This window comes from Prionailurus viverrinus, chromosome C2 (assembly GCF_022837055.1).
Source record: "Prionailurus viverrinus isolate Anna chromosome C2, UM_Priviv_1.0, whole genome shotgun sequence".
In the NCBI taxonomy this organism is placed as follows: domain Eukaryota; kingdom Metazoa; phylum Chordata; class Mammalia; order Carnivora; family Felidae; genus Prionailurus; species Prionailurus viverrinus.
In genome coordinates this window covers 76,951,088-77,067,731 of record NC_062569.1, presented here as the reverse complement: position 1 = coordinate 77,067,731, position 116,644 = coordinate 76,951,088, and the positions used below count along the sequence as shown (strand labels likewise).

Below are 116,644 nucleotides of genomic sequence, written 5' to 3'. Positions count from 1 at the left end.
TTACTATTTTTTTGTTTGCTATTTAAATTTTATTTATTTATTTATTTATTTATTTATTTATTTATTTATTTTAAATTTATATCCAAGTTAGTTAGCAGATAGTGCAATAATAATTTCAGGAGTAGATTCTAGTGATTCATCCTCTACATATAACACCCAGGGCTCATCCCAACAAGTGTCTTCCTTAATGCCGCTACCCACTTAGCCCATCCCTGTACCCACAGCCCCTCCAGCGACCCTCAGTTTGTTCTCTGTATTTAAGAGTCTCCTATGTTTTGTCCTCCTCCCTGTTTTTATATTATTTTTGCTTCCCTTCCCTTATGTTCATCTGTTTTGTATCTTAAATTCCACATATGAGTGAAGTCATATGATACTTGTCTTTTTCTGACTGACTTATTTTGCTTAGCATAACACTCTCTAGTTCTATCCACGTTGTTGCAAATGGAAAGATTTCATTCTTTTTGATTGCCGAGTAATACTCCATTGTGTATGTATACTACATCTTCTTTTTCCGTTCATCCGTCAATGGACATTTGGGCTCTTTCCATACTTTGGCTATTGTCGATAGTGCTGCTATAAACATTTGGGAACACATGCCCCATTGAAACAGCACACCTGTATCCCTTGGATAAATACCTAGTAGTGCAATTGCTGGGTCGTAGGGTAGTTCTATTTTTCACTTTTTGAGGAAACTCCGTACTGTTTTCCAGAGTGGCTGTACCAGTTTGCATTCCCACCAATAGTGCAAAAGAGATCCTCTTTCTCTGCATTCTTGCCAACATCTGTTGTTGCCTAAGTTGTTAATTTTAGCCATTCTGACTGGTGTGAGGTGGTAATATACTAATTTGTTTTTGTTTTTATATTTTATTTATATATATTCTTGTTTAATTAAAAAAATTTTTTTTGAATGTTTTACTTTATTTTTTTTTTAATTTTTTTCAACGTTTATTTATTTTTGGGACAGAGAGAGACAGAGCATGAACGGGGGAGGGGCAGAGAGAGAGGGAGACACAGGATCAGAAACAGGCTCCAGGCTCTGAGCCATCAGCCCTGAGCCTGACGCGGGGCTCAAACTCCCGGACCGCGAGATCGTGACCTGGCTGAAGTCGGACGCTTAACCGACTGCGCCACCCAGGCGCCCCATGTTTTACTTTATTTTTGAGAGAGAGAGAGAGACACACAGCATGAGTGGGGGAGGGGCAGAGAGAGAGGGAGACACAGAATCAGAAGCAGGCTCCAGGCCCTGAGCTGTCAGCACAGAGTCCTACGTGGGGCTAGAACTTGTGAACTATGAGATCATGGCCTGAGCCGAAGTCAGATGCTTAACCGACTGAGCCACCCAGGGACCCCTTGTTTCATTTTTTTCCTACTCCTGACTTGCTACTTTTTCCCCTCACTAAATACTTTATGTAGGGTTTTAGTTTATTGTGTTCATCTTTACTATTAATAAAGGTCTTCTTTATTAATGATCTTTCCTCCTGATAACTGGGTTGTATGAAGTTTCCCTATATCATAATGCAATAGTTAAGGGCGTGGACTCCGGAGTTAGGCTGCCTGTGTTCAAACCTCAGCTTTAGGCCTTATCAGCTGGGCTGCTTTGGGCAAGTAACTGAACATCTCTGTGCTTCCAGCATTCTCATCTGTAAAGGTGGGGTGGTTCCCAGCACCTAGCTCAGAGATTATTTTTGTAAAGATTATTTGAAGATACTGTGGTCATTTAACATAGTATGTGGCACATAGTAAGCTCTTGATCAATGTTAGTATGATAGCTATTGCTTTTAATTTAAAAATATGAATTACCTAGTCCCTTCTGTAGGAGTACTCAGAGGAAAGAGGCATTTCTTGTGAGGGGTAGGATGAAGGGGAAGACTGGCCTCCAGGGTTGGTCTCTGGGGGAGAGGTAGAGGAGGATCTATGGTCCCCAAGCCAATACTGTGGGTTTACAGCTGGAAAACCATGTAAAATGTTTTCCAGAACTGGGCCGTGGTGAAATGTAACACAGCAATTTCCAGGTAACTATGGCTTCCACTCCTTCTGCTTTTCCTTTCTCCTCTGCCTTATCCTTACCAGCTTCTCAATCCATTGCTTTTCCCCTTTTCCCCCAGTTCAAACCCAAATGAACTTCCATTAAGGTATACATGATTAATAAGATAGAACTTCTATTGTATTTGAATTTAACACTTGGTACAATATCAAGACAAATTAACTTTCCCATGGATTTCTCAGACAGTATGATATCGTGTTGGGTTTTATTTTGTTTTGTTCAGAGGAGGGTTGACTGGGCAAGGGTCCTTCTTGAATATCCACATATCCTCTTACCTATCGACCCAGTGCTATGCATAAGTCAAAACTGGACAGTTTGTTTGAATTTGTGTTCTGGCCAAGGTAAGGGAGTTATGAAGAGATTGAAATAGGAGTCTCTAAATTAGTATCTGTAGGAATACGGTGGTGTTTCTGTGAGAAATAAAATTGTAGGCCCTCTTCCCATCTGGGCTTATCTCAGATCACCCTTCTTCCAGCTCCCCACTCAGTAAGGAGGAAGTTTTGTTTTTGTTTTTAAGGTCTTATTTTTAAGTAATCTCTACATCCAACGTGGGGCTCGAACTTACAACCCCAAGATCGAGCTGCATGCTCCACTGACTGAGCCAGCCAGGTGCTCCAGTAAGGAAGTTTCTAATCTGAATGGTCAGAGCCCAAGACATTGATTGGACCGTGTGGCAGGTGGTATTTTCCTAAAATGTCTCATCTCTCATGGTCTTCATACAATGTAACATTGACATGCTTCATCATGAGGCAGGGTCTGTGGAGAACAGGAGGAGCCCTCTGGATGTAGGCAGACCTCTGTAACTGCCACAACTACACCAATGTCACAGAAATGATGTTGCACGACTTTTGAAGCTGGATCGTAACAGTTAATATGACTTCCTGGGGGCTCTCTCTCAGGACACTTAGGATGTTTGGGGGAAGACACATAGAGAGGCCACATGTGAGTGTCCTGACAGACAGCTAACTACCAGACACGTGAGTAGGCAAATGTTTCTCAGATAGGTCCAGTCCTCAGTCTTTGAGTCTTCCAGTGGAGACTCCAGAAATTGTGCAGCAGAGAAAAGCCATCCTTGCAATGCCTTGTCTGAATTCCCAGCCCACAGAAGTTGTCGGAGATAATAATGATCATTACTGTAAGTCACCAAGTTTTGATTTGTTACACAGCGTCAGGTTACTAATATGGGCTGTATTCACTCAACGGTGGGAACTCCTGTGTTCCTCTCTTGTGTTTCCTGTATCACTTCTAGATGGATCAGGCTTAGCCAGTTTCTTCTCATCTCCTACTTTTCTCCTAATGTGCATTTGGGTGAGCAAATAAGCCAAAGCCTGTTGTGCAAACCTGGCCATACAGTTCCCCTATTTCTTAGGCTTCCTCCTCTTTGCAAATGGTCAGAGGGCAGTGATATCCCAAAAAGAAGAAAGCCACACTTAATATTTTACCAGAGAGCTATACATTGGAGTATGTGTGCCTGGGCCATGTTAATAAAGAGGTATTTTGCTTCACAATCTATGATTATTTATTGTGCTTAGCTTCCTTGGAGCCTGGTGGGAAGAGGAGAGGGAAGTAGGAGGCAAGGCAGGGTTGGGGCATTGCTGGGTCCTTGCCTATAATAACACAGAATCAAAACATCACTCTAATAACGAATAGTGGGTGGAGAACAAACAGGAGTCATCAAAATTTAAATTTTTTTGTGTTTTTATTTTCTTTTTGAGAGAGAGACAGACAGACAGAGTGCGAGTAGGGGAGAGGCAGATAGAGAGGGAGACACAGAATCTGAAGAAGGCTTCAGACTCTGAGCTGTCAGCACACAGCCGGACACGGGGCTCGAACCCACAAACCGCAAGATCATGAACTGAGCTGAAGTCGGACGCTTAACCGACTGAACCACCCAGCACCCCAGGAGTAATCAAAATTTAAAATGTGTGAAAGCAGAAGCCAGTTCCTCTTCAAACCTCTACGGTAGAAGGAAGAGCAGTAGCCTTGGAAACATGAAATATGGTTTTTATTTCTTCTCCACCAGGAATAAATTGCAGAATGAGGAGTTTTATGACCTTGGGCAAGTCACCTCATCACTTTTCTGTGCCTCCACTTCCTGAGTAATAAAAGGGGTGTTTTACTGAACTAATTCTGTCAATCTATGAATCTACACGTTTCTCCTTTCAGTCACTTTCAAAGCTACTCACACCTTCAACTTCCAAACAGGAACATGTGCGTTCGGATGGACACCCATGGGAGATGCAGGGAGGGCAGGGAAGCCCCAGTTCTGTGCTTTCTGGAAATCACAACAGCTGCCACTGGGGCTTGGCCCTCTCTGTGGGAAGTAGAGGATGAAAATCCTGGGGGACAACAGCTGCCTGGGGAAAGCCGGCTGCCAGTGAGGACACAGACTTGCTCCTACCCTTATTTCACCCTAGATGAGCTCTGCTGAGGACTGGAGTAACAGTAATGTCCCAGATTCCACACCCAGCCAAGTAGGAATGAGGCGCAGAGAAAGAAAACAAGTCTTATCCTTGCCCTTGACGTTGGAGCAGAGCAGAGGTTCATTTTCCAAATGTCTATATAAAGAACCTAAATGCAGCCACCACAGACATTACACTTGGAGCCAACTGCATTGGTAATTCTTTGCACCTGATGCATTGGCCGAGGGCAAAAAAGCAGGGCTCTTGGAAGAAGCTAACAGTGCTGTCATATTGCATGTCACCTTCTTGTAACTAATTTCCTACTGACTATTTTTGAGATATAATTGACATATAACATTATATTAGTTCCAGATGTATAACTGAATGATTTGTTATTTGTATATATTGTGAAATGATCACAGTAAGTCTAGTTTAGACCTACCACTACACGTAGTTACCAATTTTTTTTTTACGATGAGAATTTTTAAGATTTTCTATCTTAGCAGCTTTCAAATATACAATACCATATTATTTACTGTAGTCACCATGTTGTACCTTACATCTCCAGGACTTATCCCATACCTGGAAGTTTGTACCTTCGACCACCTTCACCCATTTCCCCTACCCTCCACCCCTTCCTGCCTTTGGCAACCACCACTATGTTCTCTCTGTGAGTTCAGAGGTTTTTGTTTGTTTGTTTTAGATGCCATGTATAAGTAAGATCATATAGTATTTGTCTTTCTCTGTTTGGTTTATTTCACTTAGCATAATGCTGTCAAGGTCCATCCATGTTGTTGCAAATGGCAAGATTTCCCTTATTTTTATGGCTGAATAATATTTTCATACTGACTTCTAAAATTAGAGTATCCTCCATATGGTTTCACTCTTATGTGGATCCTGAGATACTTAAAAGAAACCCATGGGGGAGGGGAAGGAAAAAAAAAAAAGAGGTTAGAGTGGGAGAGAGCCAAAGCATAAGAGACTCTTAAAAACTGAGAACAAACTGAGGGTTGATGGGGGGTGGGAGGGAGGGGAGGGTGGGTGATGGGTATTGAGGAGGGCACCTTTTGGGATGAGCACTGGGTGTTGTATAGAAACCAATTTGACAATAAACTTCATATATTGAAAAATAAATAAATAAAATAAAATTAGAGTATCCTATTTTTTATCTGCCCTGTCATCCAGCCTCCTGGCCTGTGCTAGACACATGCTCACATATGCATTATAGTAGGGATGTCAGTCATGGTGCCTCCATGCCCACAGTTCCTTCTACAGGAAACTGTCCACTCACAGCTCTTGCTAAAGCTTAGGTGGCTTAAAAAAAAAATTTTTTTTTTTTACCATTTATTAATTTTTGAGAGACAGAGACAGAGTACAAGCAGGGCAGGGACAGAGAGAGAGGGAGACACAAGATCTGAAGCACTCCAGGCTCTGAGCTGACAGCACAGAGCCCAAAGCGGGGCTTGAACCACAAGCTGTGAGATCATGACCTGAGCCCAAGCTGGCTGCTTAACCGACTGAGCCACCCAGGCGCCCCTAGGTGGCTTTTATATCACATGACTTCCCCTTCTCTTTCTTCAGCTGTAGATGACTGTGGTTGAAACAGATTCTTGTTCTCAAACTGCAAGGGAAGAGGAAAAGGTAGGTCTATCAAGAACTGAATTAGAAAGGATTAACAATGGAAATGAATAGGTGGGGCTGGGACTATATAGGTCAAAGTTAGGAGGAAACAGACACTATGAGGGAAGAGAAACTATAAGGTGGAACAAACAAAAAGTAGAAAAAATAAATGTGCCGGCAATGTGAGCACCAGCACATGGAGAATAGCAAAGTCCTATTTCCAGAGCACAAGTATGAAGCTCTATCAACCCCTGTTGTTGTCAGTCCCAGGGCTGCTTTGGTTGCAACCCCAGTTCCTGGGGGCCTGGATGTACCATGGCTTCTGTTTTCGGTTTCTATTATTGTACCATGTACCTCCTGACCTTGAACTTTCCATTATTTAAAGTACTTGCAAAACACACACACACACTCACTCACACTCCCTTTCCATCTCCGTCTCCCTCTCTTTCTTTCTCTCTCTCACTCACCATTCTGGACACACTGAGTACTAAGAGTTCTAGCGTGGGTGCTCTGTGGTGACTCTTGTGCTCTCTGAACAGAATGGTGGGCACATTCAATATGTTGGAGTGTCCTTCAGTGAGAGAGAATGGCTACTAATATATCACAATCATAATGGCAGCTACAACTTCTGAAGTACCTATTTTGTGCCAGGAACTGTCCTTAGCATTAAAAATCATTATCTCACTTAATCACAACAATTCCATTAAAATTGGTATTCCTCACCCTGTATATAGCTAAGGAAACGCTGGCTCGGAGAGTATAAGCGACCTGCCCAGTGACACCAATTAGTGAGTGGTAGAGGCAAGATTTGAACTTAGTGCTGCCTGACTCATGCCAAAGCTCGTGCCCTTTTCACTCTGTTGTGATATCTTCCTCAGGAATTCTGTTAAAACCAGCTTCTCTTGAAGCTGAATTCAGCCTCCCAGAGAGCAGTGGTTCAAGCGTGTTTGGCTTTGATACCTTTAAGTAAGGCAGGCACCTTGCAGTTCAACACAGTCTCCACTGTTCCCTATTACTTTATACCCAGTACTCTTCCCTCCTTTATGTTATTTTCTTAACCCCCAAGGGCACTGGAGTTTGCAGCCTCTGTGAGTAAGTACAATTTCTTACGTAGAGTACCCGTTTTCAGACTTCTTTGTACCATGCCTCCAAGTAACTATTAGTGTTCCCCATAAGGATGACTCTCAGCCACTTTGATCTCCACACGTGCCAAAATTAAACATTTTTTCTTTCTCTATAAACATGTTCCTCCTCCTTCATTCCTTAGCTAATGACTGGCATTGTCCCTGAAACTCCTTTACTCCCCAGAACCAAATAATGCCAAGTTTTATTAATTTTACCTCTTCAGTATTTATACCACTTCTCCTTTCCACCGCCACTACTCAGGCCCTCTTCATCTTCTTCCTTGGCTAGCAAATGCTTCATCTTGGTCTTGTCCCAATAAATTTCTCCTGCAGGCTCATTCCTGAGTTCACATTTAAAATTCACATTTGATCTTATCACTCTGTGCTCAGAATTCTGCAGTGGTGCCCGTATTAGTTATCACTTGCTGCATAACAAGTGGCCCCATAATTTAGAGACTTAAACAGCAAAGCATTTATTATCTCATTTCTTTGGGTCAGGAATCTGAATGTAGCTTAGCTGGCTTGAGGTCTCTTACAAGGCTCCAATCAAGGTGTTGGCTAGAACTGTGGTTTCATCTCAGGATTCCACTGGGAGGACTTCCTTCCAACATCACTCCTGTGATAGTTGGCAGTCTTCGTGTCCTTATTGGCTATTGGCCAGAGATGTCAGTTCCTTCCCACGTGGGCTTTTCCATAGGACCACTCACAATATGACAGTTGGCTCCCTCAGAATGAGATCTCTGAGAGAGACGGGGAGAGAGATGAAAGCAGCATAAGTCACAGTCTTTGCAACCTTATCTCAGAAGTGACTTTGTGACTACTTCTGGAGTTGCTAGATCCAGCCCATACTGGAGGGAAGGAATGATGCAGGGTGTGAATACCAGGAGGTGGTGACCATTGGGAGCCATGGTAGAGGCTGCCTACCACAACCTCCCCCTCCCGAAGCAATGGTTTGGCTTTGGTGTTGTGGAGGTTACAAACACATAGGTTTCCTCACCAACATATATCATGCCTCAACAGGAGCAGCTGGGCTTCCCAAATCTGTTTCTTTTATGCTTTCTGGTAAGTGTTTCCAATGAACAAAGTGCCTCTAGCTTAGAGCTGTTCAAAAACTACTGGTTTAGAGGACTAAATCGAAACTTTGTTGGGCTTCACATGATTTGACCCCTGTCTACCAATTCTGCCTCTTATCTGACCGCTCCTTTAGCCCACATTACTTCCAAGCAAGACAGACTTCCAGAACAGCCCTTTGCCTCTCTTGCTAGCATGCATGCTGTTCCCTCTCCCATAATACATCACTCCCAGCTTGTCTGCATTGCCGGTGTTACTAAGTCACCCTTTCCATGAAGTACTTTTTGATGGTTCCAGGCAGACTTAGCTGTTTCTTTCTTATTCTTCTAGTTTGCTTTCTTTAAACTCCTTAATCAAAGCAATTACCTTTTATACTCTTTCATGATCGGTTTATGTCTCCCCTTTAAATTATCTCCAGCATCCAACCCAGAGCCTGGCACATAGGAGACACTCAATAGCTATCTGTGGAGATCAATGAGCCCAGCATTGCCCAAGTGCTTGGGGCCCTGGGTGTGGATGGAGTGCTGACCATAGCCTGGCATCTTCACGGGATGCATGCGGTATCTCAGCTGCCTCATTTATAAACCATGAGTCAGTCATTGTATTCCAGATTGCTCTTCACTGTCATTTTAGCCTTTAGCTACTGACTGAAGTGAGCTAATTAAAGCTGAACTATTTTAATTGCTAATCATCAAGAAATCAGATTTTTTTTAATGGAAATGGCAGAATGTGTGTGTTATCCTACCATTAAAACAAGCTGGAGTGTTCTTGTTTCAAAATTATGATAGGTCCGTTGCATCCAGAAGTAAGTGTGAACTGTCAGAGCGTAAGGAATGGGTTGTGTTGTGTGGAGCACAAAATTGACCCAGTTCCTACTTCTATTAGTGTCACATCACATCACTCAGGAAAAGTCCAGTGGTTATTGGGCTTGAACACGGAGGATGTTTACTGATGCCCACAGGAGGCTGATTGCTTGGCACGTTAAGGACTGGCCTTTTGCCCTCCCTCTTTATATTCAAAACCTACTCTGGAGGTTTATTTTTTCACTAAGATGTTTTTTATCTATAAAAAGATTTCTCTAGTTGATAAAAAAAAAAGTGGCACAAAAGTGGTGTGTCCCTTTCAAATGAAAGTTGAAGAATAAAATGGTGAATTTTGAAAATCATATTAAGACAATCCACATATAATAACCACTCCCACCACTATAAAAACAAGAGAAATGCTACTTTGGACCAGTTTGGGGTCCATCTGTTTTTCTATTTTGCCTCTGATGGTGGCACAATGGGATACTTTGGGGGAAACCTGCCCTTCATGGTTCCATATCAGAATGTTACAGAGGGACCATGAATATTTCTCAATTATGTGTCTGTCATTATTGCGATGTCTAAAATACCTCTTTGGGTCTACAGTTGTTACAGCCTGGGTCACCTATAGAGGTGAGACATTCAATAAGATTATAAGCAAGTTGATTTAAGTTAGGCTTCTTTTTAATTTCAAAGGTTTCAAAGGAATCTCTTAGTTCTGGGGGCTTAAGCTTTGAAAACATGTTTTGCTTTTCTACACTATGAATTTTTAGTCATAAATCTTTTAATGTATCCATTCAAAAATATTTGTTGAGAATCTCCTAGTACCCAAAACAATGACAGGCACTGGAAATACACAGTACCCGCTTTACTATTTGAGGTACCAAGTGGTAGGCACAGCATGTCGTTGAGTATGGAAAAAGGAGTGAACTAAGAAAGGGATTCAAGCAGCATTTGAGCTAGAACTTGAAGGAAGGGTAGGAATTGCATGCATAAAAAAGATTAGGCACTTCAAGACAAAGGAAAGGATGAGGGAAGAATGAGGGACGACACAGGCGAGCAGGAGGGGATATTACATGTGCAGAAACAAAACAACAATCCCGTGAGGGTACAGATTTGGCGGCATGGGGAAGAGTAGCTGGAGAAGACATCAGGAGGGCTTTGTATAGCCTACAAAGAAGTATGAATTCTCTTTATTTATTTATTTTTTTTTCAACGTTTATTTATTTTTGGGACAGAGAGAGACAGAGCATGAACGGGGGAGGGGCAGAGAGAGAGGGAGACACAGAATCGGAAACAGGTTCCAGGCTCTGAGCCATCAGCCCAGAGCGCGACGCGGGGCTCGAACTCACGGACCGCGAGATCGTGACCTGGCTGAAGTCGGACGCTTAACCGACTGTGCCACCCAGGCGCCCCCAAAGAAGTATGAATTCTTTTTCACTAGGCAGTGAGAAGTGTTAAGGGTGTTTAAGGCCAGATATGATATCGGATTTTAGAGAGTTCTCTTCTCAGCATTCTGAAGGAAGGATTGGAGCATGGAGAGTCTGTTGACGGGGAAGGTATTTGGAATGCTTGGAAGTGGGAAACTAATACTTATTGAGCATCTGCAATCTGCCAGATCCAGTGCTAGGCTCTTCACATATGTTATCATATTTAGTGTTCACTGCAAGTGTATGAGGTATGAATTCTAATTCTCATTTAAGAAATGAGGCTACGTAACTTGCCCAAGATCACCCAGCTAGAGGTGGTGGTGGAGCTGAGCTTTGATTGATTCCACCTGCCTGATTCCAAAGCCACCCTTCTTTCCTTTATGCTGAAGGGGATGGTGAGGGTCTGAATTATGCCAGCGGCAATGCTAGAGAGGTGTCCTCCCTCCCCACAGAGGACTCCTCATTTAATTGTACCTCATTTGGAAGCTTCTCCAACTACTTCATCATTCGAATTGCTTTAATATGACAAATTGACCAATTACTAACAGGTTATTTATAACCATAGTGAAATTAGTTGCTTGGTTCAATCAAGCAACCAAAAAGTAACTGATTTGTAATGACTTGATTTATCAAAGTGTTCAGAACGGTTGGTGTAAATAGATGTAACTTACATTAGCATTAGACAAATATGTGCAATAGAATAGGAAGGCAATATCTGATTATTCACAAATGACATCTGAACCAAAAGGATTTTAACCCTAGCTCGATCTGTAACCAACTGGACAAGTCATAGCTTTGAGTTCAAAAAGATGTTCTGGGAAACCTTCTGTTTTATTTTGCTGATAAAGAAACGGAAGCCCAGAAAGCATAAGGAATTTGCCAAGGTCTCCCAGCCAGAAAACAACAGAGCTGAAAATACAGACTTGGACCATCTGTATTTTTCTGATGCCAGGTCCTGGAGAACTTTTCCCACTATGCCTGCTGCACTGTGACAATGACCAGTCACTTAGCCTCTTGAATCCTCAATTTTCCCACAACAAGAGAGAGTTGGTTGGTGGGTGTATCAGTTAGCTTTTACTGTGTAAGAAACAGCCCAAAATAACAGGTTTTACAACAATTGTATTATGTAGCTCCTGATTCTATAATGTGTCCTGGTGGCTGTTCAGGTCAGGACTGGCTCAGCCGATTTCTACTGGATTTGCTCATGCTTCTGTGGTTAACTAGTGGGTCTTGGATGATCTAGTATAGCCTCACTGATAGGGGTTGGTAGACCATTGGCTAGAGATCAGCTGTTCATCAAGTGGGGCACCTTCATTTTCCTCCACAAAGCATTTCATCCTCCAGCAGACTTGATCAAGTTTGTGTACCTGGTGCTCTCAGGGTTCTATGCACAAAAAGAGAGAAACCCCACGGAGCATGCTCTTTGGAAATCTTTGTGATGCCAAATTTGGTATTCTCTCATTGGCTAAAGTCAGTCACATGATGTGGCAGGCAGCTTGTGGAGTGGTTCCCAATAATTCCTACCTCCTGATATTCATGTCCTTATGTAATCTCCCCCTGTGTGAGGACTGGACCTCAAGATTGGCTTCTAATGAATAGATTCATTAGACCTCAAGTCAATAGACTGGACCTCAAGATTGGCTTCCGTGAAAGTGATGGGGTATAGCTTCTAAGATTAGGTTAGTGACACTCTCTTTGACTCTTTCTATGTGCTTGCTCTGGTAAAGCAAGCTGCCATGTGTGTACTGCCTTATGGAGTGGTCCACGTGGCAAGGAACAGAGAGAGCCCTCTAGCCAATAACCAGTGACGAACTGAGACCCTCAGTCCAACAGTTCCTTGAAGAACTGAATCCTGTCAACAACCGGTGAGTGAGTGAACTTGGAAGCGGACCCAACCCCCATTGAACTCTAGATGACACCGCAGCCCTGCCCCATAGCTTCATTGCAGTCTTGTGAGACTTTCAAACAGAAGACCTAGCTAAGTTATGCCTGACTCACAGAAACTGAGTTGTTTTAACCTTGTAGTGATTGGTTATATAGCAATAGATAACTAATACACACAGCTAAGTTCAGAGTCAGTAGGGAGGGTGAGTATCCAACAGTGTGGTTATAGGAAGAGTAATTATATAAACTATTCACACATATTTGCAAACAATTTACTACAGTTTTCCAGCCTTTGGGAGTCTGAGGTGGAATGATTTTCACTACTTCAACATTTATTCTCTGTGCAAAGAACTGGGAACAAGATGGTGAACAAGACAGATTTCCTGCCCTTAAGGAGCTTACAGTTTGTGGCAGGGGAGGGGAAGAATGGGGAAAGACATTAGTTCAATAATTCCTTCTTTTATTGTTTGTTTAAAGTGATATTAAGGGAGAATGTGTATAACAGTCTAGGTTGGTCAGAGTAAAGCTTCTTTGAGAAAGTGGCACATAAGCTAAAGAGGCAGGCAGAAGAGAAAGAGAGGGAAAGAGGAAAATTCCAGGTAGAACGGTGACATTCTTAAAGAGGAGGCAGAGAGGTGGTCAGCAGATATGGGACAAGTTCCTATTTATGATCAAATTGTATCTTATTATGTAATAATGATGTTATGGGTTATGGTTTTAGAGATAAATGCAAAAATGTTTATGGATGAAATTATTTGAGGTCTGGGATTTGCTTCAAAACAATCCAGTGGCAGGATAGGGGTCAGGAGTGGGTGGAGCTATAAATGAAACAAGAATGAGTTAATTAATACATTTTTGTGTATTTTTCGTTTTCCATAATAATACTTTAAAAACTTGTATCTGGGGGTGCCTGTGTGGCTCAGTCGGTTGAGCATCCAACTCTCGATTTTGGCTAGGTCATGATCTCATGTTTCGTGGGATCGAGCTCCGTTTTGGGTTCTGTGCTGACAGTGTGGAGCCTGCTTGGGATTCTCTCTCTGTCTCTCCCTGTCCCTCTCCCCCTTTCAAAATAAATAAATATTAAAAAAAAAAATTGTATCGTGACAACACATCCTGAATGCTGTATGTATATATGTTTGAGAGGTCACAGGACACTTATTTCCTCCTGCTCCACTGCAGAGTAGAGGTTAATAGCATCTTTAGGGCAAGGGGATGGAATGAGTTTTGTGTTACAGAAAATGTAAAGGCTTCTCAGCTTCAAATCTTGTGGCTAACATAAAGAAGGATATTTGGGTAATTTATCTTGCCTCCTGGTTATAAGGTGCTATACTGCATTATTTCTCATCCTCATTTGTCACTAGCTAAGATGGTATGGTTTCATATGTAATAGAATCTTATAACGTGGTTTTTACCCTAGAGTAAAAGGCAGTGGGAGGATGCTGTTTAAATATTAGTAAAATGCTGAAAAGATTGTTATAAGGCCTTATATAATCTGGGAAGTATTAAAGAGCTTATGGGTGGGGAAGGAGAAAGATAGGGTAGAAGAGATGGAAATCCCCCTTTGTTAAAAAAAATTCTGGGTTGGCTTGCTACAGCAATACTGGATTAAGGATTTATTTGATTAAGTTTTCCTTTTACTCATGTTATTCTGAGGTGGGTCAGACTGAAATTAATAGCGAGCACAGATAGATTTTATGAGTCAGGGATGTATTTCATTAGGATTTTTTTCAGGACAGGGGCACCTGGGGCTGAAGCTGAAGAGATGATGCCTCATATTTATAACTGTTTCAATGTTATTGGGGGAACCGTATTTTGTGATTTTGATTTACATCTTTCTTGAAAATTCCTTTGCCACCAAATTGAGTCTCTCCCTAACCCCTAATAAATGAAGACTTCACTAGAGTCAGATATATGCAAATTACATTTCCCTTCTCAAGCTAAGGTTAAATAAAAGGGAAAATTATCAAAGATTGCTTATGGCAGCAAGGATTTTCAGTGCTTGAAGATGAATTTTGTTATTTCAAAACCATGATGAGTCTCCTCAGTCAGTGCAAAGCAGGAAAGGAATAAAGTAACGGAGAAAGCGGACCTGGGCATAAACATGTTCCCACACAACATTTGTGCTGAAAGGCTTTGTTGGTGTTCCCTGAACCTTGGCAATTACAGGCATTTTCCTTTGCTCGGAAAAACGTCTGGCAAATACCGAGAGTAGGTTCCCTCCTATTCTGTGTTCAAGGCTAGGTTCTGGCCTTGTTGCAGGGAAACACTAATTCCTAACCATGCTATGCTCCCTGGGAGCAAATGGTTTGTTTTCTCTTCACTGAATCCAGCCTGGGGTGGGTTCTCAGCAGCTGAGCCTGGCATGGAAAATCTATTTGGAGCAACTTGTCCCCAGGAGGGAAGAAGGCAAGCTGATTGTGCGGAGGAGTCGCAGCCACCATCCGAGTCAGCCACACTCGCTGGCCAGTGCAGGCATCAACACACAGAGGCACACACGAGAGTCCACAGCAAACAGGAGTCCTGTTTGTGTGCCCACACCCGCATGTATCACGCATACCCAGCTCTACCCATATATGCACTGTGCACCCACACTTCACATACCAGTCACATGTACCACAATGACACATAGACACCATACACATATACACAACACGTATATAACCACATCCACCCGCACATCGTGTACAAATAACACACAGCTGCACATACTACACAGACCACATATACTCCACTACACACACACACCACCCACAACCCACCCTGGTCATATACATCCATACCACATACTCCTGTATACACACACCTCATCACACACCATGTAATGTCAGTTGCATCACGCACACCACATACATTCCGTACATACCACGTACACACTTGAACACATCCAACTACACACAGATACCCACCACACATACTCCGCATAGCAACCATACACACCTACATACCACACACACACACACACACACACACCCATGCAACACATTCCACACACCAGTCCTGTGCACCACAAATGCATCTCTGTGTCTGAGACACCCACACACCCACCCCGGTTACTTTCCCGCTCAGCAAGGCGGGGCTGCAGTCCCCTGCGGGACTGGGGCGGGCGGGCGCGCTCAGGGCCGGCGGGCCTTGGTTACCGCGGGCGGCGAGGCGGCGGGGCTGGGGTCTCGGGGGCCGGCGGCTAGAGCTCCGGAGGCGTGGCTGAGCGGCCGCACCTGGAGCCGGTGGCTTGCCCTGGGGTAGTGCGCGCGAGCGTGAACGTGCGCGCGCCTCCGAGGGGCCTCTGTGCCCCCTCCGGGAGGTGTGTACTGGGGGAAACGCGAGCCGCTCGAGGGGAGACGCTGTGTGTGCAAGAAAACCTCGCTGGCGGATGCGCAGGGACCGGCCCCCCGAGCGGTTAGGGTGGGCGTGTCCTCGGTGCGCCCGGCCCTCGGTGGAGTTCTCCAGACGACCCAGCTCGGCTGGAAGTGTGTGTGGGAAGCGCGCGCGCAAGCCGCTGTGCGTGTGAACACCAAGCCGCCAAGGCGTGTGTGTGTTCATAATGGCCGTCCGTCGGTTGGGGTCGGTCTCGGAGGAATGAATGAGTGTGTGTCAGAGACTCGCTGTGACAGGAGGGGACGCCGCTAGTGTGTGCGAAGAAGCCAGGCTAGCATCGGCCGGCGCTGGTCGGCGCGCGCGTGTGTGCGCGTGCGTGTGCACGTGGGGACGCGGCGCGCACCACGGCGGAGGGAGGCGGGCGGCGGCAGGCCCAGCCCCCGGTCGCAGCGCCCGGGGCGGCTCCTCTGCGAGCCTGGGACCGCCGTGCTCCCGCCACCACCACCGCCGCCGCCGCCACGCGCTGGCGTGACTCCCGGCCCGCGCCCTCCCACGTCTGCAGCCTGCTCGGCTTTTTGCCCGCCCAGACGCCGCTTCTCCCGGCTCCCGGCCTCGGCTCCGCGGAGGGAGCGGAAATGAGTGCGGCGTCGGCGTCGGCGTCCGAGCGGGGTTGGAAGAGCGAGAAAGTGGACGAGGCTCAGGCCCTGGCGCGGAGTTGCGCTGCCCGAAGACCCGACTTCCAGCCGTGCGACGGGCTCTCCATCTGTGCCACGCACAGCCATGGCAAGTGCTTCAAGCTGCACTGGTGCTGTCACCTAGGATGGTGTCACTGTAAGTCGAGCCGCGTCTCCCCTCCTTCCGCCGCCGTCCCAGGGCGCTCGGTGTCCCGGGTCGCGGTTGCCACTCTGCGGTCGCGGGTCTCGGCTCGGCGGGGACTATCCAGCTGCTAGCTGGAGCCACCCTGGGCTCCCGGCGGGCAGGCGGGAGCTGCCCGAGGCGCCGGACGCCTCGGTTGGCGCTGCCTTGGCAACGAGATGAAATCCCGTGGGGAGCTTAGCTTTAGCCACTTCTACAAAAGGGGATCTCCCCGTCCCAGGAAAACTGGAGTGTTTTTTTTTTTTTTCCCTTGCTTTTTTATCTGAAATGACCAGGCACTGTGTTGAGAAATGGTAGAGCGCCGTCAGAGTTGACAGCCAGAGGGGAAGCCTTTTTTCAGGGCTAGTGGAAATGCTCCCCTTTCTTTCTCACTTTTGTTTTTTCAGGCGGCTCGTTAAAAGAAAGAGCCCTTGGAAATCGAATTGTGGCCCATTTATTGTATCCAAATTGAGAAAACACTGAAGTGTAAGAGAAAGCTTCCGAGAAGTTAATATTAACAGTTTGGAAGGGTGAACTCCTTCAATACCTAGTTGTAGCGTATAGAGCCAATATATGAGACTGTTTTAAAATTACGAAATAAAATAAATGAAAGTAAGCTTTAATAATCTCAAACCAATTTACAAAAGCCAGAGCTAACTGGTCTAGACCTTTTTTCTGTGGTTATCCTGCCTGTGATTTTTAAAACGTATTAAACTTAAGTAGCCATTTAATCAGAATTCCACAATTTGATTAGTTCACGATATTAGGCCTGCTGTATCCAATAAATCATCATTTAAAGAAATATGTTATAAACTTAAGTTTCAACATACCCTTATAATAGAGGTTTTTGGAGTGTTTATTCAGGACACACATTCTGGAAGTGATCTTAAGTTAAAATTGTTCTTTCCTTGTTGGTTAGGAAAAAATGGCTCCCAACAAGAGATGCAGTACATTGACAAGTCCTTGTTTACGTTAATTGAACACAGGGGGATATTTTAAATTGAATTTATGATTTGAAGAATAGGAGAATTCCTGCCTTTTCTTTACATTGAACAGTATTGATTTTTTTGTGTTGTCTGCTGAAGGGTCAGGTTCTTCCTATATTTCATTATTCCTATTGCTCTCAGATCCATTCCTCATTATAAAGCATCAGTTCAGTGGGGGACAGGATACAAAGTTGGAAGTAGCAACTGTAAGAAACCCGTGATGCTGAAGTGCACAAGTACGATGAATCTGGTGAGAGTCCATTTTCTAGGGAAGTATAGAATCATAGTACAGAATATGAGGAACATTAAAGACGGTCAGGTCAGTGCCTGTCTTATTTCAGCAGTCTCTCCACTAAGTACCAACATTCCTGATAGGAACCTTGCAGCCTTCTCAGGTAGCTTTGATTCTTAAAAATAGTCTCATATGGAGCTAAAATCAGTTACTTTCTAACTTCTTTCCACTGGTCTTATTTCTACCTTATGAAATCATGTAGAACAGTCTAATCCTTTTTTAGATCATGTTTTTTTTTTTTTCCAGCCCTTCAGATATACATATGAATATTCCACGGACATAGACTGTCTTCTCTCTGTATTCCCAGCCATTGTCACAATGTCTGGCCTGAAATAGATTTGAAATTCATGTTTGTTGAGTGACTGAATGAAAGTAGCCATCGTTTTCCTCTCGGGCATTGTTTTGTCCTGTTTATAAATCTCTAGTCCCTTCTGCCTCTCCTTGTGTGGAATAGTATCCAGGCTCCAGAGCATCCTGGTTGTTCTTTTCTGAATTTGTGCCAGTATGGTTATGATCCTTTGAAGACTGTGACCCTTAGAAGGGTACGTAATATCCCAATTGTGGTTTGAGTCGAGCAGGACTGCTGTCTCCCGTGTGTGAGATACTGCTACTGCTGCATCTAGCAGCACATTAGCTTTTCTCATATCCTCATCATATTGAGCTTGCTGCTGTCAGATTGAACTACGACTGCTGTCGACTAAAGACATTAAGCCCCTTTTTTGTTTGTTTTACGTACATGGCAGTTAAGTCATGATGCTTGCCCATTGCACAGTTATATATGGATTTCTTTGGACTCTGACACCTTAGATGTTTTTCCCCATTAAATTTCATCTTCATTAGAATTATCCATTTATCTGGCTTATCGTTGTTTTTTCAGATCCCAGCCCTTTCTTAGTCCATATTTGAGCCCCCTAGTTTCATGTGAGTCATATATGGGATGCCAACAGTAGTATAATAACCTTTTGCATCTTCATTCAAATTATCGATAAAATTGTTGAATAGGAGAAGGCCACATACAAGAATCCTGAAGCTCACAGGTAGGACTGACCTTTAAGTTGATGGCAGTTCATTAAGAAGCACTCACTGTTATGGTCATTCAAATAATTAGCTAGCCACTTAGTATTGTATTTATCTTATCCATGTGGTATAATGAGAGCCTGGTCATATACCTTATTGAAATCCTACCTTGTTGATATCTGACACTATTTATATTGCTTCTTTTTAATACATGATCTATCTATAAACACACTCTCTAAACAAGAAAGGAAATTTGCTTAGTCTGGTTATTTAGTTTGGCTCCATAAATGCTTACCATTTTCTTTTCTTAGGGATTAGAAGCTATTTTTTAAATAAAATATCTGAATTAGGAAAGGATTGATGTCGAGTCTACTGGACTATCGTCAGTTCTTTTCTTTAAAAATCAGATCTACATTTATTTGCTTGTTTCCAGTCTTTGGCAACCCTCCGGGTATCCATGCTTCCTCCACTGGCAGCAATTCAGTGATCACATTCACAAGAAGCTTCATTTCATTGAGAGCAGCAGCAAGGTGCTTTGTTACAGTCTTCTGTCCTATACTGGGAATCAATTCTTCCTATCCCTTTTTTAGTCCAAATATCATTTTTCTTGAAAAGATGCAGAGCTCACACATTTGAGAAGTTCTACTTTCTTTTTGGCACTCACAAACATTACAGCATCAGTCCTAAGCCGAATTTTTAAATTCTGTTTAATGTATATTGAGCCCTTTTTTCTTTGTGAGACGTTATTATGGAAGTTAGGGATATAAATATGAATACAGCTGGACCGTGCCATTTAAGCAGAGTATAAGGACATGATTAATACTATGTTTATTTTTGTATTCCTTTAAAATCACAAATGAGGGACATCTGGGTGGCTCAGTCGGTTAAGTGTCCGACTTCAGCTCAGGTTATGATCTCATGGTTCATGGATTCGGGCCTGCGTCAGGCTCTGAGCTGACAGCTCAGGATTCTGTGTCTCCCTCTCTCTCTGCCCCTTCCCTGCTTGCACTCTGTCTCTCAAAAATAAATAAACATAAAAAATTTTTTTAAATAGAATCATAAATGGTAAGGGTGAGAAAACTATCAACTTGTCCACCAAATCAGAAAATGGTAAAATGACCACTTTGATACTTGAGAGAGGAATTTCAGAACAAATGAAGAAAGTTCAGTTATATATGGTTCGTGTTAAACTTGTGAAATTCATAACCTTAGGAAATAGAAAAGACTAAAAATATATACATGTTCATAAAACACATATAAAACATGTATATATTCATAGATGTGGTACTTGATGTATTAAAGGAAATAGCGTTTGGATAATGGCAGAGTTTGAGAATCATGTCTGGGAGGAAAACTATGATACGTACTGTAGGTGTCACTATCAAAAATAGGTTATTTAGTTGAAGAAACTATGGCCCTGAATGTGTGACTTTTTTTCTTCCCCCAGTAAAGAGCGATATTGGATGGAATTACTGAGTGAAGGATTCCAAGAGGAGTTTTGAGAGAAAAAAAAGACATAGCTTGGCTAGGGAAGAGGAATGGGAAAGAATAAATCACATGCAGATAAAAAGTAGATTTTGTGGCGAGAATAGGTAGAACATGTAGAAGGCATAACAAATTAGATTGTTGAAATGAACAGGGAAGGTGGGTAGTCTGAGGTTTCAGTTGATAGAGACCTTCACATGATAGCAGTGATATGGGCAGTAGAGGAATGAAACTAGCAAGGGAGATTATTTTGTTATTATCGTAAAATAGAAATTCATTCAATAATATCCATAAATGGATTGGAATAGATTATTAATTTGGAGATAGAGGAAGAGAAAAGTTATAAAGGATAACTTCTAGACTTCCGCCTCATGCATATAGGATGGATGGTAGTGCCATTCATTCACTAACAAAAAGAAAATATTAAAGAAGAGCTAGGGTTTGGCTGAGCATGGATTGTGAATCCAGTTTTGAATCATGAATCCTGGGAGACCAGGAATTCAGTTTTGGATCTATTGAGTTTAAGCTGCCTTGTCATCACATAGTAATAATGTGAGTAGGCAATTGGATGCAGGGATCTAGAACTTAGAGGAGAGGTCTTCACTAGAGATAAAATAGAAGTCATTTACTTATTTTTAGATTACAGTTGTGGCCATGGTGAAGCCAGAAGATCACTAAGGGAGGGACTATGGTATGAGAAATGAAAATCTTTAGGCTTTCCCTTTAGAATGCTAATATTAGAACACTAATATCTGGGTACAGGAGGACTTGCAGCAGCTTGCAGCAGAGTCCGGGAGGGAAGAAAAATATGGAAAGTTATTTTTTTGCATATTTTATTGCAGAAGCAGAGGGAAATGAGTGTTTTAAGAAACAGTATGAAAATTAGGGATGCCTGGCTGGCTTAGTTGGAGTGTGTGGCTCTTGATCTCAGGGTAGTGAGTTTGAGCCCCATGTTGGGTATAGAGATTACTTAAAAATAAAATCTTAAAAAAAAGAAAGTATGAAGATTAAATCCGTTTTCGGCAGCTTATTTCTTAGAAATTGGCAAAATATACAAATAGTGATTTTCTTTATTGCTGAAGAAGAGGGTAAAAGGTTTAGTCTCACAACAGTAACTTCAAAAATATATTTAATTGCAGGGGCACCTGGGTGGCTCAGTTAGGCATCTGACTTCAGCTCAGGTCATGATCTCACAGCTCCTGGGTTCGAGCCCTGTGTCAGGCTTCTGTGCTGACATGACAGCTCAGAGCCTGGAGCCTGCTTTGGATTCTGTGTCTCCCTCTCTCTCTGCCCCTTCCCTGCTCACACTCTGTCTCTCTCTCCTTCAAAAATAAATAAACATTTAAAAAAAAAGAATATATTTAATTGCAGTATTAGTCAAAGCTATTTGAGACAGTAAATTCTTCAAACTAGAAAGAAAAGAATAGAATGACAGGAGCTGAGAATTAGGACACAGAAATTACAGTTAATATTTATTGAGTGATTACTTTGTACCAGAGTAAGCTTATTATGCTAAGCACTAAATAGACAATTATGTCATTATGTCCGTTCTACAATTGAGGAAGGAGGCTTAGGGAAGTTAAGCTAGTAAAAGTAGAGCCTGGATTTGGATCCAGGCCTGTCTGATTCTAGGACCGAGACTCTTAACCACCATAGGTTCTACAGAGTAATTTAAAATTAATGCACACAATCAACAGTTTTTGACTCCACCAAAGCCAGTGATGGGAAAAATTGTTAAGAAATGAGTGGAAAATTGTAACACTTGCAAAAATGAAATACAGAAGAATGAGAACTGTAAAGAGGTCATGAGATGTGATGGGGAATGACATCTAAGTTAAGAGTTAAGGAAGAAAAAGTGATTAGAAGGTGACAGGGGTGGGTGGGTAGTGTACGTGGTATGATGTTGGTGCCACCAGCAGAACTCAGAGTTGGCTTAATAAAATCACATAATGGATTAGTTCAGTTTTTTGCAGAAGACATCTTAAAAGATGTCTGTCTTTTTCAGATTGAAAGCAGGAAGAGTGGGACTTGATGTAGTCTAATAGATGGTATTAACATATCTAAAGAAAGACTGTTGCAGCAGAAGGTGGATGGGCAGCATGGAAATATAGAAAAATGGGTATTGGAGAGGCAGAATTTGGAAGTGTTTTTTTCAGAACTGTTCAGAGAAGGTGATAACACTGCCTAGAACTTAAATATCTGGTCTGTATGATTGGACTGTCCTACAAATATTTGGCTATAAGTTGGTTTCCTATTTATAGATTTTCTGTAGAGAGAGGAGCTGATTAGAGAATTTAACTCTTAGGACCTTTTAGCAAATATACTTGTCTCCACTAGGTAGTGTATTAGCATTGTGGGTTTTGTGTCATTGTATTTGTTTTGGTTTCCTGCTTCTACACAACTTAGGGTAAACCCACAAAATCAAGTTCTGACTTAGCCAGGGTAATGCTTGCTGGTTTTCCTAAGGGGCATCTCAATCATATCAATAGCAGTTGCTACAGAAAAATATATTTAAGAAGTTTGATGGTGAAAACTATCAAAAAAAAAATGGAGTGGTAGTTTTATTGGATGAAGGAGTCAGCGGAAGCTTTTTTTTCCCCCCTAAGAATGAGGCTTCTTATCATGTCTAGTGGCTGAAGGAAGAGGATATGGAGTTAAGAAGACAAGTGTGACGTGAAGTTCTGAGTGAGATTCCTCAAAGCCTTTCAAAGAAAGAGAAAACTGATGGGTGTTTTTCCATCCACATGGTGCTTCAATCATAACACACATCAACTTCAACAATAACAATAACGGTGCTTATTGCAGGCATCTCTTTTTGCATGCAATCTTTATATTTGCAGGCATCATCTTTTTGCATGTGTCACCTCACTTAAACCTTAGAACAACCCTGTGAGGTAGGTATTGCTACTACCGTCATTTTTTAGATTAGGAAACTTGCTGAAGGTTACCTGTAGTCGCTTGGGCTGTATATGGCAAATGTACATCAGAATCTTACAAACCAAGTGCCAACCAGGGCTCTGGGGCACTTGGTTCCACTCAGGGTACAGTGAGGATGACCTTCAGCTGTTTTAAATTCTTTCTGGAATAAGCAGGAATTCAGTAAATAAAGTAAAATAAGAACGGTTTCTGATTTTAAAAGAAGGGCAATTGTATGCAATATGAGCATTTTCAGAGTGGTTGCAAACACTATAAAAACTGTGCTTTTAAAAACTACTTAACAGTGTATTGTATAATATGAATCTTCAGTCACCTCATATCCTCAGCTGATCCCTAACTGGTGCAAACCCTTTTGGTTGTTGTTAGATTTGCATGCATACCATTAATTATTGCTGGCTTCCAAGCCTGTTGCATTTAGGGATTTGAACTCAATAGCTTTTGAGGATGTTTCTGTGGTAATTTCCTACATTCCAAGACCCCCATTTTGTTTAGGTTTATTCTCTCATACTATAGAATTTCATTTATTAAAAGAATATTATAGAGAAATGTTATTAATTCCAAACAATAGTAGTAACATATGTTTAACAATCAAAAGTTGTCTAGTAGAAGATTTGCTTTCTTGAAAAATAAAGAATGGTTTATACATAAAATGAGGAAGCCACAGTGTAATCCTAGAAGGGACAAGGGCCATGGGGTCTGAAACACCTTAATTGGAATCATGGTTCCTCCATTTATTGGCAGTGTGACCTTGGACAGGTTAGTCAACCTCTCTCAGTCAGTCTTAATGTTCCCTCTGGAAAACAGGAATAGAGGTTCCTATTTCACAGGGTGGTTGTGAGGATTAAGTGACACACGCAAAATACTTAGTGCAAGTATTTAGTAGAAGTGGCTTGAGCCCCTCCTCAAGAAAACCAAACAAACAATGTATAGAAATACCAGTTAGTATAATCATCCTGAGGGCAGGCTCTGGCTTGGACTTGGTGTTTGAATGCTGGATCTGCCCACTTGACCAGTTATATGGTTTGAGGGAAGTTAACCTCTTTCAGTTTCCTCACTTTTAATATAGAGATAATAATAGCACCAGTTTCATGGTGTAATGACTGCCAGTCTCCAGCTCCTTCTCCCTTCCACAAATGTTTAATGTTTAATCTGAAATTCACTTTGTGACCATACTCATTTGTTCAGTTAAACACTCAAAACAGCAAAGGTAGTATATACATTGTGAAAAATATATTTAGAAATTAATCAGTTTTTTGTTACCCTCCATTGGAAGGTCTGTTTTGTAATAGTTACTATGTGATGATTATCTACTTCTTGTCATGAAATCTGACAATGTGCTCCAACTCCCATGCCCCTCCTGCATCCTGTTTTCCACCATTGTTTAAGCAATGGATAGTTCTGGTTTATTAGATATACCAGTTAATAGCTTTCATATATAGCAAATAAGGGTCAGAAGGTTTCAAAGGATCAGAATATTATAAAAGTTACATTGTATTAAAGTGAAATGAACATGTTTAATTTTAATGATTTAGAAGCTTTGATAGGATCCTGTGGTCATACTTGGCCATCATTTGGAATGCTGATTTTATATGGAAAAATGGCCAAAGTACTAGTTGATACAGTAGTCCTGGCTGCTAGAATGTTGGACAAAGGACACTTAATTGTAGTCTTTGCAAATTACTTTACTTAGGTGGACAGAATTTTCATTCTGTGTTTCTCCTGTTATAATTGTTGGTTCTTCAATTTTCTGAGAGTTAACAATATTCTGTAAGCACACTGCCAAAAACGTTCAGTACCGGAGTGCCAACAATATATAATAAATCCCTCCAGCTGTGTCTGCACAATGCCCTAAAACAGTCCTTTCAGGACAAATTCTTTAAACTTGCCTAGTGCTTATAAAACTAGATTATTTTGGTGTGATACAGATGTGTATTTCTTCCTCTGTATCTCATTACAACAGACTTTAGTGAAATAAAAACACTGAGAGTGTAATGATTTGGTATTTTCAGCATGCCTTTCTTAAGAATGAGGACATTTTCCTATATAATTACAATACTAGTCACATCTAAGATAATTAACACGAACTCAGCAGTGCTATCTGATATACAGTTTCCTTAATTGTCAACAAATGACTTTTATAGCTGACTTTTTAAAAAATTCAGGGTCCAATCAAGATTCATACATCGGATTTCATTATTATATCGTTTTAGTTTCTTTTAATCATTCTAGAATAATCACACTTTTGGGGGGATGACATTGAAATTTTTGAACAATCCAAGTTAACTGCCTGTAGCGTTTCCCATATTTTAAGTTTGCCTGATTGTTTAATCATGATTAGATTTAGGTTAACATTTTCATTGAGTTATTACAGAGGTGATATTGTATCCTATCACGTGAGAAGACATAGAATGTTGAGGTGTTCCACTACTGTTAATGCTAAGGTGGTAACTGACAAGTCTTTTATAAAGATACATTTCCCCTTTATTGTTTTTCTTTTTAAAAACCTTTCTTATTCCTTTTGTTTTTAGCATACTATCTGTGGGATACTTTGACAATGAATATTCTGTTCTCTAACAGATTTTATCCTAGTGATTTTAGTATTGACTGAGGAGTCTTAAGTGGATCACTTATTACATTGGTGGTTGCATAACAGTGATTTTCTAATTCTGCCATTCTTTCTACCATTGATGGAATTGTTTTATAAAAAAGAGGTTGGGGGGGGGCACCTGGGTGGCTCAGTTGGTTAAGTGTCCGACTCTTAATTGTTCGCTCAGGTCATGATCTCAACAGTTTGTGATATCAAGCCCTCATGTGGTACTCTGCCCTGACAGCACTGAGCCTGCTTGAGATTCTCATTCATTCATTCATTCATTCCCTCTCCCTCCCCCTCTCCCCTCTTTGTGCGCATGCGCTGTTCTGTCTCTCAAAATACATAAATACACCTTTTTTTTTTTAAAAAAAAGAGGGTTTTCTTTTCTACCTGCATACCATCTTTTTTAAGTATTACTATAGACTACTTGGTTCTCTTTTATTTGTTATAAGTAAACATAACTCTTGATGCTCAAACTGTCTTTAAATTTGGTCAGTGAGAGCCCCTTCAAGCTGGCTTCTGTGTCCTTTTGACATGTTCCTGTCAGTTTTTTGAGTACTTCCCTATTTTCTGGAACAAATTGTTCCAGGCTTACCTAGTAATTTCTGTGCCTCAGACCAGAAATGCATTGTTTTTCTAAGGATCCCAGATTCCTTTTAGTGATGAATGGCATGGAAACCATTATCTGGGCTTTTGGTGTGCTTATTTCTCCTGAGATGTTACTGCATTTAGGCCCGTTCAGTGGATAGGGTGTGTGTGTGTGTGTGTGTGTGTGTGTGTGTGTGTGTCCGTCTGTCCGTCCATCCGTCCTTGTGTGTCCGCCCATGCCCATTCCCATCACCTTTCCCCAATACATATTTGTACCTTGCTTCTCTCTGAGTAAAAATCCTGGTTTCCAATACATCATAATATTTACTCATTTCCTTTATTCTCAGCTACACACAGGATAGTGTAGGGATTAGTACATTAGTACCACTACCAACAACAAACTGATGAATAAAGTTCAAGAATCTTTGCATGTTTTGGTCTTTAGGCTATATCCTAGGAACAATGTATAGTCAGAGCACTCTGTTCAAAAGTTTCTTGAGTTAATTTTTTTTTCTGTGTTATCAAGTTCATTGATTTCTGATTCTAATCAATTTCATGTTCACATTTTAATTTTTTTTAAATTGAACTTTTTATTTAGAAATAATTTATAGCTTTACATGCAGTTGTGAGAAATAATACAGAGATCTGGTATATCCTTATCCAGTTTCCCAGTGGTAGCATCTTGCAAAACTGTACTATGGTGTCACAACCAGGAAATTGACATTGATACAGGCAAAATAATATTTCCATCATTGCAAGAGACCTCGTGCTGCCCTTTAATTAATGTTTATTTTCAAGAGAGAGAGAGACAGAGGGTGATCAGGGGAGGTTTAGAGAGAGGGGGAGACACAAAATCTGAAGCAGGCTCCAGGCTTCGAGCTGTCAGCACAGAGCCCGATGATGCAGGGCTCAAACTCACAAACTATGAGATCATGGCCTGCGCCAAAGTCGGATGCTTAATTGACTGAGCCACCCAGGCGCCCCTGGTGTTGCCCTTTTATAGACATACTTTCCCTCTTGCCCCAGCCCCTCATTAATCTCTGGCAATCACTAATCTGTTCTCCGTTTCTATAATTTTATCATTTCCAGAAGGTTTTATAAATGAAATCATACAGTATGTAACCTTTTGGGATTGGCTTTTCTTCACTCAGCATTATCTCTGAAGATTCATCCATGCTGTTGAGTGTATCAATAATTTGTTCCTTTGTACTGCTGAGTAGTATTCCATGGCATACATGTACCATAGTTTAATCATTCACACATTGAAAGGCATTTTGTGTTGCTAGTTTGTAGTTATAAATAAAGCTGACATAAACAAACGTGTACAGTTTTCTGTTTGAGCAGAAGTCTTCATTTCTCTGGGATAAATGCCCAGGAGTGCAACTGCTGGGTTGTATGGTAGTTGCATGTTTAGTTTTTTAACCATTTTCCATAGAGATTGCCCCATTTTATATTCCCACCCACAATGTATGAGTGATCCAGTTTCTTTGCCACATTCTTGTCAGCATTTGGTGGTGTTGCTCTTTTTATTTCACTTTTATTTCAGCCATTCTGATAGGTGTGTACTGATAGTTCATTTTGATTTTAATCTGTATTTACCTATTAACATTCATGTGCTTATTTGCCTTTTGTGTATCCTCTTTGGTGAAATACATGTTATCTTTTTTTTTTTTTAGGACTTTACTTTCTTAGAGCAGTTTTAGGTTTACAGAAAAATTGAGTTGGAGGTACAGAGATTTCTCACATATTTTGCTGCCACACATGTGCAGCCTCCCCTACTCTACTATCAATATCACTCATCAGAGCAGTGCATTTTTTACCAAAAGTGCACCTCCATTGACACATCATAATCACCTTGACTATAGTTTACCTTATGGCTCAATCTTGGTATTGTACATCCTATTTGGACAAATGTATAAAGACCTATATCCATCATAATATCACTGCCCTAAAAATCCCTTCTGCTCTGCCTCTTTATTTCTTCCCACATGTCCCTGCCAATCACTGATCTTTTTATTATCTCCATAGTTTTGCCTTTACCATAATGTCATATAATTGGAATCCTACAGTAGCCTTTGTAGATTGGTCTTTTTCACTTAGTCATATGCATTTTAAGGTTCCTTCATGTCTTTTCATGTCTTGATAGCTCGTTTTTTTTTTTTTTTAGTGCTGAATAACATTCCATTGTATGGGTGTATTCCATTTTATTTATTCACCTACTGAAGGATATCTTGGTTCCTTCTAAGTTTTGGCAGTTACAAATAAATCTGTTGAAAATAACCATATGTGGGTTTTTGTGTGGATGTTTTTTGACCTCCTTTGGGTAAATACCAAGGAGGGAGCACTATTGCCAGATTCTATGGTAAGAGTATGTTTAGTTTCCTAAGAAACTGACAAGCTGTCTTCCCACCAGCAGTGTATGAGATTTCTTATTGCTCTGCATCTTTGCCAGCATTTTACGTTGTCAGGGTTCCATATTTTGGTCATTCTAATGAATGTGTAGTGGCATCTCACATTGTTTTAATTTGTGTTTCTATGATGACATATGATGTGGGTGGACATATGATGTGGGATACTCTATGTGGAGTATCTTTGACATGCTTATTTGCCATCTGCATATCATCTTTGGTGAGTTGTCTGTTAAGATCTTTGGCCCACTTTTAAATCAGAGTTTTAAGAGTTCTTTGTGTATTTTGGGGGCACCTGGGTGGCTTAGTCAGTTGGGCATCTGACTTCGGCTTAGGTCATGATCTCACAGTCCGTGAGTTCAAGCCCCGCGCCGGGCTCTGTGCTGACAGCTCAGAGCCTGGAGCCTGCTTCGGATTCTGTGTCTCCCTCTTTCTCTGCGCCTCTCCTGCTTGCTCTCTGTGTCTCTCACTCTCAAAAATTAATAAACATAAATTTTTTAAAAATTTAAAAAAGTTCTTTGTACATTTTGGATAATAATCCTTTATCAGATGTGTGTAATTCTTTTTATTATGTATTACTGAATTTTATTTGCTAATAGCTTTGTAAGGATTTTTATGTCTATATTTATGATGGGTGTTGGTCTGTAGTTTTCTTTTTTGTATTCTCTTTGGTTTTGGTATCAGGGTAATAAAGGTTCATACAATGAATTGAAAAGTTTTCCTCTCTTTTTTCTGAAATAAACTGTTTAGAAATGATGTGAATTTTTCTTTTAACATTTGGTGAATTCTCTAGTGCAACCATCTAGGTCTAGAGATTTTCTTCTTGGGAGTTTTAAATTACTAATTCAATTTCCTTAATAGTTAAGAGGTTCTTCAAATTATTACTAATGAGTAAATTGGGGTAGTTCATTTTTTAAAGGAATTGGTTCATTTCATTCTAAGTTGTCAAATTTATATGTGTAGAGTTTTTGTAGTATTTCCTAATTATACTTTTGATGTTTGCATGGTCTGTAGTGATACTGCTTACTTCATTCCTAACATTGCTAATTTGTATCTTTTTTATTCTTTGTCAGTCTGCTAAAGGTCTGTCAATTGTATTGATCTTTTCAAAGAAACAGTTCTTTGTTTCCTTAATTTTCTCTGTTCTTTTTGTTTTCAATGTCTGATTTCTGCTGTTGTGTTTATTATGTCCTTCTGCTTGCTTTGGGTTTGTTTTATGCTGCTTGTTTTAGCTTCTTGAGGATGAGAATTTAAGATTGTTGGTTTGAGATTTTTCCTCTTTTCTAATATATGCATTAAATTTTTTTTAATGTTTATTTATTATTGAGAGAGAGAGACAGAGTGCGAGCAGGGGAGGGGCAGAGAGAGAGGGAGACATAGAATCCAAAGCAGGCTTCAGGCTCTGAGCTGTCAGCACAGAACCTGACATGGGGCTCGAATTCACAAACCGCGAGATGATGACCTGAGCGGAAGTTGGTAGCCAACAATTTGAGCCACCGAGGCGCCCCTAACATATGTATTTGTTGCTGTAAAATCCCTCCCACAGCACTGCATTAGCTGTGTATCACAGATTTTGAGATGTTTTATTTCCATTTTCATTCAGTTCAGTGTATATTTTGATTTCTTTTGAGACATCTTTCTGACTCATGGATTCCTTAGAAGTGTTGGGAGACTTTTCTGTTATTTTTATGTCAATTGATTTATAGCTTGATTCTATGTGGTCAGAGAATATACTTTGTACGATTTTAATTCTTTTAAACTTGTTGAATTTTGTTTTATGGCCCAGTATATGGCCCAGGTGTCATGGGCAATTGAAAAGAATGGGAATTCTGCTTTTTTGTTGGGTGAAACTCTCTCTATAAATGTCTATTAGATCCTGTTGGTTATTATGTTGTTGCTTATTTTGTGTCTATGTATTATGTCAGTTGTCAAAAGAAGAGTGTTGATGACTCCAACTAAATTATGAATTTGTATATTCTTCTTTCAACTCTGTCAGTGTTTGCTTCAGCTCTGTTGTTTGGTGCATATACATTTAGAATTATCATTATCAAATGTTCCTCTCTGCTCTGGTAATGTTCTTTGCTCTTAATTCTACTTTATCTGATATAGGTATAACATAACTGCTTTCCTTTGACGTATGCCTCCATAATATATCTTTCCCCCACCTGTTGCAATACCACTGACTAGATTTCTTACACTGTACCTCTTATTCTCATGACTTATTCATTCTGTAACTGGAAGCCTGTACTTGCCACTCCCCTTCACCCGTCTAGCCTATTCTCCCACTGGCAGCCATCAATTCTCTAGGTTTCTAAGTCTAATTTTTAATTTCTAGGTGTGATTCTGCTTTTTGTATATTTACATGGTTTGTGTTTTAGATTCCACATGTAAGTTAAATCATAAAGTATTTGTCTTTCTGTGACTGACTTATTACCTTAGCATAATACTCTCATGTTCCACCCCACATGGCAAGATCTCATCCTTTTTTATGGCTGAGTAATATGCTATTGTACATATATACCACTTTTTCTTTATCCATTCATCTATTGATGGACATTTGGGCTGCTTCCATAATTTTGCTGCTGTAAATAATACTTCAGTAAACATAGGGATGTGTATGTCTTTTTGAATTAGTGTTTTCTTTGGTTAAATACTGAGTGATAGAATTATTGGGTCATACGGTATTTCTGTTTTTAATATTTTGAGACCTCCATACTGTTTTCCACAGTGGCTGTACCAATTTACATTCCCAGCAGTGCACAAGGGTTCCTTTTCTTCCACATCCTTGTCAGCACTTATTATTGTCTTTTTGATTCTAGACATTCTACCAGGTGTGAGGTAATATCTCAATGTGTTTTTGATTTGCATTTCTCTGATGAGTAGAGCATCTTTCCATGTGACTGTTTGATATCTGTATGTCTTCTCTGGAAAAATGTCTGTTTAGGTCCTCTGACCATTTTTAATCAGATGCTGATGCTGATGGTTTGGTGTTGAGTTGTATAAGTTCTTTATATATTCTGGATATTAACTCCTTATTGGGTATGTCATTTGCAAATATCTTCTTCCATTCAGTAGGTTGCCTTGCCATTTTGTTGATGGTTTCCTTTGCTCTGCAGAATCTTTTTATTTTAATGTAGTCCCAATAATTTATTTTTGATTTTGCTTCCCTTGCCTTAGGAGACATATTTAGAAAAATATTGCTACCGCCAATGTCAAAGAAATTACTGCCTGTGTTTTCCTCTAGGAGTTTTATAGTTTCAGGTCTCACATTTAGGCCTTTAATCCATTTTCAGTTTATTTTCATTTATAAGAAAGTGGTCCATTTTAATTCTTTTGTGTATAGAATCCAGCACCATTTGTTGGAGAGACTGTCTTTTCTCCATTGTGTATTCTTACCTACCTAGTCATAGATTAGTTGATCATTTGTGTCACACTCACACATTTGAGTGTGAGTTTATTTCTGGGCTTTTTATATTCTGTTCTGTTGATCTTTGTGTCTGTTTTTGTGCCAGTACCATACTGTTTTGATTACTACAGCTTTGTATTGTAGTATATCTTGAAATCTGAGATTGTGGTACTTCCAGTTTTATTCTTATTTTTCAAGGTTGCTTTGTCTCTTTGTGGGTCTTTTGTGGTTCCATACAAATAATAGGATTGTTTGTTCTGGTTCTGTGAAAAATGCTGTTGATATTTTGATAGAGATTGCACTGAATCTGTAGATTGCTTTGGGCAGTATGAACACTTTAACAATAGTTTTCCAGTCTGTGAGCATGGGATATCTTTCTATTTATTTGTGTCATCTTCAGTTTCTTTCATCAGTGTTTCATAGTTTTCAGAGTATAGGTCTTTAACCTCCCTTGGTTAAGTTTTTTTGGCATTTTATTCTTTTTGGTGCAACTATAAATGGATTTGTTTTCTTAATTTCTCCGTCTGCTACTTCATTATTAATGTATAGAAATGCAACCAATTTCTTGGTATTAATTTTGTATCCTGCAGCTTTACTGAATTGATTTATTACTTCCAGTAATTTTTTGGTGGAGTTTTTAGGGTTTTATGTATAGTATCATGCCATCTGCAGATAGTGATGGTTTAACTTCTTTCTTTCTAATATGAATGCCTTTTTTTTTTTTCTTGTCTGACTGCCATGGGTAGGACTTCTGTACTGTGCTGAGTAAAAGTGGTGAAGCGGACATCCTTATCTTGTTCCTCGTCTTAGAGGAAAAGCTGTCAGTTTTCCACCATCAAATATGATGTGAACTGCTGTTTTTTCTTATATGGCCTTTATGTTGAGGTATGTTTCCTCTAAACCCATTTTGCTGAGAGTTTTTATCATCAGTGGATATTTAATTTTGTCAAAGGCTTTTTTGTATCTATTGAGATGATCATACGATTTTTATTCTTTGTCAATGTAGTGTATCACGTTTGTGAATGTTAAATCATCTTTGTGTCCTTGGATTTAATCCCACTTGATTGTGGTGAATTATCCTTTTAGTGTACTGTTGAATGCAACTTGCTAATATTTTGTTGAGGATTTTTGCATCTATGTTCATCAGTGATATCGGCCTGTAGAGTGTGTGTGTGTGGGGGGGGGGGTGTCTTCGTCTGGTTTTGGTATCAATGTAATGCTGGTCTTGTAAAATGTGTTTGGAAGCCTTTGTTCCTTTTCTACTTCTTGGAATATTTTGAGGAGAATAGGTATTAGCTCTTTTTTAAGTGGTAGAATTCACCTGTGAATCCATCTGGTCCTGTACTTTTATTTTTTTGGTAGTTTTTTGATTACCAGTTCAATTTTATTACCAGTGGTTGATCTGTTTAGATTTTCTGTTTCTTCCTGATTCACTTTTGGAAGACTGTATGTTTCTGGGAATTTACTTATTTCTTCTAGGTTGTCTAATTTCCTGGCATAAATTTTTTTTTGTGGTAGTCTCTTATAATTCACTGTATTTCTGTGGTGTCTCTTGTTCTCTTTTGTTTTCAATTTTCTTTATTTGGGTTCTTTCTCTTTTTTTCTTCATGAATCTGGCTAAAAGTTTATCAGGTTTTTTTTCTTCTCAAAGAACCAGCTCTTGGTTTAATTAATCTTTTTTTGTTTGTTTAGTTTCTATGTCATTTATTTCTGCTTTGGTCTTTATTGTTTCACTTCTCACCTTATGCATTATTCTTTTTCTAGTTTGTTTAGGTGTAAGGTTAGATTGTTTATCTGAGCTTTTATTTGTTCTCAAGTTAGGCCTGTGTCACTCTGTATTTCCTTCTTAGAACTGCTTTTGCCATATCCTAAAGAATTTAGATCATAGTGTTTTCATTTAAATTAAATTTTTTTAACATTTATTTATTTTTGAGAGAGAAACAGAACATGAAAGGGGGAAGAGAAGAGAGAGAGGTAGACACAGAATCTGAAGAGGCTTCAGGCTATGAGCTGTCAGCACAGAGCCCAGTGCAGGGCTCAAACCCACGACCTGTGAGATCATGACCTGAGCTGAAGTCAGACACTTAATTGAGCCACCCAGGTGCTGCTCATTTAAATTTAAAGTGGCTGTCTTATATATAGCATATATTAGTTATGTCTTTTTTAATAATTAAATTTTTTTTCTTAATGTTTATTTATTTTTGAGAGATAGAGACAGGACATAAGAGGGAGAGAGGCAGAGAGAAAGGGAGATACAGAATCCAAAGCATGGTCCAGACCCTGAGCTGTCAGCACAGAGCCTAACTTGGAGCTCAAAGCCATGAACTGTGAGATCATGACCTGAGCCAAAGTTGGATGCTCAATCCACTGAGCCACCCATATGCCCCATATTAGTCATGTTTTCTAAGCCACTCTGCCAGTCTTTCTATTTTAATTGCTGTGTTTAGACCATTTATATTTAATGTAATTATTGGTAAGTTAGGGATTAGGTCTGCCACTTAATTTTTTGCTTTATTTGGTCTTCCTGTTTTTTGTTTCTCGTTATTTTCCCTGTTTTGCTGTGAGTTACTTGGCCATTTATTTAGAATTTCATCTTGATTTATCTGTAATATTTCTGAATATTCTCTTTATGTAGCTTTTTAAGGTTTGCTGTAGTGACTACATTATATATCTGTAGATTATCGTAGTGTATTAGTGTCCATTTTGAGTGAAGTATAAAAACCTTCCCTTTTTGTCATTGTTTCCTACACTCATTTATAATATAACTATTTTAATATAACTATATCTCTATATACTTAGAACCATGTCACACAGGGTTATAATTTCTGTATTAATTGTCAAATATAATTTAGAAAATTAGGGGTGGAGCAGGTAAGTATTTTTCTACATTTTGCTTATTGTTTTTTATTTTTTCCTTTCAAAAGTTTCTTCTTTTATTATTCCCTTTTTGTTTATAGAACTTCCTTTAGCCATTCTTTTTTTTTTTTTTAATTTTTTTTTTCAACGTTTATTTATTTTTGGGACAGAGAGAGACAGAGCATGAACCGGGGAGGGGCAGAGAGAGAGGGAGACACAGAATCGGAAACAGGCTCCAGGCTCTGAGCCATCAGCCCAGAGCCCGACGCGGGGCTCGAACCCACGGACCGCGAGATCGTGACCTGGCTGAAGTCGGACGCTTAACCGACTGCGCCACCCAGGCGCCCCTAGCCATTCTTTTACAATAAGCCTGTTGGTGACAAATTCTGTTAGTTTTTTTTCACATGAGAATGTCTTGATTTCTCCTTCATTTTTGAAGGATATTATTATTATTATTGGGTATAGGATTCAGGATTGATGCTCTTTCCTTTTTGGCACTTGAAAAAATTGTGCTACTTCCTTCTGGCCTCCATGATTTCTTCTTCGTTTTTTTTTTTTTTAATGTTTATTTTTGAGAGACAGAGACACGGTGTAAGCAGGGAAGGGTCAGAGAGAGACGCACACACAGAATCTGAAGCAGGCTTTAGGCTCTGAGCTGTCAGCACAGAGCCCAACATGGGACTCAAACTCACAAACTATGGAATCGTGACCTGAACTGAAGTTGGCCACCCATGCACCCCATGGCCTCTATGATTTCTGATGAGAAATCCACAGACATTTGTATTTTTTCACCTTATAGGTAAGGAATTTTTTTCCCCTGGCTGCTTTTAAGATTTTTTTTCTTTTTCTTTAGTTTTCAGAAGTTTGAATATGATGTTTCCTGGCCTGGATTTGTGGGGGCTTACCCTGTTTGTGGTTTGCTCAGCTTCTTGAGTTGGTATAATATGTCTCTAGCCAAATCTGGAAGGTTTTCAGCCATTATTTCTTCAAATAGTTTCTCAGCTCTGCTTTTTTTTTCTTCTGGCAGCTTCATTAATGCAAAACAGTAGATTTTGTTGTTATAATCTGATGGCTTCTGAGGCTTTATCCCTTTTTTAAGTCTATATTCTCACTGTTGTTCAAATTGGGTAATTTCTGTTGTATCTTCGAGTCCATTGAAACTTTCCTTTTCCATTCTTCTGTTGAGCCCATCCACTGAGCTTTTTGTTTTAGTTGTGTTTTTCAGTTTTCATATTGGTTTGGTTCTTATTTTTCTATTTCTTTGCTGAGACTGTTTCTTTTCTGGGGCTTGCTTTATTTGCCACTGCTTCAAGCATATTTATAATTGCTCACTGAAGTGTTTTTTTGAAATAATGGCTGCTATAAATTCCTTGTCAGATAATTCTGCCATCTCTGCCATCTCAGTGTTGGCATCTATTGTCCTTTTTCATTCAGTTTGCATTCTCCCTGGGTTTTTGGTGCAACAAGTGATTTTTAGTTGAAACCTGGACTTTTATAAGACTCTTGATTCTTTTTTTAAAGTTTTTTTATTTTGAGAGAGAGAGAGCACATGCACAGGAGGGGCAGAGAGAGAGAGGGGGAGGGAGAGGGGAACCCAAGCGGCTCCACACTGTCAGCATTGGAGCCCAGTGTGGAAATTGAACTCATGAAACATGAGATCATGACCTGAACCAGTCAAGAGTCAGTCACTTAACTGACTGAGCCACCCAGGTGCCCTGTAAGACTCTTGATCTTAAACCCTCAGTTTTTACTGGATATATATATATATTTTGACAGTGCACTATGAAGGGAAAGGGACACTGCCTCATTACTGATAGGAAGAGGTAGAAGTCCAGGCACCACCTTCAGCCTTTACTGACACCTAGTGGAGAGGAGTGTTCCTTGTCTCCTTGTTTCTGGTGGATGGGAGTGGGTTCTGGCTCTCCATGTGGTCTCCACTGGCACCACAGTAGAGATGACCTCATTACCAGACTTTCCAATGGGTCTCTGACACCACCAGGTTGGAGTGTTGAGAAACCTTTCTCTCCAGATTAGAAGTCCAGATTCTTTCTCTCCTCTTGGTCTTTGCTGTGATGGATTGGGTGGAGTACACAGTTTTTTCCTCTGATGTTTGGTTGGAATAGAGTGATAATTGTCTTCAAGTTTTCTGCTCCTTGTCCTTTGGCCAGAGAGAGCAGACATTTGTTGGGGTATCTTTTGTCTGGTTCCATTGGCTTTTTGTGGTTGACATTTTCTCCAACCCTGGCATATAAACCCACACAAAGAAACTGGGAACTAACTGTCATGTTAGTCCCTGAGGACGCTTGGGCCCTGAGGTCACTAACTGGTCAGCCTTCTTTTCTCCCTTGTTAGGAGTCACATTCTGTCTTTTATATTTAATGTCTAGGGTTTTTAGTTGTACTTATTAGTAAGGAAGAATAGGAAAAAGTATGTTTACTTAATTTTGCTGGAAGTATTTGTTTATATTTTCTTGATTTGATTTTAATTTTTGGATACATATTCAAAAATCAAAACTATATAAAAGAATACTGAGAAAAATCTCATTTGTATTTCTGTGCCTTCAACCCTATTCCAATTCACCTCCTCCTATTCATTTTTTATTAATTTTCTGTTGTATTCTGTGTTTCTTTTTGCAGAAGTATGTGTATTATATGAGTGCGCACATACATTTGTATATTTATGTATGCATACATATTCTTATTTCTCCTTCTTAAACAAAGGCTTATCATACTGTATTACTTGTGTATTTATGTACACATATATATTTTTTCTCCTTCTTAAAAGCCTATATATACTCTTATTATTTACCGCATTGGGCTTTTTAATTTTGCTATTTATTCCTAAAAACCATTTCATAGCCAGATCCTTCTCATTTCTTTATGCCTGTATGGTGCTCTGTTGTGTCTATATGTGCAATAGATTTTTAACTTATTTGTTATTGCTGGATATTTTTTTGTCATATTTTGTTACAAATAATGTTGCAGTGCATAACTCGCACATATACTGTTATATTTTTGTGGTGGTGTTTCTTTAAAGTTTTAGAAGTGATGTTGCTGGACCAATTATAAACGCATGCATATATTTATTTATTTATTTTGGTATTGCCAGATTTTGCTCCATGTGGGTTGTACCATTGGCCTTCTTGCTAGCAGCATATAAGCATACTTATTTTGGGGGCACCTGAGTGGTTCAGTTTTTTTGAGCATCCACTCTTGATTTCAGCTCAGGTCATGATCCCAGGGTAGTGGGATTGAGCCCTACCTTGGGCTCTGAGCTGAATATGGATCCTGCTTGAGATCCTGCTTGCCTGTTCTCTCACAGCCTTTCCAGTAGAGTGTATTGTCAAGCTTTTGAGTTTTGGCTGGTGTGATTGGTTAGAAATGGTATTTCATTTTAATAGCTTTAGCTTTCATTTCTTATGTTATGAGTGAGGTTGAGAATATTTGTTTTCACCCCCATTTTTCAAAGATATTTCCACTGAGTAGAGACTTTCAGTATATTGAATATATCATTCCACTTTCTTCTCATCTCATTGGTATTGTGGAGAAGTCAGCTGTCAGTTTGTTCATTTGAAAGTTATTTCTTCACTCTTAAGATAGTCTCTTTGTCTTTGGTGTTCTATATTTCTTTGTGTGTCTATATGTGGAATTCTTTTTCTTTATTCTGTTTGGGATTTGTTTAGAGTCTTCAGTCTGTAGATTGATGTCTTTCATCAGTTTCAGAAAATGCTTGGCCACTCTTCAAATTTTATGATTTCCCTATTCTCACTATTTTCTTTTGAAACTCTAATTAATTGAATTTTATATTTTCACTTTATCCTTGTCTTTTAACTTTGGCCTCATGTTGTGAATCCGTTTGTCACTCTGTCTTGCATTCTCAATGATTTTTTTAGATATGCCTCTGACTAGCTCTTCAAGTGGGTTTAAGCTGTTATTAGTTTAATCCATTGAGTTTTTTACTTTATTGTGTTATGTTATAGACATTCTATTTGATAGTTTATGGAATAATCATTTTGAAAAGACTTGCTCATTTAATAGTTAACTTGTTTTTACTCATCTTTTCAGTTCCTTTTATTTCTGTAAATATAACAAGTATACTTACTTTATATTGTTTCTGATTGGTCCAGTAGTTGAAACTTTATAGATCTGATTCTACTGGATTTCCTAAGAGTCTTGTTCATTTGTATATTTTGTGATTTTTTTTTTTTAACTGTGAGTGCCTCCTTCTTGGGATGTTACCCATAGGAATTCCTCCAGACAGGATTTGTGTTTATTTTTGCCTGATGTCATATGGGTACTATTAGTACAGGATTGCTTTAAACTAAACAAATAGCTTGATGTATTTGGACCACTTAGGAGGATGAAGTTTGGTTAAACCTGTTGAAGGACAGCTTTTGCTTATGAGATATTATTTTGCTTCCTTCTCTCCTCATATGTCTTAAGTTTCAGATTTGTAAAATCCCTGCAGGAATATTTTTATTTCTAATTTACTGTTACTACACTGATACCAACTTTATGGGGAGTTTCTTCTTAGACTGTTTATGGCAAGAATTAAGCTTTGTCTCTTGGACCCCGAGCTCCCAAAAGGTCATAAACCAAAGCCCAAGTTCACCTGTTTCTGCAAATGTCTGCAAAGTAAAAATCATGTTCATTCATACACTCATTTTTCTGAATTTCTACTTTTAATTAGATTTTGGCTTGATAATTCCATACTTTTTTCAGTTCATCAGCGTAGTGGGAATATTAAAATTTTTTTTGGCGTTTAAAAATTGTTTTTTTCAGGATTAGTTTGGTTGCCTAGTAAACCATACAGTCAGAAACAAATCTATTTTTAACATTCCTAACATATGGTATGTCTTTTTAAAAGTTGCTTCAAAGCTTTTTTGGAACAGCATAGAATATAAATACATTCCCATATGAATTCATTATAGTAAAAGGCAGTAAGTATAATAATGATCTGGTTAACAGACATTAGACTGTAGGCAAGCTCTAACAAAATATCATCACTTGGTTCCTTTTGTGGAGTAGTAAGTGCTTCCATTCAAACATTGAAGAAATTATCACCTGATCATAGACTTAACTGTGGTTAATTTTTGGGTCAAATTATCACTTCTGTAAAATTATTTTGATTTGGGTAAGGCAATAGTCATTTGATTTCTTATAATTTTAGGCCAGCAGGTCATTTAAGAATTACTTTTTAAAGCCACAGTGCGATACCACTTCACACCCACTGTGAGGCAATAACAAAAGGGAAGATAATAACAAATGTTGGCAAGGATGTAGAGAGGTTAGAACCTTTGTGCACTTTACATTGGGAATGTAAAGTGGTATCCATTTTGGAAAACAGCTTGGCCATTATCAAAAATGCTAAACATGGAGTTATCATATGACTTAACAGTTTCACTCCTAGATATATACCCAAGAGAAGTGAAACATGTCCACACAAAAACGTGTCCAAAAATGTTATAGAAGCATTATCCATCATGTCCAAAAAGTAGCAACAACCTAAATGTCCGTTAGTTGATGAATGAATAAACAATATGTGGTATATCCACACATGGACTGTTATTTGGCAGCAAAAATGAATGCATTACTACTGGTACATGACTACAATATGGATGAACCTTGAAAACATTATGCTGAGTACAATAAGCAAGCCACAAAATCCACATATGGTATGAGTCTTTTTATATGAAATACCCAGAATAGGGAAATCCATAGAGACAGAGAATAGATTAGTGATTGACACTAGCTGGAGGAGGGAAGAGTTGAGAATGTTTTAGGGTTCTCCAGAGAAGCAATCTATAAAAGATGTGCATGCACACACACACACACACACACACACACACACACACACAACACACACCATACACACACACACACAAAAGATTTATGATGATGAATTGGCTCATGTGATTGTGGAGGCTAAGTCCTACAGTCTGCCATCTGCAAGCTAGAGACCCAGGAAAGCTAGTAGTGTAATTCATTTCGAGTCTGAAGGTTTGAGAACCAGGGTAGCTGATGGTTTGAATCCCAGTCTGAAGTTTGGAGAAGATGAGGTGTCCCAACTTAAGCATGCAGGCAGGCAGGAAGTAAAAAGGAAAGAGTTCTTTTTTCCTTTTCTTTTGTTCTTTTTAGGCCCTAAAGAATTGGATGATGCTTATTACCCACATGGGTGCAGGGGGTGGATCTTCTTTACTACTTCCATCTAGTCAAATGCTAACCTTATCTGGAAACACTTCTACAGACACACCCTGAGATACTGTTTAACCTAGGCACAATGTGATCAGTCAGGTTGACATAAAATTCATCACAGAGAGTGACTGCTAAGGGGTATGGGGTTTCTTTTCAGGCTGATGAACATATTATGGAATTAGATAATGGTGATGTTTGCACAACTTTGTGAATATACTAAAAACTGCTGGCTGATACACTTTTTTTTTTTAATTTTTTTTTTCAACGTTTATTTATTTTTGGGACAGAGAGAGACAGAGCATGAACGGGGGAGGGGCAGAGAGAGAGGGAGACACAGAATCGGAAACAGCCTCCAGGCTCTGAGCCATCAGCCCAGAGCCCGACGCGGGGCTCGAACTCACGGACCACAAGATCGTGACCTGGCTGAAGTCGGACGCTTAACCGACTGCGCCACCCAGGCGCCCCATTTTTTTTTTTTAATTTTTTTTTCAACGTTTATTTATTTTTGGGACAGAGAGAGACAGAGCATGAACGGGGATACACTTTAAAAGAATGAATTTTATAGTGTGTGAATTATATGAATAAAAATTGTATGAAAAATTTTTAATTTTATGTCTTATATTGAGAAACAGATTTCCTTCATTATATTTATTTTTAGCCCAACCCTCAGGAAAATATTTTTACAGGGTTATTTTGTTGTATAATTTATATAACATGAAATGACTTCATAAGAAGAAATCAGCAGGAAGAATGTGTTTTGTGTATGTGGGTGTGTTTTGTTTCTTGTGGTTGTTTTTTTAAGTAGTGTCAATTTACCTTAGTTAAAAGATTGTGTGTGTGTGTGTGTGTGTGTGTGTGTGTGTGTGTGTGTACATATATATATATACATTTTTTTTTTTTGAGAGAGAGAGAGAGAGAGTGAGTGCACATGGGGAAGGAGCAGAGAGAGGGAGAGAGAAAATCCCAAGCAGGCTCCGTGCTGTCAGTATGGAGCCTGCTGTGGGGCTCCAACTCAAACCATAAGATCATGGCCTGAGTCAAAGTCAAGAGTCAGATGCTTAACCGACTGAGCCACCCAGTTGCCCCACTTGAAAGGTTATATTTTAAGAGGTGCATGGAAGGATAAGCCAGCTCTTATTTTAGTTGCTCACTTTCAGAATGTCTCTAAACCAAATTATCAGTGGATATTTAGCTTTCATTATATAACTAAGGTAGAAATATTACTTTTGTTTTAATCTGTTTATTCTTAATATAGACTTTACTTTTTGGGTGTCATATCTTTTATTACTCTTTAGGCTTCTCTTAACTCAGAATATGAACAAGTGTGTTATAATTTTTTGTTTGAATATTTATATATTTTGGTAATAGGAAAGGTCTAAAATTGCCTTCTTAATAGTAAGAAGATTAATATTATCAGATTTGTTAAAATAACTGCATTTTTTATATTTACCTTTAATAAGTTTGTACATTCATTATATTTCCACCTCACCTTTTTGCCCTGGTAAATTGTTAACCTTGCTCTTGTTATTAATTTTGTTGGATGGCACAGTGTTTGTCTTATTAGCCATCCATGTTGCTCTGCCTATGTTATATAGTGGCTATTTTATTTACTTATTTATTTATTAAAATTTTTTTTTTCCAACGTTTATTCATTTTTGGGACAGAGAGAGACAGAGCATGAACGGGGGAGGGGCAGAGAGAGAGGGAGACACAGAATCGGAAACAGGCTCCAGGCTCTGAGCCATCAGCCCAGAGCCTCACGCGGGGCTTGAACCCATGGACCGCGAGATCGTGACCTGGCTGAAGTCGGACGCTTAACCGACTGCGCCACCCAGGCGCCCCAGTGGCTATTTTTTTTTTAAGTTTATTTATTTATTTTGAGAGAGAGAGAGGGAGGAAGGGCAGGAGGGAATATGAGTGGGGGAGGGGCAGAGAGAGAGGAAGAGAAAGAGAATCCCAAGCAGGCTCCAGTGCAGAGCCCAATGCAGGGCTTGAACTCAAAAAAAGCAAGATCATGACCTGAGCTGAAGTTGGATGCTTAACCGACCGAGCCACTCAAGTTCCCCTATGCTGGCTGTTTTTATAAAATAATTTTAGATTTATAGTCATAATTCTGTTAATTCATCATTTAGTATATAACATATGAGAGCCCTAATTATTTGTGAATAATATTGACAAGAATGTAAAATTGGAGAAACTTAAACTGAGTTTAACTTGTTACTTTGAATATTTTCTATAATCCTTTTTCAAAATGGTCATCAACCTCTACAGAGGCTTAGGATGCTATGAATTCTATCTTTGGCAGTATAATTATTAGCAAGTTGTTTCTTAAATTGAGAAGTCCTATTTCTTAGTCTACCTCTGATTTCTGCTCTTTGTCCTACCTGTCCCTACTATCCATCCACTATTTACTTAGCACCACCTATGTGTAAAGCCCTGAGCTAAGTGCTGGGAATATTGCCTTGAATAAGATACCCATGATTACTACGTCATGGTGCTTACATTCTAGCAGGAGAGGCAGGCATTAAACGACTTATTACACAATTAAGTGTTTAATTACAAGTGCCATTTTTATTATGAAGGGAAGAGAGCTTAGAGTGTGATACCAATGGGTGGGGTGATAAGGGGAAAGGCTTTTTTGAGAAAGTGATGCTTGAGAGCTGAAGTACAGGTAGGAACTATATAAAGGACTCTGGGGGAGTGGAAGGAAAAGAGAGAGCCATCATAAACGGGTGGTAGGGAGGGAAATGCATGGAGATCCCTTGGGAGGAAAGGAGATTGGTTTCAAGGAGTCAAAAAAAGGCCAATATCAGTCTTCATTGTTGTCATTTATTTGCTTGTTGGACATGGAAGTGATCTAATCAAGATTTGTATTTTATTTACTTAACTTTTATTTAACTCTTCATTTTGAACAATTTTAGACTGAGGAAAATACTATAAAATCAGTATACATTCTTTACCAAGATTTCCCCAAATATTAATATTAATCTTATATATCTATGGTATAACTATCAAAATCAGGCCTACCGCATGTTTTGTAAGACCTATAAGTTAAGATTGATTGTACATTTTTAAAGAGTTATTAGAAAAGGACTGTGTGATGGAGACCTTATGTGGCCTATACATCCTAAGATATTTATTATCTGGCCCTTTACACAAAGGTTTCCTGATGCCTGATCTAATCCATAGACTATTCAAATTTCACCAGTTGTCCTACCAACATCCTTTTTCTGCTCCAGCATCAAATCCACGATGCCATGTTGCCTTTAGTTGGTATGTCTCTTTTACTATGGAACAACTCCTCAGTCTTTCATGACCTTGATACTTAAATGACTACTGGCCAGTTATTTTATTGGATATCCCTCAACTTGGGTTTGTCTTGTATTTCCTCATGATTAATTTCAGGGAATATACAATTTGGTAAACTAGCTTTTTAAAAAAATGAGCATTTTATATAGATTGCAATCACATTGTTACAGAATTATATCTCTAGGTTTTCAATATGAGAGCAATACAGGCATACCTCATTTTATCATTCTGTTGTGCTTCACTTTACAGTAGTACTTTGCAGATACTGCATTTTTTACAAATTGAAGGTTGGTGGCTACTGTGGAGCAAGTTTATTGGTGCCATTTTCCAACAATATTGCTCACTTCGTGTTTCTGTGTCACATTTTGGTATTTCATTACATATTTCAAACTTTATCTTTCTAATGGTGATCTGTGCTCAGTGATCTTTGATGTTACTATTGTAATTGTTTTGGGGTGCCACAGACTGCCCATATAAGATGGCAGACTTAATAAATGTTGTGTGTTCTGGCTGCTCTACCCATTGGCCTTTCCCCCTATCTCTTTCCCTCTCCTTAGGCCTCCCTATTCCCTGATACACAGCAATATTGAAGTTAAGCCAACTAATAACCCTCCAGTAGTCTGTAAGTGTCAAATTAAAGGAATAGTCAATTGATGTGGCAAACTTCATTGTTTTCTTATTTTAAGAAATTGTTGGGACTCCTGGGTGGCTCAGTTGGTTGGGCATCTGACTTCGGCTCAGGTCATGATATCACGGTCTGTGTATTTGAGCCCCACGTCGGGCTCTGTGCTAACAGCTCAGAGCCTGGAGCCTGCTTCGGATTCTGTGTCTCCCTGTGTCTCTGACCCTCCCCCGTTCATGCTCTGTCTTTCTCTGTCTCAAAAATAAATAAACATTAACAAAAAAAATTTTTTTAAAGAAATTGTCACAGCCACCACCTTGGTCAGCAGCCATCAACATGAAGGCAGGACCCTCCATCAGCAAAAAGATAATGACTTGCTGAAAGCTCAGATGATGGGTAGTATTTTTAGCAATAACATATTAAAAAAAATTGTTTAACGTTTATTTTTGAGAGACAGTGCAAGCGGGGGAGAAGCATAGGGAGGGAGAGACAAAATCGAAGAAGGCTTCCGGCTCTGAGCTGTCAGCACAGAGCCTGATGTGGGGCTCGAACTCATGAATCACAAGATCATGATCTGAGCTGAAGTCTGACGTTTAACCGAGCCACCCAGGTGCCCTAATAAAATATTAAAAAAAATTTTTTTTGTTTACTTTTGAGAGAGACAGAGCGTGAATGGGGGAGGGGCAGAGAGAGAGAGGGAGACACAGAATCTGAAGCAGGCTCCAGGCTCTGAGCTGTGAGCACAGACAAGGGGCTCGAACTCACGAGCTGTGAGATCATGACCCGAGCCAAAGTCAGATGCTTAACTGACTGAGCCACCCAGTCACCCCTCCAATAAAATATTTTTAAGTTAAGATATGTACATTGCTTTTTTTTTAGACATAATGCTATTTCACACTTAATATAGTATCATATAAACATAACTCTTTTATATGCACCAGGATACCCCAGAATTAATTTGATTTGCTTTATTGTGATAGTTACTTTATTGCAGTGTTCTGGAATGTAATCTGTGATGTCTCTAAGGTATGATTGTACAAACCATAGATGACTCCTCTTCTGTCCCAGTGTTAGAATGATTATTTTTCTATAGATTCTGAATGGTGCTAGTCTTTTGTTTTCACAATAACAGGAGATAGTCTCTGATGTTATTTATAATGGCTTTTTGTTCAAGAACTACTGAGTACATTAGCACTGTTACCAAGAATGAAGTTTTGTTTTAGTTTTGTTGGTTGCTTTTTGAGATAATATTATTATATTTAGATTAAAGAGCTAATAAGGATTTTATTATAATTTGGTTTAATTTGATATTGACTGATGCTACCTGTAAAGTGCTTTTATTATTTTATCATTTAGCAATATCAAGCCTCATTTAAATAACAAAGACTTATTAACAGTTTCTAGCAGCTTGAGAAGCTGTTTTAGAATTGATACGCATTTCATATCATGCATGTGAATTTCAGTTGTGCAAATTTGCTAAAGTGGTGATACTAATCTGTATATTTTATATTCAGGCTATGATCAGTGTTGTTAATTTCTGTATTTAAATTTGGATTTACTTTAAACAGAATTATGGATTCATAGGAACCTCCATGAAAAGTACAACTATTTTATGTACAACTATTTTATGTACCACTATCATTTTGATAGACCTTTATTTTGAGAAGTGTGTAAAAATGGTAACTTAATCACTAAATCATTGCATTTCTCACAACTGTAATAATTTAAAAATCAAGCTTATATACTTAGAAACTTTCTGTTTAGGAAAAACAGGTAATTGAATTTAAAAATGTAATCAATGTGGAAGACCCTCAGTGAATATTTGTGGAATGATTTAACACAGATAACATTATTTTAAATTACTTGATTAAATACCATGCATTCATAGTGTGATAGAACTTATCTCTTAAATTCTGTAGAATGTAGAAAAGAAAGTACCAGAGATCATATGTTTCAGAGTTTTTCAAATTTTGCTACAAAGTAGGGTCACCCTTCCAACATGTGAATGTAACCTATTTATTTATTTATTTTAAAAATATTTATTTTTGAGAGAGAAAGAGAGAAGGAGCACAAGTGAGGGAGGGGCAGAGAGACAGGAGACACAGAATCCAAAGCAGACTCCAGGCTCTGAGCTGTCAGCACAGAGCCCCGTGTGGGGCTCGAACCCATGAACAGTGAGTTCATGACCTAAGCCAAAGTTGGACGCTTAACTGACTGAGCCACCCAGGCGCCCCAATTTATTTATTTTTTAAATATTTATTTATTTATTTTTGAGAGAGCTCGTGTGCTTGTGCACAAAAGTGGGGTGGAGCAGAGAAAGAAGACACAGAATCTGAAGCACATTTCAGGCTCTGAGCTGTTAGTGCAGAGCCTGATGTGGAGCTCGAACTCACGAACCACGAGATCATGACCTGCACCAAAGTTGGATGCTTAACTGACTGAGCCGCCCAGGTGCCCTGAAAGTAAACTTTTTATATCAAGTTCTAAGCATACTGGCTTTTTATTTTATAAACAAAGTACAATAATAATAGTATCACCACTAACATTTCTTTTACATCCTTTTTTTTTTCTGTTCCTCTCTCTTCTTCTTTTTAACTCGTAACCAGGAATACTGTTTGATTTTTAAAAATAGCTGGTTATTTTGGGCTTTTTTTTTTTTTTTTTTTTTTTTTTTTTACTACTGGGCTCTTTTGAAAGGAATTTCTACCAAAAGTTTGCTACCAGATTTGAGTACAGTGATTGCTGAAGTAATTGACTTTACTACCTCTTGGATTTTTGTTTCCCTTACCATACTCAGTATTCTAAAATGTACAACCATTATTGTTTCTTACAAAGTCCCTTCATTTGTTAGTTAACTCTTCAAAGACGTTTTAACTTACATGTTTAATGCCTTTTGGCTCTAAGAGCTCTTTTTTTTTTATTAAGTTTTTATTTTAATTCCAGTGTAGTCAACATACATTGTTTTATTAGTTTCAGGTGTACCATATAGTGATTCAACACTTCCATACATCACCCAGTGTTTATCATGACAGGTGCCCTCCTCATTCCCCATCACCAATCTCACCCATTCCTCCACCGCTCTCCCCTCTGATAACCATCAGTTTGTTCTCTGTGGTTAAGAGTCTGTTTCTTGGTTTCTCTCTCTTTCTTTCTTTTTTCCTTTTCTCATTTGTTTTGTTGGTTTCTCTCTCTTTCTTTCTTTTTTCCTTTTCTCATTTGTTTTGTTTCTTTTTTCTTTTATTTACTTATTTTGAGAGTGAGCGTGAATGCGGAGGGGCAGAGAGAGAAAGGGAGAGAGAGAATCCCAAGCAGGCTCTGCACTAATAGTGATGAGGGCTTCAATCCCATGAACAGAACCATGAGATCATGCCCTGAGCTGAAATCAAGGCAGACACTTAACTGACTAAGCCACCCAGGTGTTCCTCATTTGTTTCTTAAATTTCACATATAAATGAAATCATATGGTTGTCTTTCTCTGATTTATTTCACTTAGCATTGTACTCTGTGGCTCCATCCACATCATTGCAAATGGCAAGATTTTATTCTTTTTTATAGCTGAATAATATTCCATTATAAATATATATGTATATATTATACACATATATGTATATATGTATATATATGTATATATATATTTTTAATTTTTTTATGTTTGTTTATTTTTGATAGAGAAAGAACACAAGTGGGGAAGGGGCAGAGAGAGGAGGAGACACAGAATCCAAAGCAGGCTCCAGGCTCTGAGCTGTCAGCACAGAGCCTGATGCGGGGCTCGAACTCACAAACTGCAAGATCATGACCTGAGCTGAAGTCGGATGCTTAACTGACTGAGCCACCCAGGTGTCCCTATGTATATATTATACACATATATACCACATCTTTTTTATCCATTCATCTGTCAGTGGACACTTGGACTGCTTCTATAATTTGAGTATTGTAAATAATGCTGCTATAAACATAGGGGTACACGTACTCTTCTGAATTGGTGTTTTTGTATTTTGGGGGTACCCAGTAGTATGATTACTTGATTGTAGGGTGGTTCTATTCTTAACTTTTTGAGGAATCTCCATCGTGTTTTCCACAGTGGCTGCACCAGTTTGCATTCCCACTAACATGCAAGAGTGTTCCTCTTTTTCCATGTCCTCACCAACACCTGTTGTTTTTTGTATTGTTGAGTTTAGCCATTGTGATAGGTGTGAGGTGATACCTCATTTAAGTTTTGCTTTGCATTTCTCTGATGATGAGTGATGTTGAACGTCTTTTCATGTGTCTGTTGGCCATCTGAATGTCTTCGTAGAAGTGTCTGTTCATGTCTTTTGCACATTTTAAAATTGAATTATTTGTTTTTGCAGTGTTGAGTTTTACAAGTTCTTTATATATTGTGGCTACTAACCCTTTATCAGGTATATAATTTGCAAATATCTCCTCCCACTCAGTAGGTTGTCTTTTAGTTTTGTTGATTGTTTCCTTTGCTGGGCAGAAGCTTTTTATTTTGGTGTAGTCCTAATAGTTTATGCTTGCTTTTATTTCCCTTGCCTCAGGAGACATATCTAGAAAATTGTTGCTATGGCCTATATCAGAGAAATTACTGCCTGTGCTCTCTTCTAGGATTTTTACAGTTTCAGGTTCTTAAATTTAGATCTTTAATCCCTTTTGAATTTATTTTTGTGTATGGTGTAAGAAAGTGGTCCAGTTTCATTCTTTTGCCTGTAGCTGTCCAGTTTTTTCAAGAGCATTTATTGAAAAGACTTTTTTCCCACTGGATATTCTTTCCTACTTTGTTGAAGATTAATTGATCATCTAATTGTGGGTTTATTTCTGGGCTTTCTATTCTGTCTTATTGATATGTGTGTCTATTTTGGTATCAGTACTGTACTGTTTTGATTATTACAGCTTTGTAATGTAACTTGAAGTCTGGAATTGTGATGCCTCCAGCTTTGCTTTTCTTTTTCAAAATTGCTTTGGCTGTTTGGGGTCTTTTGTAGTCCCATACAAATTTTAGGATTGTTTGTTCTAGTTCTGTGAAAAATGTTGTTAGTATTTTAATAGGGATTGTATTAAATCTGTAGATTGCTTTGGATAGTATGGACATTTTAACAATATTTGTTCTTCCAGTCCATGAGCATGGAATACCTTTCCATTTATTTGTGTCATCTTCAATTTCTTTCATCAGTGTTTTCATTTTAGAGTATAGGTCTCTCACCTTTTGGGTTAAGTTTTTTCCTAGGTACTTTATTATTTTTGATGTAATTGAAATGGTATTGTTTTACTTATTTCCTTTTCTGCTGCTTTATTAGTATATAGAAATGGAATCAGATTTCTGTACATTTATTTTGTACCCTGAGACTTACTGAATTCATTTTTCAGTCCTAATAGCTTTTGGTGGAGTCTTTTGGATTTTCTATATGTAGCATCATGTCATCTGCAAATACTGAAAGTTTTATTTCTTCCTTACCAATTTGGATGCCTTTTATTTCTTTTTGTTGTCTGATTGCTGTGGCTGGGACTTCCAGTACTATGTTGAATAAAAGTGGCGAGAGCGGACATCCTTGTCTTGTTCCTGACCTTAGGGGAAAGGCTCTCAATTTTTCCTCTTTGAGTATATTTGCTGTGGGTTTTTCATATAAGGCCTTTAATATGTTGAGGTATTTTCCCTCTAAACTTACTTTGTTGAGGGTTTTTATCATGAATGGATGTTGTACTTTGTCAAATGCTTTTTCTGCATATATTCAAATGATCATATGGTTGGGTTTTTTTTATTATTATTATTTTAGACAAAGAGTGCAAGCAGGGGAGAGGGGTAGGAAGCAGAGGAAGAGAAAGAATCCCAAGCAGGCCCCATGTCCAGTGCATAGCCAGAAGCAGGGCTCAATCCCACAACCCTGGGATCATCTGAGCTGAAATCAAAAGTCAGATGCTCAACTGATTGAGCCACCCAGGCATCCCAATCATATGTTTTTTAGCCTTTCTCTTATTGATGTGTCACATTTGATTTGCTAATATTAAGCCACACTTGCATCCCAGGAATAAATCCCCTTGATCATGGTGAATGATTCTTTTAATGTATTATTGGATTTGGTTTGCTACTATTCTGTTGAGGGTTTTTGTATCTGTGTTCATCAGAGATATTGGCCTGTAGTTCTCTTTTTTTGGTGGTGTCTATCTGGTTTGGGTATCAGGGTAATGCTGGCCTCATAAAATGAGTTTAGAAGTTTTCTGTCCTCTTCTATTTTTTGGGAAAAGTTTGGGAAGAATAGATACTAACTCTTCTTTGAACATTTGATAGGATTTGCCTGAGAATCCATCTGGTCCTGGACTTTGTCTGTTGGGAGTCTTATGATAACTGATTCAGTTTCTTTGCTAGTAATTGATCTGTTCAAATTTTCTATTTTTTCCTGCTTCAGTTTTGGTAGATTATATGTTTCTAGGAATTTTTCCATTTCTTCTAAGTTGTCCAATTTGTTAGCATATAATTTTTCATAATATAGGCATATTTTTTATAGTATTCTCTTTTAATTGTTTGTATTTCTGTGGTATTGGTTATTTCCCCTCTCTCATTTGTGATTTTATTTGAACCCTTTCTCCTCCTCCTTTTGCTTTTTTAAAATTAATTTATTTTTTGAGAGAGAGAGAGAGAGAGAGAGAGGGAGAGGGAGGGAGGGAAGGAAGGAGGGAGGGAGGGAGAGGCAGAGAGAGAGAGAAAATCCCAAGCAGGCTCCTCACTGTAAGTGTAGAGCCTGATGCAGGGCTTGAACTCATGAACCATGAGATCATGACTTGAGCCAAAGTCAGATGCTTATCTGACTGAACCACCCAGGTGCCCCCTTTCTCGTTTTTTCTTGATTAGTCTAGCTAGAGGTTTATCAATTTTGTTGATTTTTTTTTTTTTCAGAGAACCATCTCCTAGTTCCACTGATCTGTTCTATTCTTTAAGTTTCTATATCATTCATTTCTGGTCTAATTTTTATTATTTCCTTTCTTCTACTGATTTTGGGTTTTGTTTGTTCATTTTCTAGCTCCTGTAGGTGTAAGCTTGGTTGTTTATTTGAGATTTTTCTTGCTTTTTTTTTAAGTTTATTTATTTTTGAGAGAGAGAGAAAGAGAGAGAGCTCGCATAAGTGGGGGAGGGACAGAGAGGGTGGGGAGAGAGAGAGAGGGAGAGAGAGAATCCCAAGCAGGTTCTTCATGCAGAGCCTGATGTGGGACTCAAACTCACAAAACCATGAGATCATGACCTGAGCCAAAACCAGGAGTTGGACCCTTAACTGACTGAGCCACCCAGGTACCCCGAGATTTTTCTTCCTTCTTGAGGTGGGCATGTATTGCTATAAACTTCCCTCTTAGTACCACTTTTGCTGCATCCCAAAGGTTTTGGACCATTGTATTTTATTTTCATTTGTTTTCATGTAATTTTTGATTTCTTCTTTCATTTCTTAATTGACTCATCTATTGCTCAGTAGCATGTTATTTAACCTCCATGTATTTGTGGTCTTTCCAGATTTTTTCTTGTGATTTCTAGCTTCATAGTGTCAGGAAAAAATGCGTGGCATGGCTTCAACCTTTTTGAATTTGTTGACTTGCCTAATATGTGATCAGTTCTAGAGAATGTTCCGTGTGTGCTGGAAAAGAATATGTATTCTCTTTTAGGATGGAATGTTCTGAATATGTGTTAAATCCATTTGGTCCAGTGTGTCATTCAATGCCACTGTTTCCTTGTTGATTTTCTGTTTAGATGGTCTGTCCATTGATGTAAGCTGGGTGTTAAAGTCCCCTATTATTATTGTATTACTGTCTATCAGTACCTTCATATTTTTTATTGACTGTTTTATATACTTGGGTGCTTCTATACTTGGGTGCATAAGTATTTACAATTTTTATATCTTCTTATTGGATTGTTCCCTTTATTATTATATAGTATTTTTTTTTTTTGTCTCTTGTTACCATCTTTGTTTTACAAAGTCAATCTTGTCTTATATAAATATTGATACCCTGGATTTTCTCAGAGTTCTTTTGGAGAGTCTCTGCTCTATGACAGTAAACACATGGGCTGTGTCCCTTATGATCTTCCTTGAACTTTAATGTCATATTTGTACAACCTCTCAGACAATATGTATTTGCAGTATTTTATTAATTTTAATACAAAGCTTAAGTATTTTTTTTCTATTTCAGTTTTCCTAAAATATGAACTATGGAGATATTGTAAAGTTTATATTACTTACCTTTGTGAATTTGTTCTTTCTTTAATTACTTCAAGAACTATTCTTTGATTTGTTGATTCTTGTGTATATTCCACTTTTAGTAGCATTCTGACTTGGAAAAGACTTACAGAATATGTGTTGTAGAAGGCATGGTGCTTTTTATTATTAAAAAAAAGAGACATTTTTGTTATTCAACAAATTGCTCTTGAATACCTAATGGTGCCAAGTACTGTTCTAGAAGTTGAGGCTTTAGCAGTGAACAAAACACAAAAATGACTATTATTCTAGACTTTCTAGTTAGTGGTCATTAACAATGAGGTATAATTTTGATTATGAGATTATGAGATCATAGTCAATTAGAAAATACTTGTCTTTGGGTATTATCTTAGGTACTAGGAAGATAATTTCTGTGTGTACATTTCCTTTTTTTAATTAATGTTTGGATAACATGATCACAGAGATTCTATACAAAGCACAGAGTTTGGGAAAATCATAGTCTTTATTGTCAGATACACCTGAGTTTGAATTCTAGCTTTACCACTTATATTCATTTGGCTAGGCAGTTTTGGATAAATAACTTATATGAGCTTTAGTTTACTAATTTGTCAACTGGAGATAATAGTTATATTGTAGAGTTATTGTGAGAATTAGAAATAATGTAGTATTTTGTAGCATCAGCAGCTACCATTATCTTGTCATTATATTCTTTATAATCCAGGTTCATAGCCAACAATGACAGCAACAATAGGAAGGCAAGGGCCTAAGCCCCAAGATTCAAAGGCTTCTGGATATCCATCTAAGTATTCAATTCATTGGGATTGGGACTAGGTACTGACAATAAAGGGACATTTGGGGAGGCTAGTCAAGCCTTTTAGATTCAGAAAGATTGATCAGGTTAATGTCAACAGCATTGTCTTAGAAACATTGTTCTAACCTGCAATTAGGGTCCTAAAAAGCTATTACATTTTACTCAACACTTAAAAAATTTTCAAATGTTGATTTTATTGTGCTAATACTGGATACCTAAACTTGGGGTTCTTTGGGCAAGAAGAACAGATAACCAGGCACTGTAGAGCAATAGCTATGTATTTGCTCCTGAAAGAATCTCTTTATATAAGCCTGAACCAAGGACATGGGTGCCTTGATAAGGCTTTTACTTCAGCAATTTTCTAAACTGATACTGTTTATTTTGTTCAACATTTATTTATGGGGAGTGAAGAGAACTATAAAGTTGTATATCTTTATGTTCATAAGTAGAGTTTATTGTAGATTACTAAATGGAACATAACATTTTATTCTCACTTGCAAGTTGGAAAATACAGTAAAACCTTGGTTCGTGAGCATAATTCGTTCCAGAAACATGCTTGTAATCCAAAGCACTTGTATATCAAAGCAAATTTCTCCATAAGAAATAATGGAAATTCAAATTATTTGTTCCACAACCCCAAAATATTCATATAAAAATGATTACAGTGCTGTAATATAGTACAAAACAATAAAGAAAATACAAAATATAAAGAAAAATAAGTTAATCTGCACTTTACCTTTGAAAACCTTCATGGCTGGTGTGAGGGAGACAGGAGAGGGTTATTGTGTAAGACAGCTTTCACTATCACTAACAGAATCACTGCTGTATATTGGCTCAATGGAATCTTTTTCTGCACAGGGTCATTGTATACATTTGCAAGGTTGTTGACTATAGTATTGATAAACTCTTGTCATATCCTGTATTTAATGTAACTGGCGATAAGGCAGCAGAAGAAAGGGTCTATATTTGCAGGCAGCCTGACCCAGAATGAAGCAAAGCATTCCTAAGCTTACTCTTGTATGGAAAGCAAAGGACTGTCTGTAGGCGCTTTGAAGTGACAAAAAATACACTAGTGCCAGTTGTGGGCACCTGCCAATGTTCTGAAAAATCACTGGTTTCTGCCAGACACTGGCCTGACACTGAGCATCTGAGCATGGGAGACAATCACCCACAATCCCACAGAGAGAGAGAGAGACAGAGACAGAGAGAGAGGAACCATTGGCTCAGTTGTGATCATGTGACATTTGGCATCATGTACTATTCTTATTGCAAGACATCGCTGGTTTATCAAGTTAAAATTTATTAGAAATGTTTGCTTGTCTTGCAGAACACTCACAGAGCAAGTTACTCGCAATCCAAGGTTTTACTGTAACAGAAATAGGTGACCTCAGCACTTTCCATTTAAAAAGCTGAGGTGCCTGGGTGGCTTAGTTAGGCCTCTGACTCTGGGTTTTACTCACGTCGTGATCTCATGATCTCATGAATTTGAGCTCTGCGCTGACAATATGGAGCCTGCTTGGGATTCTCTTTCTCTCTCTTATTCTCCCTCCCTCCCTCCCTCCCTCTCCCTCTCTCTCTGCCCTTCCCCACCTTGTGCGCGCTCTCTCTCTCTCAAAATAAATAAATAAACTTTTAAAAAAAGCTATCTACTTAGTATAACACATTCTAGCTCCATCCATGTCATTGCAAATGGCAAGATTTCATTCTATGTTAAGTGAAATAAGTCAGAGAAAGACAAATACCATATGATTTCACATGTGGGAAGCAGAGAGGTGGGAAGAGAAGAGAGGGAAATAAACCATAAGAAACTCTTAATGATAGAGACAAATAGGATTAATGGAGGGAGGTGGGTAGGAGATGGTCTATATAGGTAATGGGTGTTAAGGAGGGCGCTTGTGATGAGCACTGGATGTTGTATATAAGTGATGAATCACTGAATTCTACTCCTGAAGCCAATATTGCACCTTATATTAACTAACTAAAATTTTTAAAAAGCTATCTCTTCAGCCACAACAGTTCTGGTTTATACTTCTGTTTTTACTGTATCTTCATAGGAAAAGAACCTTGTTAGGCCAGTAGTACCTTAAATTAGAAATAAAAGAGCATGCCCATGTGGAAGATGGGCTCTATGAGCCCTATGGACATGGGCTCCTATGTCTCTGGAAGAGACAGACCATTCTGCTATCCATTTATATGGACAGTTTGTCCCTATGTGTCAAGTGCATTCACACTAGACTTATTTTATTTTATTTTTTTTTTACGTTTATTTATTTTTGGGACAGAAAGAGACAGAGCATGGACGGGGGAGGGGCAGAGAGAGAGGGAGACACAGAATCGGAAACAGGCTCCAGGCTCCGAGCCATCAGCCCAGAGCCCGACGCGGGGCTCGAACTCCCGGACCGCGAGATCGTGACCTGGCTGAAGTCGGACGCTTAACCGACTGCGCCACCCAGGCGCCCCTAGACTTATTTTTTGAGCACCTTTTATCTACCAAGCTCAGTACTAGATTTGTTAGAAAATAAAAATATGAGTAAGAAACAGCTGCTTCTCTTAGGAATTTAGAGTCTCTTAGAGATGGAAGAAAACTAACATTTAATGAGCACCTACAGTGAAAAGCTATTTCACCTACAGTGAAAGCTGTTTACATGCATTGTCATATGCATTGTCTTATGTGAGTCTCTGTAAATGGGCAGATAGTATAGAGGTTCAGAATATGGAATCCACAGTCAGACTACTTGGGTTCAAATTCAGACTCCCAACACTACTTTTTCCAGCCAACTATCTTCTCTGGACTTCAATTTCCTCATCTGTAAGATGTAATAATACTAATACTAATACTAATATTATATATATATTAATTAGTATTATATATATTTTAAATAGTATATTATATAATACTAATAATAATACTACTACTAATAATACTAACCTCATAAAGCTATTGGGAGGATTGAATAAATTAATATGAACAAAGAGGTTAGAAAATTATGTGGTATGTAATAAGCACTAAGTAATTATTTATTTAAAAGTTAAATAGCTATTCATCAATTGATGGAACTGGAATTCAACTATCTCTTTCCCTTTACCTTTTAGTGGACATTGATATAAGACAATGGGACAATTTACTTCTTTTGTTAGAAGAAATAAAAAAAAGTTAATAGCGATTCAGAGGAGAGAGTACTTAGTTCTGCACTGGGGATTAGAAGGAGTCCTTAATCTGGGTCTAGATGGATGAGGGAAATTCCATTTGGGAAAGGGATATTCTAGAAGGCAAATTCCTGTAAAGCAGATACTATGTTTTTATAATCTTGTAGCTCTCATACCCCAAGTAGGAAGATAGTAGGCACTCAATAGCTAGTTATCAAACTGAATTGAACTTAGTAAGTGGAGAATGGAGAATGTATTGAAGGAGAATAGCTGAATGGGTCAAGCTGTGAGGGTGCTAGATCCTTGGTTACGTCCTTCTCTGTCTGTCCTGGAGTTTTACTTTTTGTTTTCATTTATCACAATCAGGAATGACCTCAATTATCCATATCCTGTATCAATGTAAGTAAAAATCAGTGTAGGAAAAATTTCACAGTACTTTGTTATTCTGGTTTGACAGAGACTTGAAGAGAAGATCTGATAAAAAAACAGTTGCTTCCCTTTCTTTGAAAATGTGTAAACATTATTTACTACTCTGGCCCACCAATGAAGTGAATCAGCAGATTTCTGTGGCTGGATACTTTGTAGCTGGGTCTGAAATGATATAATTTGTTACTCCTGAAAATGGGAAGTGGAATAAATTAACTTAGAGAGACTAGCAGGGTGCAGGAAGTTACCTAGTGTCTAGATATATTTTGAGCCATTTTTATTGTTTTGATGTCATGGCATAGGATTTTTTTCTATTCTGACATTTTATATCCTAATTTCAAAGATGTGACAGGTTACATGTTATTTCTGCTTGCTTGTTTTAAAGTTATTGAACATGGGGATTTATTTGCAAGTTGTTTATTTGTTTTAAAGCATTTTTAGGATAGGGTAGGGATAAATTATTAAATCATTTCTGAGATTAAAGACCTTTCTTTCCACATGGATGTACACTATTGTTTCATGACCTTATTTTAAAAATGTAAAATGTAATGTTTTTAGAAGTATTGTTTCTACAACTACAGTTGTTGCTTAGTATCTGAGAAATGAAAGGTGTAAGTGTTGTGAATAACTTATTCACAACAGAATATAATTTAAAACTAACTTCTGATTAGGTTTTAAAAATAAGAATTTGAGGGGGAGGGGCCAACATGGTGGAGAAGTAGAGGGAATCCATATTTCCCACGTCTCTCAAACAAAGAAGTGTAGAAGCCAAAGGACTTTGAACACCAGAGCCTGGGAGGAAAAGAGACTGAATCTACTAGGAAGAAAATGGGAAAGCGGGAGATAAAAAAGGCCACGTGGGCATGGAGGGGAGGGACCCCCTTCTGCGGAGAGACAAAAGGAAGAGAAAGAGTGGCTAGGGAAGTGTAGGACTGTATCTGGACAGGAGAAAGACCTGGGACTGAGACTGAGAGGGATCCGATCTCTAACTGGGGGGCCTTCTTCGGACTGGAGCTGCTCCCTGTTTGTGCACCTGGGGAGGACGGCCTGGGTACAGTGGTAGGTCAGGGGCTCAGTCCACAGCTGGAAAAAGTGATTCCCTCCCTGGAAGGCTGCGTGATAGTACAGAACCTGCCTGCATCCACCACTCCCCGGCACAGTGGCTGGATTGAGGATGCAGTCTGCAGGAGGAAAAGGAGGCCATCTCCCTGTAGTGCTGTGGGAAAAGACAAAGCCTGCCTGCGTCCGCCATCCCAGGGGCTCGTGGCGAGAGCAGCGGCTCAGTCCACAGTAGGAGAAGGCTGTCCTCCCTGAAGTGCAGCGACACAGACAAAGCCAGCCGGGACCACATATTGCCGCACTAAGAGGAGCTTCCCTGGTGCCAGAGCACATGAAGCGGGACTTTGAATCCTAGCCAAGCGCAGGGTTAGGGGAGCTGGTGGAGAGAGAAAGACCACCCCGTCTGCGCCCACAGCACAGTGAGGACGACTCAAACAGTCCACTGGGTCCGGATCCATGGAGAAGAGCCTGGGGAACCACCGTTTCTAACCCCCTGCCCCCATCACCACCACCAAGGTGGGGCCTTAGGGATCACTCCCAGGGCCCATAGTAGAGGTGGGTTCAGATTACGCCAAGCCACGCCCCTTTGCACTGGGTAACTGCGTTTCCATTGGAGCGGCACAGGCCCTGCGGACAGCTACTACCTACAAGTGATGCAGCATTTCCTGGATTAACTCTAGGTCAATTCTGGATATATAGATATATTCTACCTTACCCCGCCATTTCTGCTTCTTATATCTTCCCTCCCCTAGGCTGGTTACTCTGGTTATTGGTCTGTCTAAACAGGCATATTTAATCCATTGTCTTGATACCTGTTCTATACCTCCTTCTTTATACTCCTTTCTCTCTCTCTGAAATAATCAAGCCACATAGTTTGGGTAACTTTATCTTCATTTCATTTTCCCTGCCTCCTTTATTTTCTTTCTCTCTCTATTAAGCCTTCTAGTCTCTCTGCCTAATCAGTGTTTATTCCCCCTGCCCCCATTCCTATCATTTCTCTCTTTGTATGTGCTTTTCCATCAGCACCGCCTCCACCCTCTTCTTTACTTGTAGTCAGTGTCTTTGGGTTTTTGTTTTTAGTCTTTAGTTTTTCGTTTTTGTTTGTTTGTGTTATTTGTTTGTGTGTTTGCATGTTTTTGCCTCCTGTTTGTTTTCCTCTACAGGGCTACTCCAAGGAACAAATCAAAGTACACCTAGTGGAGGGTCTGAAATATCATTACGAGTAGGGTAATAAAATAACCAAAGTCACGACAACAGAGAGCAAGTAACAGTCTCGGAAAAGACACCTCCTGAAGGGCCAGGCCCTGGACAGTGTATGACCCTCCTTTAATACAGTGGTGCTCACAGGTGCAGAGCACACAACAAGCTTTTAAAATGCATAAAGGACAGAAAACTAGCCAAAATGACAAAACGGAAGAATTCTCCTCAAAAGAAATACCAGGAAGTAGTGACAGCTAATGAATTGATCAAAACCGATTTAAGCAATATAATGGAACAAGAATTTAGAATAATAGTCATAAAATTAATTGCTGGGCTTGAAAAAAGCATAGAGGACAGCAGAGAATCTATTGCTACAGAGATCAAGGGACTAAAAAATAGTCATGATGAATTAAAAAATGCTATAAGTGAGGTGCAAAATAAAATGGAGGTGGCCACAGTCCAGATTGAAGAGGCAGAGGGGAGAATAGGTGAATTAGAAGATAAAATTATGGAAAAAGAGGAAGCTGAGAAAAAGAAAAATCCAGGAGTACGAGGGGAGAATTAGAGAACTAAGTGATGTAATCAAATGGAACAATATCCATATCATAGGAATTCCAGAAGAAGAGAGTGAGAAAGGGGCTGAAGGTGTACTTGAACAAATCATAGCTGAGAACTTCCCTGATCTGGGGAAAAGAAACTGGCATTGAAATCCAAGAGGCACAGAGAACTCCCTTTAGATGCAACTTGAATCAGTCCTCTGCACAACATATCATAGGTGAAACTGGAAAAATACAAGGATAAACAGAGAATTCTGAAAGCAGCTAGGGATAAACAGGCCCTGACTTACAAAGGTAGACACATAAGGGTAGTAGCAGACCTATCTACCGAAACTTGGCAGGCCAGAAAGGAATGGCAGGAAATCTTCAATGTTATGAACAGAAAAAATATGCAGCCAAGAATCCTTTACCCAGCAAATCTGTCATTCAGAATAGAAGGAGAGATAAAGGTTTTCCCAAACAAACAAAAACTGAAGGAATTCATTACCACTAAACCAGCCTTATAAGAGATCCTAAGGGGGACTCTGTGAGTGAAATGTTGCAGGGACCACAAAGTACCAGAGATCACACTACAAGCATGAAACCTACAGATATTACAATGACTCTAAACACATATCTTTCAATAAGACTGAATGTAAATGGACTAAATGGCTCCAACCAAAAGACATAGGGTATCAGAATGGATAAAAAACAAACAAACAAACAAACAAACACCGTAAGACCCATCTATTTGCTGTCTACAAGAGACTCATTTTAGACCTGAGGACACCTTTGGATTGAAAGTGAGGGGATGGAGAACTCTCTATCATGCTTCTGGAAGTCAAAAGAAAGCTGGAGTAGCCATACTTATATCAGACAAACTAGACTTTAAAGGTTGTAACAAGAGACGAAGAAGGGCATTATATAATAATTACAGGGTCTATTCATCAGGAAGAGCTAACAATTATAAATGTCTATGCACCAAATACAGAAGCCCCCAAATATATAAAACAATCACAAACATAAGCAACCTTATTGATAAGAATGTGGTAATTTCAGGGGACTTTAATACTCCGCTTACAACAATGGATAGATCATCTAGACACAGAATCAATAAAGAAACAAGGGCCCTGAATGATACATTGGATCAGATGGACTTGACATATATTTAGAACTCTGCATCCCAAAGCAACACTTTCTTCTCGAGTGCACATGGAACATTCTCCAAGATAGATCACATACTGGGTCACAAAACAACCCTTCATAAGTATGAAAGAATTGAGATCATACCATGCACACTTTCAGACCACAATGCTACGAAGCTTGAAATCAACCACAGGAAAAAGTCTGAAAAACCTCCAAAAGCATAGAGGTTAAAGAACACCCTACTAAAGAATGAATGGGTCAACCAGGCAATTAGAGAAGAAATTAAAAAACATAGGGAAACATGAAAATGAAAATACACCAATCCAAATGCTTTGGGATGCAGCAAAGGTGGTCCTGAGAGGAAAATACATTGCAATCCAGGCCTATCTCAAGAAACCAGAAGAATCCCAAATACAAAATCTAACAGCATACCTAAAGGAAATAGAAGCAGAACAGCAAAGACACCCCAAACCCAGCAGAAGAAGAGAAATAATGAAGATCAGAGCAGAAATAAACAATGTAGAATCTAAAAAAACAGTAGAGCTGATCAGTGAAACCAAGAGTTGGTTTTTTGAAAAAAAAAATTGATAAACCTCTAGCGAGGCTTCTCAAAAAGAAAAGGGAGAGGACTCAGATAAAATCGTGAATGAAAATGGAATTATTACAACTAGTCCCTCAGAAATACAAGCAATTATCAGGGAATACTCTGAAAAATTATATGCCAACAAACTGGACAACCTGGAAGAAATGGACGAATTCCTAAGCACCTACACACTTCCAAAACTCAAACAGGAAGAAATAGAAAATTTGAACAGACCCATAACCAGTGAAGAAATTGAATCGGTTACCAAAAATCTCCCAACAAATAAGAGTCCAGGACAAGATGGCTTCCTTGGGGAATTCTACCAGACATTTAAAGCAAAGATAATACCTGTCATTCTCAAGCTGTTCCAAAACATAGAAAGGGAAGGAAAACTTCCAGACTCATTCTATGAAGCCAGCATTACTTTGATTCCCAAACCAGACAGAAACCCAGCAAAAAACAAAAACAAAAACAAAACAAAACAAAAAAAGAACTACAGGCCAATATCCCTGATGAATATGGATGCAGAAATTCCCAACAAGATACTAGCAAGTTGAATTCAACAGCATATAAAAAGAATTATTCACCATGACCAAGTGGGATTCATTCCTGGGATGCAGGGCTGGTTCAATATTCGCAAATCAATCAATGTGATACGTCACATTAATAAAAGATAACCATATGATCCTGTCAATCGATGCAGGAAAAGCATTTGATAAAATTCAGCATCTTTCTTAATAAAAACCCTCAAGAAAGTTGGGATAGAAGGAACATAACTTAAACATCATAAAAGCCATTTATGAAAAGCCCACAGCTAATATCATCCTCAGTGGGGAAAAACTGAGCTTCCCCCCTGAGATCAGGAACACGACAGGGATGTCCACTCTCACTGTTGTTGTTTAACATAGTGTTGGAAGTTCTAGCATCAGCAATCAGACAGCAAAATGAAATCAAAAGCATCAAAATTGGCAAATATGAAGTCAAGTTTTCACTTTTTGCAGATGACATGGCACTATACATGGAAAACCCGATAGACGCCACCAAAAGTCTGCTAGAACTGATACATGAGTTCAGCAAAGTTGCAGGGTACAAAATTAATATACAGAAATCATTTGCATTTTTATACACTAATAATGAAGCAACAGAAAGACAAACTGTTCCCATTCACAATTGCACCAAGAATCCTAAAATACCTAGGAATAAATCTAACCAAAGATGTAAAAGATCTGTATGCTGAAAACTATAGAAAGCTTATGAAGGAAATTGAAGAAGATACAAAGAAATGGAAAAATATTCCGTGCTCATGGATTGGAAGAATAAATATTGTTAAAATGTCAATACTACCCAAAGCAATCTATACATTCAGTGCAATCCTAATCAAAATTGCACCAGCATTCTTCTTGAAGCTAGAACAAGAAACCCTAAAATTTGTATGGAACCACAAAAGACCCCGAATAGCCAAAGTAAAATTGAAGAAGAAGACCAAAGCAGGAGACATCACAATCCCAGACTGTAGCCTCTACTACAAAGCTGTAATCATTAAGACACCATGGTATTGGCACAAAAACAGACACATAGACCAATGAAATAGAATAGAGACTCCAGAATTGGACCCACAAACGTATGGCCAACTAATCTTTGACAAAGCAGGAAAGAATATCCAATGGAAAAAAGACAGTCTCTTTAACAAATGGTGCTGGGAGAACTGGACAGCAACATGCAGAATGATGAAACTAGACAGACCACTTTCTTACACCATGCACAAAAATAAACTCAAAGTGGATGAAGGACCTGAATGTGTGACAGGAAACCATCAAAACCCTAGAGGAGAAAGCAGGTCAAAAACCTTTCTGACTTTAGCCGCAGCTATTTCTTGCTTGACACATCTCCAAAGGCAAGGGAATTAAAAGCAAAAATGAACTACTGGGACCTCATCAAGATAAAAGTCTTCTTCACTGCAACGGAAACAATCAACAAAACTAAAAGGCAACCTATGGAATGGGAAAAGATATTTGCAAATGACATATCGGATAAGGGCTAGTATCCAAAATATATAAAGAACTCACCAAACTCCACACCCAGAAAACAAATAATCCAGTGAAGAAATGGGCAGAAGACATGAATAGACACTTTTCTAAAGAAGATATCCAGATGGCCAACAGGCACATGAAAAGATGCTCAACATCACTCATCAGGGTAATACAAATCAAAACCACACTGAGATACCACCTCACACCAGTCAGAGTGGCTAAAATGGACAAATCAGAAGACTATAGATGCTGGAGGGGATGTGGAGAAACAGAAACCCTCTTGCACTGTTGGTGGGAATGCAAACTCTGGAAAACAGTGTGGAGGTTCCTCAAAAAATTAAAAATAGATCTACCCTATGTCCCAGCAATAGCACTGCTAGGAATTTACCCAAGGGATACAGGAGTGCTGATGTATAGGGGCACTTGTACCCCAATGTGTGTAGCAGCACTTTCAACAATAGCCAAATTATGGAAAGAGTCTAAATGTCCATCAACTGATGAATGGGTAAAGAAGATGTAGTTTATATATACAATGGAATACTTCTTGGCAATGAGAAAGAATGAAATCTGGCCATTTGTAGCAACGTGGGTGGAACTGGAGTGTGTTATGCTAAGTGAAATAAGTCAGAGAAAGACACCATATATTTTCACTCATATGTGGATCTTGAGAAACTCAGTAGAAGACCAGGGGGGAGGGGAAGGGGGAAAAAAAGTTACAGAAAGGGAAGGAGGCAAACCATAAGAGACTCTTAAATACTGAGAACAAACTGAGGGTTGATGGAGGGTGGGAGGGAGGAGAAAGTGGGTGATGGGCATTGAGGAGGGCACCTGTTAGGATGAGCACTGGGTGTTGTATGGAAAACAATGTGACAATAAATTTCATATAAAAAAAGAAACCAATTTGACAATAAATTACATATTAAAAAAATAAAATGCTAAAATAAATAAATATAAATTAAAACAAAAAATGAATTTTACATTCTTAACTGTATTTCATAGATTTGTTGATCATAAAGGTATAACATCTTGTTTGATGAAAAATTTCACTTTTTAGAGCTGACACACTCAACGAACATGTGCTGTGGCAGGAGTACCATGGTCAGGTTTTAAGCAGTAATTAACTGTCTAAAACTCAGTATTTGTCACATTAAATTAATTTAATTAATTATACGATTATTGGTTTTGTTGCTTATATATTTCATTTGGAAATTAGTTTCTGCTTTGAAGTTGTATAAGAGCTATAAGCATAAGAGGTTTATATTTAATTTTGTGTTTCGGTGTTAGCATACTAATAAAATAATTGAAGCTTGAGCAGAAAATCATCTGGGCAAATTATCATGTGACTTAACTCATTAAAATCTCAGTCTCTCACGTTTTTTGCTTGTGTTGATCTGCTCTCCGTGTTTGCCACGTGTCGGTTAAATGGATTTTCTGAGGGGGTTCAGTTTACTTGTACATTAAAACAAGTGTTTTTATAAGGAATAATTTGTAGATCTTCTTAGATCCTTTCTGTAAGTTGATCTTACATATCTTTTCAAGGAGTTGGAGGTTAATTAGAGTTTTTCTTAAAAATTGAGATAAAAATGATAAAAACCTTATAGTTCTACCATACTTTTAGCTTTTCAGTAGTACTTTCATGTTTATTATATCATTTTTAGATCCACTGTTTAAACTGATTAATTTCTTTCCAGAAGTGTTAGCTTGTTTTAGGCTTAAGGACAGAATGCATTGGTGTTTTACTTTTATTATCACATCCTGTGGTTCTGGATAGACAGCCCCTAATGCTTTTCAGGCATAGAAAAGGGACATCATATAGGCAGTGATGGAAAGATATTTTCTGTTTTTCCTGGGTATGAGATAAAAGAGATGGGGAATTTCAATAGAAAAGATAAAAGATACCTGGAGAACTTTTCTGACACAGTAACATGGATTTTTAAAAAGCTGTGGAATCTCCTCTGGAGATTTGAATGTGAAGATTTAAAATAATATTTTAATGGTATAGTTATCAATGCAGTAAGGGAATGGACAAGAGATCTCTTGCATGTTTGTGAATTTGTGCACTGTACCTTCTCCCTGAAGCTGGTTTTGTGGCCATGTGACAGGGCAGTTGGACAGGCCCTACTCTTAGAAGGGCTTTGTGCTCAGTTTAATTATTTGCTGTTGTCATCTTGAAATTCTGAAAGTTTGAGGAAGTCTCCTGGATTTTCATTTTGCATTAGGAACTGTAGATGATGTAGCCTGTTTCCCAGCACTGTTTGAAGATGAGTTAAACATGTGAAAGTCCATTCTGAGCCTCCCCCAGTGTGCTGTGAGTTCTCTTTCCTATGTTATTTTCTGGGTCTCTCTTGTCAGCTGCATGTACCTTGAGGCACCCAGAGAAGTTATTTGGGACTCCTTGCTCTAATAGTAATGACTCCTTTCTATAGCTATTTTGTCACTTATCCCTGAATTTCACTTATCTGAAAATACAGTTCCTTTAATCTGGGACTCACGTATCCTTTCTATCATCTTGCAACAAATTCTCTAAGCTGTTTTACCTACAAAAACAACCCAGAGCTTTCAGCTGCCAGATTTTGTTAGCTATGTTAAGACACTGGCAGCCTGAACTCAGACTACTATATTATGTAATTTGGTATTTTTTAAAATCAAGAAATAATTAAGTTAAAGATGGTTTTACAATGATAAAAATATATAAGAAACTGCTTAGTGAAGTTGAGCATTATAGAATTGTAAGATACTTCTCATTTTTACCTTTATTTTTTCATTGGTGCCCTTTTTGTACTTTCATGACCTTTGTTTTCTTTTTTTTAGAAAGTCAGGCTTGTTGACACATATCTCACATACAGTAAAATTCATACATTTTAAGGTGTACAGTTCTGTGCATTTTCTACAGACATATGCTGTTGTAAAACCACCCCCACATCAAGGTGTAGACTATTTCTGTCACCCCAAAAGATTCCCTCAGGCCCCTTTGTGGGCAATCCCCATTCCTGGTCCCAACCCTAGCAACCTTTAATCTGTTTTTGTTCCCTGTAGTTTTGTCTTTTCCAAAATGTTTTATAAATGGAATCATACAATATGCAACCTTTTTAGTGTACTTTTTATAATATTCCAGACTGTTATATAAATGGAATTATATAATATGTAGCTTCTTCCATTTGACATAATGCTCTTGATATTCCCATGCTGTTTACCGATGCAGTAGTTTGTTCCCATATATTGCAGTTTAGTATTCCATTGTACTAATACACTACAGTTTCTTTATCCATTCATTAATTAGTTGTTGGGCATTTAGGTTGTTTATAGTTTTTGCTGATTAATAACAAAGCAGATATAGACATTTGCATGCATGTTTTTATGGGGACATAAATCTTCATTTCTGTTGAGTACATATCTAGGAATGGGATTGCTGGATTGTATATGTTTAATTTTCTCCAGAACTGCTAAGTGTCTTCCAAAGTGGCTGCACTGTTTTGCCTTCCCACCAGTAATGAATGGGTGTGCCTTTCGCTCTGCATCCTTGTCAGCACTTGGTGTTGTCAATTTAAAAAAATTATCCATTTAAATATGGGAGTACTATTATCTCATGGTGGTTTTAATATGATTTCTCTAATGAATAATGATATTGAGCATCTTTTCATGCATTTATTTGCCATATGTTATAATATTTGGTGAAATGGTTAAATTATTTGCTTAATGATTTGTTTGAATAATTTATTTTTTACTGTTGAGTTATGAGAGTTCTTTATGTATTTCAGTTGTCAGTCCTTTGTCAGATATGTGTTTGCAAATATTTTCTCCCAGTCTGTGGATGGTCTTTTCATTTTCTTGCAGTCTCTAGAAAGGGGTTTTAAAATTTCATGACACCCATTTTAACAATATTTTCTTTTATGATAGGCTTTTTTTTATGTTTATTTTTGTGTGAGAGAGTATGAGCGGGGGAGGTGCAGAGAGAGGGAGACAGAGGATCCGAAGCAGGCTCTGCACTGACAGCTGAGAGCCTGATGCAGGGTTCAAAATCACAAACCCTGAGATCATGACCTGAGCCAAAGTTGGATGCTTAATTGACTGAGCCACCCAGGTGCCCCTCTTTTATAGTTTATGCTTTTTGTGTTCTCTTTTATAGTTCTTTGCCTACTCTAAAGTCACAAAGACTTCTTCCCATGTGTCCTTCTAGAAGTTTTATAGTAGAAATTTCATATTTAGTTAATGTGATTCTTCCATTTCAAGTTAGTTTATACCTTGTGTATGGTGCTAGATATTGGTTGAGGTTTTTTTTTAAACACATGGATATTCAATTGTATCAGCACCCTTGTTGAAGATTCCTTTCTCCATTGAATTGCCTTAGTCTCTTTGCTGAAAATCTATTGGCCATAAATGTGCCGGAGCCATCTATTCTGTTCCACCAATATCAAAGTGTCTTAATTACTGTGGTTTTGTTATAGGCCTGAAAGCAGGCAGTGTGAGTCCTCCAGCTTTATTGTTCTTTTTCAAAATTGTTTGGGCTATTGTAGTTCCTTTTTCTTTCCATATATGTTTTGGAATCAGCGATTTTAAAACAAATCTCCTGGGATTTGAATTGGATTTGCATTGAATTTGCAGATCAATTTGGAGAGATTTGATTTCCCTTCATGTATTTTGAAGCTCTGTTGTCAGGTCTATACGTATTTAGGATTGTTATGTCTTTTTGGTCAATTGGTCCTTTTATGTAAGGGACTTTATGTAGCATCCCTCTTTATCCTTGGTAATTTAACCCTTGTTCTGAAGTCTGCTTTGATATTAATATAGTCATTGCAGCTTTCTTTTGATTAATGTTTGTATGGCATATTTTTTTATCCTTTTACTTTTAATAAGTTTATATCTTTAAAAAAATTTTAATGTTTATTTATTTTTAAGAGAGACAGAGACAGAGACAGAGTGTGAGCAGGAGAGGGGCAGAGCGAGAGGGAGACACAGAATCCAAAGCAGACTCCAAAGAGCTGTCAGCACAGAGCCTGTTATGGGGCTTGAACCTGTGAACTGCTAGATCATGGCCTGAGCTGAAGTCAGATGCTTAACCAACTGAGCCACCCAGGTGCCCCTTAACCAGTTTATATCTTAATGTTTAAAGTGGGTCTCTTGTAAATAGCATATTGTTGGGCCTTGCATTTTTTATGCAGTTTGGCATCATGACTTTCTTTGGTTGTCCTGCATGATCTGGCTTTGTCGTTTCTCCAGTCTCACCTATCTCATTACACTCTCTCTCCTCACTGCTGTCTATCAGACTATCATTAATTTAGTTTTTGGAACTCCTACCATGCTTTCTTGCTATAAACCATTGTTCTTGCTGTTGTCTCTGCCCTGAATATTCTTATCCTACCACTCTTTTGCCCTGCAGCCCCCGCCCCATGCCATGCTGTAAACTTCTAGTAAATACCCATCTTGTCCTTCAAGTCTCTTCTTCATAGACACCGTTCCTGATTTTCCTATCTAGAGCAGGCCCTTTATATCTGTAACAGAGTCATGCTTATTTCCTTCTAGCCATACTCCTAATAGTGCATGTCGGTTTGTTTACCATACGGGAGATACATGGGAGATATTGTAAGTTTAGTTCCAGACCACCGCAATAAAGTGAATATTGCAGTAAAGCAAGTCAAATGATTTTTTTTGGTTTTCTAGTACATAAAAAGTTATGTTTACACTGTACTGCACTCTGTTAAATGTGTAATAGCATTATGTCTAAAAAAAAGTACATACCTTAATTAAAAATACTTATAGCTAAACATATGGTAGCCATCAGCTGAGCTTTCAGTAAATTATAATCTTTTTGCTGGTGGAGGGTCTTACCTGGATGTTGATGGCTGCTGACTGCTCATAGTGGTGGTGGTTGAAGGCTGGGGTGGCTGTGGCAATTTCGCCAAATAAGACAATAATGAAGTTTGCTGCATTGATTTACTCTCCCTTTCATAAACAATTTCTCTGTAGCATGTGAGGCTGTTTGAAAGCATTTTACCAACAGAACTTTTTTCAAAATTGGAGTCCATCTTCTAAAACCCTGCTGCTGTTTTGTCAACCAAGTTGATGTAGTATTCTAAATTCTTTGTTGTCATTTCAACAGTCTTCACAGCCTGTTAATCAGAAATAGATTTCATTTCAATACACCACTTTCTTTTCTCATCCATGAGAAGCAACTCCTCATCCATTAAAGTTTTATCATGAGACTACAGCGATTTGGGCTCAACTTCTACTTCTCTTGCTGTTTCCACCACATCTGCAGTTACTTCCTCCATGGAAGTCTTGAGCCCCTCAGAATCATTCGTGAGGGTTGGAATCCACTTCTTCCAAACTCCTGTTAATGTTGATATTTTGACTTCTTTCCATAAATCACAAATTTTCTTAATGGCATCTAGAATGGTGAATGATGAATCCTTTCCAGAAGGTTTTCAATTTACTTTGCACAGACCCATAAGAGGAATCACTGTCTATGGCAGCCATAGTATTATGAAATGTATTTCTTAAATAATAAGACTTAAAACTAAAAAATTATTCCTTGATCTATGGGCTGCAGAATGAATGTTGTATTATCAAGAATGAAAACAACATTCATTTCATTGTTTGCCTCCATCAGAGTTCTTGAGTAACCAGGTGCATTGTCAATGAACAACACCACTTTGAAAATCATCTTTTTTTTCTGAACAGTAGGTCTCAATAGCAGGCTTAAAATACTCAGTAAACCATGTGTAGACAGTTGTGCTCTCATTCAGGCTTTGTTGTTTCACTTCTAGAGCACAGGCAGAGTAGGTTTAGCGTAAGTTTTGGATCCTAGGATTTGGGGGATGGTAAATGGACAGTGGCTTCAACTTCAAGTCACCAACTACATTAGCCCCTTACAAGAGAGTCAGCCTGTCCTTTGAAGCTTTGAAGCCAGGTATTGATTTTTCCTCTCTAGCTATGAAAGTCCTAGATGGAATCTTCTTCCAATAGAAGGCTGTTTCATCTGCACTGAAAATCTGTTGTTTGGTGTAGCTACCTTCATTAATTATCTTAGCTAGATCTTCTGGATAACTTGCTTGCAGCTTCTATATTAGCACTTGCTGCTTCACCTCATACTTTTATGTGACAGAGATGGCTTATTCTCCCCTAAACCTCATGAACCAACCTGAGCTAGCTTCAGACTTTCCTTCTGCAGCTTTCTCACTGCTCTCAGTCTTCATAGAATTGAATGGAGTTAGAGCCTTGCTCTGGATTAAGCTTTGGCTTAAGGGAATGTTGTGGCTGGCTTGATCTTCTATCGAGAACATTCAGACTTTCTCCATATCAGCAATAAAGCTGTTTTTGCTTTCTTATCATTCATGTGTTCACTGGAGTAGCACTTTTCATTTCTTTTAGGAACTTTTTCTTTGCATTCACCATTTTGATCGCTGTTTGGTGCAAGACGCCCAGCTTTTGACCGGTCTCAGCTTTTGACGTGCATTCCTCACTAAGCTTAATCATCTCTAGTGTTTTGTTTAGAGAGAGAGCTGATTAGGAGAGAGGGACAGAGGGAGAGAGAGAATCTCAAGCAGGCTCCACGCTCAGCACAAAGCCCAATGTGGGGCTTGATGCCATGACCTTGGGATCATGACTTGAGCTGAAATCAAGAGTCAGGTGTTCAACCAACTCAGCCACCCAGGTTCCCCAGTCATCTCTAGTTTTTTATTTAAAGTGAAAGACCTACAACTCTTCCTTTCACTTCAACACTTAGAGGCCATTGTAGGGTTATTAATTGGCCTAATTTCAATAGTTTTGTGTCTCAGGGAATAAGGAGTCCTAAAGAGAGGGAGAGAGCAGGGAAACGGCTGGTCAGTGGAGCAGTCAGAACACACACAATATTTATTGATTAAGTTTGCTACCTTACATGGCTGTGGTTTGTGGCATCCCAAAACAATTACAATAATAATATCAAAGATCACTGATCATAGATCAGTATAATAAATATAATAAATGAAAAAGGTCTGTTGCCACAGACCTTCAATTTGCACAAAATGCAATATCAGTGAATTTCAATAAATCCAAGTGCAATAAAATAAGGTATGCCTGTATTGTCTACCATCTCCAATTGGAATGCCAATATTATGAAGGTAAAGGGATCTTAATCTGTTCTCCATTGAATGGTTGGCATTCACTAATAAAATGTCTGGCATATAGTATATACTTAATGAACAAATTTCTAAAATTTGGCTCTTTCTAGCAGTTATATAATATATGTATATTTGCATGTGTATGATACATGTGCATATATATGGTGTATGTTTATATGTGTATACGTTCATATATATGTATGTATGTATGTGTGTGTGGTTCATTGTATATATCCTCCATTAGGCAGAACTGTGTTTATACTTGCTAAATTACTCTTTGCGTATTAGCTGTCCCACATCTCAAGTAATCTGTAGTGGTGCTATTATATGACCAAGTATAGGATCTTTGTAAGACACTTTATAAAACTTAGCTTCATTTTTCTAAAAGTACCTGAAATTCTAAAAACTGCAGACATAACCAAGAGACACAAAACTAAAAATAGAGAAGTGATATACTTTTATGACAAATTCAGAATTAGATTAATTGAAAACCTAACTCAAAACTTCATAATCAGACATGCTTTTCAGTTCATTTTCCCATTTGAATATGTAATGAGATGTGGTGCAGTGTTTAAATTTGACTACCATAAAGTGGTAGTAAGCTAGTAGTAAGATGTTAGAGCTAATTTATCGTTAGTCCATTAGGATCAACAAACATTGGTGGTGGGAAGAGGGACAAAGTCTGCTTAGAAAGTAATTAGTACTTCTATTTTTAAGGGACATTAATGAAGACTTTAATGTTATGGGTGACATATTAAAGAGTAACTGATGGTAGTAAGGAATTTTCTGGTGAGAACGGAATTTAAAGATAAAGGAATGTCCTTTTCCTGCTGCAAACCCAGATACATTTTGGATTAAATATAGCAACAACAAAAAAAATCTTTTCACGTATAGCCACGTTTGAAGGCTGGGGAAGCAAATATCCTTGAGCCAGAGGGAACTCAGAGATCGGAAGTTAAAGTCTAGAGGCCTATGAGACAGTAATTGGACTGGAGATTGGCCTCTGGGGTTTTAACCCAGGCTGGGGATAAGAGTGGAGGTCATGGGCTGCATATATAAGTAGAAACTAGACAAAGACAGCTTATTAAAGATTTTTTTTAATGTTAGAGTGCATGTATGAGTTGGGGAGAGGGGCAGAGGGAAAGAGAATGAGAGTGAGAGTGAGAGAGAGGCGGGGGGGGAGAGACAGAGACAGAGATAGAGAGAATCTTAAGCAGTCTCCACGCTCAGAATAGAGCCAAATGCAGGGCTCCATCCCCTGACCCTGGGATCATGACCTGAGCTGAAATCAAGAGTCAGACTCTCAACTGACTGAGCCATCCAGGGGCCCCTAAAGAGTATTTTTACCTCATGAATCAAATCAGATACAAGAAAGAAACTCAAAAAATTTTAAATTAGTGTAATCCAATTGTTGCTCTTGCTCAGTAAAATAGAGTGATTGGGCAATGGATTATCTATTCAAATTTGAATGAAACTCAGTTTTTTGCCATTATTCTTCTTTTAGGTCTTATCTCTGCCTTCATTGAGTTTTCGTTTTATTGTATTTTTTTTTAATTTTTTTTTAACGTTTATTTATTTTGGAGACAGAGGCAGAGCATGAACGGGGGAGGGTCAGAGAGAGAGGGAGACAGAATCGGAAGCAGGCTCCAGGCTCTGGGCCATCATCAGCCCTGAGCCCGACGCGGGGCTCGAACTCACGGACTGTGAGATCATGGCCTGAGCTGAAGTCGGACGCTTAACCGACTGAGCCACCCAGACGCCCCTCGTTTTATTGTATTTTGATTAAAGTTGTAAGGTACAGAAAAGGGTAGTGTTTTGGCCATTAGCCTTTTATTTATTTCTTGAAAGCGTCACATGTTCTTGGTTAAGGAGAAACTAGCTCATAAGCATGGCAAATGTGTAGTCATTTATGAGCTGTGACAGAAGCAGCCAAATAATATAAACTTCTATCCTTGTATTGTTTTAAAGATTGTCTATTAAAGAATCATTGGTGGGACGCCTGGGTGGCTCAGTTGGTTAAGCGTTCAGCTTTGACTCAGGCTCAGGCATGATCTCATGGCTCATGGGTTCGAGCCCCATGTTAGGCTCTGTGCTGACAGCTCGGCTACCTGCTACCAATTCTGTGTCTCCATCTCTCTCTGCCTCTCCCCTGCTCGTGCTCGGTTTCTCTCTCTTTTAAAAATAAATAAACATAAAAAAAAATAATCACTGACAGAACATTTAATGTTTCAAAAGTCTGGAAGGATAGACAATGTGTTAAGAAAAATGAAGTTGCATTAGCAACCAACTCTTCTCTCAACATAAGGATGTAGGAGAAATTTACAGACATCATTATGTTGCCCATAAAGGGTTAACATCATTTAGAGTGGAATCCTTAAAGTATCCTTTCAATAATGGAATAACATGGTAGAGTGCTTCTTGAGATATCAGTATTTTAAAATGAGTCAGCTTGTACTGAGTGCAACCTTCAACTTTCTTATTTTCCTAGAACTGATTTATTATTTAAATTATTTTTAAATTTTTATTTAGTGTTCTGTTTCTGCTTTTAAGTTTTATTTATTTTTTATTTTTTAGTTTTTTTAATATTTAATTTTGAGAGAGAAGGGGGAGGGAAGGGGTAGAGAGAGAAGGAGACACAGAATCTGAAGCAGGTTCCAGGCTCTGAGCTGTCAGCCAGAGCCCAATGCAGGGCTTGAATCCACGAACTGTGAGATCATGACCTCAGCCGAAGTTGGAAACTCAACCTGCTGAGCCACCCAGGCACCCCTAAGTTTTGTTATTCTTAAAGCACACCAAGAAGAGAACATCGGTAAAAATGTTTTAAAAGCAATTTTGTAAGGTCACAGCCCTTTCTGGATAAGCTTTAATGTAATTTAAATGTTGGGGTTTTATTTCAGGCTTTATTTTTATCTTTGTAGTGTTTTCACTTAGTAGGGGTTTCTGCAGACAGGTGTGGACCTGTGTAATAAAATGCAGCATATGTACCTCTGTACTCATTCAAACATTAACTGAATGCCCCCTCTGTGTTAGGCACTGTGCTACCTGAAGAGTATATACAGATGACTGACACAGTGGGAGAGACAGGGAGAGATAAGTACAAAGAAAACTACAGTCAAGTGTGTATGCTGTATAAAAATATATTCGGGATGCTGTGAGAACACAGATGTGGAGTATCTAACTTGGCCTTAGAGATCAGGTTAGTTTTCCAGAGTAAATGATGCTGAGCTGCGTTTTATTTTATTTATTTTATTTTTTTTTTTAATTTTTTTTTCAACGTTTATTTATTTTTGGGACAGAGAGAGACAGAGCATGAACGGGGGAGGGGCAGAGAGAGAGGGAGACACAGAATCGGAAACAGGCTCCAGGCTCTGAGCCATCAGCCCAGAGCCCGACGCGGGGCTCGAACTCATGGACCGCGAGATCGTGACCTGGCTGAAGTCGGACGCTTAACCGACTGCGCCACCCATGCGCCCCTGAGCTGCGTTTTAAAGGAAAACAAGAACTGGCCAGATAAAGAAGAGAAAGTTGTTACAGATAGAAAATAGCACCCTGAAAAGACTTGTAGATATAAAAGAACACTCATTTACTTACTTGACAAATCTTCATTGAGCATCTACTGTATGCCCAGCTTATGTGAAACCTGCACTGGGGACATATCGGAGAGTAGAAAATACTTCCTGCCCTGTTGGAGTGTACAGTCTGTAGGAAAAAGAGATAAGTAATCACACAAATAATTTATAGAAACTATAGTTGTGATAAATTCAATGAAGGAGAAGTCCAAGGTGTTGTGAAAACATGTAATAGAGTTGGAGTTGGGGCAGTGTTCCTTGAAAAAGTAACACTAGACCAGACAACTAAAGGATAGGTTTGTAAACGAGCATTACACGCGGTTGTATTGATCTCATTTTTCCTGTGGTTATTAAACATAGGTTCTTGGGTATCTGTAAAGATCTTCAAGGAGTACAGAATGGTTGGAATTTAGGGTCCATATGGGAGAAGGAAAGGAGATGAGGCTGGAGAGGTGCACAGGAGCAAGATCATGGAAAGCCTTGCATACCAGTCTGGGAAGTTCAGTTTTTATCTTCAAGATGATGGATTGAAGGAACCATTGAAGGACTTAAAGCAAGGCTGAAAGAAACATAATCAGATTTGTGTTTTAAAAGGATCTTTTTGAGAAAGGTTACTGTGGAGGATAGGTTAGAGAAGGCAAAACTACATTAATACCCACTTCATTCTTTGTCAAGTAATACATCATACTTTTTATTAATATTTTAGTTCCTTTATTTCTGTCACATTAGTGGCTGTTCTTCTGTCTTTATTTGTGATATGCACACATATGGTGAGAACCATGGTTTTTACCTTTAGTAGTAGGCATGACTTTTAAAGATTTCTCACAGGTCTTATAAGAGCAAGATTTGGAGAAAATGCATTTCATATATTTAAAAGTGATATGGCACAGCTCTAGAAATAATACTAATATTTTTAGGAGGAAAAACAAGTAGGGAATACCTAGCTTATGCTTCTGTTTGCATTTTTATCGACATGGTTGCTGATTTTAAACATGAGGTTCTGCTTCAATGAATGACTTACAATAATTATTAATATTTCCATAACTGTATTTTTCTTCTATAAAGTGCTGGACTAGTTGAGCTGTAAAGACCTTTCTGGCCATTGTAATCTATGATTCCGTGTTTGGTTTTTCAACAGGTAGTCGCACTTTTGCTTTCCTGTACTGACACACCAAACTGAGGCAGTGATTCCAAATAGTGGGTGATTCTGGTACCTAGGGGACATTTGGCATGTCTGGAGACATTTTTGGTTGTTAGAACTAGGGGAATTGCTACTCATATCTAATGATGTAGTAAGGGCCCTGGATGCAACTAAACGTAGTAGAATGTAGAGAACAGCCCTCCCCAACAAGCATTAGCCCATTCTTTCAGAGGTGGTGGATATAGTTATGGAATACATTATGGTGATGGTTTCTGTGGGTATATTCTTCTCTCTGAACTCATCAAGTTGTGTACATCAAACATGAACAGCTTTTTGTATGTCAGTCATACTTCAACAAAGTGGTTTTGGGGGAAAAAAAAGAAGAAACTGTTCAGCTCAAAATGACATAATGACAAGGTTGAGAAGCCCTAAATTAAGGCAAGATTGTTAAGGCTACCTTTGGTTAAAATATAGTCTTTGAATAGATCTCTTCTGTTGTCTTAGTCACCTTGGGCTGCTGTAACAAATAGACCATAGTGGTTTAAACAATAAATACTTATTTCTCATAGTTCTGGAAGCTAGAAGTTCAGGATCAGGGTGCCAGCACAGTTGTGTTCCTGGTTTATAGATGGCCACTTTCCTGATGTAACCTCAGGTGGTAGAGAGATCTTTTCTTCTGGGTCTTTTCTTATAAGGGCACCAGTCCCATTTATTAGGGCTTCACCCTCATTACCTAATTACTTCCCAAAGGCCCCACCTCCTATTACCATCACAAATGGGGTTAGGATTTCAATGTGAATTTTGGGAGGACACATTCAGTTTGTAAAACGATATTTATTCACTCACTCTGAACATTGCCAAATGATAAGCACGTTATCTTTGTATTCCTGTGGAATTGTCAAATACAGAGTAGGCCTTGTTGAGGTATCTGGGAGGACCCAATAAAACAGCATTGCTCTTCATTTACTGAATTCTAAAACAGTTGCGAAGTAGAACAAGAGTAAATATTTGGGAACCAAAATATTACCCTCTTTCTAATAAAATGTGAATTAGAGGATGCAGCTTATATTTGTTGCCAGGTGGGCTTCTAAATTCTGAAACTCAGAAGCCTTTTCAACATAGTCATAGCAGCACTGGACTGGGAGTAGTAACAGAGACTGTCCTTAGAGAACGAGGTCAGAATTTGTGTTCTCTGTGCTTGGTTCTTTCCCAGGAGGCACAAGGAAGCAGCTGAGCCAAGCATATACAGTTTATTCCTCCAAATTTGCCAACTAATAAACCATTCTGTCTCCTTGGATAGAGGGAAGAAAGACATAGATAGAGAGGGCCAAGACTTTGATACTAATTGAGCTCCCTCCATAGAGAAAGGTACACTAGGGAAGAGGAAGGTTTCTTCATAACAGGACTCAAGTGGTATAGAATCTACACATACCATGAATTTCTGCAGAGTCTAAAAGGGACTTTTTCTGGACTTGTGTGCATATGTGGTGTCTACCCATTAGTTAACCTACAACCAAAACAAGGAAAAAGAAATTTAAATTTTATATGATAAAAAGGACCTTCAAATATTAGTCAGTGGGCCTTAGTCTTGGTTGCACATTAGAATCACTTGGAAACTTTAAAAAATACTGATTCCAGCGGACAATTCCAGAACATTTAAAATAGAATCTGTGTGGGATAGGACCTGGGTGTTGCTGTTTTTAAAAGGCCACTCAAGAGGATTCTGCTGTATAGGCAAGATTAAGTGTCACTAATCCAGTCTAACCTTCTCATTTTATAGATAAAAACTGAATCCCAGAGTTTTGGTGACTTAACTAAGGCTATGGTTAGTGAGAGCTGGAGTAAGAATCTGGGCTTTTTCTACCTCAGGGTCTATGGCTTGTTATTGAAAACAAAGCTTTTGGTGGGTCCTTTTTTTTTTTTTCCCCTCCCCAAATTTTAGCTCAGCAAAAGAATTTACAAAAGCACTAGTCTTATGTTGGGAGACTTGGGCTTTAATCCTGGCTCTGGCACTAGTTGGCTGAAACATTTGGCTTCAGTTTCTTTATCTTTTAAAATTAAGGGGTTAGACAAGATCATTTCCAAAGGTTTTTTAGTCAGTGAAACTCTGTGCTTCTTCTATAGTTTCACAGACTTATTGCTTCTTAGATGGTGTTAATTGCTACTGTGGTTTCAACTTTTACTAAGAATCCATTGTCTCAGGGAAGGAAAAATAACATAAAGTAGAGAGGAAGACAAACCATAAGAGACTCTTAAATACAGAGAACAAACAGGGTTGCTAGAGGAAGGTGGGTGGGGGAATGGACTAAATGGGTGAGGGGCATTAAGAAGGACACTTGTTGAGATGAGCCCTGGGTGTTATATGTAAATTATGAATCACTAAATTCTCCTGAAACCATTGTTACACTCTGTTTTAGCTAACTTGGATTAAATTTAAAAAAAGAATCCAGTGTCTAGCAAGTGTGATGCTAGCTGCTTTCATATACATGAACTCATCGTAATTGAAATATTTTAGGATAGAGCTAATGGGGAATCTTCAAAATAATTATTAAAATCTAGATATTACAACCACTTAAAATTATGTGTTGAAAATCTGAGCTGCTTTAATTTGTTTCATTAGTTTACTGTAGAAGTAGCCTCTAGGGATATGTTAACGTGGTAAAGAATATCAGGAAAAATGCTTCTAATTTTTCTTGGCTATTTCCAAGTCTGGGTGTATTCAAATATCTGAATAATTATTTCAGTCACTTTAATGTAATCCTAATATTTCTCAATATATAAGTAAAACCTGAAACAAAATTATTTAATCCAGTTATGTTCTTTTAGTTATTTTTATGTTCATTTCATCATTTTATAGTAATCAACTTAGTATTGTTTGAAATTTAAATTGTTAATTGTTTCAGCTTGTATTTCTAAGGGCAGGGCCTGTTCTATTCCAGGGATTAAGTTATGTACTTTTCCCTTCTGTACCCTACATAGCTGTGTCCCTGCCACTTAAGAAGTGGTTGGCTTAATTACCGTTTTATACTCTGGTATTAACAGTCCACTGTGTCTTGTTTTTCCATATATATCACAAACTGGAATTTCCTTTTGGCACTATTTGATAATGAATTGTAATAGAAGGTCACTATGACTAATGAATAGAATTATTTCATTAAATGGTTCTACTAGTGTTATTTATAGTCAGTTATATGCTTGTCCATTATTTTATGACTTGATAAGGTTTTCCTAACTTCTTTCTACATAAATCTCAGGTGAGGCAGGAATGAAGATCTTACTATTTTCAGCCATGTTTGAGAAAAAGGAATACTCTCTTTAGGCGATCATATTTCTTTCAACTCCTATTCCTATAATTCTATCAAAAAAAAGAATGGCACAGTTCATTCTTTAGGAGTCTCATTTGTCTTTCATTTTAACTTTCTACATATTGTGTACCTTTTTTTCTAGTCTAGATAAAAGCGTCCACGGGAAGACAAATATTAGATACGCTACTTTACTTTTGCTACAATTCTCTATAGGACTTGTGTGCATGTCAAATGGCAATTATCAGTTTGGAGTAAAAATATTAAAAATTTAACTCCTGTTCAGTGATTCGGGTTTTGAAACAATGTCATAGGAGTTTTTTCCTGAATTTGCAGATTCTGGAATTTTTCTAAAGTACCATGATCATTATTAAGTATTATTTATTACATAGTGAGAGTTGGTTTATTACATAGTGAGAGTTGGTTGTATGTACTATGCAAAAGGTAAAATATTTTAATTACTGTAGACATATGGGGTCTAGAGATACAATGAAAAATATATTAGATAAAAATTTAAGCAAGGAGTACCTCTTGCAGTGATGGAGTTGGGAGAGGGCGGAATGAAATTGAGAATGAATAAACAGAGACGACTTCAACTATATTGCTAGTTTTATCTTTTAAACTGGATGGTGGGTACATGGGAGTCCTTTATATTTTTCTTTATACTTTTGTGCAAGACAAATATTTTCCAATGATTATTTTTAAAATGCTCAAAGTAAACTGGATGAAAATAGGTTGAATATGCAGACACCATAAGTGTAAATTTTTTTAGCCTATTGGGGATACTAATATGAATTATATATTGAAAAACTTTACAGAGATAAGTTTTCTAGTGAAATTTGAAAATACTGGAATTAGTTGGCAGTATAAGCAGAGTGTTTCCAGTCTAACAGGCAGGATGAAAGAAAGCAAGAATAGAGAAAAGGGATGCTTGCTGGGAAGTAAGGGAATGAGAGCCAGGTGGCAAATGACCATTGACTCAACCAATTTCTTTTGTGAGTCCGAATATTGTCACAAAATGAGCCATAAGGGACGACTGTGTACTTGACACAAAAGTCATCAGTGACACCTTGGGACTTGGGACTGGGAGGAATTTGAGAGTAAGGGAAACCAAAGACCTAACTTTTCTAAAGGAAGACCTACATAAATTTCACTTATGTCTTTGAATTTTTTGTTAATAAAAGCTTAACTTCTACTTGAGCATGTTGCTTTCCATAAAGGCTTAAATCAATACTTTTCACTACATGTGAAATTCCACATCTTTTTGGAGTAAGACTGAGTCAGAATCCAAGCTGTAAATTTCAGGCTGTCTGTGCTGGCAAATGAAGACTACCAGGCTCTTGAGAAGTCATCCAGACTATCTCTTGGCCGGGTTCCAGGGATATCCCAATTAAAACATCTCTTGGAAACTGAATTCCCTTTTGAGAAATTTGAGTTTAAAATACTTAACCAGGGGCGCCTGGGTGGCACAGTCGGTTAAGCGTCCGACTTCAGCCAGGTCACGATCTCGCGGTCCGTGAGTTCGAGCCCCACGTCAGGCTCTGGGCTGATGGCTCAGAGCCTGGAGCCTGTTTCTGATTCTGTGTCTCCCTCTCTCTCTGGCCCTCCCCCGTTCATGCTCTGTCTCTCTCTGTCCCAAAAATAAATAAACGTTGAAAAAAAAAATTTAAAATACTTAACCATTTCACAAATCACAGAAAGCAAATATGCTTGCAAATTGCATAATGAAATATTTTTGTATGGTTTCCAGATATCTCAAGTTCGATCTCTGAAAAAGTTGTGAAGCCTTTTCTTTCTTTCTTTCTTTCTTTCTTTCTTTCTTTCTTTCTTTCTTTCTTAATGTTTATTTTTGAGAGAAACAGAACATGAGCAGGGGAGGGGCAGAGAGAGAGGGAGACACAGAATCGGAAGCAAGCTCCAGGCTCCAAGCTGTCAGCACAGAGCCCAATGCAGGGCTCGAACCCATGAACCACTAGATGAGGACCTGGGAAAGTTGGACACTTATCTGACTGAGCCACCCAGGTATCCCAGGCCCTTTTAAGCTGTCTTCTCGGTCTGTAGCCTCTCCTTGTTTCCCTTCTTCCTTTCAGTGTTCACCGCTGTCTCTACTTTTATTGTCCAGTTACACTTTGTTTTTTCACTCCTTCTCTGTCACGGAGAAAGAATCTGATACTACTTACTGCTAATTGATTGATTATTCTTTAGTCTCTAAAAAGTTGAATGGTAGCTCCCAAAAGATACTGTCCAAATCCTAACCCATGGAACCTTGAATATGACCTTATTTGGAAAAAGAGTCTTTGAAGGTGTAATTCATTTAAGGTGGTGAGATCGTCCTGGATTATCTAGATGGGCCCTAAATCCAATGACGGATGTCTTAGACATAAGAGGAGAAGACATCAAAAGAAGGCCTTGTAAAGACAGAGGCAGAGATTAGAATTATGTAGCCATGGGCAGGGAAGCCTGGAGCCATCAGAAACTGTAAGAAGCAAGGAAAGATTCTTCCCTAGAGCCTCTGGAGGGAGCATGGCCCTGTTGATCCCTTGATTTTAGACTTCTGGCCTCCAGAGTTGTGAGAGAATAAATTTCCATTGTTTTAAGTCACGAGATTTGTGGTCATTTGTTATGGCAGCTACAGGAAGCTAATACAGATTTCATGAGATTTCTTGTTGGTGTCAAGGAAAGTGGGTATTGATCTACTTTTCTGGACCCTGACTTTTTAATCTGTAAATTAAGATAATTAGATTATATCTAAGGCCTTTTATTTCTATGAATGCTTTAGAAACAAATAATCTCAAACCAATTAAATGCTACAAATTCAAATTAGGGAGAGGGAGTGCCAGAGAAGCTGGCATTAGCCAGAAGAGGCAGTTTTTTAATAAAATTACATGTTTGTTTCTTCATCAGTGTAAGCGAAGAATACAGTTCTTCGTGTATTTGTCAAAACAAAATAAACTCTTCAAATCAAAAGAAAGTTTTAAAACCACCATACTAGAAAACAAAACAAAAATTTAAATGTTTATTTATTTATTTGGGAGGGCAGAGTGAGGTAATTCTATATGGTAATTCTATTTTTAAACTTTTAAGGAACATACTCTCTTCCACAGTGGCCATAAGAATTTGCATTCCCACCAACATTCCACAAGGATTCTTTTTCTCCATATCCTCTCCAACACTTGTTGTTTCTTCTGTTTTTGATTTTAGCCATTTCAGCAGATGTGAGGTGACACACCTCATTGTGGTTTTGGTTTGCATTTCCCTGATGATGAGTGATGTTGAGCATCTTGTCGTGTGACTATTGGCCATCTGTATGTCTTCTTTGAACAAACGTCCATCCATGTCTTCTGCCCATTTTTAATCAGATTATTTGTTTTTTGAGTGTTGAGTTGTGTAAATTCTATCCAAATATCCAAAATATATTTTAGATATTAACCCTTAATTGGATATGTCATTTGCAGATATCTTCCCCCACTCACTAAGTTACCTTTTAGTTCTGTTGATTCTTTCTTTTGCTGTACAGAGCTTTTTATTTTGATGTAGTCCCAATAGCTTGTTTTTGGTCTTCCTTCCCTTGCCTCAAGAGACATATCTAAGAAAATATTGTTGTGGCTGATATCAGAGAAATTACTGCCTGTGCTGTCTTCTAGGATATTTATGGTTTCAGGTCTCACATTTAGGTCCCTGATCCATTTTGAGTTGATTTTTGTGTATGGTGTAAGAAAGTGGTCCAGTTTCATAATTTTGCATGTAGCTGCCCAGTTTTGCCAACACCATTTGTTGAAGAGACTCTTTTCCCATTGCATATTCTTGCCTCCTTTGTTGAGGATTAATTGACCATATAATCGTAGATTTATTTCTGGGTTTCTTACTCTGTTCTATTGATCTGTATGTTATCTGATCTGGTACCATACTGTTTTGATTACTACAGCTTTGAAGTATATCTTGAAATCTGGAATTATGATACTTACAGTTTTGTTCCTCTTTTTCAAGATTGCTTTTGCTATGCAGGGTCTTCTGAGATTCCATACAAATTTTAGGGTTGTTTATTCTAGTTCTGTGAAAAATGCCATTGGTATTTTGATAGGGATTGCATTAAATCTGTAGATCATTTTGGATAGTATGGACATTTTAACAGTTCTTCCAATCCATGAGCACGGAATATCTCTCCATTTATTTGTGTCATCATTAGTTTCTTTCATCAGTGTTTTATAGTTTTCAGAGTACAAGTCTTTCACCTCCATGGCTAAATTTATTCCTAGGTATTTTTTTTGTGCAATTGTAAATGAGATTATTTTCTTAATATCTCATTCTGCTTCATTACTATTATATAGAAATGCAACAGATTTTTTATATTGACTTTTTTATATTGATTTTGTATCCTGAGACTCCACTGACACTGAGCATCTTTTCATGTGTCGGCCATCTGTATGTCGTCTTTGGAAAAATGTCTATTCATGTCTTGTGCCCATTTTTTAATTGGATTATTCATCTTTTGGGATGTTGAGTTTTCTACATTCTTTATATATTTTGGATACTAATCCTTTATCACATATGTCATTTGCAAATATCTTCTCCCATTCACTAGGTTGTCTTTTAGCTTTGCTGATTGTGCTTTGCTGTGCAAAGCTTTTTTATTTTTGTATAGTCCTAGTAGTTTATTTTTGCTTTTGTTTCCCTTGCCTCAGGAGACATATCTAGAAAGAAGTTGCTATGGTCGATGTAAGAGAGGTTTTTGCCTGTGTTCTCTTCTAGGATTTTTATGGTTTCAGGTCTCACATTTAGGTCTTTAGCCCATTTTGAATTTATTTCTGTGTATGGTATAAGAAAGTGGTCTAGTTTCATTCTTTTGTATGTAGCTGTTCAGTTTTCCCAGCACCATTTGCATTTCTATAAATATTCTTGAGCTTAGTTCTGGAAGCTAAGTCAGTTAATTAGAAATAATTTTATCCTATCAACAATAGCCAAACTATGGAGAGAGCCCAAATGTCCATCACCTGATGAATGGATAAAGATGTGGTATATATACATACTTGGGGTGCCTGGGTGGCTCAGTTGGTTAAGCATCCAACTTTGGCTCAGGTCATGATCTCACAGTTTGTGGGTTTGATCCCCACATCGGCCTCTTTGCTGACAGCTTGGAGCCTGGAGCCTGCTTCAGATTCTGTGCCTCCCTCTCTCTCTTCCCCTCCTCTGCTCACACTCTGTTTCTCTCTTCCTCAAAAATAAATAAATGTTTAAAAAACTTAAGAAGATGTAGTGTGTGTGTACACACACACACACACACACACACACACACACAATGGAATATTACTTAGCCATCAAAAAGAATGAAATTTTGCCATTTGCAATGACGTGAATGGAGCTAGAATGTATTATGCTAAGCAAAATAAGTCAATCAGAGAAATACCATATGATTTTGCTCATATGTGGAATTTAAGAAACAAAACAGATGAACATGTTGGAGGAGAAGAAGAGAAGAGAGGGAAACAAACCACAAGAGACTCTTAACTATAAAGAAAAAACTGAGAGTTGATGGAGGGAAGTGGATGGGAGATGGACTAGATGAGTGATAGATATTAAGGAGGGCACTTGCTGTGATGAACACTGGGTGTTGTATGTAAGTGATGAATCACTGAATTCTACTCCTGAAATCAATATTACACTGTATGTTAACTAAAATTTAAATAAAAAAAATAGTTTTATCCTTTCTGGTTTTGCTTTTATGATTTGTTAAGTAGGTTATAAGCAGTGCTCACTCAGGGCTAATTTTTCTCTAGTACGAGGCAAGACCTTCCTTAATACTGTCCTCAATGCCCTGAAAATTATGAATTTTTCTAATCTACCTGGTGGGGCCAGCTCTTTATAAGTGAGTAGTAGACCCTGTTCCCTCTGATCCTTTTCAGTCTTTTCTTGGCTGTGGTAGTTTCCTCATCAGTATGCTATTGAATACTCAAGGGGACCCTCTACAGGTCTCTGGGCTTATATCTCTATGTAGCTCTCTCCTCCATGGTAGTCTAGCTTTCTTAGTTTACCGAGACTTTTAAGCTTTGTTTTTTTTTTTACATTAATGAGAAATTTTTTGAGGTTTTTACTATTTTCTCCTTCCCTGTGCTGTGGCCAGGAAATTATCTCAGGGCAGTAAGTTTGGGGACTTGTAAGGCTTACCTTTTTTTTTTTTTTTTTTTTTGTCTCTTGGCGTAATTGTCTTTTGTTCTCTGATGTTCATTGTCTTGAAAATCATTGTTTCATGTATTTTGTCTGTTGGGTTTTTTGTTATCTTGTTGTGAAAACTAATAATGTGGGAATCACCTTTGTCCCTTCATTTTCCCTTCCTTTACACATCAAATTAGCATGTCTCACAGAGTTTATCCCTTTCTAACCTACTCCTTTGCCATTGCCTTAATTCAATCTCTTTATTTCTCTCCTGCAACCTAAGTTGTCTTCCTGACCCTTTAGTCTGTCTTCATACTGTTGACAGAATGGTCTAAAACATAAATATTATCTGGCCCCATTCTTCTTTATTTAGAATCCTTCAGTGATTCCACATTATCTTCTGGATAAAATCTCTATACCCAGTCTCTATAGCATGCTCTAACACAGCCTTTTGTGATCAGGGCCTTGCTCATCTATTTGGACTCTTTTCCTTCTTAACACCTACGACTTTAAAGTGGTACTAAAGTGTTTTAATTCTTTGAAAACCTTTGCTTTTGTGCATCTTTGTGCTTTTACACGCCACACTATCTGCTTGGAATGTCTGACCTTTCCTAGCCCCACTAAGCCTCCAACCACCATACTCTGCTCAGACATCACCCCTTACGAGTGTTTCCTGAACCACCTGCCCTCCTGTGGTTGATTCCTCTCCTCTTTCTTTGTTCTTCCTCTGTGCTCTATATATCATCCTATTAAAACACTTGCCACATTGTAGTGCAGTTGATATTTCTGGACTGTTATCCAAGATAGAAATGACAGCCATTTAATAATAATCCTGAGTTATATAGGCATTTTGTAACTAGGAAAAGGATAAAGTATGCAAAATTTGAACTAGAATCCTATGAACAGTATCAAAACTCAAAATTCTTTAACATAATAATGGAAAATAAGTAAAATAACTGAAAGTATTTTAGGTACTTTTAACATACTTTTAATTTGATTTTACAGCGTTGGATTGGAACATAATACTCAGAATGCAGTTTGTCCTTATTCGCTGTCACACCAGAATGATAATGCATAAAGAATAATGTCAGGAAAAAATCGGTATTTAAAAATACTTAAGAATCTACACTGTTGGTAGCCAAAGTAAGTGGGGAAAAATCATGCTGACAAGCAATATTAGAACACGTGATGGAAAAATCTGAAAATAACCCATCAGTGTATATGAATTCTGTCATTTTGTTATATGTGAATGAGACTAGATCTAGGTATATAATTTAATCTATTAAAAAATATGTTACACATGTATGTATGCCCTTAAAAGAGGGAAATTGGGACTTCTCAGTGCTACTTCTCACCAGCTGGCAGAGAGACAATGATGAGGTAGAAGATCTCCTTTCGGGGTGGTATCAAGAAACAAGGGCACTGGAATAAGGAGTTGGGTATGTATTTTTCCTTATTAGTGGAAATTCACGTTGAACATATTTGATTATATTGCCATGCCAGTATCTTACAATCTCTTATTATCATTGCAGGTAAGTTGAGTCCTACTACATTAGAGGTGTCTCTAGAGAACAGAGCAAATAGGATATGTGTGTATATAGAAAGGTTTATTATAAGGAATTGGCTCATACCATTATGGAGTCTGGTGAGTCTAAAATCTGTAGTGTGAGTTGGCAGGCTGCAGTCTCAGGAGGGCCAATGGTGCGGATGAAGTCCAAAGACAGTCTACTAGAGAAATCCCTTTTGTTCAGGGAAGCTGGTCTTTTTGTTTTAATCAGGACTTCAACTGATTGGATGAGGCCTACACCCACATTATGAAGGACAGTAAGCTTTACCCAGAGTTCACTGATTTAAATGTTAATCTCATACAAAAATACCCTCCAAATTGACACATGAAATTAGCCATCGCACCCACTGAGTGGCAAAATGAGTAGTTTTGTAATCAGTTTCCTCGGGCATTATATTAATGCATCTTTTTTTTCTTTGCGGGTTCATAAAAATGTTTACTGTAAAGGAAAATTCTATTTGCTTTTATCACATCATTTTGTAATCATTTGACATTTTGTGGGAAAACTATAGATCTTCTGAATTATCATTAATGAACCCTTGGGATATTTCTTTTGGTTAGAATGTGGCCTGCTTGTATTCTAGACAGAAGCAGTAATAGCCTCATTATTCTGTTTGACACCATCAGGAAGATCCCACCTAACATTTTAGGTTCATGGTCTGCAAAGGATTCACAGAAATAATATTTGGTTCTTCATTAGCAACATATTTTTTTAAATCCATAATTAGTATGCCTCTGTCAAGAACATTTGGGGATCTCTGAGCCAGCCAAATGCACAGTTAGATAATTCCCAGGATGGTTTTATCTGCTTAGATTATCCTAGGCACGTCAGAACCACTGCATCTGGACATGCTTCATCCTTGCTGTGGGGCTGGTGACCCTGGAAGTGTTTTTAACCACAGCCTGTCTGTCAAAGGCCTGTGGCTTTGTTTTTCTGCAGGAGACCTATTTGTATTAGTGATATCTTTGTTCCCTTATATTTTCAAGTGATAATTTAAAGAGTTCATCAAACCCATAGAAATTTTATTTGGCCTTGAAAATCTGCATTATCATATTATCAGATCTCATAGATGTATCACTAGGCTAAAACCATACAAACATGTGCTGTGGTCATAAATTACCATACACACAATGTGGGCAAACAGCTCCCACAGTGCCCATCATGGTGCTGATTGTCTTAGGCTTCTTTTATATGCTGCTCCAGTTTGTCTGTTACTTTACCTGTAATCAGAATTTCTTTTCTTAAGTGGTTTATTCTGCCTTACTTTACAGGTATGGGTGATTCCTCCTTGTCCGTCTCCATTGTTCTCTTCCTAGGCAGTTGTATCCCAGGCTGTAGGGAAAAGAGCTGTATTACTATACTTTGCCAGCCACAGTGATGATCTGTTCTCACTCATAAAACTACTGAAAACCTACCCATTGATTTTTTTCAGTCTGGAATTAAGATTAACATATGCTGGTCTATTATGAAGCCTGGTTCAGAATATTCTTTCCTGTTATTTTTTCAGGGAAAGCACTTTTACTTCATAAGTTTTATATGTCATTCCTATGGAGGAGCATACTCAAGGATATTCAATAAGCTCTCTTTGTTTTATTGTTTTTTGACATTATTGATATAGAAATGTTAAGCAAATATAGCAAAAACAGTGCTTCTTTAAAAAAATAGGTTTTAGAATGCATTCTTCCAAAATCCCCTTCTGTTATATTAAAGTTAATTGTTTATCAGTTTTCTAATTTTCAACATCTAAAGAATTATTAGTATATTAATACATAACAGTATCTATTAATAGTCTAGGTTCCAAATCTATACACAACTTAATTTCTTAATATCGTGCTTATATTTTCTCAGTAGACAAGTCAGGAAAGTGCCACCTACCAGAAATCCCACACCTTAACCTTGATCACTGAATCAGTTTGAGTCCAATCAGGAAAATGGAAACCACACAATAGATTACTCGGGAAGTTTAATATAAAGAATTATTAAACTCTAAGAAATAAGTTAGTATAAGATGTAAGGAAAGTCTGTGTGGTTCCCATGGGTTGAAGGAAAATACCCACGAAGGATAAAGGTGGAAGGCAGTACCCTCCCCAAGGTTGGGGTTCAGCCCTCTGTTGGAAAAAGTGTCATTCTCCGACCGGACAGCAGAGAAGCTTGCTGCTTTACCAGGCTTTACTGGTATGCAGTTACTTGGCAAGCAGGAAGCAACCCTCTGGAGTGCAGGGAAGGCACAGGCAATCAGCAGTTAAGGGTGTGGGTGTGTAGAGGGAGTAGAGGCTTGGGTGGGCAGGAGGGCTTTGGAATGCTGGTTTCAATGTGGAGAGGGCCATGGGAAGCCTATCACCAGGCCAGGCCAAGACTGCAAATTTGCTAAGGAACTGCATGTTCTGAGTGCCTGGCTGGGGCAGAGCTCCAACAGATTTCTTCATGTCTGACCCCTCACATGTGCAGCAAATGGTAGAAGAGCCCCTTACTTCTGCAGTGTCCCTCCAGTACCCTCTCCTGAGGAAATTTACCATCATGCCAACTGTAGTGGAGAATGCATTAAAAGTCGTGGGGGTGCCTGGGTGGCTCAGTTGGTTAAGCATCCAGTTCTTTATCTTGGCTCAAGTCATGGTCTCATGGTTCCTGGGATTGAGCCCCAGATCAGGTTCTACATGGACAGTGCAGAGCCTGCTTGGGATTCTCTCTCTTGAGGTTTCCTCTGTCTCTGCCCTTGTCCTGCTCATGTGCGCAGGTATTCTCTGTCTCTCAGAATAAACTTTTAAAACAATTCTGTGCATTATAGCAGAGTGTATATTGAAGGGAATGTTTGGAATCGAGAGGCAGTTAATTGATATGTAGCATATTTCTTAAAATATTTTTGAGAGAGAGGGAGACAGAGTATGAGCAGGAGAGGGGCAGAGAGAGAGGGAGACACAGAATCTGAGGCAGGCTCCAGGCTCTGAGCCATCAGCACAGAGCTGGAAATGGAGCTTGAACCCATGAACCACGAGATCATGACCTGAGCTGAAGTCACACGCTCAACCAACTGAGCCATGCAGGTGCCCCGACATGGTAGCATATTTATAATCTCATTGTAATCTGGACCCCTTTTTCCCCTCTTTACTATTAGTGTGAAGTGGGGAGTGACTCCCTCCATATATTTACAACCCAACTATTGTCATGAAGAAGTAGTCCACAACACAGTTCCAAGTTGGGTTTTGGTGCCATCATCTGAGCCCCCTTTCCCCATTCAGGAGGACAGGCATATCTCTTCCTATTTTGCTTCCCTTATTGTACTGTTTTACAAATTGAAAGTTTGTGGCAACCCTGTGTCCACCAAGTCCATCAGTGCCATTTTTCCAACAGCATTTGTTCATTTTGTGTGTCTATGTCACATTTTGGTAATTCTAGCAGTATTTCAAACTTTTTTTTATTATTGTATTTGTTCTGCTGATCTGTGATTAGTGATTACAGCTCACTGAAAGTTCAGATGATGGTTAGCATTTTTTAACAATAAAGTATTTTTAATTAAGGTATGTACATTAGCATAATGTGCATAGACTTAATGCTACTACACATTTGATAGACCACAGAATAGTGTAAACATAATTTTTATGCTGGGGAACCAAAAAATTCTTTTGAGTCACTTTCTTTCTTTTTTTTTTAAGTTTATTTTGAGAGAGCACAAGCAGGGGAGGAGAAGAGAGAGAGAATCACAAGCAGGATCTGTGCTGTCTGCGCCCAGCACAAGGGTCAATCCCCTGAACCACCGTGAGATCATGACCTGAGCTGAAATCAAGAGTCGGGCACTTAAATGCTTAATCGACTGAATCACCCAGGTGCCCCGTCTCACTTTATTTCAGTATTCACGTTATTGCAGTAGTCTGGAACCGAACTCACAATATCTCCACGATATGCCTGTAGTTAAGTGGATAGTTAAGTAGAGATCTATTTAGTTGTGAATACCAAATTTGTTACTTCTTACTCCTTAACTCTTTGGATTCCGTGATTGGCACTGATTTTAAAATTGGCTGGCTTAGAGGCACCTGGGTGGCTCAGTTGGTTGAGTGTCTGACTGTTAATTTCAGCTCAGGTCATGATCCCAGGGTCAGATCCCGTGTCGCACTCTTCAGGAGCATGGAGCCTACTTGGGATTTGCTATCTCCCTCTTCCCCTCTTCCCTGTTCACGTGCATGCTCGTTCTCTCTCTCTCAAATTAAAAAGAAAATAATAGTAAAATTAGCTGGCCTAACCACAGGTCCAAGAGAAATGAAAGGTAATTATTACAACTGATTAAAGAAAAAACATACTTTCTTTTATATATCAAGAAATATAAATTCTTGTATATAATTATTAATAATTTGATTTGAAATTACATCTCATTGATAATTTAGAATGTATTTCATTGTGATTAATAAGAAAGTTCTAGAATGCCATATTGGTTTGTATAAATTTGGAAATTAAGTTTTTGAGTATGTACCTACATGTTCCCTACAAAAATAACCTACAACAAAGATACATTTTCAAAAATTCAGTAAAAATCTGCTGAATCCCTGCTGAGCCCCTGTGCTAAGCAGATACTTCAGATGTTTCAAGATCTTATTTTTCTTAGATCAGGTTAACTGGTTAGCATCCTTTTCTTGTGAATTTCTGAACTTTTCATCCCCAGATCAATAGATAAATGTGACAGATGTCTTATTCCATTTCCCTTAGCATTAGTCTGTCAAGAATATCTGTCCGTTGAATTAATGGCTGCCAATAACTTATTTGGGATCTGTAGAACTATATAGCTGTATGCTAGTAGAATGGTAGAAGCCCCACCAGGGTCATCATGTTCTAGCTCTCCAGTTTTGCTGCCTTCCTTAGGGAATTTCTTTGTTCTCAAATTTTTCTAACTGCAGTTTTAGAAATCTGTTGCCCAGTTTATGGACTGGGTAACTCAGCCCATATACTAGTGGTTTTTGCAGAAAAAGGTAGGAGGCTGAGATGGTCACATAAAATGCCCATAAGGTCAAGGCTTGTTATAAAGAAATCAGAGGTAATGACTATTATGATCATCCATCTTTAGATAAAAAAGGGTAGCACTCATAAAGCTTTTCTTACCTTGTAATGATCCGTAATTAGCCATTTTCTCATTAATTCCTCTTTCCCTCCATCAGGCTCATTAGTGTTTTCGTGCACTGTGATGTACAGACCCTTAATACATACTGGTTGAGTCTCTGTGTGCCTGTCAGCTACCATCTTTTTCTTTTTGAACATACTGTTTTCATCATCTCACTGTCAGTGGCTGACCCATCCTTGGGAGAAGACTCCCTCAGCTGTCCCTTTTTCTAAACAATTTACTATGTTTACAAAAGCTCTACAGAGCAGCTCTAGTGAATAAGTAGGACTTACAAATTAAGTGAAAAGAGGTAGACCTTATACTCTCCTACATGTGAAATAATGTTTGGCCACCTAAAAGGAAATGGTCCCTTGTTTGTGGCCTTATTTGGTCACCTAAAAGGAAATGGAAGCCCGAGAGTTCTCCTTCTCTGCCGGTTTTGTTTTAACTGTGGATTGTTTTAGCCAGACTTATCTGTTAGGATGTTTCTGAACTCTGGCCTTAGAAGAGGCTCTTTCCCAACTGGAATCATCTGTGTCTACAAGTCCAGGGAATTTCATTGTGCCAGGTTACTTAGCAGAGTATCTCCTATTGTATATAGTCTTCTAAGGCAAGGGAAGGGTGTTGCTCTCTTTCCAGATTATCTACGTGGTGAGACTGGTCTTGGTCATAGGAGAGCCTTGTGTTCCAGTCAGGCTGGTCACCCCACCATCCCTCCAATATCCCATACTTTTTCCACCCCTGGATTTTTGGAATGCCACTTTCTTTGGTCCAAGTCCCAGCTTCTCTTCAGTTTACATTCCATATTTTCTGTCTCTTTTTTTTTAAATGTTATTTTGAGAGAGAGAGAGAACGCATGTGCGCACGCACATGCGCACACAAGTGGGGGAGGGGCAGGGAGGGAGAGAAAGGATCCCAAGCAGGCTCTGTGTTGTCAGCACAGAGCCCAGTACCAGGCTCCATCTCACGAACCGTGAGATCGTGGCCTGAGCTGAAATCCAGAGTTGGATGCCTAACCAGCTGAGCCACCCAGGTGCCCCCATTCCATATTTTCTAAGCCCTTCCAGCCCTCATTTTTCTCTGCGGTCCTACACTGTGTATAGTACATGCCTTCACAGCTTAATAATTACCTTTCCTCTTGTGCTGTTTTGGATGTTTTGTATGACCCAACTAGATTGTGAGAGGGATGAATTTTATACTTCTTCTCTTTCCTCCTTTTACTGGCAGACATTTGTAGAGTTTTTATTTCTTTTTCTTTTTTTTTTTGTTTTGGTATTTGTTAAAATACACAAGAGTGTGTTACTTTTATCTGTCCTTAACTGTCCCTTAAACCAGAAGAATTGGCTTCAGGTAGAACCAAACATGGTTTAAAAAAGTATAGAGCCTTCATTATACCTCTGTTCAGACTGGCTGCTTTATAAAATGATAAATGTGGCAAACAGCTTCTCTTTCTGTTGTTGGTTTATGGAACTTTCAGAAATGATATTTTTAGGGAAGGTCTCACTATAACACCTGCCCATACCTCAAGGTGTCAGAAGTGTGGCTCAGAGCACTGTGGATTGTAGAAGTCTGTTGGTAAAGGGCTCCTGCCCAGTACCAGCTGCTAAGTGGTATTTCTTCTACCTCCTCCAGTTCGTCTCCCACTTATTTGACTGAAGTCCAGATCTGAGTGTGAAACTGGGAGAGAAGATGGTAGCTTAATTGTTAAGTCTGTTGAGTGCTTTGGATTAGCTTTGTGCCAAACTGTGAGAGGAGCAGATAGAAATGGAAGTGAGTAGAAAGGCAAAGCTGGTCACATCACTCTCTCCTTAAAGCTGTGCGGTGTCTTTCTAGCATGCAGGATAAAATCCCCAGTCTTTAACATGGTCTCTAGGGCCTTACATGGTCTGGCCCCCTCTTATTCATCATGCTTCAGCCACTCTGGCTCTTCTCCTTCTTTGCCTGGTAACCCCCACTCAGTCCTGAGGGGGCATTACTATGTATGGTCATCTCAAGGATGGCTTGCCTGACACCACCCTCCCCTCATCCCTCCCCTGGTCCAAATCATGCATCCTACATGTAATTGCTAATCACTAATTTTGCTTTTTCTATCGCTTTTGTCTATCACTTTCTATGGTTTGTAATTGTATGTTCAAATATACACATTCCTTCCATAAGGGCAGGGATGTGGTCCCTCTTCTTGCTACTTTAACCCCCTGACCCCTAATTTAAGGCCTGGCACACAAGTGAGGCTTAATAAATACTAGTTTGAGGGAGAAGTGAAAGCATATGTAAAAGTGGATTGTAGGGTTTCTAGGGTAGGTGATGAAGGTAGGCTGGCAGACAGCTGTGGTCAGAGAGAAGTTTACAGGCTAAACTGAATCAGGAAACTGGGTGCATTCAGAGAGTTGTAGAAACTGAGGACTAGGGGTGGTCATGGGCTTTGCAGGGCTTGGCCACATAGCAATCTGAAAAGCCAGTAGAGTGGCTTAGAGACTGGTAGGCAGCCCCTGCCTTCTGTAAGTAACACCAGTAATAGAATGTTTACAGTGTGCCAGACACTGAGTTAAAGCTTTTAAAAGGTAGACTCTGTGAACCTCCAGTGCCAACTGATCCTTCCAGCTCTGCAACTGGTCTGGAGCAGTTCTATGTGCTACTCCACAGGTCCATATCTTTTACTAGCCGTGTAAATTCCTTCAGTGAAGCCTGCAATCCTATTCTGGTGCTCGGTGAATGCCCTTGTATATTTTTACAGTTTTACTCAGTTATTGATTTCATTTTACTTTTTATCTTCTACCCTAGTTTGGAAACTTCTTGAAGCATCACTACATGTTGTATTTCTTTTTATTTCCCTGTAGCACCTGATTTAGTGGTATAAACTTGATAGATATTCAATAAATGTTTGTTAAATGAATAAATAATTCATGCCTCTGGTATTCTGTCTCACTAGGGTTTTGTTTCACATTAATAAGTTCCATTGCACTAAAGGTTATGTAGTTTGAAGAATGAAGAAACTACGATCTTGCATAAAGTTCTCATTGGGGACTTTAACATATTGGGCAGTATATGAACTTCAGTGTTCTCCTCGATTGAAGTACAAATACATGGTAGGGGCACCTGGTGGCTCACTTGGTTAAACGTCTGACTCTTTTTTTTTTAATTTTTTTGATGTTTCTTTATTTTTGAGAGAGAGACAGTGCGTGAGGGGACAGGGTCAGAGAGAGAGGGAGACACAGAACTGGAAGCAGGCTGCAGGCTCTGAGCTATTAGTGCAGAGCCTGACGTGGGGCTTGAACTCATGAACCACAAGATCATGACCTGAGCTGAAGTCAGACGCTTAACTGACGGAGCCACCCAGGTGCCCCTTGACTCCTTTTTTTTTTTTTTTAAGTTTATTTATTTGGTGGGGGAGGGTCAGAGAGGAAGAGAGAGAATCCCAAGCAGGCTCTGCACTGTCAGTGCAGAGTCCGACACAGGGCTCAGATTCACAAACTGTGAGATCATGACCTGAGCTGAAATCAAGAGTCGGACACTTAACAGATTGAGCCACCCAGCACCTTAAGCATCTGATTCTCGATCTTAGCTCAGGTCTTGATCTCAGGGTCATGAGTGTAAGCCCTGCAGTAGGCTCTGTGCTGGGCATGATGCCTACTTAAGAAAAATAAAGTAAAACAAAAATATGTTACATTGACTGCCAGTGGAACAGGGTACAAGTAAGGCCACAAAAAATGTTGGTTATAATAAATATGTTCCTTTGTTTTTCGTTTGTGATATGCTGCTCAACTTAGTAAATGTATATTGCAGAAATAGCTGAATAAGGATATTTAACATTACTTTCAGTGTAACGAATGCCCTTGGGAATAAAATAAACATAATTGTGATTCACTATATAAAATCAAAGAACTGAACTGTGGATGCAATTTCCCTTAGGCCACTCAATTTTTTTTTTCAGTAGATTTACCTTTCTAATTGTGTTTTGCTTAGGCTAATTTTAAAATTACTTTGCATTCCCTGAGAGCAGTGTACTTCATGTGTCAAGGGGACACACATTTAATAGTCATAAAACTATCTGTAAAAGCAAAAAGCTCATTTCCCTCCCAAAGGATCTTTTTTAAGAATCAAAATGCACAACTGTTCTTTAAAAAATAGTTTAACAAAGTGCATACAGTAGCTTAACAGGGCATATAAATTATTTTTTACATTTACTGGGGTTTTATTTTTCTCTTCCCTTTGCGCTCTAGAACCAAATGAAAGAAACTCCTTCATGGAAATAGATCTGATGTTTATTTTTTTAATTTTTTTTAATGTTTATTTTTGAGATAGAGACAGAGCGTGAGCAAGGGAGTGGCAGAGAGAGAGGGAGACACAGAATCCGAAGCAGGCTCCAGGCTCTGAGCTGTCAGCACAGAGCCTGATGCGGGGCTCGAACTCACAGACTTGAGATCATGACCTGAGCCAAAGTCGGACGCTTAACCGACTGAACCACCCAGGCGCCCCAATCTGCTGTTACAAATTGGAATATTAGCTGTAGTTAATGGTAGAGAACAATAGTATAAGCTAATAAGAGCATTATCTAAACCTAATTAATGAAGTAATGAGTACCCTCATGAAGAACACAGATGTCACAAGGCTTGGGTCTTAGAACTGACTTCTGTTGTGTTACATGATGTTGGAAAAGTAATTAAGTCTTACGTTTCTTCCTCCATTTTTTTTTTAAACCAAAGAACTAGGATGAGAACATAAATCTTTTTTAGTGTCTCATCGAGGCATTGTTTAAAAAGTATGTATTGGGGCGCCTGGGTGGCTCAGTTGGTTGGGCGTCCGACTTTGGCTCAGGTCATGATCTCACGGTCCGTGAGTTCGAGCCCCGCGTCAGGCTCTGTGCTGACAGCTTAGAGCCTGGAGCCTGTTTCAGATTCTGTGTCTCCCTCTCTCTCTGACCTTTCCCCATTCATGCTCTGTCTCTCTCTGTCTCAAAAATGAATAAATATTAAAAAACTTTTTTTAAGTATGTACTATATATTATTGCTAAACACCAAAGGGGAAGAATGATAAGGAAAGTTATGAACTCAGACTCCTAAAGAATACTAGAAGTTACTTATGTAGTGGTTTTGATCAGTCCTTGGTTGAGAAATAGCTGAAGGTGTTGGGCCAGGTTCCCAAAAAGAAACAAGATGTATGAAATTTATTTTTCACTTACAGATCACAACTGTTTTTTTTTTTAATCTTGCTGTTGTATAGTCTATTTCATTATTAAGAAAGTGATTTCAGCTCCCTTGAAAAATATCCCAGATAAATTAATGGGTTTGTGACATTAATTTTTTATATTATTTTTAATGGGAATTAAGTACTGTAATGAGATTTAGTATTCACTTTCCTCTGGATGAGTTTAGTGAGTGATGGAATGAGTCATTAGCAAGCAAAGACTCTGCTTCCTGGGAATATTTTGAGAACAAACTTAAGAATGTGTTTAAGTTCGTAAGTGAAGGACTAGGGCTCCTTGGAGAAATGACTGATTCCTGGACTGGGGCAGGGGAGTGCCAGATAAGCCAGTAACATCTATGGTGCCAGAAAGCATGGAAGTCTTCAAACAAGGATGATGGGGGCACGTTGAAAGGACTCAGGTGCTAACTTGAAGGAGCTGCCAGCAGTTAAATATGGGACAATTTGAGGAGCAAAGTAAATAATGATAGTAATGGATTACAATCCATAGAACAAAATAAATAGCTGTGAATCATATTTAATTTAAATAATTGAAAAAATAAACAAAGGGGAATTGCTTACATGGAATTCTATTAATAAATATAGGAGTAATGATGGAAATAGGAAATGACTGTTGGGAAAAATACTAACTCTTCAGTGGAGAAACCTGGACAGATACCACATTAAACAAGTGTTCAAAGTTAATATGAGATGGAGCCACAGCATGTTATCTCCTGATAAATAATGTACCAGAAAGGGTACAACATCACTTCTGTAGTGATTTTTCCCTGTTGTTTTGAATTATATTTTTTAGTTTGAAAAAATTAAGATTCAGATGTAGTTTTACAAATAATACAGAGATTCCATGTATCCTTTACCTACTTTCCCCTAGTGACAACTGTAGTTGCAAAACAGTAGTTCATTGTCATAACCAAGATACCGATAGTGATGTAGTCAAATTACAGAGCATTTCCATCACGACAAGGATTCCTGGTATTGCTCTTGCATAGCTTCACTGCTTTTTAAAATTGGGTTGCTTGTTTTTTGTTACTGAGTTGTAAGAATTCTTTACATATTCTGGATCATACGGAGTTTCCCCTCCATATAATGAATTATACTAATTTTTTTAGTATTAAAAATTATGTTAAAATATACATAAAATATACCATCCTAACTGTTTTAAAGTGTTCAGGTCCATGGTATCAACTACATTCATATTGTTGTACAACCATCACCACTATCCATCTCCAGAACTCTTTTCATCCTGCAAAACTGAAACTCTATACCCATTAAACAGCTTCCTGTTTCTTTTATCTACTGGCCCGTGACAATCACTACTCTATTTTCTGCCTATATGAATTTGATTAAATTAGGTGGCTTATATAAGTGATACCATACAGTATTTGTCTTTTTGTGACTGGCTTATTTCACTTAGCGTAATAGCTTCAAGGTTCATCCATGTTGTACCCTGGATTTCCTTCCTCTCTAAGGCTGGATAGTATTCCGTTGTATGTATATCCCACATCTTGTTTTTCCATTCATTGATCTGTCAATAGACAGTTGGGTTGCTTTCTCCTTTTGGCTACTGTGAATAATGCTGCTATGAACATGGTTATGCAACTGCTGTCTCTTTGAGACCTTGCTTTCATTTGAGTATATGCACAGAAGTAGGATTGCTGGATTATATTATATCTAGATTTTTCTTTTATTCTCCCTCTACTTTCTACTTCAAACCCTGTCTATCTCTGAGTATCTTTTCCTTTTAGAGATTTAAGTTTTAAAAGTTCTCATCTACTTCTTTCTTTTTTTGTTTTTAAAAGTTTATTTATTTTTGAGAGAGAGGGAGAGATAGAGTGTGAGCAGGGGAGGGGCAGAGAGAGAGAGGGAGACGCAGACTCTGAAGCAGGTTCCAGGCTCTGAGCTGTCAGCACAGAGCCTGATGTGGGGACCAAACTTACGAGCCATGAGATCATGACCTGAGCTAAAGTTGGACATTTAACCAACTGAGCCATCAAGGTGCCACTACTTACTTCTTTAAATAACATACTAGGGGCACCTGGGTGGCTCGGTCGGTTAAGCGTCCGACTTCGGCTCAGGTCGCGATCTCGCAGTCGGTGAGTTCGAGCCCTGCGTCGGGCTCTGTGCTGACCGCTCAGAGCCTGGAGCCTGTTTCAGATTCTGTGTCTCCCTCTCTCTCTCTGACCCTCCCCTGTTCATGCTCTGTCTCTCTGTCTCAAAAATAAATAAATGTTAAATAAATAAATAAATAAATAACATACTAAACTCTTAATTAAAAGGACTGTTCAGAGAATAAAGTATAGTGGTTGTGGAATTTTGGCCAGGACCCCCCCTCCCTGCTTTGTCCATGGTATTGTAGTGTGTTAGTTCATTTTATTCCCTTAGTAAGTACAGTATAGCAGACATAATTGAATTTCTCTGATAATTCAGGATCTTGTGATGCTTTGGGGCTATCATTACAAACATAGATTCACAGTATAGTAAGCCACAGGGCAGAAGTTACCGGGGAATGGTGCAAAGTACAAACCCCTCTGGACTCTTTATAAAACTAAATCCTTGATTTCTCCTGTTAATTATGTATTTATAAGAAAATTAAACAATATAGTTTTATATAATTAATTGATGTTTGAAAGATGTTTACTAAACTTAGTTTCTCATCTGGCTGCCTCTGCTATTTTTCTTCTCTGCCTTCCTCTTTGCATCTGTGTCCCCATATCACCAGATAAATGGGCTGTCACCTAACTCAGAGTAAGCATATTTAACAAGTACAACTTATAGAAGCAAATGAAGTGTAGAATACAGTATTCTGCATACTTTGTCTCCCAGCTGCATTTCCCTTTCTTTTACTACACTTCAAGGAAGAAAAACAGAGTTTTCGAGAAGACAGGGTTAGAGAAAGGAAGAGGTGGAAGAACTGAGATGAAGAGGAAGAACAAAGACATTATGAAGAAGCAGAAAGGAGGAGAAGAGAAAGGAGGGTGGGTCGAGGGCAAGTGAGAGTAGGACAGGGTGGTTACAAAAGTTCCACAGTCAGTCTTCATGGAGTTCCTCCTTCTTTGAACTAAATAAAGCCCTGATCCCTGTGAGTCTGAGTAAGAATTTTCAGGAACTTCTACAGTTGTGACAAGTGGATAACTAAACCAGAGGTCACTTGGGCCAGAAACTTAATCAGCATTTTGCAAAAGGCATTTCTTGAGTGCCTGTCATCCATAGCCTCCTGAACTCAGTAACCACCAGTCCACTAACTAAGAATAGAAAAGACCAATGTCCATTCCAGATGATTTATTCACCACTGTGAATATAAGGGACTGGAAGATTGGAGGGGAGGTTCGAAGTTCTGCCTTCTTTGCCCCTTCAGCTGATAATGCCAGTGGTGCTTGGATGCAGAGGTCCTACTATACCAAACTCTAGTGATTTGAACTTTTCTTGAAAGAAATAGTACTGTACTTCCTTACAGATAACAGAGAAATAAAGGTACTGGCATATTTGAAACCTACTCCCCCAGGCAGGTGTGACGGATTCTTCTCACCTCTGTTTTTATCAGACCATTTAGGGTTTACATGATACATGTCCATGCTTTGAAGCAGACCTAGGAACCCAAAGGACTAACAGTTTTAAATGTACCTTTTCCATGTGTTACTCCAGAATGAAACTGAATATATTTTTGAGTAATTTAGTTACAATGAAATTATAGCATCTAAGCCTACACTTTTGTACAAGAGTCAGGAACCAGAAATAAAAAAATATAGGCAAGCTGATTGATCTTAATAGATTGCTGATGTTGTACTATTTATGGCCTAGTTTGCTTTTCTGATCTTAAATTGCTTTTCTTCCATGGCCTAAATAAATTGTTAAAAAATCTAAGGTAATTTTCCATACAAATGTGATTTCTGTCCTAGAATTTCCAGTCTGACCGAGAAATAAACAGGAGCCAGGTGCATGCACAATGAGTGAATTGCTTGCAAAGAGATGCTCATGACGGGCTCATAAATCAGTAGTTCTCATCCGGGGCGATTCTGACCCTTAGGGGTCTATGATAATGTCTGGGAACAGTTTTGTCATACCTGTGGAGGAGGTGCTCCTGGCTTCTAGTGGGTAGAGGCCACGGATGCTGCTAAACATCGTACGGTGCATAGGACAGCCCCCTACAACAAAGAATCGTCTGGTCCAAAATGGCAATAGTGCCATTAGGTTAAAAAGCCCTGTCATAATTATGTGCTGAAGATACAGTATGGACTGGTTGATACTCAACTACATTAGGAGAAACCCAAGATGGTGCCTACAGTTGTGGCCACTGTTTCTGAGTTTTTCAAGATTTTTTTTTTTTTACTTCCAGATTTCTATATTGAAATCATTTTAGATTTACAGACTGGATAATTTCCATCTCTATCTCTGTTTCCTTAGCACTTGGTACACAGGATCCTGGCTTTGCAAATGTTGAGTGAAGTGAAAGAACAAAGAAAGACACACATTTAGGACAAGATCTGTTTAGGTTGCACTTCTAGGTGTGCTGTGTGAAGCCCTGCTCAGAGCAGAGGGGAAGGTGTGGAGATAAGCTTCTTGGTTTCCTAGAAACACTTGGTAGGTTACCCCCTACACCACCTGTGCCTTTGTTTCTGCTTGGCCTGGGCTGCTTAGTACCAGGGGAGCTGGTGTCAGGGAGAATATCTCCTAATTAGGCCATTGATGCACTTGGGCCTTGAACGAGATCATTTCCCACCTTATCCCTTACCCCAGCCCTTGCCAGTGGCTGGGACAGTCCTGTAGGCCATTACCTGTTAAATACGCATGTGTATATGTATTCCGATTAAAACAGAAACCTAAAATGTGAAAGTCTTCTGTAATCCTGATAATAAATTGGTATATATTTCTCCAGTTTTTAAATGTATGTATTAGCATAAATATTAGCATATGACTATTAAAAATAAAATGGAATTATAATTTTATAGTATGTTATTTTACAGTGTGTTTTTACCATACTTACATACTTACAATACATATATTGTGGGCTTTCTTTATTCTAATGTAAGGGATAAATCATTTAAGACTGTTGTTAAAATAAGAATTTTAGTATATACCCACTTCAGAAGTACTAGAAAGACATCAATATAAATTAAAATTTGTAGTGTGTGAGTTTTCTTAGATGGAAATACCATGATGTTATTATGTATCATGCTGTATTTTTCATTGATTATAACAATGTAGAATGATTCTATTACTGGTTTTTTTTGATGGTGAAATATTTTTAAAAACATTCTGAATCCTCAGAAGGAAACCATTATAGCTGTGTTAATGTACTTTGTGTAATACTCTTAGATTTCAACCACTTTTTTTTGTGTTCCTCACAGGCAAGTATGTGTATCAGCCTATGACCCCTGTGGAGCAGCTTCCAAGCACTGAGATTCCTGCAAAGCCTCGGGAACCCACGAACACCATTCAGATCTCAGTCTCACTCACTGAACACTTTTTGAAATTTGCATCTGTCTTCCAACCACCCCTCCCCCCTGATTCACCAAGGTACTGTATGATCTCAGACCTCTTTATCGACAACTATCAGGTTAAATGTATTAATGGGAAGATGTGTTACGTGCAGAAGCAGCCGGCGCCACAATCCCACAAAATGAGCCCTGAGGAGGTCTCTGCACATGATGCCTTAATTTCAAGAGAGAGCAGTACACCAAAAATAGATCACTGCTCTTCTCCCTCAAGTTCTGAGGACTCCGGGATCAATGCCATTGGGGCTCACTATGTGGAATCATGTGATGAGGACACAGAAGAAGGAGCGGAACTGAGTTCAGAGGAAGATTACAGTCCGGAGAGCAGCTGGGAACCGGATGAGTGCACCCTTCTGTCCCCTTCACAGTCAGATCTGGAAGTGATTGAAACAATAGAAACCACCGTGTGAGAGTCCGAGCAGGAAGCCACGGCCTCTGATCCATGCTGAGCTTTTGTACTTTGGTCTGATGGATCCTTTTTCCACTGCAGTTGGTATTTTCTACCCCTCTCTGACAACCATAGTGGTTCAGTGGTCTGCTGATTAGCTTCACTCTTAAATTAGTCTTAGAACTAAGACCTTCTTTTTCTTATAAATGGTTTTCTTTTGTATCTTGACTTATTTTCTATGTAGCATCTGGTGTCATGAATTGTGACCCAGCCTTAATTTCACTGGGAACTCTGAAAGCAGTGAAGTGATGATTACCATGGATCAGGTTGAGGAGCTACCCACAGCGAAGGAGACAGTATTTTCTACATAGCCAGTTCTTCACACACACACACACACACACACACACACACACACACACACACACCCCTCTTGGCGTTCCTTTTGGTGTGCCCACAGGCACCCCTACCCTGCTAGTCTCTTATGGGAATCAGCTCAGGAGCGGGGAACAGAGTGTGCACTGTAGATGCCATTCTGTCTCTTTTCTCTTCTCACCACCTGCATCGGTCTGGGCCCTGTTGTCTCAGTTTATTTCTGGGAGGTTACTGGAGGTTCGCTCGACCCCTAGTTATGGCCAGTGTCTGCATACCCTGCGTGACCTGGGGCAGAGCCAGACCTTCATTTAAGAAGAGATGACGCCTTCAGTTTCATGTTCAATCCACCTTTAGCTGAGTGCCTACGCTCTGCATGGTGCACAGTGGGATGCAGACTGAGTAACACCTGATTCCTACAGGAAGGGGCCTGCAGTCCAGCAGAGGGCTGTGCTAACACATGCGGGTAATGGTACCCAGAATGCTCTGGAAACCCAGGGGAAGGAGAGTACTAGGCATGCAGCTGGAGAACGTGTTGCCACGTTTGAGCTGGCCTCTTGGGTGGATTCCTCAACATTTCCCCATTTTTCTTAATTGTTCTTCAAATCTGGGGAAAACTTTTAGGAAGTTATATAGGTATTATATTTAGGAGGCAGCCACGTCTGATGTCTTAAGAAAAAAATCAATAGTTTTAGTTAGCATGGAAATGCTAAACACAGCAGTCCTTTAGGGATTAGGAATGAATCTAATAGGTTTGATTAATTCTGCTTCATTTGGTTGTATGAAGCATTAGAATGGCTTAGGTGAGAAATGGATTAGAATTCAGTATGATGCATGGATTTTTTATGCAAATGCAAAAGCAGTTGAAATAGTTTGCTGCTAACTCAGAAGATATTTTGTGTAATATTCATTCACTTTACTACAGTAATATTCATTGTCTGTTGTACATGTTCTCTCTTCGCACACACACAAAATAGTGAATAATTCTTTCTTACTTAGCTCTCTTCCGAATTCTCCTAATTTCCATTTATACAAGGTGTTATTGTGTGAGTTGCTTATCTGCCATTTCTCCACGTCTCCTCTCTGTGAGGTGTAGTTAAGAGTTCAGGAAGTTTAAAATACAGCCTGATACACCTGCCAAAGTTTGGAGGTTGAGAAATACTTCTTATGCCCTCACTTTCTGTGAGCGTGCTCTCGTGGCACTATCTCGTGCTCTGTCCGCATTTTGGCACATCTCTTCTGTGTCACTTTAGTTTGTATTTTAAGAAATAAGACAAGGCCTGTTGTGTTCCACCCTGAAGCCTCCATTTGGCATCCTTCACAAATCACTCTAGGCAGAGTCTGCTGTCTTGGTCGTACATGTAGTTCAAGTGATTGGCTAGAACACTTTGTTAGGTCTAGGTGCCCAAAACAGTGCTAGGGTTTAGAAAACAGAGTACACGTATTCCTTTGAAAGCAGTGGCAGTTAAAGCTTCCTGTGCTAGATGAGAATGCAGCATAAAGTTCCCACTGACTGAAATGTAAAGACTCAACAAGTCAGACCAGTAAGGTGGTGAGAGGAGCTCCAGGAACAGCAGGCTCCAGGAAAGGGCAGGTGGAGGAGGGGGTGCAGAGAGGGCCTTCCCCGGCCTGATGGCTTAGGGACAGACATCTGATGAGCCTGTCTGAGGTTCTCAGTGCCTCCCATGATTTACTAGCCAGCTGAAGGCAGGCATGGAAGCCCAAATCCCATGAGCCGAGCAGTGTAGCCAGCCACTGTGTACTCAGGATCGAAGCAGCGACCCCAGGGTCCTGTCTGCACCTACCCTGTGGTTGAGCTCAGTGAAGCCCCTGGGTGGGCATATGGAGGGTCTCCTTTCTCCACACAGTTTTATCAGTTCTGTACTCTGGGCTCACATTCCTGTTCATTAAACTGATCAGAGTCAACCACCAGGTCTCCAAAGCTGTGGAAATACGTGGTCACAGGGCCATGTTTCTGAAGCTGGCTGTGTCAGGGTTGGGGCCTTCATCTGTAATATCTATGACTTTTGCCTAGGTTCCTGTTTTTTAAACTCTTGAACTGCCATTCAGATTACCCATGATTTTAATGAAATTTTTGGATTTAATAATGGTTGATAATCACTTTAAATATTTGCACAATCTCTTTATAATTAAAAATTCACTAAGCTTCACTTACTACTCTTTTATAGAATTGAAGATGTTCCATTGGATTCTAAATATCAGATGCTCCTGGATCTCAAAATAGCCTTTTCTGAACAAGCACAAGCAAGGGTTTCTTTGTCATAGCACTGTTAATAATTCTCTGAAAATCATACATGATTGAACCAGAATTGTTTCTTAATGCTTGCATTCCAAAAACAACTGATAAGGATATGAAAATGGGTATTTACAACTTAAATTCTAGGCCTATCTGTTATATATTAGATAAAAGAATTTCTCTGTAAACCTGATATTATATTGCTCATTTGTATAAGCATATTTATAGGCACTTTAGAAAATGTTTAGACTGCAATGTGTATTATAGACATCGAACACAGTCATGTTAAATAGTCTTTGGGTTAATACTTGTATGTTGACAGGTACTAAAACTTAATAATTTGAACCTGGTAGTTCACTTGGAGTGAAGGGTTGGGCTGTGTGGATGGAGAAAGTGCTTTGGGGGCTTTTATGGAAGCCTGGCACCGTTTCCACTTCCTGAAAGTTGATGTACGAGCTGTTAGGGTGGAAGATGCAAAAGAAGTGCTGTATGGAATTCAGCTTTATTACCTAACCAAGACTTACTTTGGAATTTTCCAGTTTCAGATATTCTAACTCTTCTGAGAAATGACAAAGCAATTAAAATGCTTTTGTGGTTATAACGATTTGGTACATTAAAAATGAGGCTTTTACAATCAAACCTAGGTATTTTTTACCTTGTAATTTTTAAGATTTGAAGTAAGAATCTGAGGAAAACCATGAAGAAAAACGGTTGCTTTCCTGGGAAAGGAAGACTTGTACTTCAAGGTAATACAAAATAAAACCAAATAAACCACCCAGACTAAAACAAAACGGTGAAGTCGTTGTCCTCAAGTACCTTTTGGATTTGATCTCAGATTCGATACTGTTGTGGGGCTGGTGCTTTTATTTTTTAACCTCTACTTCCTGGCCGATTTGAAGCAGTTCTTTTGAGACTAATCAGAACAAACTCATTTTATACAAATTTCTCTATTTGGGTATAGGACACAACCTATTTTAGAAAACTGCCAAAATACCCAGATAGGTTTGGCGGTATAAAGACTATTAGGCAGGGGGTCGGGGGGAAAGCACAAGTTAAACTAATATTTATATGTCAGCTCTTGATTATTCCATCTTGTTTGCAAAATTGTACTGACATGTTTTGGCCTTTCACATGAGGGAAACAACATTTTAACAGTTTTCTTTCCTATCCCCTCTCCACAGGAGATGAGGGCCAGAATTGAGGAGGACGGTTGCATTTTAGGTTTGTCTGAATAGTCTGGGATTGTGTCTGTTCCCACAGGGGAGGAGAGGGGAAGGAGGTGGGAGTCCTCACTGTCTCAGTGCCGTGAACTCCAGGGATGTTGGTATTTCTCACATCCAAACATAATTACGAGGGCACGCCTCAAAATTAATTTTGGGATTACCTTTTAAAAATGTTACGTCACTGCTCCTTTTCATTACTCTAGAGACTGGAGAGTTGACTACCGTGAAAGGGCCATGCTTCTGTTAGTGCTTTGAGTTCCTTTTTCTGTTAAGATTGAAGCAGTGCTCTCTTCACAGTATGAACAATTCTGAAAGCGGATCATCACTAGAGGCTTTAATATTGACCTTCTGTATCGTTGTGTCCACATACACTTTTTAAGGCTGTTCATACCTTGCAATATTCACTTACTGTGCTAATTTTTTCACCTATTTCCAAGTTTTAAGCACAATGTTGACCCCTCTGTAATTTCCTAAAATTATATTCTGTTTTCCTAAAGACAGCTCAAGTTTCCTCTATGTATAATATTTTAGGAAGATACTTAACTTGTAAAATAAATGTAATTTTTTTCTTTTGTACCAGCACAAATCTGATATTTTGGAGTCTGGAATATTCTCTCCCCCTCACTTTCTCCTTTGGAGAGGTTCTGATTCAAATAACATTGTGAACTAAAGAAAACAACCCGCATTTATAAAACATGAAACTTGTATACTGAGTACTTAGTTTGTGCTAAGAAATAAGCAGTTTACATCATTATCACACTTAGACTTTATAAAAACTATGAAGTGCAGGTAAGTGTTATTATCCATAATAGGCACTCATGGTCAACTGCTCACAACGACTCCCAGAACACTTTGTAATAGGAACTTTTTTATCAGCCACATGAGGTTTATGCAAATAAAACTTACATTCCCCCATGGTCTTTATTTCACACACAGCTACGGGCTTGCATGTGGTTCATATGTGCCGTGTGAGACACTTCTACCCACAGGTCCCAGGCGGTGCACTTTGTCACCCAGGCTCAGGGTCCAGACCTCAGAGTGGCAAATCCAGAAGCTCAGTTCTTTAATTCACACCTGGAAAAGAGCAGCTTGTGGGCTGGATTTCATTAAGTAACTTCACTAGGGACCGCTAAGTAAATTCATTTATCAGTAATAGTAATAATGCCATTGTTAATATTATTAATAGTTATAGCCCAACCTTACTGCTTTCCACAAGTAATCCTTAAAGCAGCCCTCTGAGGGACATTTCAGTACTGCATTTCACAAATCAGGAACAGTGCTCAAGGAGGAAATATTTTTGCCCCAAATGGCACAGCTTGTAGGTAGTAGGAGTCAGAATTGAACCCAGTTACTTTGGCTCCAGAGCTCACGTTCTTGGCCCTCTGCCTGAGTTGCTCACTCGTATAGCACCTCTTCCCACCCTCACGGTAGTTGGAGGCTGAGTCAGGAGGCTGCTAGTGAACCTGGGAGCAGAGTGGAGGGTGTTCCATCCCTGTCCCTAACCCAGCGAACACCTTCCCACGGGCTGGTGGCTCATTCCTCACCCAGTGTGGCTGCTCTCCAGGTGGTGTTGGGAGAAACACCAACAAGATTCCTTCCTCCCTCCCCCTTTTCTGTGCTCCACACAGACCTCCTCCCAGCGCGTGTATGCACGTGCGCGCGCACACACACACACACACACACACACGCCAACTTACTGCAAATATCTCCATGCTTTGATGAGGCTATTGTTTCTTCCATGTTTAATCACATCTTGACGAGCATTCTAGCTCTTTCTGCCTTCACGAAAGATGACTTGTCTCAAAATGACTTTTGCCGACAGCTAATCTCATCTGTGTGTGCATTTTACTCACTTAACTCTACATAATTGTATTGCCAAGTTCTAGAAGGCATCTCATTGTAGCCTCTTAAACAACTGCTGACTACATACACTTTTATTCTGCAATAAACTTTAATTTAGCATCTCGTCCTCATTATAATTCAGTCATTGCGAACTGCTAATGCCTTTAACCTGTGCTGTGCTGCCTCAGTTCTGCATTGAATGCAAGGAGTGAGGGAGGACCTAGGAACTCAGGCTTGTTGCAGTAGAGTTCAGGGAGGTGTAATCAGAGGTCAGATGAAATTCTGCAGGAATCAGATACAGGAACTGTTGGAAATAGAAGCAAAAACAAGGCAAAGCAAGTATGCCGGATATTAGTGGTGTTTTTGTTTGCTTTTTTGAATTTTCCTGGTTCTCTAAAATGACTTGATACTACTTTTATAATCAGAATCCCAGTAAATTATTTTGAGGACGATGAGTCCTAGGACAGTGAGTACAGGTGGAGCATTTGCTGGGTATGTGGGGTGGAAATGGAGAGCGCGCAGGTCTGAACAGTGACTCACCTACTCAGGCACCTGCTGGACAAGACTAAAGGCTGGACTCGGGAGTGTGTGTCCTTTAACTAACTGGCCTCCACAGGCAAGTGACCCCATTCCAGCCCTCCAACCATAGATGGAAAGTTCTCGCACTGGTGGGTTGGAGAAAGAGGAGAGGATTTGCTTCTCATTGTCTTTCTCAGTCCACAGCCTGAAGCTCTGCGTGTGAATTTGGAGATGGCAGATCAGAAGGCTTGGCTTTGGTGGGAAGCCTCAGCCCACTTTATCATCTAGTGTAAGACCCCAGATAATTTATCACAAGAAAGAGATCTGGAGCGTCATTGTGAGATGATGACCGCACAGCACCGTGAATCAGCAAAGCACTGCAACATCAGAATGGGATGTGACCAACCATTTCCCAAAAGGTCAGCTTATCAGCCACACCCAGTAACTCTGTGTGGTCGGAGGGACAGGATAATTTTGTGAGTTTATGGCTGAAGCAACCAATAGTTAAGTCAGCTCTAAAGGTGGGTAAGTTAGTCATACATGGCTGGTAAGTGGCAGGGCTGGAGCTCCAAATGTCTGCTGAGATTCCAAATCCAACTGGGGTGACTTCCTCATTGTTGAGCCTGTGCAGTCAAACCCTCCTCAGGCCTACTCCATCCGCTCTCCCTCACCTGTCTGTCTCTTCCTCAATGCACGCCCAGGCCTACCACAGTCTGGACCAGCCCTGGCTCTAGGTGGAGGCATCAGCGAGCCACAGCTCAGCCCTCTGGGCATCGCCTGGTGTTGCCGTTGTTGCCAAATCACTCTGGCTTGACCTGGGCCTGGGTCTGGCCTTGGACCTCAGATACTGACATGTGCTCAGGGGTGGTCCTGGATCTAAGAGCTCTGTTGGGGATTGCCCTCAGATTGTAGCACTTTTTAATCAGCTGCTTCTGCCTTCTCCCCTTCCTAGCCCTGTTAGGGTGGGACCTTTGATACCAACTGCTCTCTTAGATATTGCATGTCCTCAGTCATCACCTGTTTTGGATTTGCCTCTTGGGGCCAGTTTGCTTCAGAGGACTGTGTAGACACTGACTCCGATTCCCAGTGACGAGTATCTGATGTCTGCTTAAACAGGGCCCCATGCAGTAGACAAAGTTTCTGCCTTCATGTTTAGAATCTGTATGAACTGTGATGACAAAATTCACAGAGCAAGTGTAGACACATCCACATATCTGTAGAAGGACCTGGAAATGCCATTGTAGTATGTCCATAATGCCTAAGAGGCCACACAGGCCAGGAGATTTTGGGAAGACCCTGGGTGGGAAACTGCTCTGTGTCTGTAGGGAGTGCTCGCTGAGGCTAGGATGGGATTTTCACAGGGATATACACAGCCTGTCCAACCTTAGAGCCTTGAATAATGAGAGGTGACCACAATGATGCACTGAGTGTATGGAGAGGACACCAGGGATTTGGGTTTCCCAAGGAACTCAAGGCCCTAGATAAATGTGGGAGCCACAGTGGGCATCTCTGGATAGATAGGTCATTGAGAGGGTAGTGTAAGATCATTGGGTCCAACTAGAATTCACTGAACATCCTTTTAGATTACTGGGGGTCCGAAAGTTGTCAGTTCTACCCCAAAGGATTTATTCTCACCCCATAATCAACGTATACAAGAGTCAGGCTATGAATTCCTGGAGCTGTAGTATGTTCCTGGAGTCAAACAGGAAATAACGTGGGCCCCATGTTATGTCTGATAAAGCCATTCAGAAAGGCTGTATGGGGTCACAGAGAGGTCAGCAAAGGGGAGGGTGAAGGGAGAAATCACCGTCTCAGGTGGAAGTGAGGGTGAGTGTGGGAGTGTTGAAGGGTGATGGCCTAACAATCTCCTTCTAGAGAGAAGAGGCTGGGTTCACAAACCATGAGGTACTGGGGCATGGCACGCCCCCCAGACCATTAGGAACAAATCCTGATCTTTGAGATGGATGTGGTACAGAGTTCTGAGGGAACAGAAGTCAAGCAGGAACAGATGTCAAGCAGGGGGCTACCGGACTATTCAGTTAGGGAGAAGTGCCCCAGTGTGAAGCCGAGGCCCAGCCCTACCAGCAGCTTAACAAGCAGATCCTGCAAGGCTCCTGAGCCAACTACCTACCCCCTGGTTGGGGCAGGAGATAGATGTCAGGGCCTGTGCACCAAAAGCCAAGTTTAGGAAAGGACTGTGCAAGGGTGGTGTGCACATCTCCTGTCTTACTATCCCATGGTCCCCCGAAGCTGTAGACATTCGTTAGTTCATTCAGGCAGGCTGTACCCTTTGACCCTGAAAACTCATTCCTAAACTTATACCCAACAGAAGTGTGTACATATATTCAGCAAAAGACAGGAAGAAGAATGGTAATATCTGGAAATAATCCTAATGCCCACGAACAACAGAATGGATAAATTATGGTAGATTCATATGATAGACTACTATACAGCAATGAGAATGAATAACAATTCTCACAAACATAATTGGAGTGAAAGTCATTTCCAGAAGAGTACATAATGTATTTTTATAAAGTTCAAAATAAGCAAAACTATTTATGCCAATGGAAGTCAGGATAGTGGTTAACTTGGGTGACATGAACAGAGAATTCAGGGGACCTCTGTGGTCCTGGTCATTTCTTTTTGCTTGATCTGGGTGCTGGTTATACAGGTGTGTTCACTGAATTAATTCAGCTGTACACATAAGGGTTTCTGAACGTTTTTGGCCCATAAAAAAGTGACTTGAAAGAAAATGTGACATATTACATTTTAAGCACTGTGCTATGGAAGACATGGGAGTGTACAGAACACAGTTCTGCTCTCAGGAGTGATGGAGACAGGCAGGAAGCCACCCAGGTGTGGACAAAAGGTAAGTCAAACTGCCATTTTCCTCACGGAGTTGTGGAAGGCTTCATAGAGTATCAACGTGTGAAGGAGGCTCATGGCAGAAAGAGGGACCCCTGGGATATAACCTGATGAGCCAGGTCTGCCCTTTGGGAGCTCAGGGGTGCTCAGACTCCCCAGGGCCTGGAGTTGGCTGTGGGCTGCCCAGAGGACAACACACACAGGACTGCCCTGCATCTTTGGGCACATCACAGGCTTGTGATTCTGGAGATGAACCTTTAGAAAAACATTTTCAGTGGGCAGAGCTAAGTGGAAACATACTGTTTCTAAAAGGATCCCCAAAGCTCTGAATTATTTATTCACTAAAGCATTCATCATTGATGAGGCCCCTGTTGGCTCTCCTCTTCCACAAATGCCTTCCCTCCTCCTCACCACAGAAGGTTCTAGTTGGCAATGTTATCCTTGTAAAGCATCTTCCCACCCATCACTTGGACCTTTGCTATAGATGGAGCAGATTGCTTTTATTTTTATTTTTCAGAAGAGCAAACAGCCTTCCTCAGCTGACAAGTGGGCCCATGGTGGGGCTGTGCCCGCAACCCCAGGCTCCTGATTGGCAGCCCAGGGCTCTTTCTAGTAGTCCATTCTGGCTCTTGTGGAGAACTGAGTGAGACCCTATCCCCCTGATGGCAAGAGCGAGGGGCAAGTATGGTGGGAAGGGGAGCATTCAGTGGAAGCTGGGAGTTGAAAGTAACCGTTTTCAGGTGGGCCAGAGTAATATTCAAATACTTACCATTTACCAGGTACAAGGAAGAAAGAAAACTGTGATGGACACTGCTGTGTTATTGACCAGCGAGAATCCACTAACCTCTCCCATCAGGGCCTTAATGTCCTTTCAGAGGATCATCTCTCCCTCCCCCACAGGGAGTAGCATGAGAAGAGACTGTTTAGACCAGGTACCTGCCCTCCCCAAATGGTAGCTGAAGGGTCTATGGAACCTTCTCTCCTAGATCCTTCCTTTACCGCCTGTCACAGCCAAGGGGTGAGCAAAGCAGCTGGGGCTCAGCACTAGGGCTGGAGTGGGGGGTACTTAGAGCTGTCTGCTCTTCGTCTGCTCCTTGATCTTGTGAGTTCCTCCATTCCTCTCTGTGAGCTCCATGGAGATGTCAGCAGAACCACTGCTGTTGTTGACTGGAGTCTAGAAAGATTTCCAGACAAATCTTTGCCCCCGAGGAACTGCTTTGAAGCAGGACCTGACATCACTGCAAGGTAGAACATCTGCTCAGTGCCATGGGAGAGGTCAGGGACAGTGGCTTCCAGATGGCAGGGATTGGGGCTCAGCTCAGGCCTGCCACATCCCCAGTGCCCAGTGCTGCCCAGCACTCAGAGTCCGTTTCTCATCTACTCTGAGGTGAGACCAGAGGGCTCTTCAAATCCAATCCAGAGTATACTCTTAGGAAGGCATGACCTGAATATAAAGATGCTGTAATGTATCCATTGGTGCTGTGACTTGAATGAGAAGGTGAAGAACTAAGGACTGATAGAACAGGACAGGGGCTAAAGAAGAGTGATTTGCTGTTTACTGGCCCTGATTTGAACAGAGGTTCTGATATTCCAACTGCTTTTGCTCTTAAGACTATATAATGAAGAAGGGCAATCACCAAATTTTGCTTTGAGAATATCAAGTGCCTTTGTCCTTAATTTTAGACTCATCAAGAAACCTTCTGATAGGTAATTTGGGCAGGGAGCATCACTAGCTCTGGAATCACAGTTGAGTTCAAATCTCTGATTTGTTCCTTGAAATACATATATATGTTTCATGTGTGCAGCTTTATAATTCAACATCTGTATGCACTACAGAGTGATCACCGCACATCACCAAACAGCTGGCCCCTTCACACATTTTGCTCACCCTCCAACTCCCCTCCCCTCTGCTGGTAACCACGAGTCTTTTCTCTGTATCTATGAGTTTGTTTTGTTTTATCTTGTTTGTTCATTTGCTTTTTTTTTAGATTCCACAAAGGAGTGAGATCACACAGTATTTGTCTTTTGCTGTCTGACATATCTCACTTAGCATAAGTGAATAAGAATATCAAGGTCCATCCATGTTGTTGTAAATGGCCAGGTCTCATTCTTTTTTATGGCTAATATTACATTAAAAAATATTTATTTCATTTTAAGAGACAGAGAGCTAATGGGGGGAGGGAAGAGACAGAGAAAGAGAGAGAAAGGATCCAAAGCAGACTCTGTGCACTGACAGAGTGTGTCTGTTTTTGTACCAAAACCATACTATTTTGATTATTCTAGTTTTGTGGTATGACATCAGGGAGTACAGAATCTCTGGCTCTGTTATTTTTTTCTCAAGATTGCTGTGGCTTTTGGGGATCTTTTGTGGTTCCATGCACATTTTAGAATTATTTGTTCTAGTTCTGTGGAATATTCCATTGGTATTTTGAATCTGTAGATTCCTTTGGGTAGTATGGACATTTTAACAGTATTAATTCTTCCAATTCATGAGCATAGAATACCTTTCCACTAGTGTCTTCTTCAGTTTCTTTCATCAGTGTCTTAACAGTTTTCAATGTACAGGTCTTTCACCTCCTCAGTTTATTTCTGGGTATTTCATTCTTTTAGATGCAATTATAACTGGGAATGTTTTCTTAATTTCTATGTTTTGTTGTTAGTGTGTAGAAATGCCACAGATTTCTGTATGTTGATTTTGTATCCTGTAACTTCACTGAATTCATTTATCAGTTCTAGCAGTTTGTTTGTTTGTTTGTTTGTTTGTTTGTTTGTTTTTTGGTAGAGTCCTTAGGGTATTCCACATAGAGCATCATGTCATCTGCAAATACTGGCAGTTTTACCTCTTCCTTTCTGTTTGGATGCTTGTTTTTTCTTCTTTTTGCCTAACTGCCTTGACTTAACTGCTTTTGGCCTAACTTCTTTTTGCCTAACTGCTTCCAAGTTACTTTGGATTGGACTTGAAGTATTTGACTTCCAATACTATGTTGAATAAAAATGGTAAGAGTGGGCACACTTACCTTGTTCCTGTTCTTAAAGGAAAGCTTTCAGCTTTTCACCATTGAGTGTGATGTTAGGTTGTAAGATTGTCATATGTGACTTATTATGTTGAGGTACCCACTTGGGTACTTGATACCCACTTTGTTGACAGATTTATTTTTAAAAAAAAATTTTTTTTCAACGTTTATTTATTTTGGGGACAGAGAGAGA

General features: G+C 39.2%; 1 protein-coding gene across 2 annotated transcripts; it reads left to right on the top strand.

Moving 5' to 3' along the window:
- Window positions 1-16,115: 16,115 nt before the first annotated feature.
- On the top strand, window positions 16,116-108,821 carry CC2H3orf70 (chromosome C2 C3orf70 homolog). Of its 2 annotated transcripts, XR_007155931.1 has the most exons (3): window positions 16,116-16,524; window positions 103,828-104,467; window positions 106,921-108,821. XR_007155931.1 is itself a non-coding variant. In XM_047876471.1 (2 exons), the coding sequence occupies exons 1-2, from the start codon at window positions 16,329-16,331 to the stop codon at window positions 104,382-104,384; spliced, it is 753 nt and encodes a 250-aa protein (XP_047732427.1). In that variant the 5' UTR covers window positions 16,116-16,328; the 3' UTR covers window positions 104,385-108,821. The 2 variants fall into 2 exon arrangements, 1 of the variants encoding a protein (XP_047732427.1); XM_047876471.1 differs by having other exon boundaries at window positions 103,828-108,821.
- The last annotated feature ends 7,823 nt before the right edge of the window (window positions 108,822-116,644 follow it).

Bases quoted from the DNA above. Each gene is read 5' to 3' on its own strand.
- CC2H3orf70 (XM_047876471.1), top strand. From the start codon at position 16,329: ATGAGTGCGGCGTCGGCGTCGGCGTCCGAGCGGGGTTGGAAGAGCGAG. The intron at 16,525-103,827 runs GTAAGTCGAGCC...TGTTCCTCACAG, and splicing joins TCACCTAGGATGGTGTCACT to GCAAGTATGTGTATCAGCCT.